Below are 144,179 nucleotides of genomic sequence, written 5' to 3'. Positions count from 1 at the left end.
AACCAGCAGGTGGCGTCCACGAGCCACCTGTTCTCCACAAGCCATATCTCCCCTGCTTAGCCTTTTTGGTGAGTGGGGGAGTGAGTCTTGTGGGGCCCAATTGGTGTCCCAAGCTTGCGTGTGTAGTTGGTGTTGCCTGCCCTGTATGTGGGGCGTGTTTCTGGGCAGTCGGGGAGGGGGGGTGGCCCTAACAATCAAATCTCCCTGATGATCCTAGAGTTTTAAAGCTACTGCAATAGTCTAATCCTTCAGTTCAGTCCTGCCACAGTTTGTCTCTGCCACTGACCCACAAGTCTTTGGTATTGGCGTATGGCTCCTGAGACTTGCAAGTGGGCCCCTCTTCCAGGCTGTGCACCCCGGGTCCTCTGTTGAGGGATGACTGTGCTATGTCACAGGTGAGTGCCGTCCCCCCAGGGCAGTTCTGGGCTGCTGGGCTGTGTTGGGAGGCTCCCAGTCTGCTCAAATGATGGCTGAATGGGGCTCTGTTAATTCACACTGCTCCCCCTTCCCAGCTCTGGGACATTCAGCTGAGGTTGCAGGGAAGGCTAATGTCCACGCCCAGTTTTGTGGTGTGTGCCTGTTATTTGAAGCACTTCCGTCACACTGGGTTGTCTGGGGCAGCTCTGGGCTATGGGGCTGGCGATGGGCAGGAGTGTTTCCTGTCCACCAGGATGGTGGCTGTGAGCGGACACCCCCCTTTTCTTGGGAAGTTGTGTTGTTTAGTGAATTTTCTCAGCCACTGGATTATTGCCTTTTGTCTCAGAGCTCTCTTATTTCTGCTCTTGACTTGACGTGCCCAAATTTCAATTCTTTGAAGCTTTCTGTATTGAGCTTCTTAGAGTAATTGTTTTAGAAAAAGCAAAAAGGATTTAAAAAAAAAAAAAAAAAAAAAAAAAAAAAAAAAAACGGCCCTCCTCAGAGATCTAATGGGTTATTGAAATGCTAATAGACAAAGCAACCAGGGCCATTAAGGAAAGGTGCCCTGGGCAGAGAGATCAGCCCTGCTTCGGGATTTGCATATGCGCCTCAAGGCCTGATCTCCGCCCTTCCCCTTTCTGTGTTCACCAGAACTCCAAAAATCCTCTGCTTTTACTTTGGAGCTTCTCGTGTTGTTTTCCTTCTATGCCCGTCTCCTCTCTGCTGGGCTGGCTGCTCTCAGAGTCTCTGGTGTCTGGCCTCAGTCTATCTATGGTTGGAGTTTGAATCAGTAGAATGAGTTTCCGATGAGAGCAGCCACTGCAATTCTCCCTTCTCCTTCCTGGAGCTGACAGCCCCTCCTCCCCCGGGACTGAGCCTGGCAGGGAGGGGCGCGGGTCCCCTGGCCGCAAAAACTTACAGATTTCGCTGATCTCAGCAGTTCCACGTTTTCATGAGTGTTGTATGAAGTATGCCCAAAGACAGATTGCTCTGTGGTGTCCAGTCCACGCAGTTCCTGGCTTTTTACCTACTTTCCTGGAGGAGTAACTAAAACATACAGCTCACCAGTCTGCCATCTTGCCCCGCCTCTTCTGTTGCATTTTACTGATCAAACAAGCCACTAAGTCCAGCCCAGATTCAAGGGGTGTGGAATTAGACTTCACTGCTCAGTGGGAGGAGTAGCAAAGAGTTTTTCCTGGGCATAAAAAGAGGATGAAGGTGGCACAAACAGTGGCCTATTTTCCAATTTTATTCTAACCGACAGAAGCAATCCCACCATGGGTGGCATGGATATTCCTGGAATTGAGAAATATTGAAGGCTTGGTGTCTGACTGTTGGATCTGACAGTTGGAATGAGCTCTCTGTGGAGATAGTCAGCTCCTCACCAGGGGAGGTATTCAAACATGCTCTGGCAACAGTTTTGTAGAAGACTGTCAAGCTTCAAATAAGTAACAGGATTGGATTGAGGTGAAAGAAATATATTTAGTTACATGTATTTTTTCAGTTCAGTGTGATAAGCTATGGTCATACTGGTGTTTTCATAAGCCTAGTGTTCCCAGTTCTAATAATTAGGCTCTGGGATTAACCAGAGCCTGGGTGATGATGAGGATGATGATGGTGATTGTGCCGGTTTGAATGTATTATGTCCCGCAAAACACCATTATCTTTGATGCAATCTTGTGTGGGCAGGTGTATTAGTGTTGATTAGATTGTAATTCTTTGATTGAGTGTTTCCATGTAGATGTGCCCCACCCAACTGTAGGTGAAGACTCTGATTGGATAATTTCCATGGAGGTGTGGCTCTGCCCATTCAGCATGGGCCTTGATTAGTTTACTGGAGCACTATATAAGCTCAGACAGAAGGTGCTCACTTCTAGCTGCAGATGAGAGACAGTTTGAAGATCAGCTGCAGCTAAGAGAGGACAAATGCCCCAAGAGCAACTGAGAGTGGCAGCTTGGAGAGAAGCTGAAGCCTAGAGAGGAATGTCCTGGGAAAAAGCCATTTTGAAACCAGAACTCTGGAGCAGATGCCAGCCACGTGCCTTCCCAGCTAACAGAGGTTTTCCAGACACCATTGGTCATCCTCCAGTGAAGGTACCTGATTGGACACTTTATGGCCTTAAGACTGTAATTGTGTAACCAAATAAACCCCCTCTTATAAAAGCCAATCCATGTCTGGTGTTTTGCGAAACGGCAGCATTAGCAAACCAGAAGTGATGATGAAGAATTTGGAGACTGTTATCTCTCTGAATATTTTTCTGAATTCTCTTTTCTTCACTCGCTCTGTTCCAGCATATTGGCCTCTTCCATGTTCCTCAAACTTAACAGACACCCCTCAACTCAATGCTTTTTTGCTCACTGCTCCCTGTGCTTGGAATTCCCTTCTTCCAGAAGCCAATGGTTTATTTCCTCACCATTTCCAGCCCTTTCTTCAAATATCACCTTCAGACCTTCCCCAAACACCCTGTTTACAATTGTGTCACCCCCACCAATCCTTCTCACCTTTTGTTGTGGCTGTATTTGTTTTTTTTTGTACCTTCTGATCTACTATGTATTTTACTTGTCTGTTTTATGGTCTGTCTCTTCCCATCAGTGTGTCAGCTTCACAAAGGCGGGAGCTTTTGTCTGCTTCATATTCTCAGCATCTAGATTAGTGCCTGGCACATAGGAGGTGCTAAAAAAGTAGGTTTGAATGAACAAATGAATGAATGAATGAATGAACCTAGAAACTCATTATCATATTCTCCTAATAAAATTTGCTTGTGTAAGAAATACCAGACATAAACATGTAATACATGTTCGTGTAAACGTCTGTTATTTTCTTAATTCTTTTTTTCTCCTGGGCAGAATGCTCAAACGCATTCTGGTTGCCCTGCTTTCTGCTCCTCCCAGTATTGCTCCCCGGCCAGTGAACCCCCATCTCAGGAGAGAGGGCCCAGCCCACCCCACTCCCCTACTGCAGGGCAAGTTCCCTGCTGACCAAAAGAATGGCAGCAGGAGTACTTAAATCCTGTGTCCTGGGGCCTGAGCATCCTCACATCTAAGCTTCCTGGAGACTTCCTCTTGATTCCCAGATTCCCAAGTTGGGGATGTAGATCAGGTCCTCCTTCCTGACTCCTGCTACACGAAGGTAATGAGGTCACAGTGGGGGTGTGAGGGGGTTCTTTGAAAGGAGCCCCAGGAATCATCTAGAGCCATCTCCCAAATGCAGAGGGCGGCTGTTAGCAAGCAGAATCCAAGACTTTCACCAGAGGATGGCACTGTGGTTGTTTCTAAGAGAGAACAGAGTAATTTGAAAAAGCAATTTTCAAATGGCAATAACAGCTGAGCTTCAAGCTCTGCAGGGAACATTAGAAAATATTAACCCTCAAATGCTGGGGAAGCAAGGACTGGAGGCAGATGTGGGGGTCTTGTCCGAGGAGGCCAGGCCTGGAGGAAGGGCAGGGGGCATGAGAGGAGCCAAAAGGGAATGAAGAAAAGGGAACAAGAAAAGGGAACTCCAAGATGGCCAAGACGCCGGGGGTTGGCGCCCTTATCTGGTGGAGCTAAAGGCTGTCTTGCCCGAGGGTTTTCGGACCAGTCTGTTTCCACCTCAGAGGAACTGCAGCGAGCAGTTGGGGGAGAGGGCCTGGTGGTGGTGGTGGATTTTCTTGCTTTAATCTGTTTGTACCCACTCTATGTCAGTTGTTTAAGTTCTCCTTTTCAAACCCCCTTGAGGGTAGAGATCATATCTTGTCCATCTTTTGGTTTCCCATAATATCTGGCACGTAATAGACCCTCCTTAAATAGTGATTGAATAAATAAATGATTCATCAATTGAATGAATGAATCTTGGATGGGAGGAAGAGACAGAGTAAGGTTCTTCAAGAGGGAAAAGCAAAAAAAAAATATATCTATCTATCTATCTATCTATCTATCTATCTATCTATGTATATATCTATCAATCAGCAAAGTGAATGGAAGTTCTTCCTATATTCCTCTCCAGGATTAGCACCACCATTACTGCCACTTAACAATTTGCAAAGGACTTTCACTCATGTTATCCTTTCTGTCCATCTGTCCATGCTTTGCTCCCTCCCAATGCCAATAGCTCCTTATTTATCCCTCTTTTATAGCCCTCGTCTCTATCACACTTGCCCTTGGGTTAGAAGCACCTGGGTTCACACCGTCTCCCAACTAGATGGGGGTATTTGAGTACATCCTGTGGTGTCTAGGACAAAGCAAGGGCTTGGCCAATGTCTGTGGAATAAACAAACAGTACACACATGCAGCACTTTTTATTTCCCAAAGTGATTTTACAGCTGCATTGACTGCATAATATTAAGTTGTATCAACTCAGTATTATTTGGTCAGATTGCCTTTTCCAAAGATGGCACCACCAATACCTATCCCACCCCCAAGCTTTTCTTACAATTTGACAATGACAGTTCTCTGTCGAGAGTGGGGATCTATGTCCTCTCCCTGTGGACCCAGATGGATCTTTGTAATTGCCCGGTCAATAGAATGCCCCAAAAGTGATGCCGTGTAACTTCCAAGGCAGGCTCATCCAAGCAATAAAGCGTCCCTCTTGGGACACAGGCCTTGGGAACCCAAGAAATCCAATTACCCTGAAACTTCTGTGCAAAAGAAATCACAAGGAGAGACCACAGAGAGATTGGTGAGGAAAGCTGGAGGGGCCCCAGCTGTCCCAGCCCCAGCTGTTTGAGTCTTCCAGCTGTGGCCTCAGACACCCTGGGGCAGAGATAAACCATCCCTGCTATGTCAGATCAGATTTCTGACCCACAGAATCTGTGAGCATGACAAATGGGTAGTTTTACATTACTAAGTTTTAGGGTGAGACACTGGACAGTCATAGTATCTGAAACTATTTATTATGCTCCCCTTTTTCAGTTGAGACAACTAAGGCCAAGGGATTGAGCCAGCCTCTGAACACGGCTCTCTTGATTTCCAGCCCTGAGCACATGCCTTTCCTGATGCCAGCTTTGATGGCCAGGCTGGAGGTGAAGAGAAGACACGGATTCATTTCAGGTTCACTTGAGGGTTGGGGGTAAGTCTTCGATTTTGTTCATGTCTCAGCAAAACAGGGATCCAGGATTTGGGATGTGTCCAGGGTTTAGCAAACGATAGTGGTAGCTCCCAGTTTGGGGTTTCCAGTCATTTACAATGACTGATCTGTGACCCGTGACCTCATGAGCATCTGCCAGTGCCTGGACCCTCAAAGCAAACCTGCCTGCAGTTGGCTTACGAAGACTCACTGTCTTATCACAAAGATAACAGAGAAGTAAATTGATGCTATTATCTTCACAATGGGCCTTATTTGGGGGTGCAGCCAAGAAGCCATGGAAAAGGGAAAACCCACCAAACCACAATATTGCTTCTATTTTATTAGTTTCTACAGCAGCCTCTTCAAAGGCATCATTGCAGTGCTTTGCCATGAACGACCTTGTCAGGGGCCACCCTTAGACCATCTCTGCAATCCTGAGGTGTTCTTGTTAGTGTATGCTGTTGTCAGAGCCAGATTTGGAGATGACCAGCCCTTCCTGGTGGGAAGCCTGCTTGTGGGTCTGGATAACCAGTTGATGAGCCTTCCTTCCCGAAGATCCGTGGCCAAGGCTCTGTCTGGAACTGGGGGACGTTGACCAGGAGACTTTCCATGGCAACATAGGAATCATAATCTCGAATGTCAATTTCAGCATTATTGGGAAACAGACACTGCACAGACAGACTTGGCAAACCCCGTTGGTCATTGAAAGCTTTGTGGCAATAATTCTTGGAGGGTTTCTCCCTCTGGTAGTATAGAATCCTGGAGAAGCCCTCTTTCTCAGGTTCATTTTGGAACCCCAGTTGTGGAGGTAGCTGGCTAGAGGATGCTGTGATATCTAACACTGTTTATTGTAGGTATTGGGCTTTATTATAGGTAGCCATGACCTTAGTTGTATGGTAACAGCAATGCCATTGCCATTTGTGGAGACTGTAGTGCTCTCTGACTTACACTGATGGCCATGTTGAGCTGTTTGGGAGACAGTGTATTGTTTGGATATGTCATCATATCAATGTTGGTGATGGTGCTTTGTCCTAAGTCTGGTGGGCTCCTATAATTTCGCAGTATCATGGTGGTTGATGATAAATGTGATGCAGTTATACTCTGACAGCAGTACTGGAGCAGACCTCCCACTTCACCTGCTCTGAGTGATTCAACCCACTGTGTACATAATTGAATCATGTCCCCCAACGAAGACATGTTCTCAATCTTGCTCTGTGTTCCTGTGGGTGTGAACCTCTTTGTAAGTACAGGACCCTTTGGAGAGGTATTATCAATTAAGCTGGGACTCATTTGTAAATAGGGTCTTCTAAAGTCCTATTTAGATATGGCCTAACTCAACTAGGGTGGGCTTTAATTAGTATGACTGGAGGCTGTTTAGAGAAAAAGCCACAAGAAGAGCCAGAAGCTAGAGGAGCCAGAAGCCGGAAGTCAGCAGAAACCAGAAGAATAGACACAAGGAGAGAGAGACAACCATGTGAGGGGAAGCAGAGATGCAAGCCAGGGAACCCCAAGGATTGCAACAAACCATCACCAGAATACTCCTGACTCTGGAAGAAAGCATGGCCTTGCTGATGTCTTGATTTGGGACTTCTGGCCTCTAAAACCATAAGCCATTTGTCATAGCATCCACGGCAAATGAAGGCACAGTGCTTCTCAGACTTTAAGGTGCAGTCCAGTTACCTGGGGGGGATGTGGTTAAATTGCACAGATCTGGTGCAGGACAGAAGATTCTGCGTGTGACACACTCCCAGGTGTGGCCAATGCTACTGGTTTGTGGCTCTCACTGAGAAGCAAGGCTGGGTCCGGACCAGTGCTGTCCCACAGAACTTTCCTCAGTGAAGTAAACAGTCTATTTCTGCACTTTTCAATGTGGGAGCCACTTGTCACATGTAGCTATTGAGTGCTTGAAATGTGGCTAATTTGAGAGAGGAACTGACTTGAATTTTATTTAATTTTCTGTAATTTGAATTTAAGTAGCCACAGAGGCTATTGTATTGAACAGTGCAGTGCTCGACTAGAGCCGTGGTTGCCGAACTTGATTGTGTGTCAGACTCGCTTGAAGGGCTTGTTTTAAAACCCACGTTGCTGGGTCCCACCCCCAGTGGGTAGAGGGTGTGGTCTGAGAATCTGCATCTCTAACAGGTTCCCAGGTAAGGCTGAGACTGGTGGGTGCAGGGCCCACACTCTGAGAGCCATGCCACCTGGTGTCTTCTCCTATCCGTGGTCACCCACCCTCTACTCTTTGTCCCACCTGCAGCGGGACAACACCCAAAGGCCATATTCACTGTTATGACGTGCCTCGAACCTATCCCTAATGGAATGAAGCTGGAGTCTAGCAAGGCAGACCTAGTGGGAGGTTCAGGAGGAAGCTTTATTTATTTTATTTTATTTATTTATTAATTTTTTAATGAAATTTTTTTGAGATATATTCACATAATGTACAGTCTTCCAAAGTGTACAATCACTTGTTCATTGTATCATCATATAGTTGCGCATTCATCACCACAGTCTTTGAACATTTTCATTACTCCAAAAATAAAATAAAAATTAAAATAAAAAGGAACAACCAAAACATTCCATTCCCCTCCTCCCTCCATTGTTCATTTACTTATTTACTTTTTTTAAACACTCATTCATTGTTTTTTTAACTTTATCAAAAAATTAAAAAACAAACAATAAAAAAAATTTCAAACAAAACCAAAGCAAAGGAACAAGAAAACCAATTAACCTAAAATAACTACATTGCTGCCAACTTGTTCCTACCACACCCCCCAAAAATTAACAAACCATAGTCGTTCCTGAGCATTCCCATAACATTAAGTTTACCAAGAGAAAGCATAATCATTATTACTCTTACTACTTCTTGGTGAAATCCGAATCAGCTCTGAAGATTGTTCCAGTGTCAGTTTTCTGGTTGTGATATTGTACTATCCTCAGGCAAAATGTTATGGGGGGAAACGGGGTGAAGGGTATGAAAACTCCTTGTACATTTTTATTTGCAATTTACTGTGAATCTGCAATTATTTCAAAATAGCACATTAATAAGAAAGACTGGCAACTAATTAAAATGTTTTAAAGATGCTGGCTAGACCACCGGGCAGGGGTGAAGATCTTCAGGGTGACACGCGAGACAGCTGGGAGGGTGAGTTCTCCAGCCCCTAATCTGACTTGCCCACCGAGTCCCTTCCAATGGTGTCTCCTTGGTAGATAGGCTTTCCTTTGGTAATTAGAAGAAAGATGGGTGTTTCCTTTTTTCTTCTAATCTAAAGAAACCCAGTGAACCTATGGCTCTCCTTACCTTTTCCATATTACAGAACTTGCTGATTGCTTTCCTTAAAATCAATATAAATAATCAGCATAATCACCTTTTGTTTGAGGTTCGTTCAGTTATCTCTAAATTTCTCATCCATGGAGAAAGAGTTATCAAGACTGGGCAAAATGATCTTGCCCTGATAACTGGCAGTCAGTTTCGATTTTTATGATTCCGTAATTCTAAAAGCACGATGCATTATTTTGAACACAGTTAAGATGGAACTCTACTACCTAAGGCTGGGGTCTATAAACTTATATTCACATGGCTCCTGTCTGGAAGGCACTTTAGAGACCACTGAACTGTACTCCCACTTTACAGATGGGAAAATCAAAGCCCAAAAAGAGAAGCCACCGGAGAAAGGGGCTGCATTAGCCCCAGCTCTGGACCTCAGTTTCCAGATTCCTAGCCTAGGTTGGTGCCTCTTGCATTAGAGCAGGGGCAGGCGAGAACTGAAACACAGCCTTGCAGTTGGCCCCTGCAGAGAGCTAGAACTCACTCCAGGGATGAGACAGGGCCTCTGAGACCCAATCCTCCATCCGAAAGGAGGAGTCAGCTCCGGATGCCATCCTTAGGTCCCAGCCTTGCCACTCTGAGGCCCCACGTCTCTGTGATTTTTCCCCTTCTTTCTGATTCTTCTGGGCTTTTGGATTGGTATTTAGCAGTTCTGGTTAAAAAGGAAAAAAAAAAAAAAAAAAAAAGAACATGGGAGAAGATTGAAACCATCAGTGGAAATGCTGTTTTGAGGTCTTTATGTACATATTTCAATAATCTGTGCCGTTCCTGTTGGCAGTGCCGAACGTGCGAGGGCAGATAAACCACAGTGACATAAAAATTGCTAACATTTATCAAACCCCTGCTGGGTGCCAGATGCAGGATCAAGTCCTTTATATTCCCTATCTTGTTAAAGCTGCCCCCAAAGCTAAGAAGGTAGGTGTTATTATGACCATTTTTTTTTCGGAAGGGAAAATGAAGGTCTAGAGTGACTAAATAGCCAGCCCAGGCCATGCAGCGGTAAATGGGAGGATGGAGACTTGAATACAGTCTGCCCAATGCCAAACTCTGGGTATTTTCATTGTGTAAACTGGGAGGTGCCATGTGCTCCCCAGCCCCACTGTTGTAGGGTGCAGGCCTCCTGCTTGAAGACGAGGTACCTGAAGAGTGAAGCTTGGCCAGGCTCCAAGCCCATGATCCAGGTGTACAAGTCAGAGGGATTTTAGTTATCAGTTACGGAAACCTGAATTAACAGACCAAGGATAGTTATTGGCTCATGTCCCAGGGAAGTTCAAGGTGGGTGAGTGTACCAGTTTGTATATACATTGTCCCCCAGAAAAAGCCATATTGTTTGATGCAGTCTTGTGTGGGCAGACATATTACTGTTAATTAGATTGTAATTCTTTGATTGAGTGTTTCTATGGAGATGTGACCCACCCAACTAGGTGATAACTCTGATTGGATAATTTCCAGGGACCTGTGGCTCTGCCCATTCAGCGTGGGCCTTGATTAGTTTACTGGAGCACTATATAAGCTCAGACAGAAGGAGCGAGCTTGCCACAGCCAAGAGGGGCACTTTGAAGAATGCACAGAAGCTGAGAGAGGAGCTGCAGGTGAGAGACAGTTTGAAGACAGCCATTGAAAGCAGACTTTTGCTCCGGAGAAGCTGAGAGGACAAACGCCCCAATAGCAACTGAGAGTGACATTTTTGAGGAACTGCAGCCTAGAGAGGAATGTCCTGGGAGAAAGCCATTTTGAAACCAGAACTCTGGAGCAAATGCCATGTGCCTTCCCAGCTAACAGAGGTTTTCCGGACACCACTGGCCATCCGCCAGTGAAGGTACCAGATTGCTGATGTGTTACCTTGGACACTTTATAGCCTTAAGACTGTAACTGTGTAACCAAATAAACCCCCTTTATAAAAGCCAATCCATTTCTCGTGTTTTGCGAAAAGGCAGGATTAGCAAACCGGAACAGTGGGTGGTCTTCAGGCACAGTTGGATCCAGGGGTTTATGTGACATCATCAGGAGTCTCTCTCTTTGTCCTTTCCTCATTCTTTTTTCTCTGCGTGAGTTTCAGGCTCTCTCCCTGTGATGGCAAGAAGGACCTCCAAGAGCTCTTGACCTATGTTGTCCTTAAAGCTGGGGAATCCCAGCACAAAGAGAACATCTTTTTCCCCATGGCCCCAGCCAAAGTCCCATGGGTGACATCCACTGGTTGTGGCCAGGTCATGTGACCCACGGCCAACCAATCACTGTAGCAAGGGGGATGGGGTCGTCTACTGAAGCTGGGGGATGGGATCTGCCCAATCTGGGTGTTTCTTTGACAGTAGGATATGTTCTGTTACCTGAAGAAAGGGGAAAAGCACAGCTACTACTATCTGCTGAACTGGGCTACAGAGTGAAATTGGAGGTGACTTCCTGGTGAATGGAGTGATGTAGAATTAGACTGCTCAGTGAGCTGTGTTCACTGTGCCTATCCACTTCTGGATTCTTTCTTGACATCAGCTCCTGCTTAAACTCTGTTCCGATTTGCTAATGCTGTTGTTATGCAAAATACCAGAAATGGATGGGCTTTTATATAGAGGGTTTATTTGGTTAAAAAGCTACAATCTGAAGGCCATGAAAATGTCCAAATTAAGGCATCAACACAAGTATACCTTTACCGAAGGAAAGCCAGTGGCACCCAGAAACCCTGTTACCTGGGAAGACACGTGGCTGGTGTCTGCTTGCTCCTAGGTTGTGTTTCAAAATGGTGTTCCCAACATATCAGATTTCAACAGCCATCTTCAAAATATCTCTCAGCTGCAGCTCTCTGAAGTCCTTCTGTTTCTGAACATTTATAGGGCTCTTGTAATTAAATCAAGACCCAAACTGAATGGGCGAGACCATACCTCCATGGAAACCATCCTGTCAACAGATCATACCCTCATCAAAGGTGTTACTATTCACATCTCCGCAGAAACAATCAAAAGGTTCCAACCTAATCAACACTAATACATCTACCCCCACAAGATTGAATCAAAGAACATTGCTTTTTCTGGGGGACATAATATATACAAATCAGCAACCCCCCATCCACATTGTGTATCTTGGCCTCATCCCAGGGCGTTTGAGCTCGCCATCTCCTGTGGAGCTGGTGACATGGACTGCTGGCCGCTAGCTGGGGGTGAGAGGCCATGTCTGAACATTCTGGCTTCTCCCTTAGGTGGTCTTGGTGCTTCTTCCTCTCACCCTGTAGCAATCCTCAAGACCCCACTATACCCTAGGGTATCTGGGAGGAGGTAATTTAAGGAACGTGACTATCACGCTTCAAAGTACCTGGGTAAAATCTGGTTGGTCAAACATATCTGTGTGCTGTTCAGAAGTAGGAAGTGGCTACACTGATCGGGAAGATCCAGAGTTTGCCATCCACTCATTTGTTCATCCACTTGTTTATTTTCTCAAACTGGGCTTACCCAGGGGCCATTGCAGCCTGCCAGCTGGGACATCCCTGCTGGGGTCAAACTGGACTTCAGGATGCTCTTGGAGCCTGGCTTGGGTGCTGCTCCATCCCTGGGGGCATTCTCTGCTGTGAGGTTCCTATACCCCAGGCCTGCCCTGTGTACCCACCCATGCCCTCATGCTCTGCTTTATTCCCGGTTGCAGCCTCAGTGTGCTCCAATGCAAAACTGCCTTGATTTAGGACAGAGGTGACTGGCCACTACGGGGGAGGCAAAGAACAGGAGTGACTAATTGTCCAGGGAAGACCTGGCAGGAAAACACAGCAAGCCCCCACTTCGGCAGCTGCATTAAGGAGAAAGAAAGGGGGTTTTGGAAAGATGTCAGGTGTGTTAGGACAGGTTCCTTTGTGCAAAGTGGCTTGTGAATCTTAAAAATCCATATCTGAGATGCCTTTAAGCACCTTTAATGAAAGCAAGAGCCAGCAAGTTCCCATGGAGCGCTCACACTTCGCCTCTCTCCTGGTGCCTGGATGATAGGGCTTGGGAGCCTTTACCCTGACTTAGTAAAATGCCCCCCACGTGCCAGGCATGAAGCGATGCGTGCCATTAAGTGGTAAAGGTGGGATTTGAGCTCAGGTCTGCCTGACTCCTAAGCCAAGGATGTCATCTGCATCCACACGTTGGTGGAGGAAGCCCTGGACTGATCAGCAGGCCACGGAGGCCTGGAGGGTCTGCCGCAGGGCAGGCCAGGCTGGCGGGTGCAGGAAGCCCCTCACCCAAAAGTCTCGAGGCCAGGCGGGATCAGACCTCAGGGACCTGTGAGTCATGGGTTCAGAGGGGACAGAAGCGGCAGGGTGCCCTGGGCCCAGGGTCAGGGAGCTTAGATTTGATGCAATGGGTGATCGAGGGTCCTGGAAGTTTCTTAAAGAAGGGATGCCAGCCTGGAAATGGCATTTGAGAAAGATGATTTGTGCAATTGGATGTGAGACAGTATTTCGAGGAAAGGAGAAGGGCAGGGAGACGTGCTCAGAGGAAGCTCAGTGCACTGCCCTGAGGCCTGGGTGAATCCTGGCTTTACCACTGACGGGGGAGCAGATTCATGCTCAGCCCCTTTCCTGGTGGTCTCTGGGAGAGGCCTGGAGGCCCCGGCAGCGAGCGCCTCCTTCTCCCCCTGACAAAAGGGTGGTGGCAGCTCGGTCGCAAGGTGCTTTGCTTTTATTTCTCCTGGAGAACAGGGAAAAGTCCTTGTGGGGCCTGGCCCTGCTTCTGCACAAGTATTTAGGAGCTGTGAGAGCTAAGATCAGAAGGCTCCCATATTTTGCTTTTTTAAAAATAAGCCAATCACTTAGGAAAATGTTTTCTCCATAAGAGAAACTTCAAAGATCCTGGAGAATAATGCCCTAAAAATTATTGAGTGGCAGTCTTGCACACATCTTGAATATTGACACTAAAGAATGCCCTGGAGCCAGGCAGGCCTTTTCCTGTTTAAGGGTTTCTTTTTTTCTCTTCATCGCTTGCCATCAAATGCAGGACTGTAGCTGTTAGGCATTTAGCGGTGGCCATCTGCGGGGCAGACCCGCCAGCCAGATTGTTTTTCGTCCAGAGGGGAAGGTGTACAGAGGCAAGAGCTATTGGAAACATCACCACACTTTAAAACATTAAAAAAAAAAAAAATCTCCTGACTGCCATAGGGGGGCAAGGTGGCTCCAAGATGTTCTGCTTGAGAGCATATGGGAATTATTTAGGCCAATTATGCAGAGATGCAGGGGAGGAGACATCTGAGTAAGATCCTGAGACTGCAGTTACTAGTTGGGTTGAGTTTGGTCAAGTTATTTAAACTCTCTGAGCCTCAGTTGTATCACCTATTAATTGGGATAATGTTTGCCCAGACTATGTCACAGGATTGTTGCAAAGATTCAGTGAGATCTTGCTTAAATTGTGCGTGTGTGTGTGTGTGTGTGCACACGCCTGTCCACATTCCCACTTTACAGAGGATTTCTGCATTCCCCAAAGGAGGGGACAGGCTTGTCTGATGGGTCAGAACTTGGTAGCCACGGACCATGGTTTACCATGGGTAGGATGACAGCACTGAATGTCGGTGTAGTTCTTGGCTGTACTCTCTGCTTCAGCCCCATCTGCCTGATGAGTCAGTGGGTCCCAGTGGACCTGACCATGCAGCTGGCTGTGAGTAGCTTGGGATGTGGGTCCCATGGGCAAGGCTTATTGTGGTGATCCCAAGGTGGGAGACAGGAGGCTCTTCTGTGCCCCCGTGTTTTGGAGCTGTATAGGCTCTTGCATGGCAGGGTGCTGGTGGCTATTTTTAGCTCCCAATTGGCTGGTGATCTCTGGATGGGAAGAACAGGGTGAGTCTTGGGCATTGAAAATACTATAGAAACAGACGTGCTATTCAGGGATTAGTATTGGACCTGTATTGAGGACCAACTCCTGGCAAAATTGTGACATCACCAAGCTTGTCAGTGGGACCTCTGGCCTCCTCTTTATGGGCTCTCATTTTCGCCCTTCCTCCATTTCATTGAAAACCTGCTTTCCAGAAAGACCTTGACACCGGTCATTTATACATTCAAGAGAATTTATATTCAGGTATCCTCTGTGCCCGGTGTATTTGCATTTGAAGCTCAAAGCTCATTTTGGAATGAAAGCTTCATTCATCTGTTAGAGGAATTTTATGGAGAGGGGGCCCAGGGGAAGGATTCTCTGATGCTTCTGGTACTTGGCCCCATGACTCACCCTCTCTGCTTCCTAAATGGAAAACTGGCCCAGTCCACTGTCTCTAAGAACACAGGGGCTGGATCTGGACACTCCTCTTGGGATGTGGTTAAAGCCCTTTTAAAGATAGGTCTCTGCTTTTAATTTTAAGGAAGGGGCAACAGCCAACACTTCCATTCTCTCTCTCAGCATGTCTTTAGAGACTCATTTATGTGTCTTACTGACCTCTGGACATGAGCCTGATGGCAGAACAAAAGTGTCTGCATGGCTAAAAAGTAAAAACTGAAGAAGCTTCTCCATAATTGCTCATTCAAGGAGCGCAGACCTTGTTGAAACAATCAGTTTAACAGAAATGCCCAGAATTTACTGCAGACCTACCCTGTGCCAGGCCCTGGGCTAAGTGCTTCACAGCTTCACTGCTTTTAAGCCTTGGATTCACCCTTCGAAGGGAGCACGATCATATTTATTTTTGAGATTCATAAACTAAGATACAGATAAGTAATGTGCCAAATCTCCTCAGTTTGTAGAAAATCAGAGGAGGGAGGGACATAGGCCCAGGTCTGTCTGATGCTAAAAATTATGCTCTCAACCAGCCATCTGTGGATTTCTCCTCCAGTGTTGCTGATGTGCCAGTTAGGAAGGTATTTGCCTGTGAATATGAGAAAACTGACAGTGGCTTCACCAAGCAAGAGTTTTATTTTTCTCATATAACCAGAAGTTCCCAGGAGTTCAGGTCCTTCTGTCATTCTGCTCTGTCATTCTTGCATCCTCATGGTCACAATGTGGCTGCTGCACCTCACTGCCTTGCATCTGCATCCCAGGCAGGAAGAAGGAGGAAGAGACAAAGGCTTTCACCATGCTGGGATTTGTCTTTTCAATCTGTGGGGGATGATTTCCCCAGTAAATTTCTGTTTATATTCTCCTTGTCCAAACTATGTCACAGCTTCTCCCCTAGTTGAAAAGGAGCTTAAAGATGGAGTATTTTAGCTTTTCAGCCTGTAACACAGAGGAAGGCAAGAAACAGGGCTGGGAATGGTTTAGGGGAAGACAATCTACAGCTTCTGCTCAGCTTGATTCTTGGATGCTTTATTCCAAATCTTAGTGACGTCCATGGTGGCTGCAGTGCCAACGTTTGCCCTAGAGAGAGAATTTCTTCACATAAACATATTGCCCCAAATCAGCCCCTCCTTTCCTTGGCCCCTGGCAGGTGGCCATGTGGGTGTCTCTACCTGTGGGTGCCTCAGCCCTGCAGTTGCCTGGATCAGCCCAACACCCGATGGTGGGCTCTGCTGGCCTTGGTCTTGCAGGAGCCTCGGGTCTCATGCAGCTTCTAAAGTTTAATCTTTCCGGACCTCTGCTCCATGTCGGACCAGCAAGAACCACTGTCTTGAATCCCAGTTCACCTGCCCCAAATTCCAGCTTGTTTCACTGTGGGGGTGAAATACCCTGCCTGGTTCTTGCCAGCTATTGTAGTCCCACCTGAAAGATAAGATGGACCTCCCACCAAAATTTGGTTCAGATGTTGAAACTGATGAAGGCACACATGCACACACCAAGAGAGTAGGGAAAGGTTTATTACTGACTGTGCCAGTTTAGATATATTGTGTCCCCCAAATGCCATGTTCTTTGATGCAATCTTGTGGGGGCAGACATATTAGTGTTGATTAGATTGGAACCTATTGATTGAGTGTTTCCATGGAGATGTGACTCAATCAACTGTTGGCAAGACCTTTGTTTGGATAATTTCCATGGAGGTGTTACCCTACCCATTCAGGGTGAAGTGACCTTGGACACTTTATGGCCTTAAGACTGTAACTTTGTAGCCAGGCAGCAGGTGAAGCTCAAAGCCAGAGGAGCCTCTTCACAGTCCCAGGTCTCAGGCCACAGTCCACAGCCCAGGACATGAGGGAAGTTCAAGGGCAAGGGCTAATGTCATTAAGGAGTCTGACCCATTTAGCTTGTCCAACCGTGACAGCGTTCAAGCCCCATTACTCCTCCTTACCCTTTTGCCCCACATCTGAGCAAGCTGACAAGAAATTGTGGGTGCTGCCTGCTTTGGCATAAGCAGAAATTCCCAACCATGGAAAGCCCCAGCCCACATATGTGCAACCCTGGCTCCAAGCCCTGACCACCATAAAACTCCAAGCTGGTCTCCTTTCCCTACTCTCTTACGACATTCCTGGGCCAGCTTGGGAGTCTACCTTGCTCTCCCCAGAATGCCTCATTATGTCAGTGTTCCGGTTTGCTAAAGCTACCATTATGCAAAATACCAGAAGTGGATTGGCTTTTATAAAGGGGGTCTATTTGGCTATAAATTTACAGTTCTAAGGCCATAAAAGTGTCCAAACTAAGGCAAAAACAAGGGGAGAACTTCACCGAGGAAAGGCTGATGGCGTCCGGAACACCTCTGTCAGCTGCAAAGGCATGTGGCTGGCATCTGTTGGTCCTTTGCTCCCAGGTTCTGGTTTCAAAATGGCTTTCTCCAAAATGTCTTTGGGCTTCCGTCTCTTTTAGCTTCTCTCTCTCAGCCTCTGTGCATCCTTGCTTGTTCTCCCAGGACATTTCTCTAAGTGTCTAGGAGTCCTCTCTTAGCTTCTCTGGGGCAAACTCTGGGCTTCATCTCTCAGCTTAACATCTCCAAACATCTTTCTGTCTGCATCTCCAAGCATCTGGGTCTGTGTGGGCTCTCAGCTCTCTTAAGGACTCCAGTAAAATTCAAGACCCACCCTGAGTGGGCGGGGTCACACGTCCATGGAAATAATCTAATCAAAGTTCTCGCCCACAGTGGGGTGGGTCACATCTCCATGGAAACAACCTAATCAAAAGATCCCACCTATAATAAGTCTGCCCCAACAAGATTGCATTAAAGAACATAGTTTTTCCTGGGGTCCATAACTTTTTCAAACCAGCACACCCTCCCAGGAGCAGCTGCTTTACAGCTGGTTGCATTTGGTTCTTCTCCAGCATCTTGCAGAACCTCACGGCTGCACTTTGTCGTGAGTCTCTACGTGAAGTACTATAGTCATGAGCTGATCTGCCATATTTCTAATTTTCAGCTCTGTCCACTCCCCTAGACCTGGAATTATTTATGTCCAATGAGGAATGGAAATGCTTCATTACTGTCACCCTCATCCCCATCCAAGGTTTCTCAGCATCTCTTGGTAGCTCCAATCCCCAGCATATCACCTGGACAGTGGAGGAGACAGACATGACCCCATCCCTGCAGGGACTTTCAGTCTGATTGGGGAGGCAAGATTTGCATTTGAAAAGAAAAATGGGAAAAAAATCAGGAAAGTGCCAGATAAATGGTATGGGCAAGGTAATGATTTTGAGAGAGCATTGAGGATTGGTGCAATCATGGTGGGCTTCCTGGAGGAGATGGCATTTGAGCCAAGCCAGGGTTGATCTGCATGGTTATGGGCCCCTGTTGGTGATCACTGAGAAGGATTTGATAGTGTGAATCTGCAATATTCAGAATTCTCTAGAGCTTATTAGAACCACTAAGAAAGGGGAGGTCAGGGTAACTAGAGGTCTCTGAAAACCAGGAGTGAGTCCCAGGGGAGAAGAGGTCTGAGGCCACGGACTCCCAATTTCTGAACAGCTCTCTGAACCTCTCTGTTAGAAGGAGGGGAAAGACTTCTCAGATCTTTATGCCCAAAATGCGTAATGGATGGGTAAGTGTTTTATAATCCTAAGATAAATATATAAAGAAATTACAAAGAAACCTTATTTCTCTGACTTTTCACATGAACTAGTTTTTGGCAAGTCATTTAACTTTTGGGGGGCCTGGTTTTCTTCTTTGCTTACAGGATTAGAGGCTATGCGAATATTAGTAACCGGTCGCTGTGTCGCAGCATAAGGCATTTCTCCATATAGAATCTTGTTTACATGACTCATCTACCTCTGTGGTGTGTGCTCCTTTCTACATTTTACAGGAAATATAGAAAAACGAGGTTCAGGGAGACTCCCCACTTTTCTGAGACTGTATATGTGAATCTGTATAAGTAAAAGAACCAGAAACTGAGTGTCGCTCTTTTGGATAACTCTCGTGGTCATATTAACTCTCAAAATGTGAAATGAAGAATCAATGCAAGCAAAACTCACTAAGAAACCAGAGCAAACCAAAACTTTTGTGCGGTCCAGGGGGACAGCACACCTGGAAGTTCCTTGTGATGTAGGAGTGCCATGCACAGAGGCGGTTACGAATGCTGATCTTTGTTTTGCACTAACTCGGTGCATCAGAGATGCTTTTCCGAGGATGAGAGGATGGGCATGGCTCCAGGCTCCAGGGAGAGTGATGGGGACTCGATTCCTTCTCATTTTCAAGTAGACTATGTTGTAGATGCACAGCTTATGTCCTCAGCCATCCCTAGGGCACAACCTCTCCATCCTCTGGATGCCAGGGTCTTCCGTCAGCTGAGGGACCTTGAGACTGTCTTGGAAGCTGACATGTTTTTGGATAAACATACACATGCACACCCACATGCACACGCACATGCACACACACGGCCCTTTCTCTTATTGTTGTCCTTTCGGCTTTCACATCCTTGGTTGCGTTACACGGTGAGCTGGGACTCTGGATAAAGGAGTTCTGTGCAGTGATGACAAGAATTGATTTCCAATTTCCTGCAGAATGACTCTATCATCGCTAGTGACTCAGGCAATTTAGCTCATATGCCAGGCCTGCCTGGGGTTATAGATCACCCTGACAGCTTCCCAGGCAGGCACAAGGTGGATTTTGACAAGATGAGAAAAGAAACATTTTCGGAGAGTTTTGCATTGGGGGTGATCAGGAGGGAACGGCAGGCTGCTTCAGGGCTTTGGACATACCTTTCCCCATGATCGGGAAGGGGCTTCCAGGGACCACCCAGGACAGTGTCCTGCTGCAGCCTTCTTCCAGCTCCATAAGCCACACAGCCCTGATCAGCATGAGAATGTCCAAACACCCAATCAACAGATAGAGTGGATCAATTTCCCAAAGTTTCTTCCTTACGAATACTCATAAAAGGCATCTGTGATTGGCAAAGCAAGGTTTTCAGGAAGTGTGGGTCTAAATGAATTGAGGCTGCCTGGCCTGGTGGAAAGTGCTCAGGAGAACTACGTTGGTTTTTTGTTTTGATTTTTTGTGATTTCCTTTGTAAGCTCTTCTGCTTACTGGTTGTGTGAGTTTGGGCAAATCTCTGAGCCTCTCCGAGATTCCGTTTATTTGCCTGCTCATGGAGATGCTCCTACTACGTTATAGTTGCTGTGGTCGTTAGATGCAATCATATGTAGAGATGGAAAATTAGTGGAATCAGAATCTTTTTTTCTTGTTGGATTGTTCTCTTCATTCAACAACAAACATCAAGCCCTTGTTTTGTTCTTGCCTTGCATGAACTATCCAGGCTGGGTAACAAAAGTAATTCAGACCCTGCTTGGAGAGACCAGGGATACACTCAAAGCATTAATCGAGATTCATTAATGGGACCTCTGTTTTCCTATCCTCTGGGCTGGGATCTCCAGCCCCTTGCAACCACCCCATCACAGCTCAGAACTCCTGGAAGGAAGGACCATTTCACCCTGATCTTTGCATCCACAGCATCTTGCGCTCAGTCCGTGTGCACTTGATATCATAGGGTACTTCATGGGCATGGGGCTTCTACCAATTTTGACATGAAAATTTCGGGCTTCTCCCTGGGCTTACAGCTTCATGGGATCTGAATTCCAACCCCCTCTTGGCTCCCCCAGGCAAGGCCTTGGTCTTACCCCCACCTGGCTGTCCTTTAACCCACTTCTGCCATGTTCTAGCTTTTGCCATCAGCCCAGTTCTGCTTTGGGAGGAAATGTGTGCCCCACTGAACAATCCCCTCTAGACTGGCAGCCACATGACATAACATCTGTGTGTAGGTTGGTATTTATCATCCATGTGTGGACATATACAGTTAAGTACACATCATCTTTACTCCAGGCAGCCCTTGAAATCCAAAGTACCGATCTGAATATGGCTGGAAAAGTCTTCTTAATTTCTTTGGTTTGTTTCCTCATCTTTAAAATCAAAATAATAATCCCTGATACATTTATCAATATTACATCAGAGGATTAATTGAAATAATGAATGTAGAAGTGCAAAGCCATTGGTAAAATATGAAACAAGTGGAAGGAATAATTCACATCACACCTGCAGAATGATATATAAATGTGTGCATACTGTTTTTTAGAAGGGTTAATGCCCAGATTGGGTTTTTTTTCTTTCTCAGTGGACTCCATTACAGCAGGTGCAATCCTTTGTATTTATTCATTAATTAGTTTTCATCCACCAAGCCTGTACTGATTGTCCATTGTGTGCTAGATGAAATCACTCTCCCCAGGGTTGCACGTTGAAAGGAGAGACAGTGCTCTGCCTTAAAGAACCATCTGAGCAGAGCAGAACATGGCTACACTAGGGGCAGGACGTCACTATGTGCTGTGACCCCATGTGAAGCCCCAGCACAGACTGGCTCATCAAATCCTCATAATGAGCCAGAGGGGCACAGGACTATCTCTTCTTTACAGATATGGAAATTAAGGCACAGAGGTTAAGTAATTTGCCATGATCACACAAGGAGAGTGACAGAGCAGGGATTTGAACTTGGGTCTCTGGAATCAGAATCTGTGCCCTTAAACATTACACCAGATCACCTATGAGGGGTGGCTGTACACAGATGGTGTTCAATGTAGGGGACTGAATAGAAAAGTTGACTAGCAACTGGCCCGTTTTTATTTGGACTGAATGCATACCCTTTATCAAAGTCGTTGACAGTGCAAGTAATCCCTGGAGGCCTAGGAAACAAGGACACCCATGTACACACACACTCATACACCTTCAAGGGTCTGTGTGCACACACACGTGTGCATGCTCACGCACATGACAAAAGGACACAGTTCGAGAAGCCACAGAGGCAAGGGCTAAATAACATCGCTCTGCAGAACACACACACTGATTTCTCCCTGGTTGCACAGTCAGAAGATTATTGTTCAGAACTCGCTGACAAACTACTTCCCAAACCAAGGGTGAGCTCGATGAATACAACAGGAGGTGAACTGACCGAATGTGTTGGAGAAACTTTTACATGCTGGGAACTGTTTAGGCTTTTTCACAGGCGTTATAATATGCAGAAGTCTGCAGCACTCTCACTTGATAAGGACCATCATCCCCATTTTACAGCTGGAGAGACTGAGGCTCAGGAAAATCTCTTTGGAAGACCCAGAGGTCTAGACTCAGACCCAGCAAGGGGCAGGGACCGGATGTGAACACGGGTCTCCTGAGTCTCAGTCTGCTGCTCTTTCTAGGAAAACACAGGCACTGCTCTGTATTGCTGAGATAATGATACAGATTATGCTCTGCCCATGATTATTTTTGTGAATTGGCTTTCTAGCATTAATTTGCCATGTTTCCCGTGAGTGCAAATAGCAGCTCCGATTGCCTGGTTCCTGTTTTGAGACCCTGGTGTGTGGCCAGGTGAGACCCCAATTAAGTCTCTGGCTTCAGGCCACATTTCATCTCTCAGTCAGGAGCTCCAGCTCTGGCTTCTGCACACACCATTCCCGGAGCCCCTGTGGAGGTCCTTTGGCCCCCATCTGCCTCTTGCCTCACCCCATCCAGAAGCCTTGTCTGACATTGTCGGTCACATTGGCTTTCACTGATCACTTCCAGGGATGCGATGAGACAGCATAATCGCTCCCTCCACGCCTGTCAGGTAGATGCTGCATTAGGCAGCTTGTTTTGAGGCTATTTTTAGTTCTGATCAAAGTGATTGCAACAGATGTCCCTCTCGGGTCTTATTAAACATCAGGGAACATTACTCATCAGACATCTGACTCCTTCCACAAATTCTTCGTATGCAGATGCTGCTCCCTCCCTCCCCCCCTTAAATAAACAAGTGTTTAGTTTTCTGATCAATAGCTAATATTGGGCTGGCTGGAGGCGAAATCCATTTAATCACAGATACACAATGACCCGTTGAGCTGCTTTCCTCACTGATACAGATTTTAGAAGTAATTACCCCCTTTGACAGAGAGAAACATTATCTGCTTCTCATTCGTTCATTTATTTATTCATTTATTCAATAACTATTGAGTTGGCATCTATCACATCTTGGGGCAGGTCCAGTGTTTGGTGCTAGGAAAATCCTAGTGATGAATTTGACACAGTCTGTGCTTCCAGGAATGCCCCGAGTCTGATGGGGAGAAATGTGTGTGAAAAACAATTATGGTATCAGGACAACAGATAACAGGTTATTCATTCAAGTAAGGTGCGTGGAGGGCTGTGGGAGGCAGCTGCTACCCCTCTGTGTAAGCTGCTCCCTTTGGGTGCGGGCTGGGCCTGGTGATGTGCTCCCAGGGAGTTCAGGGTGGCGTAAGTGGTAGGATATCACTTCCAGACTGGCTTCAGGAGAGTCTGTGGCTTCTGAGCTGCTCACACTGTCTCTGGGCCGCCCACTCGTGCTCGCTAATGGAAACTGGCTGCTGTGTCGTGAACCACCCCATGGAGAGGCCCACAAGGCAGGGGACCGAGGGTGGCCTCTGCCGTCAGATAGTGAGATGGTGAGGCCCTCAGCCCAACAGCCAGGGAGGAACCGAATGATGCCTGTAAGCACAGGGGTGAGCTTGGAGGTGAATTCTCCCCCAGTGTGGCCTTGAGATGATACAGCCCCAGCTCACGTCTTGATTTCAGTCTGTGAGATTCCTTGAGGCAGAGGCTCCTGCTAAGCTGTCCCTGGCTTCCTGACCCACAGAAACTGTGAAATAATAAATGCCATTCTTTGAAGCCAAGGATAGTGTGGGGCTATTTGTTACGCAGCAATAGATAACTCTACCACACGTAATATAGAGCAGGGTCGTGGGCAATGAAGGTGACACGGACCTTGGTCAAACCAGTCGGTTAAATAAACCTGGTCTCTGACAACTGGCCACCTTGGATTTGAATCCCTGCTTTGCCACTCATTGCTGTGTGGTCTCTAACAAGTTAATCAACCTCACTAAGTGAGTGAGGATTAGGTAGACTTGTGCAAAGCCTTTATTATAACTTATTTCACTTTGAACACATATTTATTGAGTGTCTAAGATGGCAATTGGATGTGTGAGTCTGCCTCTTGGGGGAGAGGCCTGGGTGGGAGATACATACTCGGGAACTTGCAGATGGCAGGGGGTGTCTAAAGCCACGGGACTCCAGGGAGTGAGGACGAGGGACACAGAAGGGGCAGCCACTGAGGCCTGGGGCATGGCGGCCAGAGGGAGGCTGGCCAGAGAGGGGTAGGGGGTGGGAGGGACCTGGATGGGAGTCAAGAAAAGAAAGGGTTTCCAGAAGGAGGGAGCAACCCTCCATGTCAGATTCTGCTGCTGGGAGGAGTGAGCGGCAGGCTGAAGATGGCCACTTCCTGGCACTCAGAAGGCACCAGGCAGTGCCAGGAACCTCACAGAGATCCAGGCTTCTACATAGACAGTTACATGCTTGAGGTCTACACACACACACACACACACACACACACACACACACACACACACACCCCGCGGGTTAGGGTGTGCGGGTTTTGTCAGTGTGTCAAGGTGTTTGAGAGTCAGGGGATGGAAGTGGGAAACACACTCTGGCAGAGAGGAAAGACAGTGGGAGTTCAGAGAATCACATGGGTTTATGAAACTGGTGGATGGTTTGTCTTTCGGGGTTCAGTTCAGCAGGGTTGATTGTAAGGGTTGGGGAGGTGGTAGTGGGGCTGGAATTGTTGGTCTTCATCCCTTTGTCCGTAGCAGGGTTTGAAGTCGGGGTGGGGGCATGTGTCACGGTGGGGTTCGTGATTTAGAAAAGCTTACTCGGTACTTGTCAAAACTCAGACTCCCATGCTCTACCTATGGAGATTCTAGTTCAGCAGATTGTTATGGAGTGAATCATGTCCCCCAAAAGGTGTGTTTGAGTTCCAATCCCTGGTCCCGTGAGTGTGAATTTATTTGTGACTAGATCTTAGAAGATGCTATTAGTTATGTGAGGCCATATTGGATCAGGCTGGTCCCCATCCAATATGACTGGTGTCCTTGTAGGGAAAGGGAATTTGGACACGGATGGAGAGAAGTCCTGTGAGGGGGGCAGAGCTGGTGTGATGCTGCTACAAGCCAAGGAGCACCACGATTACCCGCCACCCCCCAGACGCCAGGAGCGAGGCACGGAGAGGGTCCCCCACTCCTTTAAGAGGGGCCCTACCAAGACCTTGAATTTTGACCTCCAGCCCCCAGAGCCATTGTGCCAGTTTGAATGTATTGTGTCCCCCAAATGCCATTATCTTTGTGGTCTTGTGTGGGACAGACCCTTGGGTGCTGGTTGGATTTGCTTGGAGTGTGCCCCATCCAGCTGTCGGTGATAATTTTGATGAGATGTTCCCATGGAGGCCTGGCCACATCCATTCGGGGTGGGCCTTGATCGGTGGAGCTATATAAATGGGCTGACTCGGGGGGAGAAAATGGAGTGCAGCTGGGAGTGATGTTTTGAAGAGGAGCAAGCTTGCTAGAGAGGAACGTCCTAGGAGAAAGCCGTTTTGAGGCCGGAGCTTTGGAGCAGATGCCAGCTGCCTTCCTAGCTAACAGAGGTTTTCTGGAGGCCATTGGCCATCCTCCGGTGAGGGTACCTGATTGCTGATGTGTTACCTTGGACGCTTTGTGGCCTTAAGACTGTAACTGTGTAGTGAAATAAACCCCCGTTTTATAAAAGCCTATCCACCTCTGGTGTTTTGCATTCTGCAGCATTAGCAAACTAGGACAGCCATAAAAGAATACACTTCTGTTGTTTAAGGTTTCCGGTTTGCGATACTTCGTTACAGCAACCCTGGTGAACTAAGACACGGATCCAGTGGGTGGCCCAGGAATCTGCATTTTTAAAAGCCTCTCAGTTGATGCAGATGGAGGGGCTCCTCGATTATCCTTTGAGAAGCAACAGTGTGGAGGCTGGAGATGAGGGTGAGAAGTTAGAGGCAGGGAGCCCCTTGGAAGGAGGGTGGGGTGAGCCTTGGCCAGGAGGAGCTCACCTCGTCCTGGGAGATGGGGAAAGAGGATGGCAGGTTTAGCGAATCCATGAGTGGGTGTCACGGGGAGGTGGGGAGGCTGGAGGGGCACGGGTGGAATTGAGTGAGTTTCCATCTTGCATGTGCTGGTTGTTCTGTAAACTTATGAATGGGATCTGCCAAGAGTGGGGCAAACCAGGGGCCTGGGGAGTGGGGGAGCTCCTCCTGGATTGAAGTTCACCAGGTCCGATCAGCTAGATGCCTCCTTCCTGGGGCAGGCAGGCCTTCCAGAGCCAGGGGGACAAACCTGGAAGTGGGAGTCATGCTCTGGAGCTAAGGGGGTCAGTGCTGAGGGAGGGGTGAGCAGGGGCAAGAGGCTGGGAGGTGAAGCCCTGGGTGTTCCCAAACTGGCTCGAGCACTTTCTATGTGGTGCTGTGGGTGGGCTGCACCCTGATGGACATAGGATACATCCCAGAGAGAACAGAGGTTTGATACAGCAGCCAAGGGGAATGGGGAGTGGGTCAAAGGCCAGCAGATAATGGGGGAGCAGCACCGAGGGCCCCGGTCTAGGGGGCTGGGAGGTTTTCTCCATCTGTGCTCATAGCCTCAGGTGGAGCACAGAAGCCAGATTTGGGTGCCCTGCCATGGGGATGCAGGGGTGCTGCAGCAGGAGGAAAACCTGATGGGCCTGGGGGGACCCGTCGAAGAGCTTACAAAGAGGTAGGTGTCAATTGAACAGACAGAGCACCTGGAAAAGGAAGCAGCTAGTGTGTGTGGGTTCACATCCACCCCTGGTTCCAAAACAGCCTTCCGGGCTCAGTTCAAGTTCTTCCACCTGTGCAGCTACCCTGCTCTCTTCCTGCTGGAGCACCGTGGCTTGGCTGTGCATACTCTTCAGGGCTCCTTGGGTACCTGTCCTGGGCTTGCCTCGTCTTCCAGGACTGGGATCCTTGGGGTCAGGCTGCTGCCTGGTGCACCTGCTGTCTCCTATTGGAGACTCTCTCAGTGCCTTCCACGGTCGGTAAATGTTTGCTCAATTGCCTTGAACATGATCTCGCTCTTAGGGGGCAGTGAAAAGGCTGAAAAGAAAAATTAACAAGGTGCGGTGGGTTGTTGAAGGGAGCTGTGTGGGAGGCAGTTTTTCTCACATCATTTGCAACTACGTCACCACCTCCTTGTTTGAAGTGCACATTCCAGGGTTCCCCTGACCACTGACATGGAATTTTTGGGGTTGGGGAGAGTGTGGAGCAGGTGGGACACAGAAATCTCAAATGAACAAACTGCTCGTTGTGATGCATCTTTAACCCTGAGGGTACAGGTGTAGCTGAATGAGAAAACGAGATGCCTTTTTCATCCAGATTCTCAGGGGCTGCTGAGGGGCAGAGGGTGGGCAAGCTCGTCCCACGTCCCCCTTGCCCTTAGGTGCTGTCTGCCCCCAGGTGCAGCCCACCACTGGCTACTTGGTGAAAGCTGCAGCCTCTACGATAGCCCCTCCCTCTCTGCTCCCCCCACCCCCAGCCCCACAGTGCAGTGGCTTCTCACAATATGGTGGTGGTGGGGGGCACTGGAGATCACAGGAATTCTTCCCCTTGGGTAGGGATGTCAGAGAGAGCCAGAGGTTTAACCTTTGTGGGCTGTTCACGACAAATGAATCTTTATTTGGTGACTTTAAAAAAATGGTAGTGGTTTGGGGAGGGGCAGATGGAAAAGATTATCTGGAAGTGGGAATAAAGAATTTTGAGAGACGGTGTGTGGGTGAGTGGGGGTCTTTGCTACAGGTGGTTGCATACTTACCCACCTATCTCGAATCTGGGAAGGCAACCAACCCAAATCAATCAATCAGTCAATCAATGGTAACAGAGCACCTGATGTAGCAGTCTTAGTATAGATTCCTCTTATTTATATTGACCAAATACATTTAGAGCTAGAGATCTATAAAAATTATGTGTTGCAACATGTTGTTTTAAGTAGTTACCCAAATTATAAACCCCATTATTAGTCATCCAGAAGGAAAGCTATTCCTGCTTCTATCTTTTATCATTAACACTTGTCCAAGTGCTGTGTGTGGGGTCTGGCACAACCAAGATTTGAGTCTGGAATGTTTGTGTTTCAGAATATGTTTTGCTCAGCCTTGATCCAAGCATGAAGAAGGCAGCTGGCTGCAAAGCATCTTATTAATTCATTAATTCATCCTAATCCTGACATGTTCCTTTATTCCAATAGTATTATCAGCTCCATTTTGCAGATGAGACAACTGAGGCTCACGGGAGGGAAGTTACTCAGCCAGTGTCCAGCAATAGTTTAGGACTCATTGAACCGAGGACCAACCCCTGCTGTTGAGGCCACAGTGACATGCAGAGTATTGTTAACTCTGAGTTTGCAGTGTGACCGTGTACTCTTGGCGCTGCAGCCTACCAATTGTGTGACCTTGGGCAGTGATTTAACTTTTTTGAGCCTCAGTTTCTTATTTGCAAAATGGGGGCAATAAACCCAACCTGGGTTACTAAATGACGTAAGTGAAGTGGCACGCACAGGAGCCAAAGATCCTCTGTACCCCTTTCCCCTTTCCTCAGGATTTACAGAATCACAGAAGATCTGGGGAGAGGGTGACCGTCATGCTACCCACAGCCCGTCCCACCAATCCAATTAGTGAAAGTAAAGATAGTTCTGAGGCCTCCCTTCTCTATCTGGTGTGGCCGGAAATCCTTAGAGGCAGCTGCTTGCAAACTCCTAAGTTCTGGCCTTAGCTTCCTGCAGGATTCGTTCCACGGCAGACAGGCCAAGACAAGCGTCTCTAAATCCTGCCTGGGTCCCTATCTCCCTAGCTCCCTCTTGGTCTCTCTATCCTTAACCCAAACAGAAGGCAGAGAGGGAGAGGAACCTTTATAATAGAAGGCACTTCAATGAATGGCACGATTACTCTGCAGAACCATTTGTGAAGTAACTATGTACTATTGTCAGGATGCGCCAGCTTTTTTTTTTTTTTTTTTTTTTGATGTAATGAGGCTTTGCTTTGAGTGGGTGCTTATGGAAAAAAAGGCAGTTATATGAGTGTGCATTTAAAGAAGAAGGGAATACTCTCCATCTCCTCTCCCCCTTCTCAAACCAATCTGCCTCCTCCCTGTCTCCCAAATGCAAAATCAGACACTAACCCGGAGCCCACCCTGGACCCCACCCTGGCCCCTGAGTGTATGCTTCTGCCTTCTCTGCCCTGCTTGGAATGTTTCTGGCATTAAAATGCAATTTTAAGAAATACTGGCTGTAGAGTCATTTGCTGTGAAATGCTAGAGTAAGAGTTCCTGTAAGGGGGGAAGGACCTTGAGGCCATGTTATTAACGTAAGGAAAGCCAGGGGTCCTCTGAGCAGGACGGCTCTCAGGCTGCATTCACCAGCACTGGATGCCAGAGCTGCCCCATCTTCCCCCGGGATGCCTCCTTGGATGTCTGCGGGCTCCCATCCTGGGGTGGGTGCCCTGCAGCCCGCCTTTGCCCTGCTCGAGTGGGGCTGCAGTGAGCTGAGATCCATATTCAGTATCAACTTCTTAAATATCATATTAGCTCTACATTAGGATAAATGAGGTACGTAGAAAAAGGGTAACAGAGCATTAGTCTCTGCCTCCACTTAGCATGCTGATTGCGTCCAGAGGAAACCCTCAAAGCAGACTCCAGACACCAATGAGAGAGCCTGGGGAGGCTCTTTCAAAATGGAAAATCAATCTGAAGATCCAGATGACGGAAGAGGGGGTAGCGAGGCTTGCCCTGTGGCTGGGCTGGGGGTGGGATCTGCCTGGGGGCCCCCCTGGATCCCAGAGGAAACTGTAGGGATCACCGAGGCAGCCTGACCTAGAGCTGATAGCAACAGCTGTGAATAATTACAGCTCTGTTTACTGAGCTTCTAGAAGGGACAGGTTGTCCCTCTGCAAACATCCTCATCTAATTCTCATTTTAGTGAGCAAGGGACTGAGGGCCAGAGAGAGAAGCTAGAGGGATTTTGAGCCTGGACTTGCCTGTCTGCACATCGTGTACTCTGGTTTTGCCAAGCTTAGGGTCCCGGGTGGGGTGGGAAGACCTGTGACGATCTGGCAAGGGTTTTGTGGATGTCATCCATTGGCTCTGGCTGGGGTTGGGCTTTGCAACCAGGTGGCTCCCAGCCTTAGCCATGGACTCATCGGAGCAAGACTGCCATTTCCTGTGAACCCAGAAGGTGCCATCGGCCAACTCAGAGCCACCTGCCTGCCGTCAGGTGTTTACCATGGTCACGGTGACTTTATTTAAGGGGGCAGCCGTGCCAGAGTCTGATTTCTGCATAGCTGAGGTGAAGGCGTTAGAGCTTATGAAAGAAGAATTTTGCCTTTGGGTGCCTGGGGCTTGAATCTACTTAGTTACCAGAACTTGAGCAAGTTAACCTCTCTCAGACTTGGTTTCTCATCTGTGAAAGTGGGTATAGTGGCCTATCTCATGGCGGGGGGGGGGGCAGGGTAAATGTGATAATCTAATTAAATGTAATATACTTAGCACAGTGCCCAATACATTACACTCAGAAACATTCATTCCTGTTATTTTAAGTATGGTGATAATTATTATTGAGAGTGAGGTCTCTAGATTTAGACTCACCTGAGTTCAACTCTTGGCCCTTCCACTTATTGGACGCACGGCCTTGGGAGTTGTTACCTCCTATTTCAGTTTGCTAATGCTGCCTTTTTGCAAAATACCAGAAATGGATTGGTTTTTATAAAAAGGGTTTATTTGGTCACAAAGTTACAGTCTTAAGGCCATAAAGTGTCCAAGGTAACGCATCAACAATAGGGTACTGTGCCGGTTTGAATGTATTATGTCCCCCAGAAAAAGCCATATTCTTTGATGCAATCTTGTGGGGCAGACAGAATAGTGGGGATTAAGTTAGAACGTTTGAATTAGGTTGTTTGCATGGAGATGCGCCCCACCTAACTGTGGATGATAACTGATGGGATATTTCCATGGAGGCGTGGCCCCACCCATTCAGGGTGGGCCTTGATCAGTGGAGCCATATGAACGTGCTGGCTCAAGGAGATGGAACTCAGTGCAGCTGTGAGTGACATTTTGAAGAGAAGCAAGCTTGCTAGAGAGGAACATCCTGGGAGGAAGCCATTTTGAAACCAGAATTTTGGAGCAGATGCCAGACACGTGCCTTCCCAGCTAACAGAGGTTTTCCGGATGCCATTGGCCATCCTCCAGTGAAGGTACCCAATTACTGATGTGTTACCTTGGACACTTTATGGCCTTAAGACTGTAACTGTGTAGCCAAATAAACCCCCTTTTTATAAAAGCCAATCCATCTCTGGTGTTTTGCATTCTGCAGCATTAGCAAACTAGAACAGGTACCTTCACTGGAGAAAAGCCAATGGCATCTGGAAAACCTCTGTTAGCTGGGAAGGCACGTGGCTGGCATCTGCTTGCTCCCAGGTTGTGTTTCAAAATGGCGTTCTCTAAAGTGTCAGCCTTCAACAGCTGTCTTCAAAATGTCTCTGTAAGCTGCAACACTGAGTTCCTTCTGTTTGTGCTCTTATATAGTGCTCTAGTGAACTAATCAAGGTCCATAATGAATGGGCGGGGCCATACCTCCATGGAAATATCTAATCAGAGCTATCACCTACTGTTGGATGGGTCACATCTCCATGGAAACAACCTAGTCCAAAGGTTCCAACCTAATCAACACTAATGCATCTGCCTCCACAAGATTGCATCAAAGATAACGGCATTTTGGGGGCCACAGTACGTCCAAACTGGCACACCTCCCAAGCAAGGCTGTTTTCTTACCTATAGAATGGGGAAAATAAAAGCACCTACCTTCTTCCAACAGCTGTTCAGAAGGATTGCATGTGCTAATCCATTTCATGTGCTCAGGATCTGGCTGGCACATAGAACATTTGTTCTGTATCCCTGTGCTCAGCTGTGAGTTTATCGATAGGTGGAAGAGGGGCCTGCTTTTGGGTGCACAGCAGGGAGGACACCAGTCCTGATGAAAGCCAGTTGGACTGGGGGTAGTTTTAAGCTGGCAGGTGAAATGGCAGGGACACATCCCAAAACTGGGGCATTTCACCACCCTGCACTGCCTCACGGGCCCAGACATTTCGGGGTGTCTCCCGAGGGTGGTGCCTGCCTGTTTGGGGGCACACCTGCAGGGCGTGTGGCCTCCGACATCAGTTCCTTCAGGACCGGGAGCCACTGGGGTGAGCTCTGCGTCTCTTGCTTGGCTCAGAACTTGCAGCAGCTAATTCCTCGGTGAATCGCTGAGTTGATCATATCCCAAGAGGCAAAGGCGCGCATCTGAGCTGATGTATAATCAAGTTCACACTTGCGTGGTACAGATAATTTGAACTAAAAGAGCCCAGAGGATGGCGCTGGAATGAGCAGGCAAAGCTTCCTGGAGGAGGTGATCTGAGCTGGGCCTTGAAGGGCGGAGTGGGGGAGCTTTCTGGGTGGGAGATGGCGTGAGCAGCAACAGGGGCATGGGGGGCTACATGGAGGGAGCAGAGGGGGGCTGATGGGTTCTGCTGGAGCAGAATGTGTGTGGTAGAGGTGAGACAGTGGTGGGCAGGAGTTTGAATTTGATACAGCAGACTAGAGAGGGGTGCCCACAATTTTAGAGGTGGGATGGCATCTTGGCAGTGCTTTAGTAGGGTGACCCAGTGGCTGCAAACGACATGGGTTGGGAGCATGGGGATGGGTGCAGAAGCCTGGAAAACAGACCCTTTCACTTGTGCACCCAGGCCTGAGAATAACCCAGGGCCCAGCAGAGCCACCCTGGGTTTCTTGTCTGGCTCCTGCCCCTGGGAAGTACCCAGTCTGCATGGTGCTGCCCAGCAGTGCCCTCACGTCATCTCATTGTGTCGCGTAATGAGTCATTCTGAGAGGCTTTTGTGCAAGCAAATAGAATATTTATCCAGGTCCCAGGAACCTGGGGACACCTTGGAAGCATAAGACAGCTTTGAAGTGGAGCCAAATGAAGTCCTTAAGCTTTTGACAATAGGGCAAAAATCAGAGCCTGTTGATTCCGAGGGCAGAATATTTTCAGTGTGGGTAAACTTTCAGCAAGAAGCTTTTAACAGTAAACCTGCCCTGAGCACACCATCCTTTTTCTCACTCTCACCAGGTAGAGCTGTGTGCCCAGGGCTAAGGGGGATAGGGAGGGAGATGGGGAGTGGAAGGCAGGGGCCCTGGGTCCCAGCCTGTAGGGCCACAGGCCCACTGTGTGACAGATAAGGAACCCCGTGTTAGACTTACACACCATAGCTTATCTAATCCTTTCACTACCCTGGGAAACTATTTATTGATGAGGAAATCAAGGCTTTACTTGCTGGTAGTCACACTGTTCTATTTTGCTAATGCTGCAGAATGCAAAACACCAGAGATGGATAGGCTTTTATAAAACGGGGGTTTATTTCACTACACAGTTACAGTCTTAAGGCCACAAAACGTCCAAGGTAACACCTCAGCAATCGAGTACGTTCACCGGAGGATGGCCAATGGCGTCTGGAAAACCTCTGCCAGCTAGGAAGGCAGCTGGCGTCTGCTCCAAAGCTCCGGCCTCAAAACGGCTTTCTCCCAGGACGTTCCTTTCCAGCAAACTTGCTTCTCTTCAAAACATCACTCCCAGCTGCCCTCCGTTTCCTCCCCCCCCCTCCCCGAGTCAGCTCATTTATATAGCTCCACCGATCAAGGCCCACCCTGAATGGGTGGGGCCATGCCTCCGTGGGAACATCTCATCAAAATCATCACCCACAGCTGGGTGGGGCACATTCCAAGCAAATCTCTGCCCCACAAGACCACAAAGATAATGGCATTTGGGGGACAAAATACATTCAAACCGGCACACACACAGTAGGGTGGCAGGAGGCTGTGCTGCAGATCAAGGAAGGACTTGTGGCCCAGGATGGCAGAGCTGTCGGCAGAAAGGCCTCAGTGGGCGGCTCCCTCAGGGATTGCCCCTGCTGCAAAGAGCCTCCTCGGCCAAGGCCATGCCCTTCCTGGGGCAGCCCACATCCGGGAACTGATGGATGTGAATATAAAGACCAAGCCCTCTCGGTCCCACTTGGCACAACGCTGAAGGTCATCCCGGCCTCAGAGTGGTCAGCTGAGGCTGTCGCTGGGCCTGCGTTGCAGCTCTGCATCTCCCAGCCACTGTTGCTTCCTTCTTTACTCTTTACAGGCGTCGAAGCGAGGGCATCCCAGAAAAATAGCCTGTACCACTGAACTCCATCTCAGAGTCTGCTTCCCGGGAAACCCAACCTGGGAATTACGGTGAGAAAATGCTGAAGCTAGGAGCCAGTTATTCCTTCTCTCTTGGCCCCAGTTCCTTCACCTGCAAAATGGAAAGGATGGGAAAGATCAACCAGTTCCCAACGTGTGGCCCATGGAACCCTGAGGAACCTCAGGAAGTCTGTGAGGTCAAAACTATTTCACAAACATACTAAGATGTTATTTGCTGTTTCTATTGTGTTGACATTTGCACTGATGGTGCCAAAGAAATTGTGCCTTAGCAGTGGCTTCAAGCCGTATGGGTCTCATTGTGTTCTTTACCACCTTGCACTCGCAGCTAAAATACAAAGTTTCACTTAAGAATGTCCTTGATGAAGCAATAAAAATTATTGATTTTATGAAATCTCGCCCCTTGAGTACATATCTTTCTACTATTCTGAGTGGTGAAATGGGAAGTCCGCACACACAAATACCCAGGTTGTCTTGAGAAAAAGTACACGAGTGATTGAGTTGTAAGCAGAACTAGCTGCTTTTTTCATGAAGCATCATTTTCACTTGAAAGAACAACTGACAGACAAGCTATGGCACATATTTTCTTGGAAATGCACAAAGTGAGCCTGTCACCCCAACTAAAACAGCTCACAGTTGTTTTGTTACCAATGATACAATTTAAGCTTTTAAGTGAAAATGAGAATTTTGGAAAATTTGTATCCACCACCAGGAGCTTGACAGAAAAGCTAAAGACTTTTCTGATGAGCTTCGTGGAAATATTAACAAATCTGAGTTTTTGATATCGTAGTAACCAAGTGTGTCAGCATTTGGAAGATCTGCATAATTCAGGGAGCCAGCATATTCCAAATGACCCTTGCATGACATTATAAAGCTCAGCTCTGGTGAAGGATGCATTCAAAGTGCTAGGCAGACAAAGTATGAAAAAGTCATTAATATGGTTTCAGATTCCACGTTGCAAAAATCTATCCCTTGCTGCATTTGAAGTACTATTAAAGAAGAATATCCATAATGATTTGCAAAGGCTATTAAAATACCCCTACCTGTCCAACTACATATCTGTGGTTGTGAGAACCACTGCACTAAATCAGATGTACTAGATGCTGGCTGTCGGGAGGGCTGTTGACACAGATCCTAAGTCTGTCTGGACTCAGCTTGAAGAGTGAGTCCATTGGGTAGTAATATTTGCTGTGCCCTAAAAGGGGGTGTCGTGGTGTGTGTGTGTCACTGTTACCATCCCTGTATCATCTCTAGAGGCCCCTCCAGCTTTGCTGCTCTCTGACTCTATGATTCTCAGAACATTCTTGAAGGACTGGTTAATAGCACAAGAAGCACCTGCACAGTCCCAGCTAGGGACAACAACCTTTGTAGGAAGACTGGCCATGAGAAAAATGATGAGGGAGTTAATTTTTTTTTGGTTATTATTCCAATTTCTCTTTTCTGCAATATCTCTCCTATCTACAAATTCAGGGTCTGGACGTGTTTTGTAACCCTCACTTAAATCCCATTTTATGAAAGGATGTGAAAAATTCATTCCTGTTGAAGAGTGTGTAACTTATCAGGCTGTATACACTAGCCTTCCTGAGAGATTAAACTTTTGTTGCAAGACCAAGTCTTAAGTCAGTAAATTTCAAAATGCTTAAAGGCCATGCTCTCTGTTTTTAAATATAAAGAAGTCTCAGCTGTCCCATTTTGATATGTGGGGTGGAGTGTCCTGTGTACCCCAATTTGTACATGTTTTTGGTCTTAATCCACATCTGGTGGATGTGGACCAACTGTAAATCAGATTTCTTCAAGGTGTTACTTCAGTTAAGGTGTGGCCCCACTGCATCAGGTTGGGCTTCACTCTGGATTACTGGAGTCCTTCATAAGTGGATGGAGAGAGAAGCCACGGGGAGCACCCAGAAGCCGAAGGCAATGGAATTCGGGAGAGAAAGGAGAAGATGCCGCTATTTGCATTGCCATGTGATGTAAAAGCCAAGGGCCGAGGATCTCCAGCAGTCAGCTCCTGAGTGCCACAATCTTTGGGGAGAAAGCATTGCCTTGCTGATGGCTCAATTTTGGAGTTTTCCTTACCTCAAAACCATAAACCTATAAATTCCCATTGTTTAAGTGAACCCATTGTATGGTGTTGTATTAGCAGCCAGAAACTAAAACAATATGGCTCCCTCAAGAGGCTTTCCCCCTACTGTGAACACCTACAGTCTGGGTGAGAATTATAGTAATATGGTCTGAATATTCCTGCCGGTCAAGAAAACCTTAAAAAAATTTTTTTTCACTTAAGTCTGTCTTGTGAAAACATTTTTGTATTTTCTGAATATGAAATTATAACACCGATTATGTTCTTTCAAACTCTTTCTTCTCCAGCCCCTCATTTGATACTCCAAATAGCCTAAAAAATGGATAGGCTCCTCTTCCCACACAACCCTCAGGTGTGTATCCCTGTCTCACGTTGTGACAAATTGTATTTTCCAAGATGCCATCAGTAAAATCTCCCATCCCACAAGTGCTTGTAGCGATATAACGTTGACACTCCTCTCATTGAGGGGTGGGTCTGTATCCTCCCCAGATGAATCTGGGTGACCTGTGACATGAAGAAGTGACACTATGTAAATTCTGATGTCATAAAAAGTGATCCAGCACCCTCCTGGTCCTCTTGGGACATTCATTCTTGGAGGTCAGTCACCATGCAGCAAGCCCAGGACAGCAGACTCAGCTGGAGGTCCTAGTGACAGCCACCATCCAACACCAATCATGTGAGCCAATGAGCCTTGACAGTCCCTGGCTGCCGACGCTTACCAGTGGAGGCCACAGAGTTGAGCCGTCCCCACCGAGTCCTGCCCAAATTGCAGGTCCATGAGCAAAATAAATGATTGTTATATTAAGCCTCTATGTCTTGGGGTGGGTTGTCATGCAGTAATAATGACTAAAACAAAAGTTTAAAATTGATAAGAGACTAGATCAGTGGCAGATGATGGAGGAGATATGTTTTGGAAGAAACCTTCCCCCATCTGTATTTCACCCCTGACCACTGTGGTTCACAATGCAATTGGGGAGAGATTTGACTTTGGTCCATTTCTCCATTTCCCCTTTCCAATGTCTGTTATTAATCAAATCCATATGAGTTTTGTTTTTAAAGGACTTTGAATAAGTAACATTACCTATCTAGGCTTCATTATCATCTCAAATGGGAAGGATGGACTAAATCTCCAAGCTCCTTTCCAGCTCTGACCTCCTCTTTCTCCATTTTATTTTCCCCATGTTTCTCCTTTTTTCAAATTCAACAATGAAAATTGTAAACTCAACAAAATCTTCAGATCTCTGCTAGTATCTAATCCACTTGGGGCAGATAAACTGCAGGAATAGCTTTATTTGGCTCTGTGAATTTGACAAGCATGTTTGCACACCGCATGGTGTTTTGTCTACATTTTCTCACTTTCTGATGCCAGGAATCCCACTGACAACTCAGCGTTCCAAGGACAACAACCATTTGTCCCCTTAATTCTTTCATTTTTTTTTCCCAGCCTTTCAACTGAAATATTTATGAATATATTTTTCTTAAAAAGCTCAACCAAAATGAGGTACACATTTTTCCCCCCAAGAAACCTCCAGTTTCAATAGATTCATACAGATGGTTTGACATATAGCTTAAGAGCTATGTGCTAAGTTTGCATACTAGAAGACAGGCAGCTGACAGACCAAGAGGGGACAATCCAGTTTGGTACTGTCAACTCAACCAAAATTTGGAGAAGAAGACATACCACTGTATATCTCTACCCCAACTAAGTTGCTTGACTGTTTTACCCCTAGGCGAGTGGGTAGGGTTACTAAATTAGAACATTCCTTCCAATTTCCATACTTCAGGGAAAAGAGCCTTATGGATCCTGGTAACCAGAGTGGTGTGATGTTGAAAACCTGGGATGTGAAATCATCTGCCTTCAAGCCACTGGGGACCCAGAGAAAGAACTTCAGTGGTTGGAGATTAGGGAAAAACTCAGCAACTATTAGGATGGTTGATGACTAGACAATTGCTGAGTATTTAAAGTGTTTTATTTATATACATTGCATACAAGTTGCCTCTTTCTTTTTGATATCTGAATGCTTATAAATTGTTCATTAATAAATACTGGCAATGTATATTTTTTATCTGGTTATGGTTACCTGGTAGTTTATAAGATCTTTAAAAGATGCCTATCATGGCTGTTTTATACATGCATTTATGTCTCTGATATATGATAAAAATAAGAAATAAGTAAACTATAAAAATAGATAATTATGAAACTTTATATAATTTGGAAATATGTATTCTGGAATATAATATAATCTGGAGAGAAAAGATAGAACAGAGGTTCATTAAAAGGCACACTCTTAAGCCCTTGGGTTCCCTTAAAATGATGCTAATTAAACTGGATCTGTATTTTTCTAATTGAAAAATTTAACCCATTTTTGCTTATTGTTGTAACTAATACATTTGGTTTTACTTTTAAAATATTATTCAATGCATTCTGTCATTTACATTTCATTTTTTTGCCTTATGAACTATGTTTTCTTGGGCATGACTTTTAACGAGTACACCTGTCTATTCAAAAGGAGAAAAATAAATGTGTATATTTGCTATTTGCTTGAAGAAATGTGATCAAGTTGCAAGGAAATGTCAAGGAGTGGCTATGTGCACCGTCTGGCAAGGTCATCAGGCAGCGAAGATGGCTGGGCAGCATGTGGCTCCTCTTGGTGGTGGTTGGGCCCCTGGGCACTGCTACTCAGACTTTGGTCCTGTGGAAATGTCCCCAGCCCACTGTAGGGGGTGCCTCCCTCATAAGCCCCCCAAAAGCCCATGAGCCCTGTGCCCTGGAGCCTGAGGCTGGCCTCACTCTGCAGGATGCAGGATAGATTCTGGAGTCTCCCGGACTCTGAGCTATGGTGACAGATTGCTGTTGGAGGCCAGTGCCATTGCTGCCCTGATTTCTTCTCCTTCTGAAAGCTGAAGCTCGTATGTCTGTTCAGTTTTCTATTTTTTTTAAATATCCATTTTTTTAATTTTGAAATAAATTCAAAGTTATATGAACAGTTGCAAAAACAATACTAGCCCCATACACGGAATTCCATCATACCCTGACCCCCCCTCCCCCGGTAGCTCAATCCACCAACTTTAACTTGCTGTCACATTGCTATTTCTTTCCCTCGCTCCCTCCCTCCCTCCCTATCATCCATCATCTATTGCTCTGTCGTCTGAACATATGAGAGTTAGCTGCACACATCCTTGAGCATTCACTATAATTCACGTATACACTTCCCATGAATAAGAACATTCTTTCATGCAATCCCATTAAGCGCAGCTAAGAAGTACAATAGATTCAACAATGATAAAAAGCTCACATTCTATATTTCCCTTTCCTTATGTCTCAACTGTGTCCCTTTGAGCCACCTGTCCTCTATCCTCCTGTCCCATTCAAGTTCATCCTTAGCATTCAATTGTCATCTAAACTGTCATTTTTTTTTTTCAGTTGTGGAAACATATACAGCCTAAATCTTCCCATTCCATTCCCTCCCTAGCCTTTCATTAGTGGGATTAATCACGTTTAGAATGTTGTAATGCTCTTTCCCACCATCCATTACTAGAGATTTCCCTTCACCCCAAACAGCAACCCTACACTCATTTCTTAACTCCCCATTGCCCCTTCCCCCATTTCTCTTAACCCAAACTCTACTTTTCATCTTTATGGTTATATTCTCTGATAATTTCTTTGTGTTTACTGTGGGGCTTAAAATTAACCTCTTAAATCCATATCAATCTTGTTTTTCTTTGATACCACCTTCACTTCAATAGGACACATAAACTATGTTCCTATACTCCTTCATTCCCCCACCTTTATATAGTTGTCTAAAATTACATATTTTACATTGAATTCAAAACCACTGATTTGTCCTTAGAGTTTGTGTATTTTATATCATGTAGGAAGTGACTAGTGGAATTGCAGTTCAAAAATTATTGACTTCTATTTGTATTCCAGTGTGGCTGGAGAATGTGCTTTGAGTATATTCAATGCTTTTTTTTTTTAATTTCTTGAGGCTTGTTTTATGTCCCAGCTTATGGTCCCTTCTCGAGAAAGATCTGTGATCACTAGAGAAAAGTGAGTGTCCTGGTGATTTGGGATGTAAGGTACTATATATGTCTGTTAAAATTCTCTATGTCTCTTTCTCCTTTCCCTGTCTTTCCTCCAGCAGGGCTCCCCTCAGAATCTGAAGTAGGGCAGGTCTTTCATTGGCAAAGTCTCTCAGCATTTGTTTGTCTGTGAAAAATTTAAGCTCTCCCTCAAATTTGAAGGAGAGTTTTGCTGGATAAAGTATTCTTGGTTGGAAATTTTTCTCTCTCAGAGTTTTAAATATGTCATGACACTGCCTTCTCGCCTCCATGGTTGCTGCTGAGTAGTCACTACTTAGTCTTATGTTGTTTCCTTTGTGTGTGGTGAATTGCTTTTCTCTTCTGCTTTCAGAACTTGCTCCTTCTCTTCAGTGTTTGACAGTCTGATCAGAATATGTCTTGGAGTGGGTTTATTTGGATTTATTCTATTTGGAGTTCGCTGGGCATTTATGCTTTGTGTATTTATATTGTGTAGAAGGTTTGGGAAGTTTTCCCCAACAATTTCTTTGAATACTCTTTCTAGACCTTTACCCTTCTCTTCCCCTTCTGGAACACCAATGAGTCTTAAGTTTGGACGTTTTATTTTATCTATCGTATCCCTGAGATCCATTTCGATTTTTTTGACTTTTTTCTCCATTCTTTCTTTTGTTCTTTCATTTTCTGTCCTTTGGGCTTCTAGGACACTGAGATGTTGTCTGGCTTTCTCTAGTCTTGTATTGTGAATATCCAGAGTCTTTTTAATTTGGCCAACAGTTTCTTTTATTTCCATAAGATCTTCTATTTTTTTATTTACTCTTGCTATGTCTTCTTTATGCTCTTCTAGGGTCTTCTTTATGTCGCTTATATCCTGGGTCATGGTCTTCTTGATGTCCTTTAAATCCTTTGCCATGTTTTCGTTCCTTGATTGTAGATCTTTGATTAATTTTGCGAGGTATACTGTATCTTCCGATATTTTGGTTTGTGTGTTTGGAGTTGGATTCTCCATATCTTCTGGTTTTATCATATGCATTAAGATTTTCTGTTGTTTTTGGCCTCTTGGCATTTGTTTTGCTTGATAGGGCTCTTTCAAGTTGTAAAGAAAAAGGCATATCGATCTAATTTTTCAGGAACACAGTTTGGTGACGTACACTTTCTATAACTAACCAGCAGATGGCGTCTGTGAGTCACCTATATCCCTCGAGTCAGTTCTCAACCTTTTTTCCACTTTGTGTGGGGAAATGATTCTTGTGGGTTCAGTTGGAGAACTCAGTTTGGGTGTGTTGCTGGAGCTGTCTGCCCTGAATGTGGGGCGTGTGTACGGATAGCCAGGGAGGAAGGGCAGTTCTAATGTTCAAATCCCCCAGGATCCTGGAGATTCAAGGCCACCGCAAAAGTCTAAGCCTTCATTTCAGTTCAGCCCCAGCCTCTCTCTCTCGCTGATCCATAAATCACTGGACTTGGCGTAGCATCCCTGGGTTCTCCGAGCGGATCCCCCCTCCCAGCCATGCTCCTCCAGTAGCTCAGCGAAGGGAAGGCTGTGCTACGTCATCAGTGCACGCCATCCCACAAGGGAAGCCCCGGGCCACCGGGCCGTGCGGCGGCGCACTCTCAGCCCGAAGCAAAAATGGCCGAGTGGGGCATCTCAGCCCCCTCCTCCTCGCACTGTTCCTCCTTCCCAGCTCCGGGACAACTGGCGGGGCTTTGGGCTGTGGGCATGGCCCCGGGCAGGAGTTTATCCAGCCCTCCGGGGGCTAGCTGCAAGCCGCAGGGTTTCCTTCTGCTTCCGGCTCTCCCCTCCATTCCCCCGGACCCAAGGGTGTCTGCTGTGGGCTATCTTCCTGGCCAGACACCGAGAGGCCAGCCCAGCCCCCTCTTGCTGTGTTTTTCTGCGTGGTTCCCACAATTGCTACTGGAGCCGCTTCTTTTTTTTTTTTTAAAAACAGCCAGCTGGTCTCCATATGCTGAACCCTGGCTTCCCCAGCCTGCTGCACGGCTGCAGGTCTTCCAGCCAGCTTACTCACTCATTTCAGAATGCCGACTCCCATTTTCACCAAGTATACGGCCCCTCTGGAGCTAGGAGCCCTCATCCAGTTGGTGCATCACTGTAACCGGTACTCTAGGTCACTTTCTGGCTTTTAGTTAGTGTTTTTCATGGAGGCATTTTTTTCGCCCTGTCTCAGCTAGCCACCATCTTAGTTCCCCCTAGTTTTCTATTTTTGAACAGAAGAGTCAGCCTGGGCAGTGCTTGCTTGTGATTCCAGGATGCAGTAAACCTCAAGCATGATTTCGTTGCATCAGATTCAAACTGGAGGTGTTGGTAGTTGTGATTGCTTTGAATCATGAGTTTAAATATCATGTGCCTGGGTCTTTTTTCTCCCCCCCCCCCCGCCCCCAGCAAGATCAGTCACAGAGCAGATGAGAATCGCTTGAGATGGGTTTTTGCTTAATTCAAAACCTAGTGCTGGCTTTCTGGTTCATCACAGATCAGTTTCTACCTAGCTTCAGAATATAGATCCTGCACCAAATAAACATCTCTTTCATGGGTCTCTCACAGAAGTTGAAGTGTTAAAATACAGTCAATATTGTCCTTTACCCTTTGACCTGGTTTGCCTTAATCCTAACCAGATCTACTTCATTCGTATCTCTAATTGAAGTCTGAGCTGTTTTTCAGCATTTTTTCAACAGCTGCTGTATGAGGTAATACTGACATTCATAGCTGCCGAGTTCTAGCTCTGAGTCTCAGGAGTCACACAGATACCTAGAGTTCCATAGACGGACCTGGTTATACACAAAGAGCTTGGCATCTCAAAGTTTTAGAGATAGCCATTATAACTCAGGAATAGATGTAACTGCAGTAAGAGCTTACAATCTAGGGACCATTACAATAAGCCTTCTCCTGATAAGCTGTGCTCTAAGATTTAATTCTCAGAGTTTACACATTATAGTTAGCCCATTTCAATGAAGCATAATGTTTGTCTTTTCATTTCAGGTGTACTTCACTCAAAATGCTGTCCTCCAGATCCATTCATCTAGTTGCGTGTCTCACTACTTCATTCCTTCGTGAAGCTGCTCAATATTCTATTGTATGCATACACCACAGTTCACCATTCAGTTCATCAGTTGACATGCCCTTAGGCCACCTCCATCTCTTGCAAATCATGAATACTGCCGCCAGAAACACCAGTGTGCAAATGTCCATTCATGTCCCTGCTCTCAGATCTTCCAAGTACATAACCCATAATGAGGTTGCAGGACCTTATGGTCCCCACATACTCAGCTTCTTGTGGAACCACCACAGTGTTCTCCAGGTAGGCTATACCATTCTACTTTCCCACCAACAGTGAACAGGTACATCCCTTTCTCCATGTTTCCTCCAGCACTTGTATCCCTCTGTTTATGTTTTTCCCTGAATTTTTATAGAGATATATTCACATACCATACAATCATGCACGGTGTACAACCAATTGTTCACAGTATCATCATACAGTTGTGCATTCATCACCAGTGCAATAACTTTTGACTCCTCTTTTTGAAATGAGGAATAGTTCATCATGAATTTTTGCCCTCCCCTGCTTACCTTTATAGGCCATACCAATATAATTCACGCACATTACAAGATACATGTTTTTATTAATATTGACTTTTTTTTTTTTACAATTTGTATCCTGACTTTCAGGGATCCCTGTTGACTTGGGCATTTATTTAGTTACCATTTATGCCAATTAGTTAGATGATTCTCTGGTTAACAGTGTCAAAGCTTGCTTTTATACTTCTCTGCTCTTGAGTCCTTACTTTTGATTCATGTTAGGTTTCAGGATTATAACTTTGGTTAAAGTTTTCAGCATTTGGGTTCGGCCAAGAATTTTGGGGGCACAGATATCCCCCTCCATACTCTGCAAACATTGCTTTATTTTATTCTCTGTTTATATCGGTAGAAACTGGGGTCTATTTAATTTTGATTCTTTTTTAAAGTGACGTGTCATTATATTTTACTTTTGGCTTAGATTCTTGTAGCATTTTTCTCCAACTTTGATATTGAAAGATGTCCCTAAAATATGTCTATTTTGGTCTCTTAAAACAGTGAGTCTTTTTGATTTGGATGCTCAGATTTGTTTTTAATCTCAGGAAAATTGTCTCCTACTAAATAAGTGATTCTTGTTTTTCCTTCATTTATTCTGGAATATTCTTTGGATTAACAATATTCCTAAAGATTAGATATTGGATTGTTAACTTCCTGTGTTTCATCTTCTCTCTTAACATCATATCTTTGTGTACCTGTCACCCGCTTCCCCTCAGTCTTACTCAATTCACCTAGTTAATAATCTCCATTCCCCATGTTGATTTTTACTTTTTAGTGCATCCAACATGGATTTTAATTCTGCTGCTTTTTTAAAACTGCCTTGCACTCTCTTCTTATCTCTGCCAGCTCCTTTTTCATCTGAGCCTACATTTCTGATTTTTCATTTCATCATTCAAGACCTACTTTTTGAAGCTTTTCTTAATTTAAAAAAATTTTAGAACACAAAACAGATGCAGTCTACACATTTCTTCTGTTTTCTGTGATCAGTCCACATCCCAGGTAAGCGTTCCCTCTGTATATCTAAGGCAAAGGTTTTCAGGTTTGTTAATTATTATGCTTTTAAATTTGTGTTTATTAATTATTATAGTTATGATATTTTTATAGACCGTGTTGGATTCCTTTTTTTTTCTGTATATACTCATCCTTGAGCAAAGAGATTTTTTTTTTCCAGGTTCAGTGTTTGCGAGCTGATCAGTGTACATATTCTCTTTTATTCCCCTATAGGCTGCCCCTGATCTGCCAGAATTCTCCTCTTGGATCTTAGGCTGGGAGGCAAATTGATGTGCACAGCCCCTAGTCACATTTCTGATGAATGGAAAACATTTATCTCGTTCAGCTCTTCACAACTAACAGAATTTTATCTTGCTCCCATTAGCTGGTCCCTTAAGTGAGAGAAAGTGATTGTATTCCCAGATAATTAAAAAACATCCAGTTCTTCTGCTTCCAGTAGCAGCCCACAGAGTACTTTGTTCTCTGTGTTCCCATCCATGAATAAACTTTCCCAGGCATGTCTCATTTTTGGCAGTGTTGTGTTTTGGGGAGTTGTTTTCTCTTTAAGACAGCATTTCCCAAAGTGTATTTTGTAGAAGGGCATAGAAATCCTGAGGTGGGATGATAGAAAAGGTAATAATTTAATCAACCAGTTAATTACTGAATATGAAAAAGGGTTCAGTGGCCAAAAATGTTTGGAAATATTGGGTTCATTAAAGCTAAATTGGCTGTTTTTTTTTAAGTGCAGTGAATTATTCTGGAACCTACTGGTTGTGAGTGGGGAAACCCAAAGTCAAATCCAACTGAAAACAGAAATATATCACAAGGACAGCCCCTGAGAACAACAGTACAGCTGGGCTTCCAAAAGGGCTTAGACCTGGACTTACAGGCTACCAGATGCTGTCTCCATCCCTGCTCCTTACTGTGCATCTGCTTCAGTCTTCTTCTCTCCCTCATCCTGATCTCTCTCCCCTCACCAGATGCCACGCTGGGAAATGTAGTGACTACAAGATTCAGAGCTTTATATTCCACAGCTTCAGCCACTAGAAATACACGGACTTTCTCAGTTTCCTTCCACATTCCCAGGAAACCATTCTTTGTGGCCTAATTAGAATCAATTATCCTTCCTTGGACCAATCAAACGTGGCCAGTAGGTGGGGTCTGGGGAAGAGACCATGATTGGCCAAGCTTCAGTCAGGTGCTTACTCATGGGCCAATCAGTGGTAACCAGGAGTGCCACTTATTACGTTGAATAAAATGGCGGCTCCCTCAGTAACTTGCTGTTTTGGTGTCCTGGCTGCTAAAGCAAATATCAGGAATGGCTTGGCTTAAACAATGGGGATTTGAGGCTCATTGTTTTAAAACTAGAAGTACAAAATTAAAGCAGCATCAAGATGATACTTTCTCCCAGAAGACTGTGGCATTCTGGGACTGGCTGCTGGTGATCTTTGGTCCTCAGCTTTTCTGCTACGTGGCAATGCACCTTGCTGTCTCTCGTGGCCTCTCCTTTCCTTCCAGGTTCTGTTGACTTCCAGGTTCTGGCCTCTCCATCTGGCTTTCTCTTTCTCTCACTCAGTGATCTTCCCTATAAGGCCTTCAGTAATTAGATTAAGACCCATCCTGATTCAGTTGGGCCACACCTTCACTGAAGTAACCTCATCAAAAACTCCTATTTACAAGGGTTCACATCCACAGGAAAGGATTAAGGTCAAGAACATGTTTTTCTGGGGTACATAGCTCCAAACCACCACAGGCACAAATGGGCAAAATGGGAAGGTCATTTTCAGAAGAGCCAAGGGCACTGGACAGAGTGCCCCTTATATAGTTCACAGGTGATACAGATTTACAAAAGGGGTGTGTTATACGCAGCTTCTCCCCAGACATAGTCCATCACAGATATTTATTTTGGAGAAACATCTTGGGAACTGGTGTTGTGAGGAAAGCCTTTTTTTTTTTCCAGTTTCAGTTATTTCCTTATTACAAAATATAACATATATACAAAAAGGGTAATATCTTTCAAAGTATTATTTAACAAGTGGATATATAGGAAATTTCCAAAGTTATTATGAGTTATAGTACCATAGTTTCAGTTATTTCCTTATTGTGAAATATAACACATATACAAAAAGGTATAGCTTTCGAATTACAATTCAACAAGTAGCTATAAACAAACTTCGAAGGATACTACGGGTGGGAGTTCCACCACTTCAATTCTTTCCTTCTAACTATTCCAACTAAGAAAAAGAAAATTATATAAAGATTCAGCATGCATAATCTCTGTTAAATTCCATCTTGTCTGTTGCTGCCCCTTCTTCTAGTTCAATCACTTTCCTGATCATCATGGATATCTAGTCAGCAATGACCCCAACCTATCCATGCTGAAAAGGGGTGTCAACCTTATAAGCAAAGGGGACACATCTAGTTGATGTTCTTGAAGAGGCTATTGCTTCTGGGTTGGGACTTAGCTGGCAATGGAGCATTCGGAAGGATTTGAGTTTCTGATGAATAAACTTAGTGAGTGAAACTTTTAAAGTATGAGGAATGCCTGTTGGAAGTGGTGTTCTAAGGGACACAGAAAGAGAGGAAGAGAGGGTGGTGGGGGTGGATGTAGGAAAGCAGCCCAGCAATGGGTGGCTAAGGGAGCAGATCCTATATGTTACAGAGGGGCTTGCTGTTTGGTGGCTTTGGCCCTGGGTCTCTGAAGTAGGGGCTCATGGTGGTGGTGGGGGTGATGGTGAGAGCTTCTGCTGCCTCCCACCTGCCTTGCCAGATCTAACCTGGAATGGCCTATTGGTGTTTCCAAAATTCCAATTTCCTTATAAGATCTCTTCCATTTGGAGACAAGATTCCAGGACTCCCTTCCTACATAAGGATACACATGCCTGGTGGTACCTCTTGGCTCTGAATTATTCTTTCTCACTGACCCCATAAATAGTAGAAACAATTTGTAATCATCAGATTTACCATGTAGATATATGACTGCCATTTTTAATGATGAGATTTTAATGCAATCAAGTTTATCTGTGCCATTGTCCTTTTTTTAATAAGGCCAAGTAGATAGTGCATTATTTTAGTCTTATGGGCTTTGAGTAACTTGACTTGCAGGGATTTTCAGCTGAGCTGCGGTTAGCTGGGACCTGAGCTCAGGTCACAGAACCAGGCTTTTTTTCTGTTTTGAGCAAGTCAATGATAAACTCTCTCATCTGAAAGAGTTGGGAGCAGCTTGTTGAGGGGAGATAACCAGGAAACAAACAGACCAAGGTTTTCAAGTTTCTTTTCAGTTGTGCATTTTCCCTGGCTGCCAACTTCCAAGGCAACACAAGAAGGTGAACTGGTTCTGGTTAGAACAGGTGTCCCACTGTGTAGTGGGAAATCTGCCACCAAGGTGACCTGGGCAGAGCTCTGAGAAGCCCCCCAGGGTATGCCAAGCAGAGTTGGAAAGCCACTACTGTTCATAAAAGGCTTCAGGGGCAGGGCTTGGCTCAGATTGAGTTCAGAAGATGCTCAATCAATGTGAGCCATCCTCTTTCTTGTTCTGATGCTAACTCCTTCCTCAGAACTGCTGGTGTTTTATGTGCTTCTCTCTGGAATTCTTATTGCTCCTTAAATCTGTGTTATAATAATTCATATATATGACATCCCTCCTTCTATCTCCTTACTAGTCTTTAATGTACTCAACAGAAGGATTTATTAGTTTATCAAATACCCAGTCAGCACCCACATTTCCCAGATCATTTCTGAAATGTGTGTGTGTGTGTGTCTATGTGTGTGTGTGTTTTAGTTTGTTTGAATCAGGATCTAGTCAAAGCCCACCCATCATATGGCATTTTAATCTACATGTACTCCCATCATCTTTTTGTTTTTCTTGCAATTTATTTTGTTGAAGAAACTGGATCATTTGTGCTATACAATGTCTCACATTAGGGATTTTTGCAGTCTGCATCATTTAGTATTCACATTTAAACAGGATTTAATAAGTGTTTCTGACAGAAATACACATTAGCTCCCCTACAGTATCCCACCCAGACTCCTATGTCTGCTGGCACTGCAGCCCCTCCATTAGCACCTTCTCCAGTCCAGCTCATGCTTCTGTCTGGTTGAGGCCCCTTTACTCTAGCGGGGCCAGTCTGTGTGTTGTCCCCGTTCACTACTATCTCCTTTATAGAATCATAGACTTTCAAGGCACAAAAGGACCGTAGAGTCAATCTCTGATTCCTATGGCCCCCATCCACCTGGAGAGTCCCTCCTTTCACCTCTTCTTGCCCATAGTCATCACCTCTCTTACAACCAGTCTCAAATCCACCTGGGAACTCAGCATGAAAGACACGCAAGGGGTAGAATATTTGATTTGCAGCTCCTTGAGTAATTTAACCTCTCTGAGCCTCAATTTTTCCAACTGTATAACAGGAATGTTACAAGGATTGAACAGCAAAACAAAGTAAAGGAGACCAAAACATTCTTCCAGTTTCTTAGACCAAAAACTTTAGAGTTACTCCTTACTTCTCTCTTCCATACCCCATACCAGAAAAAAAGACCCTGCAGAGAAACTCAGCGTTGCAGGATTTGGTTAAGTCTCCTCTCTGAGTCTCTTTACATTTTTCTGAACATGATATGAGTTGCTAGCATCTATTAATCATGTATTCTTTATCTGGTAATGTGCCAGGCACCTTGTATCTAATAACTCATTAAACCTTGTAACAATCCTGTGAGGTAGGTATTATCATCACTCCCAGTTTTACAAAGGAAGCTGAAGCCCAGAAAAATTAAGTAACTTGCCCAAGGTTGCACAGCTATTAAGTGGTGGAGCTGAGGTTTGAACCCAGGTAGTCAGCTCCAGAGGCTTCTCAATCCTGGCTGCACAACTCAATCTCATGGGGAGTTATTAAAAAATATTGAATGTCAGACCCTGCACCAGACCAATAAAATCATAATCTCCAGTGGCTGGATCCAATCGTCAATACTTCTTAAAAGCAGTTGAAAAGAATATGGGAGTATTAAGTGTTCAAGGACCATGATGTATACAACCTACCTTCATGTGTTTAGAAAACAGATGGATGGATAGATGGATGGATGGACGGATGGATGGATAATAGAATGAGATGGCAAATGTGGCAAAATATTAAGAGTTGGTGGATGTGGTATCTGGGTATGTGGGTACCTGGGTGGCAGTTGTTAGAATTCTCTGTATGTGTTTTGCAACTGTCCTGTAGGTTAACTACTGTCCTAAAGTTATTTCAAAATAAAAATTTATTTTAAAAAAAGATCCTAGAGGATTCTAGCAAGCAGATAGTGTTGAGAATCACTGACTAGACTACATTGTTGATGTGATGTGACTGAAACTGCAGACTATGCCCCTGATTATTATTAATTGTACCTGTTGTCCCTAAGATCTCTATCCTTGAGTGTCCTTGGGTGTTACTTTCCCTTTCCAGAGTGGGGTTAAAGGGTCTCTAAGGGCCCTCTCAGATGGAATATCCCAGGAGTCTGGGAATCAGGGAAATTGTGGATCTCGGCAAGTAACTTGGTAACCAGAGGCGAGGAGGGGCAGTGAGGGTCCTGGTCACTTCATCAGTGATAGCAGGAAGACTCTTCAGAACTCTTGGCAGGTCCTGTCATATCCCATGTGAAATACACATGCGTGTCAGTTGCCTTTATGTATTTCTCAGGTCAGTTTAGGTGAAAAATGTGTAGGCTTTGAACCATCGAAGGGATGCTTTATCAGCTGTCAGCAGCTGGCGACAATAATGATCGGATTCATAGTGACCCTTAGATTTTGCCAGTTACTGCAGCTCCTCACCGATCGGGAAGATTGACACTGCTGCCCATCAGTTTGTCAAAGCAAATGACAGTCTCTCTAGATTTGGTTATGTGTGGACAAGAGAAGCTGTCACAGAAACGTTGTCAAGGCGGTTGAGCCAGAGCACACTCACCACCGCCAGGAAGTGTGAATAAGGAGAACAGGCCATTTAGGGGCTCTCCGTGGGTAAGGACCCATTTATACAAAACGGTTTGCAAGTGAAAGCTCACCAGCAAATTTAAAGCCACTCAAAGATCATAAAATTTTCAATGCTGACGTACAAATGCAGAAATCTGGAAGAGTGGTTATGGTGCGAATTTTCCAGTCCTCTTCTTTCAATTTATCAAACTTGCCTCAGTAAGGCAGGACCAACTCAAGAAATGTAATCTTGCACAGCTTCTGCTGGTTCCACCAGGTGGACAAAAGAAAAGGTGTTGAATTTGGATGCCAGCAGATGAGTCTTCCCTTGGCCTCTGGCTATTTCATAACTCCTGCCAAATCCCCTAACCCGGAGGTTTCCAAACCTGACTGACTAATCCCCTCCTCCCCCCATCTTTCCACAACCACTGGTTCTCAAACTTGGCTGCATGTTAGCTTCACCCTAGTCAGTTTTTTTAAAAATACCCATGACCAAGTCCTATGCCTGGAAAATCTGGAAGCTCTCCAGGTGATTGTAATGTGAAGCAAAGTTTGAAAACAACAGCTCTTTGTCAGGGCTTCCTAAATTTCAACATGATCCTGAATTACTGTGGATCTTCTTAAAATGCAGATTCTGATTCAGTAAGTCGGGGGCAGGGCCTGAGATCCTGTATTTCTCACCTGTTCTCAGGTGATGCGAATGCTACTGTCCTATGGCCCACACTTTGAGTAACAAGGCTCCGCACTAGTAAACTCCAAAGCTCCACAGCACTGCCGTATCAGATTCCCTGAGGGCGTTGAGTAAAAACCCAGATCGTTATCTCACAACTTCCCGATCAGAATCTCTGGGGTGAGGCCTCAGCATCTGTATTTTTAACATGTTTTCAAGTTATTCTGATATCAGGCTGGTTTCGATCCCATTGACCTGACCTCATGCTGTCTCTCAAATGATAATTAATTGCCCCATCTACCTCGCAAGATTATATACAAATTATTTTGGTCCTGTTTAATGTAGTCATCATTAAATTGAGTGAAAATATAGAAGAGTGACAACACAACAAAGCTAGGAGGGAGAACAAATGGACAATCATTTGACAGCTTCATAATCCCCAAAGATCCTGACAGGTGGAGAAGTAGGATATCACTCTTAAGATAAAGTTGAACAGTTTCTGCAGGTTGGGTGCAAACCTCCACCCTCCCCACTTCCCCAAGACACAGATTTAGAACCTGGGATGGACATTCTGCAAGAGCAAGAGTGAGAGAGACAGAGGATTTGGTAAATGAGAAGCTCTAATACAAGTCATCATGTTGGCGTAACTTTCAGAAAAGCTAAACTGGACTGCTTGGTTAGAGACTACCAAGTCTAGAATGAGTTTCTGACCCTTCATGGACCACATGATCCAGGGAAAATTTCTCAATTTTTCTGAACCATTGTTTTCGCAAAATAAACATAGATTCATCTTAAGATCGTTGTTTCACGTGAGATGACTCATGGGAAACTGGCTAGCCTATTGATTGGCATTGTCAATGATTAAATGTCACTCCTTCCTTCTTTTGTCCTTCTCTTTCTCCTTTCACTTACTCCAACCCTATCCAATCGTCCATCAACTAATGCAATAGCCCCCTACTCTTTAATGTCATCTTTGATCAGTGTCTTTGTCACCTCTCAGCCTTTCCAGCCCCCAATGGCCCACTCAGTGGTCTTTGTTACCTACTTCTTTGTGGCATTCCTTGCCTTAGCTTTGCTGGATCACTTATGCCTTGATTTGTCACCCAAATCCCTTGTAAACTTCTTGAGGGTAAGGATAGATTCTTACACCTCCTAGTAAACTCCAAAGCTCCAAGCATATTCCTTTACACATATGGCCTCAGTTTCCTCATCTGTAAAAATGCCAAAGGTTTCTTTCTTGGGAGGTCTTTGAATGTTTCAGTATGATATACAACTCTTGGTTGTTGTACTTACTACTATAGACCATCAGTCAATATTCTGGAGCATAAAACCTGAACCTAGCTCCACTTTTTTTTTTTTTTAATTAAATTCAGTTTTATTGAAATACATTCACACACCATACAATCATCCATGATGTACAATCCACTGTCCACAGTATGATAACATAGTTATGCGTTCATCACCACAATCTATCTCTGAACATTTTCCTTACATCAGAAAGAACCAGAACAAGAATAAAAAATAAAAGTGAAAAAAAAACACCCAAATCATCCCCCCATCCCACCCCATTTGTCCTTTAGTTTTTATCCCCATTCCTCCACTCATCCATACACTAGATAAAGGGGGTGTGATCCACAAGGTCTTCACAATCACACTGTCACCCCTTGTAATCTACATTATTATATAATTGTCTTCAGGAGTCCAGACTGCTGGGTTGAAGTTTGGTAGTTTCAGGTATTTACTCCTAGCTATTCCAATACATTAAAGCCTAAGAGGTGTTATCTATATAGTGCATAAGAATGTCCACCAGAGTGACCTCTCGACTCCATTTGGAATCTCTCAGCCACTGAAACTATTTCGTCTCATTTTGCATCCCCCTTTTGGTCAAGAAGATACTCTCAGTCCCACGATGCTGGGTCCACATTCATCCCCGGGAGTCATACTCTGCGTTGCCAGGGAGATTTACACCCCTGGGAGTCGGGTCCCACGTAGAGGGGAGGGCAGTGAGTTTACCTGTCGAGATGGCTCAGTTAGAGAGAGAGAGGGCCACATCTGAGCAACAAAGAGGTACTCAGGGGGAGACTCTTAGGCACCATTACATACAACTTTAGACTCTCCTTTGTGGTAATGAGCTTCATAAGGGCAAGTCCCATGCTTGAGGCTAGCTCCACTTTTTAATCTATTTCCAAGGGTGAAGAGGAATTATTTTCCCATGCAGGATCTGGTCAAAATTCCAGATTTTGCTAAGAAATTGAAATTGATTCTGCAGGGAAAATGTGATATTTGGAGGTTAAGAGTGTGGATCTGTAGTCAGACTAAGATGAGAGCCTTGTCCAAGTCACACAGCTATAAACAGTGAGGCTAGGGTTTGAACTTGACCCCTTATCCACTGCACTCTGTTGACTCCCTTCTATGGTGCCACAGCTGCTGTTGATATTTGTGGACACTCTGTGTTTATGAGCTTCAGGTCATCTTGGGTAGTCATTGGAGAGGCACCTCCCACCTTCCCTGGGGCTATTGCCCTTGGTTAGAGATCCCACCAGCCTAGGACCCACAGACCCTGTGGCTCTGATTCTCAGAAACCACAGTAGACCTTTCTCTTCCAAGGCGCATGTGCCATATTTGAATAGTGTTATTAAAAGTGCTCACATATTGAAAGTAATGTCTGGAATTTAACATACTATTTAAGAATGATTGTTTATGATTAATTCTAAATAGATATGACAGAATTCCTTTCAGATTAGCTGTTGCACTTTCTCCCCAACAGTCTCCATCTAGCCAACTTTCTTTGGGCTCTGCCTCCCTCCATTTTTACCTTCTGCCCTTGCCCTCTCCTCTAAGCCCATAACCTTTTTTGAGACCTTGCTTAAAGCTCACCTCTTCCAAAAGGTCTTCTTTGTTAAATACTCCAATATTAGTACTTTGGTGTAGGTATGCCAACTTCTACTTCTGGTAGCAGTATACAAGCAGGTCCATTTTACCACACCCTGAACAACACAGTTTATCTTTGTGGAGCCTTTTAAGGCAGAGTCGATGCACATCTGCTGAAGTAAACCAAGGTTCTCATTTTGATTAACTTAATTAGCAAATCCACATGTCAATTTTTGAACATACATACAACCCCTCCAATGAAAATTCTGTGTGTTTATGAGTGGAGAAGCATTGAGAAATGATCATCTTTCTTTTTCCTTTACTAATTTGTCAGGGTTATAGCTGGAGAAGTTCAACCAGCATTCTATCTAATGCACATAAACCAGAAGTTGCAAGAATAGAAATATAGAGAAAAGGGAAGGAATGATTTATGAAAGTATGAAGACATAGATTTTTGTGAAATGAAAAGGCATTAAACATTTTCATTTGTTTATCTTTTGTTACATGTTCCAGGTAACCAAGATTTTGTAAAAATTAAGTATTATTGTTTTGGTGGATTCCAACCTTTGGTTAATTGTAAATTCTTGAGACCAGAGGCATAGCTGTGTGCCTTGGGATTTGGGCATCTCTTTGGCAAACCTGTGTTTGCATTCAATTATATGAGACAATTGCATCAACCCAAACAGGGATTCTGCAGCAAGAGTTCAGCTTTCCCAGGCCTTTTCTTTCAAATGATACCAGGCTAGGAATCTGGGGACTTGGGTTTCTCTCCCAGAGAGACCTTTGGAAAATAGCAGAACCTCTTTGGGTGTTCATTTCCTCATGTGTAAAAATCAAGGGATTGAATTGTATGTCTTCTAAGATCCCTTTCATTCCAAAATCCCATGTTCCCATGATTCTGATTACTGTGCTGATGCAGTCATGCATGCAAAATGCTGAATATTTAAATAATTGCTCACAGGTTGAACATTTCATCACTGTCAAGAGCCCAGAATCATATGCAGGGTCAACATTTTATTCTCTAGTTAACATGCTGAATGTAATTATACTTCAAATGACTTAATACAGGGGAAGGGTGTCCTTCTTTGTCAGGGCTTGTCCTTGTGCTTTGCATGCTCTGTGTGTAAAGGCTGCCTACCCATCTCACCCTAACAAGTCTAGACCATACTTGTAGGCCAACCCTTTAAGAGTCATCTGGTCTATCCAGTCTGATCCAGCCCCATTCATGCTCCAGATAAAGTGTAGCAGTGTCTCATTGCCTCCTCACCTTCCCTTGGGGAGTCTTTACCTCAAGGTAATAGAGAGGCAACAAAAAGGGTTAATTGCAAAGAAATGTGATCCACAAACCCCTCCTTACATATATGTACACTCACTCAAATAAATGTATCTAAGCAGTTCTTCTTTAAGGAAAAAAGAGGGAGACAGGAGAGTTGATATTCAAGATACTTTGGTTCAAATTTTGATTTCAACATTTTCTATTTGTATGATTTTGGGCCAATTCTTTAATTGTTCTGTGTTTCAGTTACTTTCTCTGTCAAATGGGCATAATGATAGTTCATACCTCACAGGGTTGAGATGTGAGGATACCAGGAGAGAACATGGGAGTCATGCTACTTGGTAGCTAGTAAGTCTCAGTGAAGGTGTGCTCTTATTGTGTCTTCATAAGCTGTAAAATACTGTACATCTCTCTCTTTCTAAGTAGCCTATGGCCCTTTTCAATTAATTTTCTCAGCTGCAGAAGTATAGACTGAAGGATGATGGGTGATGCACCTGCTCCCCAAAGACTGCTCAGCTCTCCTAATCTGCTGATCAGGTTGTTGGGAGCTCTGGACTCCAGCAAGGGGTGAGTGTTGATGGTCCATTGTGACTTCTGGTTTTGCTTTTCTCATCTTGGAGGTAGAATAGTAAGGTCTGTCCTGGCAGGTCAATTCCAGGAAGCCCTCACTGAGGTTCTCTGGCCAGAGCTTCAGGGACTCCGATCTTCCCCCAACCCCTGACCCCCACTTGAACAATAAAGACTCCTCAGCTTGGGGCATTATTCATGCCCACAGCCCCACATCAGGCTGCTTCCTTCGTGGACACCAAGAACACGGGGGTGTGGCCTTCGCCAATGGGATCTGTCCAGCCCACAACAGGATAGATCTGGTTGGACTGGCCATGGATAAGGAATTTTCTGAATCCATGGGAGAACTTAAGGACAGGCTTTTACCATAAATCTCAAGACCAGTGGTTCTCAGACTTGAGTGTGCATTAGAATCATCTGGAGGGTTTGTTAGAGCACCCATTGCTGAGTCCCACTCCCAGAGTTTCTGATTCAGTTGCTCTGAAACAGAATTTGCATGTTAACAAGTTCCCTGGGAATTCTGATAGCAGCTCTAGAGACCACCTTTAAGATCCACTGATCAAAACCATAATAACCCTCAGGCCATTAGACCTTTCTTGGACCACACCTTACTTTTGCAAGCTTATGTGCCCAGATGAATCAAGGCCTTGCTGGTAGGAATTAATGGGGCCTCCAACTGGGAGGAATCAGTGAGCCACAAGATTAGTGTTAATGAGAGGGAACAAACTGGGGCACTGGTGCCCTCCGTCCCCATGTGAGTGCCCCAATGGAGCAGTGAAATGGTTGATGGAAAGATGTCAACATACACAATTAGGTGGTTAATTAGGCCTTGTAGGGACTCTTCACTTTCCATAGCTCCTTTAACTCTTCCTTCCCTTCTCCACCCAAACCTGAGGCTGTGGTATTGATCTAAATCACCAAGGCAAGCACAAGAACATTGGTTTGAGAATTATCTCTAGGCTCTGCTGTCATACTGATAGCTGGGATCTCCCCTTCTGTCAGCTCGCCTCATTCTTGATCCTCTTGGCTTTCCATCTCCTAACGACACCACCCCTTCTGTGAAGGCCACTTCTTCTTTCACTTCTGTCTGCCCTGCAGGTCTTTCTGCAGTGGTGTCTGAATTGGCAAGTGTTTCCCAGCAGGTTCTTCTGGTGGTCCTTCCCATGAGAAGTGTCAGTTCTCTCTCTGGGTTCATTCTTTTGTCTATTCATTTGTCAACTGTGCATTGAGTGTCACCAGTTGTTCGGTCTTGAGTAAGTTCCCAGAGCCCATCGCTCCCCATGATAGGATGCCACAGTGTCCCTGCTGGGCTGTCACTAGGTTAGTTGCAATGCCACTTGGCTATTTTGGCTGTCAGCGTACCCAAGTCAGTGGTTCCCATGTGTTGGCCAGCTGACGGGAGCCTTGCAGACTTGTTAAAAAAGTCTGGACTCTTCCCTTGAGCATTCCTGTTTAGTAGGAATGGGGTAGAGTATGTTAATCTGTAGCATTTTTAAGTGATTCCTAATTTGGAAGTAGATAAAATGATACAAAAGGTCAAATGGAACCTTACAAAAAAGAATATACTGAAAAAAAATTAAAAAAGAGAGTGTGTGTGGGATTAGACAGATAGTAAACAAATTATAAAGCCTCAGTAATAAAAACAGTCAGGTGCTTGCATGTAGATAGTCAGGCAGGTCAATGGAACAGAGTAGAAGGTTCAGACGTAGATCCAAACACATGAAACAATTTAGTAAATGAAGAAGAAAGAGTTTCAAATCAGTGGGGAAAATAGAGGGTCAACAAGGGCAAAGAAACACATGAAAAGATGTTCAACATCATTGATCATTAAGGAAATGCAAATTATAACCACAGCGAGATATCACTACACACCTATTAGAATGGCTAAAATAGAAAAGACTGATCTTACCAAGTCAAGGATGCAGAGGAGCTAGAGTTGCCATCCCCTGCTGGTGAGAATGTAAAATGATAACTTTTGGAAAACAGTTTGGCAGTTTCTTCAAACGTTGAACATATACCCACAATGTGATCCAACCATCCTAGACCAGGGAGAAGAGAAATTTTTTTCCTTCAATAACTTACTTGTACACGAGTGTTCAGGTACTTTTATTTGTAAGAGGCAAAAGTTGGAGACAACCCATGTGTCCATCAACGGGTGAGTGGAGAAGCAAACTGCAGCATATCCATTTGGTGAACTACTGAGCAGCAAAAAGAATGAACCGTTGTTGCAGGCACAAACAGGAATGAAGAAATCTCAAAATAATTATCTGGAATGAGAGGAGCCAGACAAAGAAGAGCATATATTGCATGACTCCATTTATATAAAACTCTAGAAGATGCAAACTAACCCGGAGAGACAGAGAGTAGGTCAATGATTGCCTTGGGGCTGGTGGTTGGGGTGGGAAGGTGGGATTATGAAAGGACACAAAGAAACTTTTTGGAGTGGATGGATATGTTGCATTTGTTGAATGTGGTGATGTTTTCCATTCCCTAGTGTATCCATATGTCAAAACTTATCAAATTTTACTTTAAATAAGTTGCATTTTATTGTATGAAAATTATACCTCAATAAAGCCATTAAAAATTGATTAGTGACTGAGGGAAACACTCACAAATTCATTGAGAAGGCAATTCCTGAGGAGAGAAGAGATACGGCAGCTCTTCCTTTTATGGTGTATCTGCTAAATTAGTGGCATCTTGCATGGCAAGAAAACTCATCTTGACACCAAGCAGATAAGGATTCCAGCCTTTTTGCTCTTTCCTAGTCGTGGGACACTGGACAAGTCACTTCAGCGGCTCAAGCTCCCTCAGAGTCCCTCATCTGAAAATGGCAGCCATCGTTGGTTGCTTGCCTGGCGGCTGTCTTGTGACCCTGTGAGAAAAGCCAAAAGGATGGCAGAGATGCTGACTAGAGCCCTAAAATCAGTAAACAGCAGAGCTGGCTCTGGAATCATCTACCATCAGACTTCTGCTAAGTGAGAAACAAATGTCCATGATGGGATTAACTATTTTGTGTGGGTATTCTGTGCTTAGCTTCCCAGGGTATCTTATGTAGTGTAGCAGTAATATTTGCATTATAGGATCATGGTGAAGACTAATTATGTAGTGTGTCTACGCCTTTTTAACATGAACAGGTTAGGGTAGTCACTGCCTAGACATCCCTGGAGATCGGGAAAGTGGTTCAACTAGAGGAAGAGGTAGCAATAGACTAGATGGAATTTAACAATGGATTAGGAATACTGAATCTTTATATAATTTTTGTTTTCTTAGTTGTTAGGGTATTAGAATAGCTAGAAGGAAAGAACAGAAATGGTGGAACTGTAACCCAGAGCATCTTTTGAAATTTGTTCTATAGTTACTTGTTAAATTGTAGTTTGAAAGCTATCACCTTTTTGTATATATGTTATATATCACAATAAGGAAATAACTGAATCTATGGTACTATAACTCATAATAACTTTGGAAATTTCCTATAGATCTACTTGTTAAATAGTACTTTTAAAGATATTACCTTTTTGTATGTATGTTATATTTCATAATAAGGAAATTACTGAAAAAAAAAAAACCCATGCAGGTATAAAAGTTCAATTCAAAGGCCAAGACAGTACAACTGAATTTAATATAAATGAGTTTGAAAAGTTAATTAATGTGGTTTCAGATTCCACACTGCAACTATTTGCAAGAAATCACTTTTTGAGTTTTGCCATAGTATTAAAGAAGAATATCTACAAAAAAAAAAAAAAAGATAGTGTGTCTAAAATGAAAATGCAGGTGCATAGTAGGTGTCAGGTCAGCTTGGGGACTTTAGGGGAAGGCACCCCCTGTTTTTGTGAGAGACCCGCTAATCCCTAAAACAGGGCATGTCGACGCAGCTTCCAAATGTCCTTGCGGCAGGATGGTTATTTTTCTTCCCTAAGTAGTAGCAGGTGTTTGGCTGTGTCCATTAAAAGCCATTCCGTGTTCCCCTGACAAATGAGTTTTTTATTTAGTGGCATAGGATCAATAATGTGGTATCTCATGCGAACTATTAAAATGGAAAATGTCTGCTGGGCTGACAATTGTATTATCGATAGGTACTGAGCAATAAATTATGTGAAACAAAATGGAGCAACTGGCCTTATAAAAGGCTTATCTGGGGCACGGCTGGCTTTGTTAGAGCCGCAGCCATGGTTTCTCTGGGCTGTATTCAGAGAAGCACTCGATGGAGCTTGGGCAGCTTTCCATTGGAAGTGGAGGCATGGCTGCTGGCTGTCTCTGCTCTGCAAAGTCTAGTTGAGGACTGTTTGGAGTAATCTGTTCCTCTCCCCTTCTCAACTGAGTTGTTTCTCTTTTGATAGCAGTGTGGGGGCTGACCCCTTGCCCTCTGACCAGGCTGACTATTCACCGTCCGATGTGCAGCACCTGCTAAGAAGGCTTTTCAGATGTCCTGACCCTGTTCCCGGAAGCCCTGGGCTCCTTCCACTCTCCTGCCTTTGCTCCTCACCTCCCATCAGTTTGGCACTTCCCTGGCTCTTAACCTGCAGGTTCTGTCTATTATTTCTGGCCCATGATAATTGATATGACTTTTCCAAGCCTCACTCGTTTGGATCCAGTTTATGCTCACTTTTTATCTGTCAATTGCAGATCTCTTAATGGCTTCACTCCTCACCCATTGTTGGCCTTCCCCTTGATGGCAGTTGAGAAGTCTCAGTCCCACCAATGGCAACCTTTTCAGGATTCTCATCTTATTCATCATTCTATCCACGGAACCTGGCCCTTGGGTGCCATCACTCTTGGGTATTGAGTTGCAAGGCATGCTGGGCCCTCTCCTTGTTGGGAGGAAATGAAGGAAAGAAGCAGCCTAGAGGCTAGGGAAACTGATTTGGCTGCGGGGTTGACTCCCAAAGGAAGTGGAGAGGAGTCTAGTGCACAGTGCAACAGGACTGGGTAAACTTGGGTCGATTTGGGGCAGGAGGAGCAGTTGACAGGGGGAATGTGAATGGGGCTCCTTGTGGAGACCTTCTCCCAGGGGGAGGAACTGGACACAGAAATCAAAGGCATCCCTTGGATCCAGATACAGTGGTCTTACAACCTTTCTCACAGATTTTCCTGATCAGAATTGGCACTCAGAATGAAATCCGTTGTTCTGTTTGACCTGAAGGGATGATGCTCAATTAGGAAAGTGTTTATTTGGAACAGGGGACAGGTTGATGAGAATATCTGAGAGGGTAGGAGTATTTGAAAAGGCATATTAAATATTACCGATAAAACTTTATGATTGGAAACACAAAATGCTTACTACTTTCATAAGGCAGACTATAGATAATATAAGTTCCACCTGAACATCCTGGATAGGAATTCAGGAAGAACAGAGAATCTCAAGGAAAAGGGGGCAGCTCCTTCCACAGGGTGTATCAGAATCTCGGAGGGAAGGCCAGGTGTGCGAATTTCATGATTATCTAAGAGGGGACTAGTGGTCTCCCAGTAGCCAATATTTCCTGCTTCTTTTAGAAGGTCAACACTTGAAATTTCATCTGGAAAACAGTGGCCCAGAAAATTTCTCAGCTTCTCTTACCATTGGATCTGACCATGTGACTAGGTTCTGGCCAATGGCATGTAAGCAGAGGTGTTGCACGGCAGGTTTTAGGAACTTTCTTTAACAGAACCTAGTGTTAGCTCCCAGCTCCTTCATTATGTCATCCCTTTCTCTACCTTGCTGTCTGGAATGCAGGTGCTGCTATCTTGGACCCTAGAGATGACCTGGTGTTGAACTAGAAGGATCCAGAGTCCTTGAGGATTTTGTTGACGAGAGTCTATAAACCTGCCTAGGGATTTTCCCCACTGGACAGATTTTACATGAGAGAGAAATTGATATCTAACATGTTAAATCCATTATTATTTTGTTTTTTTTTTGTGAGTCATAGATGAACAAAATCCCACCCAAAAATGGAGAAACCTTGGTTGAGAAGGAGAATTCCCGCAGCGTGCCATTGACCTCTTCTCTGGATCCTTCACTGATCATTAGTTTTTCTCAATGATAGCACTGGAGAAAGGGTTTATATCAGATTTTTGGATAACATAAAGCTGGGATGAATGTGGTAGATTGCCTACTCTAAAGACCACCATCAATTCTTTCCTCCCCTATAAGTATTTGCTGCTCCTTACATCGATATCTGGAGGCTAATTTTCCCCTAGAATCTGGGAGGGCCTCAGTGACCTGTTTGACCAACAGAATGTGGTGTAAGCCATGTTCTGGAACTTCTGCGGCTACAGCATAAGAACCCTTGGGGCTTTTGCCTGGGTCTTTTAGAATGTTTGTTCTTGGGATATTCCCTCTCAGAACCTAGCTGCCTGGCGGTGAGAAGCCCAAGCTAAATGGGGAGGCCACACGAAGGTGCTTGGCCAACAGCTCCAGTCAAGTCCCGGCCAACAGCCAGCATCAACTGCTAGCCACAGGAACGTGCCACCTGAGACACTGAACCCCGCCAAGCTTGCAGATGGCTGTACTCCTAGCTGCCATCTGGCTGTCACCACATGAGACATCCTGAGTGAAACCAGTCAACCTGCAGAACCATGAGATACGATACTCAACTGCTCTTTTAAGACACTAAATTTTAGGATTGTTTGTTTTTCATCTGTAGATAACCACAACAGCGAATATCACCCCAATATGACATGTGTAGCTTAAAAAGTATCTCTGTTACTTGGACCAAAATGAACAAGACAAAATTTAATATGTAAAGGTTACACCTTGAATCCCAGTTCACTTGCTGCAGCTGCTGAACTCATAAAGTTTTGGTTGATAAAGAGTAGCTGACCGCAGGTGGGGAGTCGGTGGGATGTGAATATTGGCCAAGCCAACACACAGATGGCTGTGACCCCTAAGTCTTGTTGTTCCTTTAAGTCATCACCCTGGCCCTGGACCACACTTTGGCTAAAGAGAAATGCCAACATTCTTGGATGGATTTGGTTTGGAAATGATTGCCTCTATCTCTCTTTGCACAAACATCAGACTACCTTGGCTAAACACCATTTTCAGGTCTCCCTCTGGTTTTTGGGGAGCCCTAAATTTGTGGTATAGCCCAACCTGGACCCAATATGTACCCCATTCATCCCAGCCAAGAAAATTAATGACTGACCAATGTTTAATAAGCTAATCTCCAGATATGCATTTCTGGGGGCAATGCACTCCTTTGTAGAGACTTGTCACTATGCCATTGCTGAGTAGGAGATCTTACTAAAAAAGACATGGGATTCTCTGCCAACCCCAGCTCACCTTCTGCAGGCTACAGCAACCAGAGGAATTTGAAAGCAATCAGGTACCAACTGGAATAAATACAGTAAGGTGTTCACAGCATTCCCTGACATTCATTCCCTATAGCAGCTTTACTTGAGGAATTTCTCTCCCACCTTCTGCCCTCCTCCACCTCCACCCCCCCTCCAGTAACCGAGGACTTTACTGCAGAATTGGGCTTAATGCTTCCTATTCATTCCCTAAGCGTTGAAAGGGATAATTGGGAGGTAATTGCATTACTGCACAGTTTGTAGTTAACCTTCTATTTTGGCTCTTAATGTGCATATCTTTGCTCCAGGAGTCCATTAAAGGTAATTATAGGCAATTCCCTGCCAGATCCAGAAAAGGGGCTTGCAATGAGTATTGGAGCACACAGGGAAAGAAGAGTTAATGTAGCTGAGCTTGAAGCATATCCAAGAAGGTAGATGATTTATGGTCAACTTGACATGAACTTTGGCCAAGAAGAGCTGGGAAACTTAGAAGCAGATGAAAGTCCTTTCTTGAGAATTACCATTTATAACAAAGCCCCGAGAAACTGTCACATGCTTGTTTATTCAAAAACCTGAGTTCTTTCTCTCTTAAAGACTTTTAGTCAGGAGCAGGCAGTGTTGAAAGGATTCTTGGGTACTTGTATGGACTAACATTTGTTAATACAGCTCCAGAAAGGGAGTCTCCAAGATAGGTCTTTAGGCTCAAATGTGATGGGCTTTAACTTTCAGCAGCATTAAGAAATCAAACTGTCATCTCTGTGGTGGATGCTTAGGAAAAGTCAATTAATTATCTCCTATAAAGGAGCATAAGCCCCTTGTGCTGGTTTGCAAATATTATGTCCCCCAGAAAAAGCCATATTCTTTAATGCAATCTTGTGGAGACAAATGTATTAGTGTTGATTAGGTTGGAATCCTTTGATTGAGTGTTTCCATGGAGATGTGACTCAATCAACCATGGGCAAGACTTTTGATTGGATAATTTCCATGGAGGACTTACCCCACCCATTCAGGGTGGGTTTGAATTAAATCACTGGAGCCATATGAAACAGCTGACAAACAGAAGGAACTCAGAGCTGCAGCTGAGGGACACATTTTTGAAGGCGGCCTTTGAAAGTAGACTTTTGCTACAACCAAGTTTGCTCCAGGCAAACTAAGAGAATACCCCCAGATGCCTAGAGAGAAATGACCTGGGAGAATGACATTTTGAGACACAACCCGGGAGCCAACGAAGAAGACGCCAGCCACGTGCCTTCCCAGACAACAGAGGTGTTCCAGATGCCATTGGCCATTCTTCCGTGAAGGTGCCCTATTGTTGATGCCTTACTTTCCACACTTTCTGGCCTTAAGACTGTAACTTTGTAACCAAATAAACCCCCTTTATAAAAGCCAATCCATTTCTGGTATTTTGCATTCTGGCAGCATTAGCAAACCAGAACACTCCTAGAAAAACAAACCTTTATATGCAATACTATTTCCTTCCATCTCAAAATGCAACTAAAAGGAAATCTCGAAGGTGGAAACTTAAATTCAAATCACTGAATCTTCATCAACCCCAACTTGATCCTAATTAGCATAGAATCTAGTCAAATTGCCCTGTGCCTCGTTTCCTTTACTTGGATAATAAATGAACTGTACCAGGTCACGTCTATCACTAAGTGTTCTTTGATTTGATGAGTCTATATTTATCTTCCTCCTGCTTAATGATAAGTCTTTAAGTATCTTTAAAGCACACTATCCAGATACTAAAATTGCTGGAACATAATGATTATTTTCTAAACAGTGTCTTACTGCTCTGTCACTCTGTGGCTTTTCAATAAAAGAATCTGGCAACTTTTGATTTTCTGGTTGGCCAGAGGCAGTTGAAGAATTGTTATTTCTCTATTGGCCAACGATTGCTTTCCATCACCTGTCACGGATCCAGCTGAGAGAGCCTCTTTGCCCATTATCCTCCAGAAGGAAAGCGTGGCGATCAGGGCAGAGGGCTTGGTGTTTAATTTCATTGACTCTATAGTTTGCCTTTGCAGAAACAGCCCTGGTACCTGGGTTCCAGACAATATTGATGAAGACCGATGATTGGGAAAACAGGTGTTTAAAATAAATCAAAATTTGAAAACAGGGATTAGGGAGAAACTACAGTGGGTTAATAAATTAGGTGTTCAACGACTGCAAGTTCCTCCAAGATTATTTTAGCAATTAGTGGGAAGCATTTTGTCACAAACAAAATAAATCTGCAATCAGAAAATAATTTGCAATCAGCTTTGCATGTAAAATAGCAGGCTTTCCCATCAGTTAAAGGCGGTTTGAGAATTAAATGGTCAAGTCAAGAGTGCTACTTTCAGAAGGTAAATGGTTGGGACCGATTATCCTGGCAATTAGTCTACTGTGCAGGATCAATTGGGAAGTCATTTCACAGAAAGCGTTTGCTACAAAGAATCCATCCAACCACTCCGAGAAAGCAGAGGTGCTGGGAGCTGCTCAGCCCTTCCCGGAATTCAGCAAAAGCATTTGTATAAAATGTTCTGAAAGCCATTAAGGAGGCTGGTACCCTGGTAATAGAACAACCCCTGCCTGCACCACGGTCGCTGCATGGGGACGGGTAAGGAGCGCCTGGAAGGTTTCGGAGGCACGTGGTCTTTGCATGCACTTAGATTTCTTTGGAGACCAAAATGAGGGCTGAAAGTGGTTTCTGTAGGTGATCATTCCTTCGTGCAATTACAGGCCCACCTGTAGAGACCATTAATAGGTGAGGTATCAATATTTTGCCTAATTTTATTGATGAAAATAAAGACCCAATACAGAGGGAACTTAATGAGCATATTTCACATCAATGACTTTTCCTCCTTCTTCTGGCAAGAAAAGGGAACATGCAAAGCAAGGAGATGTGGGCTTTCAATGTACTTACAGGGACTGCGAATCTTGACACAGAGATCGGGCTGTCTGGATCTGCAGAATTTGTGTTCTAAAGGCAGGAGGAGTCTAAAGCTAGTTCTAAATGTAGCTCTATCCCAGTCAAATGGTTGCTATTCATGCATTATTTGGCATTTCCCCTTTACTTTTCCTCTTAAATATTTATAAAACTTGCCTAGTCTGCAAAGATCCAAGAAATAAAATAGAATTATCGTAATAAAGGAAAGGTTGGGGATGTGTCATTCTGATTTAAAAAGCCTATTTCATGGTGTCTGTTGGAACAAGAAATAATTAATTTGAAAAGTCCTTGATCTCTGACTGCAGTTGCGTTAATGACATTATAGTATTAAATATAATAGTATTTCACATTCATTATCCTTGTGTTCATTCTGTGCCCTTGTCTTCATTGTAAGAACCGTGTCCGTGGCTGGAGATGATTAAAGTACAAAAGATTGAAACTGAAAGGGGTAATTTTGTGAAACTATTTACTCTGGATCTTAGCCATTTCTGAACTGAGAAATCTCCTTCCCTCTCTCCACCCCCTTTACATTTTGAAAGAGTTCAGTGAATTCATTTCCACCCTTCGCGAACTTTATTTTTCAGACAGTTCTGAGTTTATGTCCTACCCAAAGTCAAATACAACTGAGTTTGTGAATTTCTATGCCTTTTCTTCAAGTTGCTTGAGGGCTGTGTTAATTTGTACCATCCTTTTTGTTGTTGCCACAGGGGAGGGGGGACAGAGCAGAACCAGTTGGAGCAGCCCACATCAAGGTTGAACTGGACCAGTGACATTGGTGTGGGGCGAATGTTGTCCTCCTTGCCTGGCTTTGGGTTTCCCATGAACTTAGGAATGAATTCTCTGTCCTTTTCTTTGGACCACTTCTTTAGATACCATGTGTAGCCTCTAATTCCTAGCTGCTTGTCTCAGTCAGGGTTCTCCAGAAAAACAAAACCAATATGATGTGTTTGTATGTATCCATATATATGTGTATATATGTAAGATATTTATTTTAAGGAATTGTTTCATATGATTATGGGGGCTGGCAAGTCTGAAATCTGTCGGGCAGGTGGGCAGACTGGAAATTCTGGCAAGTGTTGAAATGGTAGTCTCGAGACAGAATTTCTTCTATTCCAGAAACTTCAGGGTTTTGCTTTTAAGGCCATCAGATGATTGGACAAGGCCCAACCATACTATCGAGGGTAATTATCCTCTACTTAAAGTCAACTGATTGTAGCTGCTAATCCCATCTACAAAATATCTTCAAAGCAACATCTAAGCTGGTGTTTGACTGTGCAGCTGGTAGCCTCACCAAGTTGAAACACACGATTGACCATCACACTGATTTCCTTTCCACTACAGGGGAGACCACTAGCACCCCTAGGATATACCCCTCCTGATCTCTGGCCAATTTCTGGGCATTGGCTTTTCTAGTCTCACACTTGGTTTTGGGATTAGGCCTCCTCTTTGTCTCCTGGGATCACCATGTGTCTGATATTTCTATAGGACATTCTGCATGTATAGCAAGGTCCTCATTGAAGACACTTACAGGGCAATATTAACAGAAGAAAAGAGAGTTCAGCACAAGGTGAGACCATTCCACCAAAGCACTCAGAGTGACTGAAGACTTAGATACCCTGGAAAGAGGCAGGGTCGCTCGGTCAGCTTTCCTTTTAAGCTCCAGAAAGAGAATGCTCAGTCTGTTCAAGAGAACATTCTCATGGAAGCCTCTGTGTATGACCTGATTCTAGTGAAAAATTTCTGTTTTCAATTCTGTGTCTTTATTAGAAAAACCCAAGACTGGTGGGTGGGGTTCCTCTGCAGTTCCACTCACATAACCCACCGTAGCCACGTTGGTTTTCTTAAAGCATAGCTCCAATCATGACCTTCCCTTGCCCAGAACATTTAGTGGCTTTCCTCTGCCAACAAATGAAGCTCAGACTTCTTTTTGATCCAGCCTAGTCTACCTTTAGGGGCTTGTACACATGCATTTTAGCCACTCCAAATGACTTGCTGTGCTCCAAACCTGTCCCCAGGCTCTGCTTGTGCTGCTCATTCTGCCTGGGAGATACTTCCCTTCCCCTTCAGCCTTTTGAAATCTTACCCATCTCAGTTTCAAACGCTTTCATGAATCCTTCCGTGAACTCCTATGATGGAAGTAATCTCCACTGAAAGCTTCAAATTTCCAAACACACATACTTTTTAAGGTTTTTTTTTTTTTTTTGTTATTGATTTCTTCTAATATGTTGAAATTTGTTGAGGCTGCTTGCCTTATGGCATAACATATTGCCAATTTTCATAAATGTTCTGTGTTTTCTCTTAGATGCAGTGTTCTGTGTATGTCTACTTGATCAAATGTGTTGATTGTGTTGTTCAAATCTTCTATAACCTTAATGATTTTTTTTTTTTTTTTGGTCCATCAATTACTGAAAGAAGCTTGTTAAGTTTTCACAAAATTATGGTGGGTTTTTTGTTTTACCTGTAGTTCTGTCAAATTTTCCTTTGTATATATTGAGGCTCTGTTTTTTTGGTGCTTATGAGATCAGAATTGTCATACCTTTCTGCTAATGCTTTTGCCTTAAAGCTTTTATTAATATTTTAATATTAATGTAAGTCATTCAGCATTCTTTGTTTCTGCATATATTTCAACATTTTACTTTTAGTGTTCTGTGGTATGTTTTAATTTAGTTTCTTGTAAGTACATGCAACAGGGTTGAAAAAAAAGGTCTGCCAATTTTTGTTTTTTAATTGAAGAAAATTTCCTCTTCTTCTCCTTGTTTGAATTGATGAAATACTCTTTTATCTTTTTTTTTCCCTGTCCATATTCCATTTCCCCATGCTGGAAACTTTCTATTTTTTCAATGGTTTTCTTCGAAGGTATAATTCAAATATTTAGCTTTGCAAATTTAATTTTAACCAATGTCTTCATGAGAAACACAGGAACATTAGAATGTTCTATCTCTGTTTATCTTCAGCCAGATTATAAGGTATTATTTATGTAGCATTTTTGTTTTCTGTTTCTAAAATTTCAGAAATGAGATACTGCTATTATTATTATTGTTACTATTATTATTTTAACACATTTATGTATGTTTAAATTTACCTATTTTTGGCCATTATCTTTGCTGAAATTGCTTCTTGATCTCAGACTTTTTTTGGATAATTTTTTTTCCTGAAGCAAATCCTTTAGAATTTCCTTTAATTAGAGTTGGTTGGTGGAAAACCCTCTCAATTTTTATTTTGTCCTCTTTCTTGAAAGATAGCTTTTCTTGAAAGATACAGTTCTTACCTGTCATTTATTTTCTCTAAGCATGTTGAGGATTCCAGTCCACTATCTACCAGTGTTGCTGAGAAGTCATTCCTTTTTAGGTAAGCTGTCATCTCTCCGTCCATGTTTAGAATTTTCTCTGTCTTTGGAGTTTTCCAATTTCACTATAGCTTGTCTAGTTGTGTGTTTCTTGCTTACCCTGCTCAGTGTTGTAATCACTGAATCTGAGAAATTGTTATCTTTCAACTTTTCTGACATTTCTCAGTGAATATTACCTCTGCAATTTGTTCTATTATTTCCTTTTGAAACTCCAAGTAGACATGGTATATTCACTATGTATTATTGTACAATGATATTACCACAAATTTAGAGGCTAAAACAATACATATTATCATTTCACACGTTCTGTGGGTCAGGATTTGAAGCATGACTTAGCTGCATCCTCTGCAAGGCTGCAGTTGAGGTGTTGGCCAGTGTTGTGGTCTCATCTGGGGCTTGACCGTGGAAGGATCCACTTCCAAGCACATGTGGTGGATGGCAGCCTTCAGTTTCTCACAGGCTTCCAGGCTGAAGGTCCCAGTTTCTTGATGGCTGTAGGCCAGAGGCTGCCCTCAGTTCTTTGCCAAATGGCCTTCTTCATATGGCATCTCACAACAGGGCGGCTTGCTTTTTCAAAACCAGCAAGGGAGAGAGTTTCTAGCAAGATGGATGTTACAGTCACGTGCAACATAATCATGTACATGAAATCACGTAATCCCATCACCTTTGCCATGTTCTGTTGGTTAGAAGCAAGTCACAGGTCCTGTCTACACTCAAGGGGAAAGGATTGCAGAGGTTTTAGGTATTATGGAGCCATTTTAGTCTTCTCATCACATGCATTAACAGCTACTCACTCTACTTATCATATATTTTCACTGGCTATATATAAATATTTTAACAGGTTGTGTATATATTTTTGTCTCTTTGCTTCTCTGGGTAACATCCTGGTAATTTCTTCAAATTTACCTTTCAATTTGTTAATTATTTCTTTAGCTGTTTTTAGTCAGTTATTTCATCCACTTATGTATTTAATTTCATTTATTAAATTATTAAATTTTTCTAGAAGCTCTTTTATCATTTTTTTTGCCTTGTTTTTGGTAATTTCTTGTTCCTTTACTTTCAAATGTCTTTTAATTTCTTTATACACATACACACACACACACACACATGAAACTAGATTATATATAACATATTTATTTTGTGTTATGTATTTGAACATTCAAATATCTGAAATATCTGTGGCTCTGCTTCTGCTGCTTCTGTTTTTGTCAATTTTCCTATTTTTTTCCTCATGAGTTTTGTGATTTTTAGTTGTAAACTCATACCTATTCAAATACACATCTGTGATCATTCTTGGAGGTCTGGTTTGAGAGTGTGTTCAGAGAATTTTTATTGGTTTCAGTTTGTTTGGGGACCTTTGCCAGTTTTTTGGAGGCATTATCAACTCAGGACCACTTTAAATTAAATCCTCAGATTGGGCTTTGTTCTGACCATTAGATAGTGTAAATTCAGTCCCCAAACCCCTTTGACTGCATCCTTGAGGCTGGGAATTCTCAAGAGAGATTGAAAAATAATCCTGATCTTCCTGCCATCCCCTTTACTGAGAGAAAAACTTAGACAGGCAGATTTACTCTTCATCTTCCCTTCCAGGCCAGAGATTTCTTTTCTAGTTCTTGCGTCACTAAAGGTGTATCCCCAGGATGGCTTCGCTTTGTACAGGAATCTCTGATCTTATACCTTACTTTGTATGGAATTTGGGCTCATCTTCTTTACCCTGCAGGGCCACTGAAATGGAAGTACAGAATTCTGGAGGTATTTGATACCCCAGGGAAGCCATTACTACATTCTTAGATTTCTGCCCCCATTTCATTTTTTTTGGCATTGAGAGATTTCCTTTACTTTCTAGACTACCAGAATGTGCATTTAAGATGTTTTTACTGTTTTTTTCATCCAGTATTTTTATGTATTTTGTAGAAGTGGGGTTTTTCAGTCTACCTAGTTCATACCACTGCTGGAAAGCTGCTATTTGTACTTTTGTTTCTCCCTCATGATGGTTATTCCATTTTGCTGTCCATTGTAAATATTTGCTTATCTTCTTCCATTTTCTGTATTATAAACTTTTTATTTGAATGATGTGTCCAGTACCATGACTTGCCAGTAGCAAACATTAAGAGAATACAGCCCTAGAAAATAGATTTAGCTGAATTTGTGATTCCGTTTTTGCTGTGGTTGGGAAGTGTCTTAGATAAGAGAAGCTATGCTATACTGAAAGAACAGATATGCCCTGAAACCTCAGTAGCTTGACAGAATAAAAGTTTATTTTTTTGCTCCTGATGTAGTCTGATGTAGGTCTCACAGTTCTCCAGGGCATTTCTGTTTCTCATGGAGATCTAGGTTGCTTCCATCTTGTAGCTATATCATCTGGAATACATGGTCTCCATGGATGCAGCAACAGGGGAAGAGACAGCTGGAGAATGCCGTGCAACGTTTTCAAGGGCTGTGGTGGATAGGACCTTTGGATGATGGGTGTGGTCCAACTGAATCAATGTGGGTCTTAATCCTATTACTGGAGGCCTTATAGGGAAGGCTGCAGAGAGAGAAACCACTGCAGGAGAAGCACGAAGCTGGAAGTCAATGGAAACTGGAGAGAAAGGAGAAGATGCTGCCATGAGCATTGCCATGTGAGAGGAAAACCATGAACCCCAAAGATTTCCAGCCAGCCAGAAGATACCAACCCCAGGAGGAAGCCAGCCTTCTAGCCTCTGAAGCTATGAGCCAATTAATACCTGTTGTCAAGTCAACCCATTGTATGGTATTCGTTTTAGCAGATTGAGAGCTAAAACACAGACAAAGCCTGGATGTGGCTTACATCACTTCTGCCCACATCCCTTTGGTTCCATCCACACTTTGGGGCTTGAAAATGCATGGCGGGACGTGGATATTTAGTGAGTGATAACATACGCTCCCAAGGTGAGAAAAGAGACACAGGGGTAAAGTTAACCTTGAGAATTAAAGAACAGTCTGCAGGACTGGAGTAGAGATTGTTTTTCAGTGTGCTTAAAATTGTCTCCAGGTGATTCTGATGGCTACCACTGTTTGAGAACCCCACACAAACTAAGAGGGCAGTAGACCTAGCGATAAGGACTAGGCACAGAGAGAAGTAAGAAATGTACTATGAGAAGCATTTCTGGGAAGGCTTCCTAGAAGAGGAAGGAAAGGGGAAGGAAAACAGTAGTTATTGAGTGTCTATGATGTATCATCTTACCTAAGTAATTTCACCTTAGTCTCACAACAGTAACTGTGGTGTTATTATTTTCATTTTATAGAAGAAGAAACTCAGGCTAATCCACTTGCCAAATGCAACATGGCTGGTAAATGAGAAAGTTAGGATTTGCACCCAAATGAGGTGGTATTCAATTTGTGTCTTGAAGATCAAATGGTGGTGTTATCAGTTAGCTATTCATACAAAACTGCTATGTAACAAACAACCCAAAGTCTCTGATTAAAGCAAACAATTGTTTATTCTCACAGACCTGTGGATCTGCTGGGTGTTAGTTGACATGGGCTGAGCTTGGCTAGATGGCTTTGCTGATCTTGGCTGGGCTCAGTTATGCTTCCTGGGGTTGGCTGGGTTAGGGTTAGGGTTGGTCTACACTGGGCTCAAGTGAAATGGCTCTGCCCTACCGGGCCTAGCAGGTTGGCCTGGGGCATGTTCTTATGATGATGACAAAGATTCGGGAGGCCAGGTGGAAATTTGCGAGTCTTCTTGAGTCCTAGGGCTTAAGGCTGTGACACTATTACTCCACCTTATTCTGTTGCCCAAAGCAAGTCACGTGGTTGAACCCAAAGTCAAGCAAGGGATGGGAAAATACAGTGTATCATTTTATTGAGAAGAACTGCAAAATCACATGGCAAAGGGTATGGACATAAGGAGGGGTGAAGGATTGAAGCCCAAAATACAACCCAATACAGGTGGATTTTCAAGAAGTTTAGCATTAACTTACAAGGAAAATGAATCAAGGAAGAGGCAATAGGAAAGGGACAGAAGAGGAAATGTTATTTGAGCATATATCCTTTGCCAGATACCACATTAGGACCCCTTTCACTTATTTTATTCTGTCTCGTGTCAATTAGGTTTTATTAAGAGGAGATATTTAGTGGTGTTAAAAAACCTTCCCATAGCTGCTCATGCTATCATTGGCAGAGTCAGGATTCAAACTGAAGTATGTCTCACTCTTCAGCTTGTGCTTTTTCCTCACCAACAGGGTTTCACATCTTTTTTCTATAAAGATCCAGAAAGTAAATAATTTTGGCTAGGCAGGCCATACAATCTCTAGTAACTTCTCAGCTCTGCCACTGTAGCATGGGCTTCATTGACATTGTATAATGTATAAACATTGACATTGTATAGTGTATAGCCATTGACAATGTATAAACAATGGACTGGGATATATTCCAGTAAAATGCTATTTACAAAAACAGACAGTGGGCCAGATTCATGGGCCTTAATTTGTTGACCCTGCACAACAGCATTCTTCTTTTATGGGGTTTGGCTCGTGCTGGGGAGAGGACTCTGGAAAGAAAGAAGAGTGTGCAGAAAAGCATGAGTTTTGGGGAGTGCATGATGTATTTAAGGGATGGAAAATAATTTGATGAGATGGGAGCAGATGGCATTAGTTGGGGTATGGGTATTGAGGGGACAGGAAATGTAACTGGGGCCCAGGCCATATTTATCTACTTGTTGAGCAAAGCTCTACCATGTGGCAGGCCTTGTGTGAGGTTCTGGGAGTACCCAAGAGAGGGGCCAAAGACCAGTCCTTTTCTTTGAAAGAGCTTAGGGTTTCGAAGGAAGAGAAGGATGTGGGAAGAATGATGTAAGAGGAGAAGTGGGCAGAGTGGAAACTGTGACTTCCAAGTCCCACATTGGAACACCAAGGTTAAGTCCCATCTGGAAGGTGTTATCCACGCAGGGTTTTTCCCTAGACCAGAGCCCAAACATCAGCTATGACGGAGGGTTTCTTATTGAACAATGAATCAGAATAAATGAAATAAATGCCCCAGTATAAGAATTTCCTAAATGCGGACATGGGCTTTTGGAGACCAAAGCTGGTACTACTATTTGAAAGAGTTAACACCTTCCACTTGGAAGGAAAAAACCAACCATGTGGTGACAAAGAATTTGTTCTCTTCTTTGGGTGGCAGCCACAGGATTCCTCGCCAATTAGTAGCATCTGGTCCTCATGGAAGATTCATCCCTGGTTGAGCTGGCAGGTACCTCTGGATGTGACACTCTGTGAAGTTCCTGATGGGCCATCTGTGATGTCTTCCCTTCCCAGATTCCGCAGCCTTCCCTCCTCCCCTCCAACCAGCCTGCCTTTCATTTGAAATATTTTTAAACACTTAGAACTGAGAGCAGAACCAGTTCCAGCTTTTTTTTTTTTCTTTGTAGAGACTAGGGTGAGATTCTGAGTTGTTTCTCTAAATTTAATGAAAGAAGGTAGTAACAGTAATAAGAGTTATGATTTATTGAGCACTTACTATAGGCTGGGATTTATGTTCCACATTTTACGTGCATTATCTTATTTAATTCTCAGAATAACTGAGTGAGTAGGTGCTGTTAATATGCCAGATGACAAATGAGGAGACTGAATCTTATAAATGCTCTCTCTCTTGGCCAAGGTTACACAGCCACTAAATATTTGTGCTGGGATTCCAACCCAGTGTTGTCTGAGTCTAAAGCTCGTACTTGAACATCTTACCTATTGGGAGATTTAAAATTCATGTCATGTATAAGTAGGTGTCTAGGATTAAGTGGTGACATTTCATAGGAAGAAATACTTTTTTCTGCTTCCTGGGTAAATGGGGGCTTTGTCATTCTGAGGGACCCTTCTTGATAAAGCTTATCATAATCATATACCTAACAATAATATTTATATTTGTAAACAGTTTCACAGTTAGCAAGCTGCTCTTGGAGATATTACAGGTCATTAGGAAGCTGTTTCTATGTTCAAGGAACTCCAAATGTAGTGTTTTCAGACTCTCAGCCATTCTATTTTTATTCTTTAAGCAGGTTGCCCCTGGAAATCCTTGATACTTGTTGTTCTCTGAAATCCTTGCCCTTCACTTCCCTCCCATCCAAACCTGATTAAACAGCCTGTTCTCCGAATGGACTCTGCTGAGTGGGTGGGAAGGGAATGAGGTTCAGCCTGCTCTACAGACACCCCGTCTTCCTTCATTGGGAAAGAAGAGGTCTGGGTCTTAATGAAAAGTAAAGACTTCTACAGATGAATCCTTTAGTTTCCTGTCAATGGCCCAGATTGAGAAATTTAGTTACCCAGCTACACAGTGGCAATCGAGTACACTGGTTATCTTCCTAACTTGATGATACGTCTGACTACTTCACCCCCTTTCGATTTCAAATGCAATTTGTCCGAAGCCTCCAATTTAAACCCCATAGATCTTCTCTAAACCAAACAACAGCCTACACAACTCTCTGGCTTCCCAGGAAAGGACAACAGCTGCGTGTGCATGTGTGTGCATGTGTGTGTGCGTGTGTGTGCATTGGTGGTAATAGGTTGGGGCTGATGAGAAGAGAAGCATTACAACTGATGATTGCATTTAAAGCTTTTTCATTTCTGCTGGGGATTTGGAGTCTGATGGAATTATCAGTAGTTCTGCTGGGCTCAGCCTGCAGTGATTTCAGATATAGACAGTTGGGGGTGAGGTTTGAGGCCCTTGAGAGCTGAGCAATGCTGAGCACACCTCTGACACCTTCTCTCCTTCCTACAACTGCGCTCACCTCCAGACACTTCACAGACTTCTGAACCATTTCCTCGGCCTCCTAAAAATTCCAGCTTCCCGAATCACCCTCTCCAGCCCAGTTCCAAGCATCAGCAACAGGCTCTTTCACACACAAATCTGCTTAGGTCACCTCCCTGGTCAGAAGGCTTTATGGGGTTCCCATCACCACTGAATTAAGTAGAGACTCCTCAATGTAATATTCAAATAACTTCAAGGTGTGTCTACTACCCAAGTGACATCGTCCTCCACATCCCTGCAGATACATTGTGCTTCCATGATGTGGCCTCCCACGGCTTCCCAACATGCCCTTTGCTCTCTGACCTCTGACCTTTGTCCAGTGTGTCCCCAATGCCTGGACTTTTTCTTTCCTTCTCCTCCCACCCACTCATGCTTCACTAGAAGTCCATTTCTGCATCTGGAATGGCGAATCATAACATTTTAAGAGTTGGAAGGATTCTTTGAAGCTGGGGCATTCCATTTCTATGGAAACACTATTTTCTAATTTCTAAGTCTCCTTCTTCAAGACCCTGCTCAAATGTTACTTCCTCCAGAAAAAAATAAAAGCACCCCTCTAATTTCCCTGGCAAGGTATGGGAACTCAAGAAATGTTCAATACATTAATGCATGTATAATGCACGGGTAGAAGTACAAATGTTCTTTTTTTTAAACTGTCATTCATGGCTAGACAGTCACAAAGTCTTAGCTTCTTTTCAGACCTAGAGATGAGCTGGCCCACCTTCAGACTGAGAGAGAGGTTATGCAATCTGCTCAATGTTACATGACAAGTTAGAGTCAGAAGTAGGACTAGAACACAGGATTTCTAGGGCTGAGTCCACAGCTTTTTCTTTGCTTATCAAGCCATTGTGTCATTCTGCCAGTTGTTTTATTTGTCTGTATCTGTCACATCTTTGGTGCAGTTTCAGGCTACAAAGACTGGCTGGCCACTTGGCAGATCTTCTCTCTTGCTCTATGACTACTTAATAGAAGGTGGCATTAAATAATGAGAGACACAGTCTGTTACCCCTAGGAGTCCAGCTGGATGAGAGATGTGAAGAGAAGGTAAGAAGAGTTCTGCAGGATAGAGCTTAGGAGATCCTTTCTGATGAGTAGATCGGAATGAAGTCTGGAAGATGACAGGACTTTGCCAGAGGAGAAGTAGTGGGTGGGGGGTGATAGAGTGATCCCTTTAGAGAGAAGGTCATGTGCTCCATTCTACTGGTATGGGGGTCTGAGCTTGGGGTGTTTGGGGAGCATCAGAAGAGCTGCAGGCCTGGAGGAGGGGCAGGCAAAGGAGCTGGCGAAGGTAGATGATGCCAACTCACCAAGGGCAGCCTGTACCAAGCTAAGGAGAGTACGCTCTGTCCTGTAGGCAATGAGACAAATGGAGGTTTTTCCTGGATTCATTTGGAACATTCGGCTCTCATTATCCTGGCCTGCGTTGTGTTCTAAGTGGCATTAATCCTTACTCCAAAGGGCCTCTAAATTTAGATGCCATCTGCTGCCATGCAATATGTTATCACCGAGCACTCACTTAACAATTGCTTCCTCCTGTGCAAGGAGGGGAGGCTTCGTGCAAATCCAAGGGAAAGGCACACAGCTCTCCCTCGAGGGCCTCAGCCAGCCAGAAGCCAGAGAAAATTCCGCCATCGGGTTGGACTCTGGGATGCCAAGATCCTGTGATTCTTGTATAGCCCTAGACTTTCATAACACTCATTTACTCGGAAAGGGGCACCTCCTCCTTCCCCCCAGTGTGGAATGCGAGTGTGAAACGGTGATGGAAGTGCTAGCTTGTTAAAAAATAGCTCTCCTCCTTGCAGGAAAAGTGGCACCTGCCAGCCCTGGTTGCTGGCATCTCTGGATTGATTAAGGAGAAACCTATCATGCCTGGTTGGCGTGCTGTCACCCCCATGCTGTTTGCTCAGATGATACGTTCCTGGGGCCCTTTCTCAGCAAGTTCAGTCTCCAGCTGTCCCTCCTCGGCTGCTTTACTCCAGCATGCGTGCTGTGGAGGATCATTTGGCCCTCCTATTAATTACTTTTATAGTTCTAGATTTCAGTTAGGGAGCTAATCACTTTTTGCCATATTGCCCCCTTTAAAGACGTTTTCATTATCGGGTCAATTTGTTAGAATCGAAGGGCCTCCCGAAGGCCGAAGAATTACTGTCTGGGGAGCCTGCCACTGTCACTGTTGTCTCTTCCTGCTTTAAGGCGATCGAGCTGAAGCTTTATTTTGGATTTTTTTTTCCCCATCCAATTGGGAAATATTTGCTAAACACTTACTTTGCGGTCACTGTTGTGCTAGGCTAGACTACGGAGGATGAAAAGGCAAATCAGACGTGGTCCATGACTTTGAGAGGTTGAAGTTTAGTAGAAAAGAAATAGTTTAAACCAGAAATGCAATTACTATAGCATGGGCATGCAAAAAATATCACTGGAACCCAGAGGAGGAGAGGTGACTAATTTGAGAGGTCTTTGCTGAGGATATGAAATTTTATATCAATTTTATAGGATGCATAGGAGTTCGCTGTCCAGATAGAAGGCAGAGGAAATGGGTTGCACAAAGGAATGGAGTTCGGAAAGGATCAGCTTCCCTGGGTGACTTTAGGTTAGCTACATGTGGGATTTCTCTAAAGGAATGCTCAGGCTTTTGAATGAGTTGGCATCATATTAAATATAAATCTTACTTTTAATTTACATTCCTTATTGTATATCACATGTCCACAAAACTTTACAGACTACATAACTGTAATTGTGCATATGCTTAAAAATCCTCTACGCTTTCCCCCACTCTTGCTCATCTTACTCCTTTTTTTACTCCTGCCCAATCCTACCGGTTCCTGCTCTTCTCCTTCCCTCCTTCCCACACACCGTGTTAGTAACCTGTGTGCATTCTCCCATATTTTTGTATTTATCTCATTCTGTGTAGACATTTTCTGGTCATTGCTTATTTTATAAATCATGAGATCTTTTTATAAATGCTTTTCTGTATCATTCTACAGTTCCTTGTGGAAATTCCTCTAAATCACGCATTTTTAACAGATGTGTATATGGTATCCAAACAAGGGGGCAAAATTGGTTCTTGGGACGTGAAAAAAATCTTAGGAATTTTAGTGGCCCGTGGCCCTCCAAAGCTCAACAACATAAACAGGTTTACAGCATTTATGTGGTATTAACATTTTGTAAGGTGGCAGGGGTGATTAGGAAAAAAATGACTCCATGGGTGGGGTGATCATGAGAAAACAGTTGGTAAACACTGCTCCAAACTGTCTGAAATAATTCTGACTTCTTTTTAATGGCTCCGTGGTGTGGACGGACCCTCATGTGCTCAGCCTCTCCTCTATTTATGGACCTTCATTTTGTTTCCAGTCCAGTTTTTTGCCATTATGAAAAAAGCTGCAAGGAACTCACTGGGCTTTCCATGGCCTTCCTTCTCAGAGTGGAAATCTTGGCCAATGGATATATGATTTTAAATTTTGTGATAGATGTTACCAGATTCCTTTTCCCCAAATTGGAAACACTTACCTCAGAGGAGATACCTTTGCTGCTAGCAATAGATACTGTAGTTCTTTCTAGAGTTTCCCTCTCTGGTGGGTGTAAAGCAATATCTCGTAGTGACTTTAATTTGCATTTCTCTGACTAGCAGCCAATGTGAGCATCTTTTCATACATTTACCAGCCATGTAGGTTTGCTCTCATTTGAATTGTCTGTATCACTGACTCCATTTTTATATTGTGTTGTTTATCATTTCTTATAAATTCCCAAGAGCTCTTTATATATTACAGATATTAACCCTTTGTCTAACATCTGTACCACAAATACTTTTTCCAGATCTATCATTCATCTACTGACTTTGTTTATAGTTTTTCTGACACACTGAAGATTTTAATTTTATATAGCTAAATACATATGAGGTTATTTTACAGATTTTGGATTTCTGGTCTTGGTTTGGAATTTACTTTGACTCCCAGACTATACATGTGGTCACCTAGATTTTCCTGCAAGATTTTGGGTTTTGCTTTATGTATATTTTTTCTAATACTTCTAGAAAGTTTTTTTTTCATAAGAGGTAATATGGTTGTATATTTTAACCTTTTTTTTCCAGCTTGATGAGTTTGTCAGCACAACTTATAAATAACCCATTCATTTCCCTTTGAGTTAAACTGCCATTCTTGTCATAAATTAACTTCTCATATACAAAGGGATCTAATTCTGAATTAGATTTATTCATTCCTCCACTAAAATCAATTGATTATTCTTTAAAGCATGTATTCAATTCCAAAAACTAAAATGAGCAAGCAAAATCTTCTTGTTGGGACTCTATGTAGAATTGTGTTAAAATTATACACGAAATTTTGGGAACATTGACATTTTATGATATAAAGTCTTCTCATCCAAGAACATATCATGTCTTTCCATTTGTTCAGAATTTATTTTATGTATTTTAATAAACATTTATAGTTTTCCCCATATATGTCCCGTTCCTCTCTTCAAATGTATTCATAAGTACTTTACAGCTTCAACACTATTGTAAAATGGACATTGTGAAAATAAAGAAAATGTATTGATTTTTGTTCATTTATCTTGACGAAAACCACCTTTCTGGACAATCGAGGGAATGGAGAGGAGTTCAATGCATTTGGGATATACGATTCCTACTAATTTTAAATGAACTTTAGGGGAGTTGTGTCTGGGATTTTGCTTAGTGAATACCTAGGACCGTTAAGAAAGAGAGAGGTTATTATTCTCGCTGCATTTGTCACAACAGGATGGCAGAGTGTGCGAGAAAATTTAAGTCCCTTTCACGGACACTCTCCCGGCCACGCTGACCAGGTGGGGGCTGAGGTTGGGGAAGGAGGTGGCACCAGCTGCTGCTTTCACCGTTGGGTGAGAGAGAGACCCTCACCCAGCTCCTGAGGAATCTCCTTTGCCATCCTCTTGGCCATTTTCACCCTCTTGGCTCTTCCCAACTTTCTGGAGGCCAGTTAGTGTCCACCTGTCTTCTGGGTTCCAGGAACCGAAAACCCAGCCTATTCCTGAGGGTCAGTTGAGAGGGTGCGAATCAAGGCAAGCCAGGCTCACGTTTTAGGGCTGCCTGCTTCTGATTCCTGCACTTACATTTTATAAACGGCCACCGAGAGACAGATCCAGAAGCAGCTAAGTTATGGAGGATAGGAATATGAGCTTCATAGTCACGTCTGTAGTTCTCTGCCCTAGACACCTACTCAAATTAGAAACCCTGGTCAGTAGTGACATTGACAGGGTGTATTCGTCAGGGTTTTCTGGAGAAACAGAACCAACAGGTTATGATATGTATATGTATGTGTATTTGTATATGTATATGTATGTATATACATATGTACGTGTGTTTATATATGTGCATGTGTGTATATTAAAAAATATATATACATACATATACACTCACACACAAACATGCATATAAAAAGATTTATTATAAGGAAGTGGCTCATGGACTAAAGGGGCTGGCAAGTTCGAATTCCATCGGGCATACTGGAGGCTGGACATTCCGGGAGGAGTGAGGTTGGAGTCGTGGTCTGAGACTGTAGGGGGACATTCTGGGAGGAGGGGAGGGAAGCAGATTCTTGACACCCTCAGTTCTCGCTCTCCAGACCTCCAACTGATCGGATGAGGCCTATCCACAGTGCTGAGCGTAATCTCCTTAAAGTCAGCTGATTGTAGATGTTAATTCCATCTATGAAATAACTCCACAGTAACAACTAGGCCAGTGTTCGGTCAAAGAAAAATTCACCATCCACAGGGGCCTTGGTTTCAGCCCCAGATTCCTCCAAGCTGCTCTCCTGCCCTCCCTACAGCCTCCTCCACCTCCAGCTCCCCCCCACCCCCATCACCTGCCAGGTGATGTCTGCTGGGTGGTAACGTACAACCAGGTGTAACAGGGTGGTCTGTGACAGGGATGGGGGTGATGGTGGTGGTCCTCTTTCCTGGAATTAAAGTCACAGATGAAAACCAAAGGTGCTCCATTAGTACCCTGCATTCTGAAGTCAGAGAACAGCCGGCTACTCAACTCCGAGTTGGCTGAGAATTCCCGCGTTAGCAGGACCAGCGTAATCTCCTCGCCCGACCCCCAGCCACTGGGGACACTGGGCAGGAGCCACAAGGAGGGGGCCTTTCGGGAGAACTCAGCATTTGTGGGGAAGGAGTGCTCACTTCCCCATGGGTGTGTGTCTTGAGAATTTCCTTGCCTTCCACAAGCCTACTGTGTGGTTAGGGGTGCCTGAACCCCCACCAATTCAGGGACTGGAATTGGTCTCTCACCTGCCCAGCTGCTGGCTGGTAGAGCTGCCTGGACAAGGAGAGAGAGAGGAGGTAGAGAAGTAGAGGAGGGTAGGGGAGCCCCAGGGCGTGATGGGGCTCTTGGCCTGGCGATTCCTGAAGGGTAAGTGGCACCCACACTTAAGCCGTAATGCCAATATCACCTGCCCACCCCCCAGGATCACCCACTGGCAAGGGGACCCCAGGAGTAAGAGGCTGGGAGGTGGCCCATCTGAGAGAGCAGAACCCTTCTGACCCCAAATGTCTTGAGTCTCCGGTCTCAGCTGGCAACGAGGAGGGAGAGGAGGCGAAGAGTTTAGCATCAAATCCAAGGTTAAAGCTGCATAATGAATAGGGCTACCTTGAGAACAGCAATGAGGTTGTTATATTAAGTGGAGCTGAATCAGAAGTGATGGAACTGAATTACATGTTGTTAAAAGAACAGCTGACAACCCAGGAGGGAAAGGGAGGCTTGACAGAGCAGTTGTAGCACTAATGAGGAAAAATAAAAACCATTTGATGCTTATTTGCTAACGAGTCGAGGCCCTCTCTTAACTAGCTGTCTCTAGCATTAACTGGGGAGGGATTAAATTATGACACCTTGGGGAAATTTGTATGTTGTTGTATAGGATTCAAAAGGACTCAAAATTTCTAAGATAGGAAGGAACAATGCTACAATGACAGAGCGACAGCTAAAGGCATTGATATTTTGTGGCAGGTTCATGGTCTATTCTCACAGGGGAGATGAAGCAGTGGTTGTACACACCCACACACACACCCAGACACCCAGACACCCAAGTCTGAGAATGTTAGGCCTGAAAGATCCCTAACGATCACTGGTTAGGGATAAGATACGTGTGGTATGGAGATGTTATTCCCTCTTCCTTCTCTCATGGCAGACATGAGTAATCTATCATCGCACTGTTACCAACTAAGATTACCTATTCTCTGATGCGGAAAAAGGAGAGATCACTGTGGCAATCAGGGAGGGCTTCCTGAAGGAGGTGAGACTTAAGCTAGACAGGGTTTAGAAATGTGGCCCCTAAACTTTGGGGCGCATAAGGATGCCATAGGAACTGGTTCAGACCAGACCCCAGGGCCCATCCCATGAGCTTGATTCAGTCTGTATTTGGGGTGGTGGGGAATCTTCAGTTTTCAGGTTCCTCAGGTGCATCTGATACTTGGAGAATGGGGGTACTGGTGGGGGTGGGGGTGAGGGGTGATGGGCATGAGCAAAGAAGGGTGATCAGTAGAAGGTTCCAAAGCAGAACCATGAGCTGCAGATATCAGTTGCCCTAGAGAGAAAAGGAAGGCAGGTGATTGTGGAATCTGGAATCTGGAGGTCATCCCTGTGGATGGGGAAGGGCCCGAAGTCCAATCACAAAGCCAAGAATTTACAGCTACTCTTGGGCCTCAGATTTCAGGGAAACGAGGGGTGGGAGCAGCTCACTGTATTCACACATTCTAAAACATGCAAACTATCCCTTCTGCTTCTGACAAATGCAGATCTAAACATGGGATGGTTGCTATCTGGATATCGTGGTAATGGCTTGACACCCAACTTATTGATTGGGCTGACTGCCTTATTTGTTAAAAAAGAGGAAAATCTGAGCCTCTCTGCCTGCTTTCCAGTCATTTAATAGAAACAATAAAGGTAATAATAATAATGTATAACTAAGAGTTCCTGTTTACTTAATACCAACACTGTTCCATGCACAGGGCTAATCTTCTGAAAGTGTGAGTTTTAGCCCTTAAATTGTCCCTGAAAAGAGGTGTGATTACTATATTCACAGCCAACCATCTCACAGAGGAGGAGACTAATGCTCAGTGAATCCTGGGATTTGCACTTGGCCCCTCCCCAGCCCTTACCCCTGCTATCCATTGCCCTGGAGATACCTGCTTCTGATGTCCTGTGGGAAAGTTAGTTGCCAGCAGTTCACTGCTGGCCTCCTGGCATCCAGCAAGCCTGCAGCAGACTTTCCATATCTTTAGATTCTAAAATATCCCTGTGGCTTACTCCACAGTACCCCCTCCTTCCTCCTCCCACGTTCGGAAGATTGTCCAGGGGTCTACTTTGGCTGGTAGAATTATGGTGTCAGGTTTGAATGGTTGGGTGTGGCAGCACCTGATGCATTTGGATGTTGGTGGTGATAAGCTTTTAAGGCCTCCAAACCACCCCAGAACCCTCAGGAATGCTTTTGGAAAGACTTTTAGGGTGTCAGGTGCGGTCGCCCATGTAAATTAGTGGAAATTAGGGGCACAAACAATTTGGGCATTGCTATTGAAGTGCCTTCATTGTCTCCAAAGGTTGGAGAAACTTGAGATGTCTCAGTTACCCAAGGGATGGCTTAGGAGGTAACTGAAGAGAGTATGGGATCTAGAAACAAAATGATGTTGATTCCTGCCCCCTACCTCCCACTTGGGAGCCTCGTGACTTAGAAGAAGTCATGGAACTTCTATGAAACTCACCTCAACTGTAAAATGGGACTAAGGGTCCCTGCTTCCCAAGAATCCTGTGAAGATAAAAGACTTGTTGCATGGACAGTGCCAGCCTGTCCAATAGGGCCAGGGACAGATGGAAGGGGAGAGAAAGAGAGGGAGGGAGAGAGGTTGAGAAAGAGGCTCCTGCTCAGAACCTGCCCTCCCCATCCCTGGAAGAAGGCCTTGTCCTTACCTTACCTGCCTCTCAAACACCCTCAGGGCTGCTGCCCCCAGAGCTGCTGGACTAGAGAAAACAAACACAAACTGGGAGTGACAAGGCCATTCTGCAGGGGATGTCTCTGCTACATCTTCCCCTCTGTGCTGGTTTGAATGTATTATGTCCCCCAGAAAAAGCCATATTCTTTGAGGGAGGGGGTTGGAAGATGAGAAAAGTCCTCAGCTGGTGGCAAGTCTAAATGGTGGGGGACTTCCATCGGCAGGTGGCAGGCCAGGTCTGCAGGCATCGTTGCAGGGTACTGGGCATTTGTGAAAGGTACCTAGCCAGGTTAGCTGACACAATGAGCAACGTGCATCCATGCCTGTCACCCAGAAGGATGCTGGGAAGAGCTGGGAGGAGTCTTGGGGTTCTGGACAGGAAGACTGGCATTCCAGGAAGCGGTCCAGTCTGAGAACCAGAACTGAAGTGGCAAGTGGGGACCCTGAAGCAGAAGCCAGACCCATATCCCAGGCCTCAGGGAGAATCTAAAGAGATGGAAAGTCTACTGCAAGCTTGCTGGATGCCAGGAGGCCAGCAGTGAACTTGTGGCAGCTACCTTTCCCACAGGAAATCAGCAGCAGGTATCTCCAGGACAATGGATAGCAGGAGTAAGGGCAGGGGAGGAGCCAAAGAGCAGCCCTGATACCTGCAGTGTAGACAAAGCCATGTCTCAGAAGGGCCAGCAGGGGTCCTGCGTGGAGAGCCCCAAATGAAACCAAATTGATACTCTGACTCAGGGGAGACGTGTGAAGTCCCCAATGAGGTAGGACAGGCGGAGCTTTGGGAACCAGCAAGCTGTGTTCAAATCCCGACTGTACACATTATCAGCTGTGTGACCTTGGAAATTTCTTAATTTCTCTGAACTCAGTCTCATCTGTAAAATGAGGGAGCAAATCTCTCCTGCCCCAGGTCATTGTGAGAAGTAAATGAGATGATGTTTTGGAAGACCCAATCATGGTGCAAGGCCCATAATCAGTTCTTCTTAAATGATAGTTCTTTCCTTCTTTCCAAGAGGTACGGATTTTGTTCTAAGTATTGACAACACAGCTTTTACTTGTACCAGCTCATGTGGACCAAAGCAAAGATTTTTCATAAATCACCTGAGTGTCAAGCACTGAAGCAGATTAAAGATGACACACAGTCTTCGAAACTCTCTCCATGGAGACACGCAGTCGATAGCATGTCTTCGTGTGTCTGGAAGGGCTCTTTGATGGCTTGAGCAATAGACTACGGTGAAAGTGATGTAGTGCCAGTTTCTGGGTCCAGGTCTGAAGAGACTGGCAGCTTCCATTCCTTGCTCTTGGAAAGCTTGGAGCCTGGGGCCACTGTGCTATGACCAAGTTCAAGCAGCCCCATGGAGAGGCCCATGTGAAAAGCCCCGTCTGAGCTACCAGCCAACAGCCAGTTCAACTTGCCAGCCATGTGCGGGCGCCATCTTGAAAGTGGAGCCTCCAGCCCCCGTGGAGCTGCTCCAGCTTATGGCTCATGGAGCAGTGATGAGCCGCCCCTCCACGCCCTGCCTGAATTTTGAAGATGTGTGAACAAAGTAAATGATAGTTTTTTAAGCCATTAGGTCTTGGAATACTTTGTTACGAAGTAACACAAAATTACATCAAGCACACATCATGGCACCAACAGTGTGCTGGATTCCAGGCAGATCACCGAAGAAATAAATGTGACCCATGGTAGGAGCCGGTTACAAACACTGGTTCCCTGTCTTAAGGTGGCTATTTGGCCATTTCTAGTGCCCCTGGATTCCTCCTTCACTCATAGGCCAAGTCTATTTCTTTTAGCGCAATTGGCAGGTTGGTGCTATTCAGGAAGAGATTTCGGCTTCTCTCAAGCCCAGGCAGAGCCCTTGGGCTCACTGCAGAACAGAGAGGAGACAGGGGGAGCTCCAGATAGAGGGAGCTGCCACTGACATTTCACTGAAGAGGGAGGAAGCCTTGTCTGTGCCTCTTTTCCCTGGGCCCACGTGGAGATTGAGCTCTCCTTATCATTAGAGGCACATACAACCCCTGTGGGCTTCAGCATCCCCGTAAAGTGATCCGTGAGCCCAGCGGAGCTGTTCACAATGACAAAACAGATGCTGCTACAGAGATCGGAGGCACTCATTGGAGAGGAGGGTCTACCTCTAAGAACCAGGCCATAAACAATGCATTGCCACTCCCCACCTACCAAATTAGCTGGAAAAATAAAAGAGAATTGAGCATTTCTGTTAGCAGCGGGCTCTGGAGGGGACGGCTTCGGTGATGTGTCACTGGCAGCATCTGTGTCTCGCCTTTCTTGGGGAGCCCTGGCTGATGAGACGTGCAGAATGTTATTAGTGTCACTTTGCTGAAAGTGCTGCACACTCAGACTAATGCCTTATGGCATTTGCTGCTTTCCTGGGGCTCCAAAGATGGAGAGAAAGTCCACAAATAGCAACTCGGAGCTGGTTGTCAAGGCAACAGGATCCATCAGGAAGCACCGTCAGGGGAGGGGATGGGATGTAAGAAACTGCAAATGCAGATCTTACCCTCCACGAGCCTACATTCTTCTTGGGCAGACACATTCAGTTTGTGAACCTATTAGGCCAGAATTTCACTTTGTAGGTCCTAAGGAGCATGGGTAGAGCAGGACATGAACTGGTGTTAGTAAAAAGGACAGCCATGTGGATAATTTTGGGAAGCACATTGGGCAAATAAAAGCAGAGAGGAACTTCCCAGAGCCCTTAGTAAACCGGTGTGCTTTGCAGTCTTTGAGTGGGGATCTTGTCTGCTACATTCCCGAAATCATTTGACCGTGGAAAGGCTTGCTTACAGAGCATTTCAGGGGATTAGTAAACCTCAGAATTGCTTTGGGAACCCTGAATTGGGAAGTCACACAAGAGCAGTATGTAATTAGGTTCTGAGAACGTGTGGCACAACTCGGAGAGCTGCAGAATTCAGAGCAGGGAGAGTTGACCCTGCAAATGGCAAGTCTGGAAGGCTTCACGGAGGAGGGAGCTGAGCTGAGGCTTGCAGGTTCTGAGTGGGTGGTGGGAGCAGAGAGGAGCCTCCCGGGTGGAACCTGGAGAGCCTTCACATGTCATTCACATCTTATTCAGCTCTACAAAGAATTGGAGGAGGGGAAACCCTTTCCATGTGTGCCTTCTTCCTGGAATGACCTTCCCTGTCCACTTTGCTCAGACAAATGCCCTGACAGTCACAGTTGCTTGTCCTCTCCTCCCAGAAGCCCTCTCTGGTGGCCTGGAGGTGGACAAGTTCTTCTCCTCTGTGTTCCATTCTTGTGCATTTTTGGTGCTTCTTTCATGGCAGGGGCGGTGCCCCAGCAGAAGTGTTTGTTTGCAGGCAGGCTTTCCCCTCTGGAATGTGAGCTTTGCAATCAACAAATATTTGATGAGCATTTATTATGCATTTGGCACTCTGCCCTGGGGGCAGAGTGATGTACAAGCTAGAACCCCTGCCCTTTTGGAATACACATAATTATTCTACTCTCCTGAATGGCTCTGTAAAGTATGGTGGGATTATGTGATGCAAAGGCAACTTTTTTAAGGCATCGTTGAATCTTGCAGCATGGGATAAATTACAGAGCACTCAAATCACAAGACGATTGATGTCACAGACAGTGAGGCTTTACAAGATCGTGCTCATGGAGCTGATGGGTTGTGATTCTCTATGTCGCCCCCTGCAAGCCAATGAGCAGCGCTCCCCTGTAGGGGCTTCTCAGGAGCTGGACCCAGATTCCCCTTCATATCATTTCCGGACAGTGCTGTGTTCAGGGTAAATGGCACCCGGGGCTATGTAATGCGTTGGTGCCTTCTCTCCCTACAAAGGTACAGAGAATCCACAAAGACCGCCATCCTTGCATGACCCCATAACCAAGCAACACATTTCCCCCTCTGCGCTGCCTCCTGTTTCCAAAACCATGATCTACGATTTTTTTTGGCTGTGCTGGTTGGGGGGATGTGGGTGCAGCTGCCAGCTAGGGTCAGAGTGAGGCTAGCCCACGTCTGTCCTCTGCCCACCTTTCTGGCCTCGTCTCTCATGCAAACTTCCTGAATTTCCTAAGTCTCTGACCTACTGAGTTATCAGCAGCTCTGCAAACTGGCCATGCTGCTCCATACATCTGTGGCTATACTTACACTATTTCCTCTCCCCAAAGCACCCCTTCCCTCTTGACTGCTTCATAAATTCCTGCTTATCTTAGGAGACAGGTTTATTAGGGGGACCTTCTTGTGCTTCCCCCACCAGATGGGGTTGACCACCGGGCCCTGTCCATAGAGTGGGTTGCCGTCTTTAGTATTTTATTACTCTAATCTGTTTACTGGTCTATTTTCCTGCCTTCTGTTCCTCTCAAACTGAGTTACTAGAGGTCGGGGACTTGCCTTAAATATCCTATGTCTCTGTGATTAGCAATGGGCTTAGCACCCAGCAAGCACTTACCAAATGCTCACTCATTGAATAAGCAAATGAATGAAATCAATGAATGATGTCTGCTGAGAAGTCTGCCTTGTCTAGTTCAATCCTCTTCTTCTATCCCATTATTACATCCAGTTTTGCTTGGTGAGTGTGCCAGTTTGAATTCATTGTGTCCCCCAAATGCCATTATCTTTGATGTAATCTTGTGTGGGCAGATGTTATCAGTGTTGATTAGATTGTAATTCTTTGAGTGTTTCTTTGGACTGTGCTCCACCCAGCTGTGGGTGATGACTATGATTGGATAATTTCCATGGAGGTGTTGCTCCGCCCATTTGGGGTGGGTCTAAGTTGATCAGAGGAGCCATATAAATGAGCTGACATAACAGAATGGGTGATGTCCAGAGAGAGGCAATGACATTGAGAAGAAACTCTCCATGGCAATATATAGCTTCCTTCCCAGCCTTGCCCAGGGCTGCTTTGCTACTGGATAGATGGGCTTTGGTTTGCTGTTTCAGGCAGACATGCTTGCCCCGTGAAAGCAGAGCCTTCTTCTCTTCCCAGGGAGCAGGGCTCCACCTGCCAATGCTGGAGAGTCTTTCTAACAGGCTTGTCTGCCTGATGGGTCCTTGTCTATTGAAATTCTGCCCATGTCCTCAGCACAGTTCTGCCTGGCATTTGGAATCTGCACAGTAAACAACAGTTGGCCATGAATCAGTGAAGCCAGTTGGCTAAGTACTGAGTGCTGCCTAAAGGAGGGGTTGGGTTCAGGCGTCTCCTGGGCCAGTGAGGGGGAAGGTAGGTAAGTCAAATGCTGTTTTGCTCAAACTTGACTCTGAGGTTAGGCGATGTTGTTAGTCCAGATTGGAGATGGTTGTTCTGGTACAGAATCAGGTCAACTCACGTTCTCCAAGTGACAGTGAGATGACCCTGTGTACGAGATACTTCGTGTGTCTTATGTCATTGAACACTTCCAGAAGCCCGTGAAATGGGCTTTCTAATTCCTATTTTACTGTTGAAGAAACTAAATTTGAGAGTGGAAGTTGTAAGACTGAGACCAAAACTGACATTCTCATTTAAATTTCAGTGCATTTCCTACCAAGCAATGTGCTTTGGGTGCTTTTCTTCTTGAATTTTTTTCTTCTTCAAATTATCTGGTAGACATTAGCGGTTGCTAGGCTGGGAAAAACTCTTGTACCAGATGTCAGCATTGCCTTTCTTGTCTATCCAAAATTGCCCAGGTCTCAGCAGCTTGTGGGTGAAGAGGAAGATATATTAACACTCATACTCAAGCTCTGCTATGTCCTCTCCTCCACCCATGAAATACCAGGTCTACAGCCTCCAGCCCAGTCTGATTTCCCTCCAATAAAGTCTGCACTGCAATGGGTGCCTTTGAGGATACTATTCAGATTAGTGAAGAGTAGGCCAACTAGCCCACTGCATGTCCTTGAGAATATTATATATTAGTCCAGGGTAGTCTTACTGACCCATAGTGTATCTTAGGGTGATGTTAGGGGAGTCTCAGTGTCAAAGAAACCCCAGAACTTCAGCGGCTTAACTCCACATGTTTATTTTTCACTCATATAGCAATTGGGTCAATGGCTATAGAACGAGAGTGAGGGTTGGTGTGGAAGGATTTATGGACCAGCATGGTGATGGCAGGTCAGATCATCACTTCCTTTAATACTCTGTTGGCCAGAATTTGGTCACTTTGTCACTGCAAGGGAGGCCGAAGGAAGAATAGATTTTTGAGCACCAGTCTCTTTGCCACCCTGGGCAAGTCCTTTCCCCTCTGGACACCAGGTTCCGTGCCTGAGACGTGGAGGCTTTGAGCCAAGTGATCTGTGAAGCTTTTTCCTCCTAGAAGAGTTTGGGAGTGTCTTGTTCCGTTATTGCCAAACTGCATGAGCAGAGTTTCCAAGGCAGATTGGAATTGCTTCTCATTCTTGGCTTGGCTCCCCAATGTTTTTATCTGTGCAGTAGAGACAGCCCTTCACCAACGAGTCTTTTCAAAATGCTAATCCAAGTATTAGTGCCCCATCATCATCCTTTTCGAAACAATGTCCGGGTTGATGTCTCTCCTTCTAAATCTTCCGAGAGACCAAATTTGAACTCATTTCATCAAGGCCAAATGCCAATCATCAGAAGAAATCTATATGAAATTTTAATTGCAAGATGTTCAGTGCAAATTTAATGAGTGAAATAAGAGATCTGAGAATTCCCGCGTTCTCGGCTCATGCATAATGTTGACTTAAATTGGCTCTCTGGAGGTAGAGGGAATTGCATTTTTAGAATTTACACACCGAAAGAGCAAATGGAGTGGACCCTGAAGGGTAAGGTCATAAATCAGAACCATTTAACCGTCGTTGAGTGATTGCTGGAGACTGTAATGGCAGGGAGAACTGGCAACAGCCACGAGTGATCACTCCACCTCTGATTATTGAAATGCTACTCAATATTCATAAATCAGTGGTCATTAATCCCCCAAATAGTGCCTGTCGGCTTTCTAAATAAATTTCCAACCTGTTAATGGAGATTGAAAGAGGCTGACGGGCCCTCGCTCAGAATTGAAACAAATGAGGGGGCCACCCGGACAGACTCGGAAATGTGTCTTTTTGGAATGTGAAGTCACTTGGGGGCAAAGGTGTCCCAGCAGAAACTGAGCTTTGCAAAAAGGAGGATTCTCCAGCGGTTCCTCCCAACGCTGACAGCTTCTGCTGACGATAGCCTTGATGTTTATGTCTCAATCTCTGAGATTTTGCTCAGGACCAAATCAAATGATTTAAAAGCTCCAATTCAGTTGCTTGCTCATCCCTATTTACCCACTGTAATTGGAAAATAAGTGCACAGTGCAACGAAAGGCCCTGACATTTATTGGATAACGTGGGACCAAGCGGGGAAAGGAAATGGTAATTGGAACATCAGTCACTGGGGTAACAGATTTGGGAAGAAATCGAGAAATGAAAATGAGCATGAACTCTTAGGCACATGAAACTGAGAAGTGATTTCATTACCACAGACACTTCAAGTGTATGTTCATCTTCTCTTTGCCTTGTTTCTGGGTTGGATTCATAAATTATAGATATTGGTGACCGGGCTTCTGGGTAAGGGCACCACGATGTCTCGAATAATAGGCATCTCGCTGTAACGATTGCATTTTAAATCTGGCAGAAAATGAGATTTGTATGTCAGTGTGTGGGAGAAATGGTGTATAGATTTCCTCTCGTGTCTGGCCTCACCTTGAAAAAATGTCATCAAGGAAGAGAAGGCTGGAAACAAACGCTATTTTCAAGTGTAATATCTCAAAATAAGAGCACAGACCCTTTGACTTCCAAATTTATTCATCATAGAGGATAGAATCAAACATTTAAGCTGAAAAACACCCCCCCTCCCCCCGTTGAAGAAATCAAGGACCAGAGAAGGGGGACTTGCCCAAAGCCAACAGATCTGGAACTAAAATCCATACTAGTTGCCGTGAAAAAGAGCAACAGTTAAAAATCATATTCCTTAGCAAGCATACATTGAAACACCCCTGCACAATATGTATGAAGATCCTGAAAACTGTGCCTTTTTTTTTTTTTTTTAACTCCTTTGGGATTAATTCCACTCACCCTTAGCCTAGATTCTTGTTTCTAGCAATGGAGTCTAAGGGAATAAGTAGATGTATGAGGAGGTGCATGGAACTTTATAGCAGCAAGCCGAATTGTGTCCCTCTAAATGATGTGTTCCATTTTCCTCTGGGGATGTCTTAGGATTTGAACACATCATTTTGGAACCTGTGACTGTGACCTGATTTGGAAATAGGGTTTTGCAGATGTGACCAAATTAAGATGAGGTCATTTTAGATGAGGGTGGGCCCTAAATCCAATGTCTGGTGTCCTTTTGAGAAGAGGAGCAGCTACACAGACATACACAGGGAGGAAGATCCTGTGACGATGGAGGCAGGTGTACCAGTTTGTATATATTATGTCCCCCAGAAAAAGCCATATGTTCTTTGAAGCAGTCTTGTTGGGGCAGACATATTAGTGTTGATTAAGTTGTACCGTTTGGATTAGGTTGTTTCCATGGCGATGAGCCCCACCCAACTGTGGGTGATAACTCTAATTAGATAATTTCCATGGAGGCGTGGCCCTGCCCATTCAGCATGGGCCTTGATTAGTTCACTGGAGCACTATATAAGCTCAGACAGGAGGAGCGAGCTTGCTACAGCCAAGAGGGACACTTTGAAGAATGCACAGGAGCTGAGAGAGGAGCTGCAAATGAGAGACAGTTTGAAGACAGCCGTTGAAAGCAGATTCTTGCTCCAGAGAAGCTAAGAGAGGACAAATGCCCCAAGAGCAACTGAGAGTGACATTTTGAAGAGGAGCTAAGGCCTAGAGAGGAATGTACTGCGAGAAAGCCATTTTGAAACCAGAACTTTGGAGCAGACACCAGCCACGTGCCTTCCCAATTAACAGAGGTTTTCTGGATGCAATTGGCCACCGTCCAGTGAAGGTACCTAATTGTTGTTGTGTTACCTTGGACACTTTATGGCCTTAAGACTTTAACTTTGTAACCAAATAAACCCCCTTTATAAAAGCCAATCCATCTCTGGTATTTTGCATACCGCAGCATTAGCAAACTAGAACACAGGGTTTGGAGCAATGCAGGATGGTCAGCAAACACTAGGAGCTGGAAGGGGGAAGGAAGGATCCTCTCCTCCAGGTTTCTGATAGAGCCTGGCACTGCTGACACTTTAATTTTGGACTTCTAGCCTCCAGAGCTGTAAGATCATACATTTCTGTTGTTTGAAGCCACCTGGTTTGTGGTTATTTGCTGTAGCAGCTCTGGGAAAATGAATACACTTATTCTAATACTTTTGAAGCAACCTATATGGCCAACAGTGGGGGATATTTAAGTAAAGCCAGGGAGCATCTGCTCATGGGATTTTAAGGAGGCATTTGAAATAACGTTGCACAGAACCGATGACAGCATGGGGGAAATGCTCATGGGAAGCTAGAAAAGCAGGCTCCAAACAAATCCCCACAGGGTGTTCACACCTACGTAAAAGATGCGTGGTAGAACAGCTGGAAGCAAATCTACAAGACGCAATTATTTCCTCCGGGGAATAATTTTTTAACACTCTGGCTGATGTCAAATTTTTGTTGGAAATAGACAGTTTCAACTTGATTTGTACCACTTTTGAAAACTCAGAAAGGTATGAAAATGTAATAAAAAACACCCATAATCATACCACCCAGAGATATGATTTATATTTGGAACACAAGTTTTATGCTCAAAAATTCACTCATAATTGGTGACCTCCCCTGTATCCTTACCCCAAGTTAATAGTCATGATTTCAAGGTAGGTGGCTCCATCCTAAATTGCTGTGTGATCTCTTGGCTAGTCACTCGCCCTCTCTGTTCCTAAGTTTCCTACACTGTAAAATGCATGGGCTGTCCTGATGATCTCAAAAGACTCTCTCCTCTAAAAATGCTATGAATTCATAACAGTTTGGCTCAGATAAGAATCAGAGTCATGGCTAGTTTGACGGGCAGGCAGAGTTGGTGACTTTGCTTATGAGATCCCTCAACCACATAATATGCCCACCCCTTGAGAATCCACTGTCCTTTTCCATTTACAGAACACAGAAACCACGTGTGTCTTCTCCAAAGAACCTCACGCAGTTCTACCCTGTGCCTTTACCTCCCAGCCATCTTGTCTTCCCAGAATACCCTTTTCCTGACCTTATCCACAGCAAGACACTTATCAAAAGTTCCCTCCTCCAGGAAGAATCATCAGCCTTCCTCAAGGCACAGTTGTTAATTCTCCTTTATTCCACCAACACTATGTAAAAAGTGTTATTCTATCTCTATTGAATTGCCCTGCAAATTGCATGAGCATGTCTGTCTCCAAACTCTGGGGACAACTTGGTTGATCTTTGTGACCCCAGAACCAAACTCAGATCAGACCTGAGGCAACAGACAAGTGTTTCATTTCTGCTGGGTCATGATTCCTTATTAAATAAGATGCAACTCCTTACCAAGCTTTTCCTTAAAAGAAGCCAATGTGATACTAAAGCAGAGGACAGCATTTGCTATCATCAGGCCACAACAAGGAACAGGGTTGTGATCATTGGCTTGCAGCAGCTCAGGAAGCCTCTCCATTGGAAAGGGGAGCCGAACCCCTCGGGGGAAATAAAGGAAAGTGGCAGGCCCTGCAGACGGCGGCGTGGCTCAAATTAGCCGGTGCCCCTGTGTTTTAGCAAGGACATGGGTCGCTGCATATTCACAGCAACTCAGCTACTTGGCTCACTAATTGGCAAAATACACAGCGATATCTTCCGGCTCCGTGGATGGGATTGATCTGACACTGACTTTCTAGTTTTCAACTCTATCTCATAAAAGCCATATTAGATGGATGCTGTTGCTTTTAGCGATGAATATTTTCTGACAAACTTTGCAGGTTATTAGACAGACTTTATGCTGTGAAAGGCATATTCAGAACCTCCGAGAGTGCACTATCAGTCTGGAAAAGCAGCAGGACAATTAAAGAGAAACCCCATTTCTCATGAGCCACATCCCTTTCTATACTTGAAAAGGTCCTTGGCTTGGTTTGGCTCAACATTTTCACTCCATGACTCCACTTGCCTGGGCAGGGGTTCCCTGACAACCCCAGGAGCTCATGGGTTCCCAAACTGGAGGACAGCTTTGGGGCTGGAGGTCTCAACCCTTAGGCCCCAGACTAATTAGCTGAGTCGATGCTGTTGTAGGACAGGTGTCTTCACGTTTCATTCTCCTGAGTTTCTTTTTTTCTTTTGTGGTCCCTTGGTTCTGGGCTCTAAAACCTCATAGCTGGTATAATCAGTCCCTTTAGCTCTGGGAGTCCTAGGTGTGGCAAAGCTTCTCTCCCATTTACTTTCCAATTCATTCATTCATTCATTCATCCCATGAATATTTACTGAGCACTTACTATGTAAACAGCACAATATTAGACATTGTGTCTAAGACTTTGTGTCTTCATTTATAAAAGAGGTATCTAGCAATAATATCAGTCTTGAGGAACTTTGTGTGCAGAGATTGAGGAGTCCTTGCAAAACACTCTGCGTGGTACTCAGTTAATACATTCTCAGTAAATGTTGGTGATTATTGAAAGTTGGGGGGAGAGGGGGCACTTCAGACCTCAAAATCACTGGATAGGAGTGTGGGGGCCATCGCTGCAAGACCTGTGGACGTTGGTCCCAAACGGGTCCTGGGCCTCTGAGGCCATCATCCATCTTAGAAGTGTTTGTGTTTCTTCTTCTCAGCTGTTGGGGGATGTGCCTCATCTCCCATCCTTAAATTTAAGGCATTTGAGGTCCCTTGAGATAATAACATGTGTGCACTGGGGTGCTAACCACCAGTGGAGAATGCCGCCTGACATCCTGGCTGAGTGCTTGTGGACAGAAGCTACTAGAACCCCCTCTGCTGCTGCCTCCAGAATGGAGCAGGATGGTATGAGGAAACTTAGCAAGTGTCCCCCAAATAAGCAAGTTTGAGGTGCAGTAAGGAGTGAAGGCTGCAGGGAGATCAAGCTGCTTTTCCACTGACTACTGGATAAGGTTGACCAGATGCCCTGAGGAGCTCCGGGGCTGAAGCCTGGGAGCTCAGCTCAGGACCCCGTGGCCAGGTCCCCATTCCAGGAGGGCAGCCCAGTGAATAGATCTGCCCCCTGGCTGGGGAGGTATTTTTTCATGCAATTGTACAAGGTTGTATTGCCAGATTGGCGCTGACATGCTGATGTGGGGTGACTCTGAAGCTGACACAGGGCACGTTTAAGGTCCACTGCCAACTACTGACCTTGAGCCATATGTAGGTCTATGCGCCAACTTGCCCATTGGAGTTCTGACAATGGTTCTAGCTCCAATCTTCAGCATCCAAGGGTGGTGGGGTGGAAGCAAGTAAATTTACAGTGTATGCAACTGTTGCTGTGTCCAGGGCTCTGTACTTTGGGTCAGGAGCTCCTCTGGGGTGGTCACAACTATATCCTCAAAGAGCTTTTCAAGCCTGTTGCCCCACACACCAACGGGTCTTCCAGTTGACAACCTTTCTTGACCCCAACTGATGCTGGGATGTCATGCTCTCCTGGGTTGGGTTTTATCCTTGCTGGATGGGGGTGGGTATTGTTTGCACAAATGGCACTGCTCTCCTGCATCCACCATGGGTTCTTACCTACTGTCTTTGCTGGTGGTGGCATGTGGAAGGCAGGGTTGCAGCCACCTAGGGTGCCAGCATATTTAGTGATTTACGGCTTCAGGAGTTCGAGAGAAGTTGTGGTTGGAAAATCCATTGCTCTATTTTTACGTGGTAAAATTTGGAACAGCAAATTTCACGTGGCCAGAAAATGAACCATTGCTCACATTTTCCTGCTTACTCTGGGTAAGACTTGCACTTGAGGTCGTCTTCAGCAAAGCACAGGAGCACCCTTTGGGAGAATCACCGGGAGCTGGTATTCACGGGTGCACTTAGAGTTGGGGGAGTAAGTCGGGTTGTCAGGGAACTGCTGGGGCAGGAAGATCTATATTGTTTGGATACAAACAGGTTCCAAAGGGGCCAGTGAGTGATGACAGCATTGCCGCCCTTTTCTTGCAGTGGGAGATGTGAACTGAGCCAGGAGTGGCAACAAGAAAGGTGGATCCCTAAGCTGCTGGAACACGAGAAACAGCACAATGTTCTGGAAAGAACCAAGTCAAAAGCCTGCTTCAAATCCTGGTTCTCCTACTTTCTTCCTATGTCATCTGGGCGGTCACTGGCCTCATTCTGTTTATCTGGAAAGTGGATGCATCAAGAGGATGAAGCTGTATACGTGGAAGTCATGGGAGGGTGGCCACAAGGGGACAACTGAAGAATATCTCACAGGGACATGAGAGGACATGTGGTGGGGCCACAGCTGGCCCCTAACTAGATTCACGGGCTTTAGGACAGGTGACTGCCTGCTGCCCAGGTGTGCCGCGTTGAGTGTTTGTTGGGTTGGATGATGATTTAGCATCAGAACCCAAGTGGACTCTCCAGAGACTCACAGTGGGACCACTCTTTCCCTCCGTCTTCCTTTCTGCCCAAGGCAGCAGTCCCTGTTAACCCCAGGCTAGGCCCGTACCTTGCCCATTCATTCATTCGTTCATTCATCCTCTATGGCCTTGGCATTTTGCTGGGTGCTGGGGATTCAGTCATGAATATGACATTGTTTGTGCTAGAGAAAATTCATTCTTTTATCCCTTTATTTGTTTGACAAAGATCTATTGATCATGTGTCGATACTGTTCTTGGTACAGAGGATGCAGAATTCTAGTGGAATGCTAGTGGAGGGACACGGAAAACCAACTAAATAAGCAAAATATATTGTGGGTTGAATTGTGTCAATTCCAATAGAGAAGAATAAAGCAGAGAAGACGAGGTGTCAGTGGGTGGGTGGGGGCTCGGTTTTAAATACGGTGTCATGAGAAGGGGTCGTGTCAGCAAGGACCTGCAGGAATTAAGGGAGAAGCCTTCCAGACAGGGTGAACAGCAAGTTCAAGGCCCTGAGTTGAAGCAAGCCTGGAGTGTTTGGGTAGAGCAAGGAGGCCATGCGGCTGGAGCAGAGCAGGCCCAGGGGAGAGCAGGGGTGCATGAGGGCAGGGAGAGAGAGAGTCTGGAGGGTGTAGACTATTCAGCCAGTGGTCCTTAACCTCCACCGCACATAAAAATCACCTGGGAGCTTTAAAAATCCTGGTGCTCAAGCCCCACATCGGACTAATGAAATCAGAAACTCTGGGGTGTGGAATCCAGGAATCAGCATTTTAAAGCTTTTTCCAGGAGAGTCCACTATGCATCCAAGACTGAGAACCAGTGTTTGGGGCCATTGTAAGGACTTCTGCTTTTATTGTGGGCAAGACAGGAGCATCTGGAGAGGAGCGATGTTATCTCCCTTATGCTTGAACAGCGTCCTGTGTTTGCTCGACTGAAGGGGGCAAGAGTGGAACCTGGGAGACGGGGAACCAAGGTGCATTTCCACCGCAGAATGTGTTTCTGAGGACCAGCTGTAGATCCAGGGGCACAAAGTAAAAGACTCTGAGCGGCCGGCATGAGGGGCCTGGAGCCAGAGGTGAGACATCGCCCAGGTCAAGGGGACCACAGCAGGAGGTCCAAATATGCCAGATGGAGAGAGCTGGCAACTGTGCCCACTTCCAGCCAGCACTGGGCCTGCATCTCTGCTGCAGAAGTGGAGCTTGCCCAGTGGCCCCCCTGCCCCCCACTGTTCTGACCCTGCAGGGGGGAACAGGGTAGCTGGTGAGCAGAACAGGAGGTGGACAGAGGAAACAGAAAGACCCTGCCACTCACTGCCGCCCTCAAACACACCACCCACTGCCGAGAGAGCCAGCGGGATGAATGCACAGTGTCGTCATCACCCCAGGCCTGACTTACGATGTGATGATTAGAGCAGACAAGACTTTTAAATGACCAAGATGAGACTTCCTGTTACTGAAAGTGGCATGCTAGGCGATGGGATGGGACTGAAACAACAGCTGGGAGTGGCAGGACCAACATGGCAGCCACAAGCAACTTAAGGCTATTGAGCACTTGAAGTTAGGCTGCCACACAGATACGGAACATTCCTGTTAGCACAGAAAGTTCTATTGGGCAGTGTTGCTCTGAATTTTGAAGGGACATGGGAGGAATATACAGAGTTGAGCTTAACTGTTAATTGAGCATAACAGTTACTTAAGATTATTTTTTAAAACGAGAGATTTGGGAGCATGTTAATATGTCAAAAGAGGAAGAGCCTGAGAGAGGGAGCGAGGAGTGATAAGGATGGCGAACATCTGCCCTTCTGGATGGAAGGGAATGGCAGGCCGTGTACCTTGTTAATCCTTCAGTGCAAATGGGACAGATGAAAGCCAAGAATCACGTTGGCAACATCTCTGCTGTATTTGCAGAGCACCGGGCAGGATATATGACTGATTACTGTCATACTGTGGAGGTGCCAAGCCCCAAACCATTCATTTAAGGTCTGCCACTAGATCATTTCTTCCTTGGAAAATTTATATGGTGCATGAAAATGATACTTACCTTAACCTTAGAGATTTGTCTCTGCAGGTATGCAACAGATGGGGGCTTGTCTTTGATGAGTTCTTGGCCAGAGAAGCTAACACAGTCTTTCTGTGAGCCAAGTGCATGTGAGCACATGTTGAGAAGTCCCCAGAGTATGGGGCACAACGTAATTCACTATTTACGCCTCCAGAGCTGATAGGATGGGGGGTGAGGATGGTGGTGATGTTAAACATGGTCACATTGCCCTTTCTAACCAAGGCAGGGCCTCTGTTTGTACCTCCCATCAGGAAATGAGCGGAAATGGCCCTCCTGGTATGTGGGGGCAGAGTACAGGGCTATGGGAGGATGGGACATAAGTGCAGTGTTCCACACCCGGAGAAAAATCACTCCTGCTGGAGCAGGGGCTGGCAGAAGCATACACAGAGTGCCTCGAGCAGCAGCAGTTCCTTAGTAATATCTTGGATAGAGTCAGTGGGTAGGGTACATTTGACCCCATCGATAAGCAAAGAGGTAAGACTTTTCTGCAAATCATCACAAATTCCTAATACAAGAAAGCAACTCACCACCTCGACTTGCTTGGACCAAGAACAGTCTGGGACTCCTTGCAGTGGAGCTAGCAGAAGCGGGAAATGCAATGCAAAGAGGCAGGAAGAAGAGAGACGACCCTCCCATCTCCACTTAGCTGGGAGTTTTCACTTCTTCTCAACCGAGAAATGAATTGGATGTTAATACCCAATTCCCCCTCTACATCATCCACAGCCCGTTCTTGTCTTTGTAACCAGTTGCTGGAGCTGGATTTGAATCTAGGCTTCTCTGATTCTTGGTTCCAACCACTATCCAGGCACTTGAGAGCTGGAAAGGGGTGGGGAGATAGGGGATGATCACCCTGGAGACTAAGGGACGTGCCTTTAACACGGGGTTCTCATCTCACATCGTGGTTTCACCCATTCTTGGCTAATCTTTCCCTCGTCTTTAAAAAGTCCTAAGTTAAAGGATCCTTTGGGGGTTGCGAAGTGATGCCTGGGCTCAGTGGCACAGCTCTCCTATGGTGGAGAACATGCAGTGGAAAGAGGACGCAGCGGGTAAGTGACCGCAGCCCCGTCCCCTACCAAGAGCAGCTCGTTCCGGCCCCGGGCGGGGGCTCTGGGGGCAAGAGGGCCTGGGTTGTAAACTCTGGTAAGCATTTCCACCTCTGCGCCTCAATTTTATCAAATGACGGGTGGGGACAATGATCATACCCGTCACTGTGGTCCTGGGGAGGACTTATAGCCACGGGTTTCTGTAACGTGTCGGGCACAAGATCTGCACACTGTAAATATTGACCTTTGTTGGACTCTTAGTTACAGTCTCAACCCAACGGCCTCAGGCTTCAGCCTCCCCACCCCCAAATGCCCACTGTCAGACTTTCTCAAATAAGATGGGCAGAGGCACCGAGAGGGACAAGACCAGAGCTCTAATGGGAAGATGGTGGGAACATGGGCATTGTGTGGGGAGCTGGCGGACAATTTTGGCCGTTGTCTCATGAACAAAGGTAAAAGTAGGAGCTTCTGGCTTGCTGGTGCACCATGATCAATTCCCATGTGTCTCTGTCTGGAATCTCATTTTGAACTGTGAGCAGGGAGGCGGCCTGGTGTGGTGGGAGAAGACCTGTCCCCGCTCAACTGCCAACTCCCTCGTGACCTTGACCCAGTCCCGTAACCTTGCAGGGGGCAGCTCCCCAACTTGCAAAATGGGGATGATTGCTCTGTGATTCCGTTATTCCGTGAAATGGGAAACATAGTCCGAATCTCCTTCCTGATGAGGGATGAGCTGTATTTCTTTATGGGGTTGGAAGAAGGAGATGTGTGACTGTTTCTCTTACTTACAGAGTAACAGAACACTGTGATACAAAACTGTTAGTCTCCTTGGAAACAAAGAGATGAAACTTCGGATTTTTCGTTTTTTACCACTTTGAGTTAATACATAAATGTGTGTAGCCTTTTCTAAATTGTGACATGCTTTCCTAGCACTTACAGATTACGTAAAGCAGAGATCTATGCCTGAAACTCTTGTATCTATAATATGAAAAATGCACCAGTGTATCAACTTGCAGCAGAAACATTTTACTGCTTTTAGGTGTGCCTTACATTTAAAAGATGGGCTGGGATTTGGACTTGCTTAGAGCCTCTAACACAATTTGGTAAGGAGTGGGAGCAGGTGGCAGATCAAAGAGTTGTTTCAAGGCTCAGACTCACATTTTTAGCCATGACGAAGCACGCTGCCTGACAGCACACCCGTCTCTATGGAACCTCAGATGCCCTACAAGGCTCTGGCATCTCGGGGTGTCTGTCCAGTTTTTGATGTGTGTCTCCCATCACCGACCCTCTTGGTTATGGTTCTGGTACCTCCATGTCCTCCCCTCTGCCTCTTCCTTGGTTCCTGCCTCTCCGTCCAGCTGAGAGTGTTTGGCTCATAAGCTGGGTTTTCTTAGCTAGTCATCTTGGCTTTGCCCTGGACCCGGCATTTTGCCTCCCTTGGCACGTTCTGCTGGTCCCCTCCTTTCTGGCTCTCATTCTAACTCCTAAAACTCCACCGGTGTCTACTTACTCTGAACTCACTCATCTGCCTCTAGTTTTTCTCTCTTACTTGACGAGCTCTCTCCAGTACGCTGGGGGATGGGAGACATTTTAGCCTGTAGGACACTGGGTCCAGAGGAACAGGGACCACTGCTCAAGAGAGTGAACTTCGGTTAGTCTCTGGGCTTGAAGGTGAAGTCCTGGTGAGCCATCTGGAGAGAGGGCACCATGATGGGGAAATATCTCCACCCAGAGAGCAAACATAAGCCCTTGGGGGGACTAGTCCCTGGGGGCAAAGCCCTAGTCCCAGGCTTGGCATTCAGAGAGAACACTCCAGGATTTCAAGGAAAGGAGCTGCCAAGCATTAGGCTATGTTTCCTCAAAACGTTAAGCACAGAATTACCATATGGCCCAGCAATTCTCTTCCTAGGTAAATACCCCCAAAATTGAAAACAGGTGTTCAAAAAAATACTTGTACACGAATGTTCACAGCAGCATTATTCACAATAACCAAAATGTAGAAACAACCCTAAAGTCCACCAACAGATGAATGGGTAGATAACTTGCGGTTTATCCGTAGAGTGGACTAGTATTCAGCCTTGAAAAAAAATGAAGTTCTGATACCTGCTACAACATGGACGAACCTCTAAAACATTATGTTAAATGAAAGAAGCCAGACACAGAAGGTCACATCTTGTATGATTCCATTTGTATGGAACATCCAGAATAAGTAAATCCATGGAGACAGAAAGCACACTAGCGGTTTCCAGGGACTGGGGGAGGGAGGAGGAGAGAATGGGGAGTTACTGCTTAATGGGTATGGCATTTCCTTTAGAGGTGGTGAAAGTGTCTTGGAACTAGATGGAGCTGATGGCTGCACAACATCGTGAATCTACTAAATGCCACTGAATTGTACACTTTAAAATGGTTAATGGCTAATTTTTTATGTGAATTTTACTTTGATAAAAAAAGAGACAATACCCCATTCTGCTCTAGCAGGTGGACATAAACACAGAGAAAACAACCATGTTATGAAGTGAGAACTCAGAATGAGGATTATATCAGGAATGGGTTTGGCTACACAAATAACAGAAAATTGTATAACAAAATAACATAAATAAATAGGGGTATATTTTCACACCTAAAAGTCTGGGGTGGAGGCCCAGGGCTGTGACAGTGACTCAGCAATGATATCAGGGATTCAAACCCTCATTCTGTTGTACTCATTCTTTTTGCCTTATAATCACAAGATGGCTGCTGCAGCCCCAGCCACCATATGCGTGTTCCAGGCAGGAAGAAGAAGGGATGTCTCAGAGAGCAATAGGAGCATTCCAGTTGAGTCCAGCTGAGTCTTAAATAAGCTTTACTGGAACCTCACCTATTGACATCTACTTTATTGACCAGAATTGGGTCAGATGCTCACCCCTAGATCCACCAAAGGAAGGTGACTTAGGAAAAGGCCTTGAATCTAGGAGGCTGGTTCAGCCAAGTAATGGTATCTGTATAAGAATCAAAGAAGAAATCTGGAAACTGAACCACACAGAGTGACCTGGGCACAGGTCTTCAGCTTGCAGGAGCCTGGATCTGGCATGGCTGGGAACAAAATGGTGCACTTTGACCACAGGACAGGTCAGTATTGTTCAGAGCTGCCGTCTTCAGGGTGGGCAAACCCACCCGAGGTGGGGATGGACTGCTTGAGCAACTCCTGCCTTATCAGAAGGCAAAGCAGAAACGATCCCGAAGTCTGAGGCGGGTGGATCCCACTGAGAGATGTGGGGAGAGTAGCACCCCAAAGATGAGGTTGTGGCCAAAACCAGGTGTGGGTAACTGTTAGTTTCTTTCCTCTGCGCGTTCTGTATTTTTTCATAGATGGGTATAACCCATTTAAGCACATTTAGAAAAAGTCATTTATTTAAAGAGCAAAAGAACCCAAACTCAACTACTTACTAGCTGTCTTATCTTAGGCAAGTTACTTAACCTCTCTGAACCACAGTTTTCACATCTGCGAGATTCACATAATAAAACCCCCCTCTTAGAATAGTGTGCGTGAAAGTGCCTGATCTGTGTTAGTCGCCCAATAAACACAATAGTCTTTATTTTCTTTGATCTGCTCTCTCTCCTGTATCAAAATGGGCTCATAGGAAAGGCTCTACTATTAAGCTGTTATATTGTACAGTGAATTTAATGCGTCTTTTATCGCAGATGGGTTTTATTTTAAGTCTGTGGGGTTTTCCTTATAAAATGAAAGGTCTGTTTCTATAACTTCCTGTTTAAAGAAAAATTGCAGTCATTTTCCAATTTCTAGAAACACTGAAATCAACGGTTAGGCATTTTCTCAATTTTAATTTTCCCACTCCAAAACTGCATCAGAAACTTGTTCTTAGCCATTTGTCTCCTGTTACCATAATGCTCATAGCAGGAACTTGTATGAACTAGAATCTGAATTAGCACAGAGCCCTACTTGGTTATTTGAATATACCAAGATTTCTGCAGTGTACTCTCGCTTCCGAGTGCTCTGCTTATTGATCGTGTTTGCGAAACTTGTCACCAGAAGGATCCGGATGAGATGGGGGTTGTAGGTGGAGGTGGGAGGGTTCCTGGTTTTCCCAAGGAAGTCACATAACTGAATGCAGCAAGTGCCAACCTGAGGCAACTGTCATTACCTGGGATTGCGGTCATGCTGCTTAGCACCCACCTGCCCGCTCAACCTCACAATGAGCCATGGGCTAGCATTCTGGAATGGAAGCGGATGATGGCATTGTGTGCCCAGGGCTGGAAACAACACACCGAAAAATTGGCATTCCATCCTTTCCACTGAGCACCAACCATCCCCGGCAGAAATTTGAATAAAGCAACAATTCCCATTGCATGCTTTTTAAAATACCAAACTGTAACCTAGAAAACAAGGCAATTCTCCCCACTCTTTTAGAACTGCCCATCCCCAGCTTTTTCGGGGGGTTTGCAATAACCTCATCTTGGTGTTGGTCAGGCCCATCCCCCACCCACCCCGTCTTGCAAGCCAAGTTCAACCGCGAGCCTCATTAGAATCTAAGCCTGTGCTCAGGCAAGCAGCTGCCTCTTGCACTTGAAAACTGATGGGGAGAAAAATGGTCTCTGCAGTGCCTATCGGCCCTAAACAGAAACACCTGCTCCTCGGGAGCCTTTTGCTGGCTCGGTTTGCAGGGAATGTGTGCTGGGCGGGCTGCAGCGCTGCTCCAGCCAGTGAGAACTGCTGCAGGGGACGGTGACCCCTGGGAAGAGCCTTCCTGCCAAGAAATGAAGCCCGGGCCATGCATTTCATAAAGCTTTAAAAGCACAAATCTTAGTTTAAAAGGAGAGACTGTGCCAGGTGGCAAAAAAAAAAAAAAAAAAAAAAAAAAGCCCCTGAAGGAAAAAAAGTGTGTGTGTGTGTGTGTATGAGAAAGCTGATTGAATCCAGGAGTTTTCTGTCTTTTGTTCTTCCTTCCTGATCAGCTGAGCAATAAATGAAGATTTCTGATCTGGAGGCATCTGCCGAGATCAGTGGTTTTCTTTCATTCAGCTTTATCTGGCCCCTAACCATATTTCTCTTTTTAGCAAAAGATTAAATAAGATGACGTAGGTAAGAGATCTAGACAAGAGCCTGGGACTTGGCACGTGGATGTCACTTCTCCCTTGGTATCTTCTTAAGAACAGGATCCTTAATTCTTCCTTTCTGCTTTCAGATGAGGTCACTGAGGCATCAGGAGAATTAGGGATTTGTTTCAAGTTCACCCCTTTGGGCTTTGACGGTCAGTGCTTTTTTTGCTCGTGTCACCTTTGTTTAAATAACACCAGTCATAGGTGGTGTCCATAAAGCAACTTTATTTCTGCCTCCCCTTGTGCCCTTAAATGCTGGGGCCAGCTCCTTTCCTGATCATGGATGGACACTGGGGAAGCCCCTGCTCGCTGGTTGCTCATAGGGAGGAAAAACTCCCAGGGTCACTTTAAGTTACAAAATAGAGCCCCAGTCCCATGTCATACTCAACATTCTCAACTTGATTAAAGGTGATCAAGTCCCATGCTCATGTGTAGAGCCGGGTGCAGGCTGGATGATCAGAGAAGGGGGTGGTCGTTCTTTTTCTTTCCCATCCTCTTGTCCCCCCCCCCCCCCCCCCCACTACCACCAAGGTTACTGTCTGGAGTTTCTGATCCCTATGGGGTTTGGTTGGGTCTGCAGTCTTTGCCCTGATGGGGTCTAAAAGGCTTTTGCTCTTGGGAACACTTTGGTGGGTTCTGTGATTCTTCCGAGACCCTCTCCCCATTTCTGAAGACCTCTTACGTCCCCTTGATGTCTTTTCTTGCACTTTTGCTGACTGTCGGTCTGGCCCTTGAGCATCCAGGGATGCCCCTAGCTTCTCTCTGTGCAGGTCCGTTTGCCCCTCCAAGTGGCCCTCTGGGCTAGGATCTAAAAACCACACCTGGTCCCTGGGACACACCCATGTGTGCTTTGTTTGGACACACCCAGGGTGGAATTTGCCTAACAAAGCCATCTCCCCTTTGGTTTCTCTTTCAGGTGCTGGCTAACCCATCTCTCGCCCTTTCTATTTCTCAGGTAGGAAATAGACACCAGCCCTTTATGTCTTCTAATTTAGGGGGCACATATTGTTTTAGTTTCCAAGGCTGCCCAAACAAATACCATGAAATGGGTCAGGTTAAACAATGGGAATTTATTTACTCATGGTTTGAGGCTGGGAAAAAGTCCAAATCAAGACCATGATCTCTTCCCAAAGACTGGTCTTCTGAGGCTGGCTGCCAGCGAGCCTCGGCTCCTCTATCACATGGAAGGGCACATATGGGCATTTCTTGGTCTCCCCCTTTTCTTCCAGGTTCTGCTGATGTCCAGCCTCTTGCTTCTTTTGGCTTCCTGTCCATCTGTCTGAATTTCATTCTCTTATAAAGGATTCCAGCAACAGGATTAAGGTGGGTCACATCTTAATTGAAGTAACCTCATCAAAAGGTCCTACTCACAATGAGTTCACACCCACAGGAATGGATTAAATTCAAGAGCATGTTTTTCTGGGGTTCATACAGCTTGAAACCACCACACACATTAGGCATTTTGCTAGGTCCTGCTGATGCCCCAAAGCCCTCCTCCCTAAGCTCAAGATGGGGAGCAGGCACCCCATACTCCTGCCCTTGGTAGAGTGTGGGATTCTCAGCACATTGACAGTTAGTACTGAAAATCCTTCCCTAATCTCCTTTCCTTGACATCTGTGACACTAGGCTAGGGTTAAGAGGTGGCATTCCTTTCCTCTTGGATGGCAGGAAGTTGGGACTGACATCACAGCTCTCTCCAAAGAAACTGTCTTCAAAAATCTTTCCCTCCTTTCTAAGGCTTACCCTCCATATGGGCGAGAAGTTTAGGAGTTGTTTAAATTTTAGACAGCTCTTCTGCAAATTCTGCCTGTGGTCTGGATCTCCTTTAGAAGGTGATACCCACCGTCTGTGGCACCTTCCTTTCAGTATTCTGCGGTGCTCTGATTATGCTGACTTTTTTGTTTTCCACTTGCTTCTGAGCTCTTGGAAGAGAGATTCAGGCTTGTTGAATCTTCAGCAACTGGCACAGAGCCTAGCGGGTGATAAGAGCTTGGTGCATTCTTACTGAATCAGTGAATAAACGCCAAAAAGTAAATGCCACGAATGCTCTTTCATCACACAACTGGCAATTTATTGAGCAGTTACCAAAAGCTGAGCACTATGCTGGTGCAGATGGGGCAATTAGATACACACAAAACAGGGTGTGCTTTTGGAGTGTTTCCACCCGCATTGTGATGTCTGGGTGATCGGATATAAACACGTTAGCAGGAGGGCTGATTCCAGGGCTGGGGCAGGGAAAGCACAAGATGAGCCTAGACTATCTTGAGATGCCAAGTAGTAAGAAAGTACTTAAAATAAAAATGATGGAGGCATGTCAAAAGGAGCCAGCCTGAAGGAGAGCCCAGTGCCCAAAACAATACAATAAATTGTGATAGTAATGGACTATAACACATAGACTAAAATGAAAAATCTGTGAGCCCACACTTATAGACTAGTAAATAAACAAATGAATGGAGGCAAAGGGAGAGTTCTTTCTTATAAATTCTAATTATTAAACATAGACGGGATGACAGAAATAAAGCAAACACCACAGTAATAGTCGTTTCTGGCAAAAATTATCAATGGATGCTAAATTGGGCAAAATTATGATGAAAAACATGATATTTACATGATCTCAAAGTTTCTTGTCTCCCTCACCCTCCCTAAGGAACTCATTAATTACAAACGGAAAAACAGTGATGTCACAATGGAGAAAACTGGCAGACACGGCTTTTATCATGTAATCAACGTTACGATCCCCCAGCTATGGATGTAGTGACGTTGGCAACATGTAGCTTCTACTATGAAGTTCTGAGAAGGGACCAACGTAACTTGTGGGATGTTCTTACCCCCAGATCGATAACTTGAATTTAGACCTGTGCGAACATCAGAGAAATCCAAATTTGGGGACATTCTACAAAGTAGTTGGCCAGTACTCTTCAAAAACGTCAAGTTCATGAAAGACCAAGAAAGACGGAGGAAGGGTCCTAGATTGGAGGAAATGAAGGAGATGATAACTAAAGAGTATGAGCACCTGGATTGGATCCTGGAAAAGCAGAACGTTAGTGGAACAACGGTAGACATTTGAATACAGGCTGTGGATTAATACACAGCGTTGTATGTTTTAGATTTCCTGATTTAGATCATTATATTGGGGTTGGATAAGATGTTAATTGGGGAGGATGGATAAGGGTATACGGGGATTATGTGTAGTTGTTGCAACTTTTCAATAAATCTGAATTTAATTTAAAGTTAAAGGGTAAAAAATAAATCAAAATTAAAAGTTAAACTATAAATGACATTCACTTCCCTCTGCCAACTGAACCAGATCTGTCTTTCCAGGCTCACCACCTCCTGGAGTTCCAGACCCACATGTCTGCACTATCGTTTGCTAACTGGTAGGCATGGTTCCCCAAACTCCAAGTGCAAACACAGGCATTGGTCCTGTTTCCCAAGAGCCAATGTGCCTTATTTGCAGGAAGTCAGTATCTCCTTCCTGAAGCTTGTCCTCTTGACTCTTTGAAGAATCCCAGTTCACAAGGGCGTTGGTTTAATCTCCACTCCCCCATTCAGGAGCGGAGCAGATCCTGCTGTTGCAGCTTATGGCCACATGATGTCGCTGTTGATGCTCAGTCGACTCATCTTTCCAGCTAGGCTGGTTTGGATCCCAGCAGGAACCCCTGGGATGCCTGTCCCGCTTGCTCAGTTCCAGTCTTGGTTCCCTGGGGTTGAGTTCTCCGGGCTCGGCTTTTTCAGATCACCTATGCAGCCTCCTATTAGGGCCCAGCTCGCCCTGGAAACATCGGGTCACAGTTTGTGGCCCCCTGTACTGCACACCTTCCAACCACTCTGGGCAGTGGGGCGCCTCGCGCCTCTTTCCCAGGGGAAGGATAGACCGTGAAGGCCTCCAAAGGCTACTTCTGGAATCATTCCATGGAGTTTATACCTATCTTCTTGGAGGGGGTGGTAATTCCAGTATGATTTCCTGGCCCCTTACTCATTAGGCACAAGAGAAAAAAAATTGTCCTGTGACACTTCATTTATTCACTTCTCCAACAAATATTTATCAAATGCCTGCTTTGTGCTGGCCTCTGTGTTAGATTCCAGGGAACATTAAAGAAAGACCTGGTTCTTGATTGCAAATTTAGAGGCAGAGGCCAGGTGGTAAATAGCAAGGAGATAAGGGCTCTGCTAGCAGTGAGTAAAGGGTGTCACGAGCAAGAGGTTTGCTAACCTGGTCTGATGGCTCGTGGAGGACGGCACTTGGGTGAGTCCTGGGAGACAGAAAGTCCTAGTTGGCGAAGGAGAGGAGGGAGGAGTGGCTCTCAGAGGGAGCAGAAGCTCTGAAACTCTGGAGATGTCACCCCCAAGTCTGAATCTAGCACCTCTGATGCGTTTTACCTCATTATATTTTATTTTACATTTTATTTACCTGCATCTCCACACTGGCCTGGAGCTGCAGGGGCAAGGAACTTGTCTGCAACATTGACTAAGTTTCCAGTGTCCAGGGCACAGTTGATTCTCCATTTAAAAAAAAATGAATTAATGAGACAGCTTAATATATTGTGACAACACAAGTGTTGGGTCCACTTGGCTGGAATATGTCTGGGGAAGCAGTGAATGCTGAGGCTGTTGAAGCTGGCAGAGGCAGGACCAATAGAACCTTCTATGCTAAGTGGTGGCGTTTTGACTTTATCTTGATGGCAACAGGGAGCTTCAAAATATGTTGAATAGAAGAGGAACATAATCAGATCTGTGCTTTTGGAAGAGCCATGCAGGAGCATGGAGGCCACCCTGGAGGGGCCAATGGGAGAGGCTGTAAGACCTGGAGGCTGTCACCATGGTTTGGGCAAATAGCAAGGATGTCCTGACCCAAGGCAGTGGGTGGGGATGAAGAGAAGGAGGGAGCATAGGCAGGATGCTGTAGTGACAACGGGCTCCAGCAGGATCTGGCTGGGGGGCCAGGTGGAAGGTGTTGCCATTTGCTGCAGGAAGGCAAAGTGGGGGGGGGGGTGTATTTGGGGGAGGGATGAATTTGGTTTTGGACACTTGGGGTGGGTGGTGCCCATCTATGGGCCATCCTGGAAGAGATGCCTGGCAGGGCATTGGACACGTGGGTCTGGAGATAAAGAGGGAAGCATGAGCTGGCGAAGGAGATTCGGGGTTTGTCCGAATAAAGACGGAGGCAAAGCAATGGGTCTTAATGGCACCTTCCAAAGGGAGAGTGTGAAGTGAGTGGAGCCGATGGCTGAGGATGGAGCATGGGGTCACGAGCAAGCAGAGAGGAAGAAAATCCCAGAGAGGGGCCTGGGAGAAGGAGGGGAAACCAAGAGACTGTGGAGTTACAGAAGTCAAGGAAGAAGAACTTTCTAGAAGGAGACAGTGGTCATCAGGATCAAATGCAGGATCAAATCTAATGAAGACTGGACACTGATGATATTGGCAGAAGCGGTGCTGGGGGAGAGGTGGGGCTGGGGGCGAGATCTCAGTGGGGCGAGGCCTGAAGCCTGGGGGAGGGAGGGGAGACAGTCCCGTTCTAACCACATGGATCCCCCACTCTTCCGCTTGCCCCCACAGCCCACTTTCTGAATCCCACTTCTGCACCTTTGCATGAATTCTACCTCCATCCTTTGATGCCCAGCCCTAAGCTCACCTCTTTTGCATTTCCCACCTCCTGGGCAGAGTGAATCCTTCCATTATCTGTGCTCCTAAGACTCTTGCTTACCTTCTCAGGACGTGGTGTCATGTTATTGGCTAACAGAAGCCCTGTGCTGGGCTTGAGGTTGACACTGTTCTCTTGTTGCCCCTGTGTCTTTCTCCTTTGCATCTCTCACTCCTGCTCCCATGGCCACCATCTCCACCCCATATGGTGAAGCAGAGATGGAGGCTCTAAGATAATGCCTTCTTGAGTATGGGAGGAAGACTCTCCTGGGAGAATCTGCAGGGCTGGTTTTGTGTCTTCTGGAGTAGGTCACGGTGGGCTTTGAGGAAGGAAGGGAGGGAGGACATGAGAGTGGGGGGAAAGGGTGTCAGCGGATGTGCCATCTTGCATGTGGGAGGTTCCTCATCCTTTCCCCCTCAATAGACCTGGACAGTGCAAGGCCCTGAACAGTGGGTGGCAGCTTGGCTGGGAGTGTGGGATGGAGCTGTGGAAGGGCACCCTCACCTCCCAGTTGGATAGAACTAAACCAGCAGTGGGGAGTTTCCTCCCGAGTGCAAGGAGGGCGCTAGGGACGCCACTGTCAGCGTTGTTCAGGGCCTCTCAGAGGCCAGGGCTGGGGGCCTCCTCTGGCCCCTCCAGGGCTGGGTGTTCAGGTGGTGCAGTCAAACACCTGCTGAAATGAATTGCAGGCGAGACCTTGAAACAGGACCCTGGCTGGCCTGACGCCGTCCTCCTTGTCAATGAATGGCGCTCTTGTCTTCTTATTTCCTCCAACAAAGACATCAGAAACCCAAAGAAAGGGTAGCAGGGAACTTGGAAAGCCTCTGAAAATCCCTTGGCTTCCTTCTGGGTGGGCATCGGCTGACCTGAGGGGTTGGGGGTGGAGGTGGGGGTGGCACTGAGCAGAATCAGAGGGGCCCCCAGGCAGCTGCCTCATCTCTGGAGCCCCCGGGCCCTTCTCCGGGTGCTGTCAGTCAGTCAAACATTTCCCCCTGCCATTGATTTTTATGTCTTTCTACACTAATTAGACATGTTATTACTAATCTTTGCTAATCGCCACAGAAGGCTTGCAGAAAGTCTCTGAGATTTCAATCTAGATTAAAAATAAGAAACATGATCACCTCTGGGAAAATGCAAAGAAAGCACATGTTATTTTAATGTTTAAATCAATAAAGCTGTCCTGCTTCTGTTTTGTGCTAGTATTGATGAAATTTATAAAAATCCTGTTTAAACTTCCTTCTGTCCATCTCTTCCCTCCCAGGACACGGTGCTTGATTTCCTGGAAGGCATCTGATGGCAGCCACGGAGGAGAGGCCATGCAAAACCCACATGCAAAGACTTGATTGCAAAGACCTGGGGGGCTGGGGTGCGGGTGCTGCCAGGACCAAGTTCCAGAGCCTTTATTTTGATTTCCATTGATTCTCTTATTTTAAAGAAGCCTTTGAACCAACAAGAGAAAAAGAAAATCCTTTCTTCCTTAATTAATCTCTCTTCCAATTGTTAGATTGCAAACTTTGATTACAAAATAACCCGCCTGCCCCCGGGCGGATTAAATCACGCAGGGAGGGGCAGGAGGCAGAGAGGGGAGGTGCGTTTGTCTTAACCGAGAATCCCGTCATTGGAGAGATGAGAAAAGAAATTATTTTCGATGGAAGAGAACACAACCTAGCACATTCTCTCAAAACAATTGAAACTAATGTGTTGACAGTGAAGGAAAAACGTGTCTGCTTTAATGGTCTGTAGAGACAGACTGTAATTTGTAATACCTCTGATCAGAAATTGAGGCGACATATGGACGAAAAATGAAATAAAGCTCAGTTAACTTTCTGCCAGGCACAGTGAGGGAGGAGGGGAGAGGAGCTGAACACATTTCCGTGTGACACTGCGGCAGGGATGCTTCTGGCGCTGACGAAGGGGACAGCTTGTGCACAGAGAAGGGTGCCATCAGCGCGTTCCACAGCTCGAGGCAGCCGCCTCCCCGTCTCCTGTGGGTGCTGAGAGCTGTGCTCAGCTAATTGCGAGGACGCTGGGAGGGGCTCGTGGCTCCAGTGGGGGCCACGCTGCGGTGACTGGGGCAGCAGAAGAGTCGAAGTGGCTTTTAGTGGGAGCCCAGCTTTATTCCTAGGGGAAGAACCTCTTATTTCTGAAACCCTCTGGCACTATGCCCCAAGCATTGTTTTATTTATCTGTTTCCCTCCCTGACTGTGAGCTCCTTGAGGGCAGGGATTACACGTGATACAAATGATGATGATGATGATGTGATAATCGTTACTGTACATTGAACACTTGCTATGTGCCAGTTAGGGCTTAGCCACCTTTCTTACCTTTTCAGCCACCTGTACAATATCCCAGCAAGATAAGCATCGTTAATCTCATTTTACTAGAAAAAGAAACTGAAGTTCAGAGAGGTCCAGTGAGTCTCCCAAGGTGGGCCAACCATTGGGTGGTAGAATTAGAACCTAACCCAGAGTGTCCCCCCTCCAAAGCTGGCACTTTGTCCTCCAGGCTACGCTGTCTCCTGGGCCAAGCCCAGATCTGGCACTGCTGGCGGTCTGTGATGTTGGTTGGAAGAAGGAAAGTTTTGTTTGCTTTTGTGATTTCTAACTGCTTATGAATTTGACCTTTTATTCCAACTTCTAGCTCTGATGCAATTCTCCCTGATGGAGAACCTGTGTCAGCCCCCAAAGCCCTTTCCATAGACTCTAGTCTCACTCAGAAACTCCAGTTAGATCACTTCCGTTCACAAGGAAGGGAAGGCAGCATTTATCAGACTCACCATGAGCCAAGGGCTTTGCATATTTTATTTTACTTATGTCTCCCTCATCATCATAACCTATTTTTTACAGATGGGGACAAAGTGTCAGAGAGGGTAAGTTACCCAACTTCTTGTAATTAGAAAGCATCCAAGGAGAAGTTGCAACCCAGGGCTGCCTTTTTGTCATTATTGTTTGTCACCGCTGCCTTTACCACTCAACAGGGCATTGTGTGAGAAGCCCAGGGGCTCTTCATAGCTGGGCCCCATGTTGGGCCTGAAGCTCAATCTGGAGGCTGGCAGTCAGGCTTGAGTATATCAGACTCTATTAATAAATTCAAGAGAAATCCACCCCTCTCAAGCCCCACATTTCCAACTTTCTTTTGGCCTGTCTAAAAGAGATGGCCAATCTCAGAGTCAACATGTGGGTGGTCACATAATGAAGCTCAGTAGGATGAGAGTGGAAGTAACTCCAACTGAAGGCAATTTTCCCTGACCTTCCTCTATCCCCCTGTCCTGTGGCTTGAATGCAGAGGTGGAGATGCACCATCTTCAAACTGAGAATGAAGATGATGGTTTGGGACCCCACTGGACTCCAGGGCACAGATCCTGCCCACCCCTCCTGGACTGTGACATAGGAGAGAAATGAGCTTCTATCTTGTTGAAGCCCCAGTGGTTAGGGGGTTCTTTGTAGAGCAGCTTGCTTGTTCTGCTCTCTTCATCCCTCCCTGCCTTTGACTTTGGCTCCATTCAAGCTTGAAACCCGATGGCCATCTTTGCTATGACTCATTTCCTCTCTCTACCCTTGACCCCTACAGATGACAGTGAGACTTAAAACCCTAAATACATTCTCAGAAGATGGAAGCATCTGGAAAGTGAAATGATTCCCATATTGATGCATAGAAGGAAACCAAGAAGTCTTGAGCACTTTACTAATTTCAGACACTTGAATAAATCTTATGACTAATTGCTTTTTCCCTAAGTTACATTCTCCAGTGACCTGCAGGTGGAGTTCAGACTTGGCAATCTCGAAGCCATTTTGAACAAGGCAGGATATAGGGAAAGCAAGACATTGGTAAAGGAAAGTACACATCACTTAGTACCACATGTGTGACCTTCCACAGCTGGGCCTGTGATTGCCCCTTCTCTGTGTGGCCACTACCCACTGCTTCAGTCATTTCACCCTTCTGGTCCATGCATGTGACTTTACCCCGCAGGTCCATCTGCCTGGAATGCCTGTGGCATCTTGTCTACCTGGAGAGTCCAACTCATCTTTTAAGACAAGTGCGACACTTTTTTCTCTATGAATAATTTCCTGTCCTTTGCAAGCGCAGTTGGTATCATCCGTGTTTATTGCCTCTGTTTTGTAGATGTAGACATTACTACTCACGATTGACACATCTCATGGTGGGTGGCACTTGCACACTTCCAATTGTCCAGCTGACCATGAACTATTTGAAGGCAAGAACCTCATCTAACTCACTGCTTTGTGTGGGTCTCCAGCATGCTCCTGGCACCTGGAAGGTCTCAATGAATGATGATTATAATCCAAACAGTAATCATGTGAGATCAATATGATTATCCCATTGATAATAAGGATACCTGACTCAGAGAGATTCTGACTCGCCTAGAACAAAGCTAACCAGTAAGTGCTAGAACTGGGTTTTGAACATAGATCTGTCTGACGATGAAATCTCTTCTTTTTATGGCACCTTACAACTGCCTCTTGATCTCCCTAGCAAGCAGAGAGTGATTTCCCCTCAGAAAGAGGGATTTCTTTGGATTAAATGTGTCTAGACATCTCTCTCATCTTAATGCGGATTTATTCAGAGCAAAGCAGCATCTCCCTGGCTGGTGGAAAATCCTAAATAAAAAATAGCAGCCTCCAGCAGCTCTTAAATGCACAGCTCCCAGGGTAATGTGGTCCTCACAGACCCTTGAAACAGCCTTGAATTTATGCTTGCTCCCTCTTTCCCTCTTTCCCTCCCTCCCTCCTCCCCTCCCTCCTCCCTTCCCTCCTTTCTTCCTTTTTTCCTAAGGACAGAGCACAGGACTGGGCTTCCCCTTCTGCAGTCCCCACCTGGGGGAGATGGATTTATTTTGGGCCATTGGCAGTAGAGAGCGTCTCTTGCTGTGGTCTCCTTTTTGAGGCCTTAGCAGGTGATATTTGAGTCCCAGCAGACGGGGCCTGCAGCTAGTTTGGCAGCCATCAGCCTCGTATTTGGATTGCTTGGGGAATCAGGAATGGCTATCCCATTCAGCCCTGACTCTCCTTTTCCCCACCAAATGCTGATTTTTGGTTGCCCAGGATCTGGTCCACCCATCCGGTGCGCTGTTCTATTCTCCAGCTTCTTTAGGGAGTCCTGCCCGAAACCAGCCTGTCTGGCCGTTTCTCTAAAATGCTGCCTTGCTTTTAACACCCTCTGCACCATCAGTCCAGCTTTACTGTGGTCCAGTTGGACTGGAGTGTCTGGCACTGGGCATCACTGAGGAAGTATAAGGGAGGGTAGAGTGTGGGGAGAGGGCATGGGGGATAGGGGGTGCTTAGGGTGGAGGAAATGGCTCAGTTTCCCAGCAGGAAGTCTTTGGGAAGGGAAGAAAGCTGGGACTCCTACAAATGCATAAGGATTTTGCATTTTTGTTCTAGTATATATCTATGTAGATTATAATATATTGTCTTAGTTTGCCAGGGTTGCTATTTCGAATACCACCCAGGGTTTGGCTTAGCAACAGAACTTCATTGGCTCACAGTTTGGGAGGCTGGAAGTCCAACAGCAAGTTGCCAGCTGGCCACACTTTCTCCTGGAGCTGGTAGCCTGGTCACATGGCAATGTCCTTGTCTTCTGCGGCTCTCTCTGACTGTGTTCAAATGTCCTCTCTGTATAAGGCCTCAGTAATATGGATTAAGACACTGATTAAGACACTCTGATTCAATTTGGTCACAACTTAACTAACAATTACATCTTCAAAAGCTTCTGTTCACAATGGGTTCTTACCCACACGAACATGGATTAAGATTGAGAACATTCATTTTGTTGGGGTACATGATTCAATCTACCATATCTATCTATATCTCTACCTGTATCTGTAAATCTATATCTATATCTATCTATCTATCTATCTATCTATCTATCTATCTATCTATCTATCTATATCTGTGTAATCATCTATATCTATCTAATCATCTATATCTATCATCTTTCTATCCATCCATCCATCCATCCATGTATCTATTTATTTATCTATATCTGTATAATCATCTATATCTATCTAATCATCTATATCTATTACCTATCATCTATATCTATCTAATCATCTATATCTATCATCTATCTATCCATCCATCCATCCATGTATGTATCTATCTATCTATCTAATCAATCTCTATCTAATCATCTATATCTATCTAGTCATCTATATCTATCTATCCATCTATCTGTCTAATCTGTCTACCTATCTGAGCATTTTAAATGAACAACAGTGTTTCCTGGGTGCCAAGCACCATGCTAATGCTTTACCTATAATTATCCCTCTAAATTCTCACAGCAGTTGAGTAGGTAATATGCTTATCTATTTTTTGTTTGAATCAGGACACTAAGGTTTTTAGAGAGATGAGAAGTCATTCAGCTGTAGGTGGCCACGCTGAGATTTGAATCCACCTCTGTGTGATGCCAGAGCAGGTTCTTAACCATGCAGATTCCCTATTACTTCTCTGCCCAGATGATGTTTCCAGAGCCTTCAGCGCCCCCTGCATCAGCATGAATGGAACCTGCCTGGGAGACTGGGCATCCAAGCCCAAGGAGCACAGACTTTCAAAGAATAGGTTGTTGTGAAATTCATTCTAATGCTGAAAGGGGATCTTGGGAGGAACTTAAGAGCAATTGTGCCAGCTCTTATGCCCAACTGTGGACTGAAGCATACACAACCATCATGAATGAGAGAGATTTATTAGAGTATGTCATATTTGGTTAAGTACTTTATATGTAACACGAGTATTTCACTTGTACACATTACATTTCAATGGGTTTTCAACCATTTTCAGTCCATTATTTCTAACTCCTTGGATTATATTGATGGTAAATTAATTATAACAATTACAAGTCAAAAAGCCATATTGTCCAATTATAATTTAATTCATTTTAGCTCCTTTATTTGAGTTTGGATAAAAAGCTAAAGCACTTCAGAAAATGCTGTAATTTCCTCTAAAATCCTGTTATTGTGTTCTATCTTTCTGTGGTGGTTTGAAGATGGGATGGGCATTCAGCAGGGGTGTTTGGCTGGTTCCCTAATTGAGATGCCACAGGGTAACAGGACCTACCACAGAGAATTCTGGAGCCAGTCAGCTTGGGTTCGAATCCAAACTCAATAACCTGCCAGCTGTTGTAAACTTCCCTCTGTTTCCTTTGGTCAAATGATCTTAGTTGTGGAGAACCTACTTCCTGGGGGCTATTCTGAGGATTAAATGAGGCCAGGCTGCTATGACAAACTCCAAACAATGGGAATTCATTGTTACAGGTTTTGGAGGCTGGAATGCTTGCTTCCTACCAAGGGGGTAGTGTTCTGGTGCTGGCTGGCTGCAATCCTTGGGTTCCTTGGCTTGAATCCCTGCCTCGTGTCATATGGCAACGTTCTCTTGTTTCTTGCTTCTGGGTCCTCTTTATAAGCCTGTCAGTAATCTGGATTCAGACCCACCCTCATTCAGTTGAGTGATACCTCAATTGAAAATAATATCATCAAGAGGTCCTATTTACAATGGGTTCTTACCTACAGGAATGCAGAGTTAGAGTAAGAACATGACTAAATTGGGGTATGTGATTCAACCTACCCCATTGCTAAGGCCCTGGGACACACTGTGAGACCGAGATAAATGTTGGCTCTAATTATAAGCACTGTGCTCCTGGGAAAGAGTGGCAGGTTGTGTTATCTCATGAGCCAAGTCCAAGCAGTGGGAGCACAGTGAGCTCAGCAAAGAGAGTTTTATCTCTCCTATATCTCCAGTCCCCAGCATAATGCTTGGCTTGCACTAGGCCAAGTCCTGATAACAGTGCTGAGTCTTTCCATCTGGCTGCGCCTGAGGCCGGCCCTGCCCTGGACTTCTCCGTCTTTGGGCCAGCAGATTCCCATTGGCTGCTTCAGAAACAAAAGATTCCTAACTGATCCACACAGGAAGCCGTCTCCTGAGGAGGGATTTGGTCAGATCATCTCCATGGCTCATGGTCAGAATAGTTTGATGCATCCAGCTCTAACCTTGGAAATAATGTCCCACAAGCCAGGCCATCATCCATAATGACATCCTTTGCTCTGGGATGTCCTCCTGGTGCACAGGGTGGGTGAGCAACGTCATCCTGGATCCATGCTGCCGCCACTTTTTATTGAGACATTCCTTCTTAGGACATGCCAATGTCATCGATTGGGCATCAGAGAAGCCATCTTTTCCTGTCTTCAGCCTCAGCAACATTTGTCTCCTGGGGTGACTTTGGGTGTACCCAATCCCGTATACCACGTCTTGATTTTATTAACTGAACTCTCTGTCTCGCTGCCATCTCCATGTGCTTCTTCCTTAGAACTCCTTCAGGTGGGAGGGCCTCCTAGGCTGAGCCGGTTGGTATCTAAAGCATCTGAATCCTGCCTTCAGGGTCAGGAATGGGAGTCAACCTCCTGCTCTGGCATGAGGCCCTTCCCTTAAACCACCTTCCCCCTTTCTCAAGCCCAGGCTTCATAGATGGGCACATGAAGCCAGACGTGTCTTGTCATTGACCCCTTGGTGCTCATTCCCAGCTCCGCATCTTTACACTCACGGCTCCTGCACCTGGATATGCCCCCATGGGGCTTTCCCTCCCATTCCTTCAGACCCACTTCAAGCTTGAGCTTCTCTTGGAAACAATCAATGACCTCCTGGACTTGAGAGATTTCTCTTGGTTCTGAATCTCCAGAGCAATGTCCATCTCAAGCACCCATCTTGCACACACCTTGTGATCTCGATGGTCAGCTGGTTTCCTTGTGTGAGATCTGGGTCTGCTCTACCAGATAGTGACTTTCATGAGGGCAGGGACCATGTCTTATTCTGCACCCTATGCCCAACTCCTACCACAAGGCTGGGTTAAAAAAAAAAAAAAATCCATGGTCATAATGCTTAATGGGTACAAGGTTTCTGTTTGGGCTGATGGAAAAGTTCTGGTAATGGATGGCATCGATGGTAACACAGTATTATGAACATAATGAACACCAAAGACTTGTATACTTGAAAGTGGTTAAAATGGGGGTTTTTATGCTGTATATATTTTACACCCCCCAATACACACAAAAATCCATGGTCAAACATAATTAATTCTTAAACATTTTGGGAATAAATTGTTGCGCCATTCTCTTCTGCGTCAATGCCCTTCAGGCTCACTGAGTCAGATGATAATCTCTGATCTTGCTTGTCCCCAGCATGGCCTGGTGTAGTCACACCTCCCTACTTTTCTCAGGTGACTCCTGCCTGGAGCCCCTCCTCTCCTTCCTCAACTGCTTCGTTCCTAAGCATTTTCCTACCCAGCGCTATTGTGGCTTGGCATGGTCTGCCCCTGTTTTATGTGCTCACAGGCCTTATCTGCAAGCCAGTTTCCAGTCGTGAAGCTTCTGCCCAGGCCAGGATGTGTCTTATTCATCTCCACGTTTTCAGGGTCTAGCACAGAGCAGATACTAATAAATCGTAGGAGTCTGGCCTAAATCAGAGTGCTCTGGTGGTGCCCATCATTGTGCTCCAGATTGTAGGGAGCAGAGCTTTTCCGGAAGGGCGCCAATGTCCCTTCTCTCTGGGATAGGTACATTGAGATTTCTGGTTGCACGTACAGATGGGCGGGGTCATTTCCCTGCAGATGACACTAACGAGAGCCACTGACGGCCTGGGCAGCTCTTACTCTCACGAGTGTGCCCGGCTCAGCAAGGTGAGGACACAGGGCTCACTGGTCGGACACAGGGCTCACTGGCCGGGACTGTCAGCAGCAAGACTGGTCCTGGAATGGAATTAAATCACATTATTATTATTTTTTGTCCTTTCTTCCTCTGATGTCACCAGCAGAGGGAGACACATTCACTGTTTTTCTTTCCCTCTTTTTTGGCAGGAAGTTGCTTTCCCACTAGACCCTCGCCTGAATCAGAGCAAAAGAGAAACAAAAGCAGAGAAGGAAGAATATGAAACAGAGGAAGTGAGAAAGAAAAAGAACTTGAGAGCAGGGCACAATGGACTGACGAGATTCTGGGCTGGGCTAAGAAAATGACGCTTATTTATGGGACACTTGCATCAAGGGTCAATTGGATCATGATATTGTTGACCTTAAAGAAACATCCATCATTATTCCATCCTGGGATGAGAGGGAAGCACCTATTTTCAGGCCATGAGACCTATCTCCCAATTCCAGGCATCCCTTAGAGGCTCCCACCAGGCATAACATTTTGTTCATTTGATCTGCTGCATTGTAATTTTCCTCCATACTTTGAATAAATTGTGGAGTGTGAAGGAACAAAACAAATATTTGTGCAGCTCAAAATGCTCTTCTCGTGATTAGGAGGTAACGTCTTTCAATATCTGTGTCTGAATTATGATGCACAGGCCAGGGATTTGGTTTGGAATCAATAGATGTGGTCTTAATTGGCAGAGAACTACAGGATTCCTTTTGCAAATGGGACATCTCAATCTCTAAATTCCTGACCCAATGTAACTTGTCAACTGGGCATTGGTTTTGTTTCCAGGCAGCTTGTTTTTTAGCCCAAGAATGATAAAAGCCTTCCCAGTGTCAGTCAGCTCAATCGTAATCTTGCTGAAATGAAAGAATCTAAAACACAGTCCTTGCTCCTGAAATGTGTCCTCTGCTGGACAACTCCTAGGCATCCTATGAAGCCCAGGAGGATGCTCACATTCACGGGAAGCCTCCTTCCCCTGCCAGGTTGGGGGAAGGCCCATCCTTTGTCCATCCACGACACTCACACTCTGTCCACAACGCCTTGGAGGTCATATCTATGATGCCAAACCACATGGCCTTGGCAATTCTTTTCTGTACATTTTTTAGGTGTCTTTGGTTACAAGTAGTAGGCAGCCACTTGAGTTCCATTAAGACTTAAAGAAAATTTTATTTTAAAGACATACAGATGCTCTCAGAGTTCAGAGCAAGAATTCATTCAGCCTCCAAGAAGACCCCCAAAAGGGAATCAAAACAGCAGTCAGGAATGGCTTTTTCTGCGTCTTGCTATTTTCTGTGTTTCTGTTTTCTTCTTCTCGCTCTCTTTGTCTTTGTTGATGGGCTTTCTCTGCTTCTCCATCACCATGACTGGTGGGAGGTGAGGGCTCACCAGAGTCCAATCAGCTCCAGCCAAGGCTCAGGGACAGAGTCCAGCCATGGCTGCTGGCAAAGTGTGGTCACTGGGTCACTGGCTGGGCAGATTTGGTGTCTGGCTACGTGGTCCCCCCCAGGGTTATGCATCTGATGGGGTTCCCACTAGCCCTTGGGCTCCTCCAAGTCAAAGATTATATTTGATGTAACTTTGCCTGGAAAGCAGCAGGTTCTTAGTAAGAGCTGACATTTATTAAACCCTTACAGGCAGCCCCATATATTCCAAGCCTATAACACTATTAAGTCACTTAATCCTAGGGACGGCTCTGAGGTTGAAACTATTTTTGTCCCCATTTTATAGGGGAGGAAATAGGCTCACGAGGAAGTGGCTAAGGTGGGATTCTGAGCCAGTGGGCATGGTGTCAGAGCTCACACTCTTATTGTGCCAGTTTGAGTGTATTGTGTCCCCCAAATGCCATTATCTTTGTGGTCTTGTGTGGGGCAGGCGTTTTGGTGATGGTTGGATTTGCTTGGAATGTGCCCCACTCAGCTGTGGGCAATGATTCTGATGAGATGTTCCCATGGAGGCGTGGCTCCGCCCATTCAGGGTGGGCCCTTATCGGTGGAGCTATATAAATGAGCTGACTTGGGGGGAAGAAAGAGAGTGCAGCTGGGAGTGATGTTTTGAAGAGAAGCAAGCTTGCTAGAAAGGAACGTCCTGGGAGAAAGCCGTTTTGAGGCCGGAGCTTTGGAGCAGACGCCAGCTGCCTTCCTAGCTAACAGAGGTTTTCCGGACACCACTGGCCGTCCTCCGGTGAAGGTACCCGATTGCTGAGGTGTCACCTTGGATGCTTTGTGGCCTTAAGACTGTAATTGTTTAGTGAAATAAACCCCCGTTTTATAAAAGCCTATCCATCTCTGGTGTTTTGCATTCTCCAGCATTAGCAAACTAAGACACTTATCTACGAGACTAGATTGAGTTCATTCTGAGGATGAGTAGAGGCAGACCAGCGGGGTCTGAGAAGAGACTGCTTTCTAGATGGGGCAGACTGGGAGGCCACCAGCCTTCAAAGGTTTCACTTGCAAAAGCAGCAGCTTGCTTAGAATTTTTAGTAGAGACTTGCTTCGCTTCCACATTTGTGGTCCACATCCACCCAGGACAGCCTCTCCAGCGAGCCTGGGGGCCCTTGCACGTAGACTTTGGTACCACGAGTGATGGACATCTCCTTCTTACCCTGCTCTGTTGTCTCAGGAGTCTGAACTCTTAATCATAGTGTGGTGCTGCTCAGATGACTCTCATTTTGAAAAATCCAAGTGTATCAGGTCCCACCTGCCCCAGGCCTACCCTTGCGTTGGGTGCCATTGAGGTTTACACCCAAAGGCTCAGCTTTGTTCCAGTGGCAATGTTCCCCATTGCTGGCGAGTCGCTGACAGCCACAGTCCATCACGAGGTGGGGTTTGGGAAGCCTCGTAGTACCCAGGCCTGATGTAAAGCTGTTGCTTCTTCCCAAAGCTCAGTTCCTGTACTTCATATTTCAACTGGAGATGGTGGCCTGGCTTGGATGGATTCTGACAACTGATCTACCCCCTTCCCTGGAAATGAATGGAGTGAGAGAAGGGATGCACCTTGTTACTTGGACATTGGTGGGGTCTTCTGACAGATAGGATGATTGTTCACAGTCAAGTCTCAGGGACCCTCACCCACCGGCTCTGGCCACTGGATGCCACCACTGGATGGGTCAGTTCAGTACCAGGGCCTTCAGTGCCTGAGCGGAAGCTTGTCCTGGACTGGGACATCACGCCTGGAGCCCTGGGGCTCTCTTTGGACCAGCTCCTAGGGCAAGATGAGCCTTGCCATTCCTGACTCCACCCTCAGCTTTGACCAGTGATTTCATGCATATCTGGCTTCTGGTTCTATTGCCTAGGTCTGTGGCCTTTTGACACTATCTAATCTCTTTGTAGCAGCCAGGGTTCTTTCTGGGAAGTAGAAGCAGGTATATCTGGAATAAGGGATATATTACAGGAATTAGGCTTTAGATCCAGAAGGGGAGTTGGGGGATCTGAGAAGTCATTAACCAGCCCTGGTGGGGGAAGCCAGGCATTTCCAGCTGCTGAAGTAGGGCAGCAAAAAGGAACTCATAGAGAGTTTTATAGGAAGCTACTTCCTCTGTGGGTCTGCAGCCAAGCATCTGGGGGTGGACTCTTGTTAGTAGGGCCAGAATTTTGGAAGAAGAGCTGGATGTGGAATGGAGGAGAGCAAGAGTAACCGGGAACCTGTTAGGCGTCTCTGTGCCACCATAGCTGACCCTGAAGTCCTTCAGAAGTAAAGGATCCCTGCTTCACTTCACTTCTGCCCTCTTCCTCACACTTCCCTGCCAAATCATGCACTTCTCTAACTCATGGAGAGGTTTATGGGATTATGGGAAACATAATTTTCAGCTTGACATATTGACAATTGAATAATCCAGCCAACTCTTTGAGTGTGATTTCCCCATCTCTGAAATAGGGATGATAACACAGATTTGTTTTGTGGATTAAATTAGATAGATAAAGCATTAATAATAATAGTAATAATAGTTGAGTGTTTATGTGTTTTGGTGGAATGTCTCTGTCCACCATCTCCTGTATTGTTCCCACCCAAGGATGTGTTAGTAAAAGATAAACTTTTGCAGGACAAGTCATCTGATGCAGTGTTTTCAGAGCCGTTCAACCTGGAGGCCTAACCAAAGGGAGGAAGGACTTCTGGGGTTCTTCTCTTCTTTTCTCTTCTCCTTCCCCCAGCTCACAAAAGTTCTTTCTCTAACAACAAGAGCAGAAGTGATGACATCCATGATAGAAGAAGAGATAGGAAATTCGGGGGGAAGAGAAGGAGACAAAAGGATGGAGGGGCTGTGGGAAAAGGTGGACGCTCTCTGCTAGTCAAAGAGGATGGTCATTTGAGGAACCCTGAGATTCTAGGGGGGAGGTTCCATGCAGGAGGAGGTGCCCCAGGAACAGTGTAGCCAGAGTGGGGATCCCACACCTGATTCCTTAGTGCACGTGGACTCTAGGAATTGGATTTCATTGCTTGGACCTGCAGTGGAGAAGAGCCAAATCCAAGCATTTTGCTGTTGAGCTTCAAGGATATCAGGTGCCACCAGGCCTACCCTTGTATTGGGTGTCACTAAGGCTTACACTCGAAGGCTCAGCTTGGTTCCAATGGCTCAGCTTGTTTGTTCGCCTGGCTGAGGGATGGAATAAATTACCTCCCCCCATCACCCCACACTTGCCTCTCAGCCCCAGGTCATGAACAGACATGGGACACTGGACCCCTGATTCCTCCAATGTGGAAGACAAGGAGGTGGGCAAAGCCAGTGAGGAGCCCATGGCCTGCTGATGAGTAATAGTGGGTTCTGCTGCCCCCTCCATAGGCTCATCAAGGGGACAGTCCCTGCTCTCTGGGTCACATTTACTGCACATGGGCACTGTCACAGGTTCTTTAGACTCATAGTACAGCTCCTGACACAGGGTACACATTTGATAAATGGTGGTTGCCAGTGACCTTCCTACCAGCCCTTTTGCTGAGGTCATGAAGGGGCAACATTGGCAGATAAAGGGTGGGATGTTGCTGCAAGCCCTGGGTCTGGCTGAAGAAATATATTTGAGATAATTAAAAAAGTAAAAGCTGATGGCATATGTAAATTAATGGCTATATCCTAATAGAGTCTATCAGTTGTATCAGTAATTGGGTGTTTCCCTATCTCCAGAGGCAATAGGAAATACTCTTTCTTGGCAAGTCAAAAGGCATTTAGGAGGTAGACAGTGTTGCCCTCAACAGGTAAGAGCTTTCAGCCTGAAGTATTTCAAGGGTTTGGGGTCTTCTCAGAGGAGACCTCATAATTGTGCCACAAAAAGGAAATCTTTAATAAAATCTCACGGATCCTCAAGGCTTTCAAGGGGATTCAAGAGGCTGAGTGATGCTTTGGTTATGGGTATGAAGTGTGTGTGTTTTGTGTGTGTGTGTGTGTGTGTGTGTGTGTGTGTGTGTGTGTATGCCAGAGAGAGAGACATAAAGAGGAGAGGGAGAGAGGGAGGAAGGGAAGGTGGGAGGGAGGGAAGGAAGGGAGAGATAGAGAGAGAGAGAAAGAGAGAGAGAGTGTGCGAGCCATCCTGGCTGCTCCTGAAATTGTGAGTATTGTTACCAAGGCAAACAGAAAGAAAACAAAATAAAGCCAAAACAGAAGAAATCCAGAACTCTAACTCTTTTTTTTTTTGTTTTTTTACAAATTTAAATCATAATGAAGGCTTTTTTTTGTAAATTTGTGGTAGAAGCTCTCTAGCAAAGGTCCCTTTTAAGTACTATAGGTTTTGAATATATGATAAATGCAGCTGAAATGGTTCAGCGGATACTTTCTGCAGACACAAGGAGTTTTGGTTCTAGATGGTTCTCTGTCCAACTGGATGATTTCACTTGTTCATTCGTTTATTCATTCTACACACAGCTATTATTGAGTGGTTTTTGTCTGTTAGCATGTACTGGTCTCTAATGACTTAAGAATGTATAAAATTCAATCACTGCCCCTCAAGGAGAATATAGTTCAGTGGCGAAGACAAATAAATAAATCTGTCTTCCCTTGACACCTCTTCGTTGGTAGCCAAACAGACTTGGGGCCAGAAAACACACATTTATAGAGTGTCTTCTATGAGTGGCCTTATCTAGGTACTTATGGAGGGGAATACACGTATAAATATGAATTAAGACATAGTCTCTGTCTTCCAGAAACCAAGGAGCTTGATAAAGTTAGAAGCTACATTTTTAGAGATGTGTGTAAAGGAAACCTATGAGAAATGGCACCAGCAGGGGACAAACCATGGGATATGGGCCTTCAGAGGGAACTTGCAGTCAAACACCACACCTGGCACAAATGTCTCTAAAAAGTCACTAAAGTGGGTTGTCAGAGGAGGGATGGAAGGCAGGCAGGTCCGTGGAAGGGAGTGTGTGTGTGTGGGGGGGGGGGGGGAGGCAGGTATTAAAAATCCACCTGGAAGGAAACAATAAGATTTTATTTTCCTTATAAGAGTAACATTCATTTGTTTATAAAAAGGTTCTGAAGGATGGAAAAGAAGGAGTGTGTATAGAGTCTGAAAAAAGAGATCAGACTTCCATTAGAGATAAGAACAAAAAGGACCTGGTTAGGACTAAGGTAAACCAGACTAAAGGGTAAAGGACGATATTGACAGTGTTTTTAAAACTTCAACTTCTGTGTGAGACAAAAGGAAGAGCCATTTATTAGGTGCGAAATCTATATTTTTCGTAACACACTACATAATTTAACTTGTATGTTCAGTTTATTCAAACAACATAATTACATGGAACGTTGACGAGGGAGTGAAATCTGGTCGGTTTGTACAGGTTAGTGTGAAGTCCCAATACATCCCAGAGTAATTTGGGCAGAGAATAAAAATATATTTGCAAAGCCCCCTTGAGGGACTGGGTGGAAAATGTGGAAATGTTAAATTTCTCCACCTGGAGAATTAATGATACTCTCACAAGCATTGGGAGCTACCAACTTAGAAGGCCGAGACTGTGATCTTGGGGTTTGCCCTTAAGAAGTTTGTTACTGCAAAGAAGAGGCTAAGCTGACTTAAAATTGTGCCCAAGAGTCACCCCCAGAGACCCTTTTTGTTGCTCAGATGTGGCCTCTCTCTCTAAGCCAACTGTGCAGGTAAACTCACTGCCCTCCCCGCTGTGGGACATGACTCCCAGGGGCGTAAATCTCCCTGGCAATGTGGTACATCACTCCCTGGGATGAGCTTGGCCTGGGCATCATGGCATTGAGAAAGCTTTCTTGGGCCAAAAGGGGAAAGAGAAATGAAACAAAATAAAGTTTCAGTGGCTGAGAGATCTCAAATAGAGTCGAGAGGTCATTCTGGAGGTTATTCTTATGCATTATATGGATACCCCTTTTTAGTTTTTGGTGTATTGGAATAGCTAGATGGAAATGCCTGAAACTGCTGAACTCCAACCCAGTAGCCTTTATTCTTGAAGACAATTGTTTAACTATGTAGCTTACATGGTGTGACTGTGTGATTGTGAAAACTCTGTGGCTCCCACTCCCTTTATACAGTGTACGGACAGATGAACGGAAAAATGAGGACAAAAAAGTAAATGAATAATAGGGAGGGATGGGGCGTATGGGATGTTTTGGGTGTTCTTTTTTCCTTTAACTTTTATTCTTATTCTTTTTTGTGTGTAGTAATGAAAATGTTCAAAAACTGATTGTGGGGATGAATGCACAACTATATAATGGTACTGTGAACAACTGATTGTACACCGTGGATGATTGTATGGTATGTGAATATTTCAATAAAATTGAATTTAAAAATGAGTGCATGTAACTGAAAAGTGGAGGTCTTTCCCCACGTCCATCCTAGTCTACCCTAGACTCATCTGGCTTTTAGCTTATAAGTCTTCTGTTGCTTACTATCAGACCCCTGAATGAAATACTGTGCAACTATTTTTTTTGATCTAAAAATTTAGACAGTTAATGCTGCTGCCCCTTCGTCTCGTCTTCCCCCATAAATTTTGCATGTGTGGGTTTATAATATTTGCATTCTCTTCTGAAACCATAAATAAGTCTTCTAGTCTTTGGCTATGGGTTGATTAGAAAACTGAGACCTAACAGACAGCATTTTCAATGGTATGATTATGTAAATAGTATTCACTGCAGAATTGAGCAGTGTGATTAGACCTGAGGGAAATAAGTGCAAGCCTGTCATTAGGGTTGGCAGTTGCTGGGATAAAAAGCAAAACTCAGCATGGAACAGGAAATGAGGGTTGTGGGGTCCAATCCGATCTGAGGTCTAAGTCATTGTGCTGTGCCCACCAGGTGCCTGCATCCCGTTAGCAAGTAATTGTAGTTATCGAGCATGATAGAAGCATGTTAATTTTCTCTTTACGTTTTTGCGTATTATTTCTTCAAAAGGCTACTAAATTGTTAGGACATCAATACTTGTTGCATTGTTTGGACCTAACTACTTAAGAAATGGAACCATTAGGTATTTCTTTTGGCCTAGGGGTGATATAAAAAAAATTACTGGGACACAAAGAGTGGACTGAGAAAGTTTGGGAACCTCTGATAGAACTCCTATTCTAGAACAGTTCCTTCTGGCTGTTGTGTGGAGAAAAGTTAGAGCGGCATACGAATGGAAGCAGGGAGATGAGTCAGGAGACTATGGACTAGACTGAGTAAGGCATTCCTGTGGTTTGAAAGAGGGCGATGTGGCGAATTCAATCATGTGTCCCGACAAAGACATGTTTTTCATCTTAATCCTCATAGCTCTGGGTGAGAACCCATTTGTAAATAGGACTCTTGGAAGATATATTATCAGTTAAGGTGTGGACTCATTTGTGCATAGGGTCTTCCAAGTTCCTATTTAGGGATTGCCTAATGGAACCAGCATGGGACTTAATCTGTATTACTGAGTTCTTTATAAGCAGAGGAAATTTGGATGCAGTAAATCAGGATTGACCACAGGAAGGAGCTGGAAGTCAGCGGAAATTGGAAGGGCAGACATAAGGAGAGAGACATCGCCATGTCATGGGGGGCAGAGATACAAGCCAAGGGGTCCCAAGGATTGAAGCAAGCCAGCACCAGAGTGCCACAGACTTCCAGGAGAAAGAGTAGCTTTACTGACCCCTTCATTTGGACATTTAGCTTCCACAACTGTGAGCCAATAAATTTCCACTGTGTAGCCTCACCAGTGTGTAGTGTTTGTCATAGCAGCTCTAGCAAATGTAGATAGGTGGTGACTGAGGAAATGCAGAAGAATGGGTGGATTCAAGACACCTTGAGAAGGTAGATCAGAAAGGATTAGCTGTGGCAGGAGGTGAGCTTGGAGAGCTGGGTAGGGGCTGAAGCCACTTGTTGAGATTAAGAGAGTAGGAGGCTTGGAGGGCTGCAAATAGCAAAACCCCAGCGTGATTTGATTTAAACAGTAATTTGTTCCTTCACTTAGTAAAGGGTAACTCCAGAGTTGGCTAATTTGGCATCTCAATGTTATCCAGAGCCCCGGTTTTTCTTGACTTTGTACTCTGCCATCCTGAGGATAGTTCCCTCCTGGCCATAAGGGGAGAGTCCCCAGTTGTCCTGGCTGCCTGGGCAGCCCACATTCCCAACTGCAATATGAACAATGGCCCCTTCTTCTCTCTTTAATGTGTCCTATTTGGATCATAACTTACATGGTCACCCTATCAAAATGGATGCTGACATTTCAGGCCTCACTGGCAAATATAACACACACAGTGCAAGTAGACTGGTCATTTCTTCTGGGGCATCTCTATTGGCCAGTGAAGATCCCTTTCCCAGCAGCCCCCTTGCAGGCTGCCTCTCATATGTCATTGGCTGGGATTGGGTCATGTGCCTCTTTCTAAGCCAGTTACTGTCAAGGGGAACGTGATTACCTCATCAGGATTTATTCCTGAGTCACTGGAGGGAGGAGTAGACAACCAAATAAATCCAGAGCTCCACTAGCATTAGTGGCTGTTGGTTAGACAACTAAAAGTGTCTGCTACAGAGTGAGAAGCAAGAGTTCTCTTTGGATAAGGGAAGTTGGGGATGCTAGCCCATAAGAGGTGTAAAGTAGAATGAATGTCAGTTCTATAAATGATTGGCACATTGGAACCTCCTGTGGAGCTTTAAAAACGATTGAAGCTTGTGTCCCACTCCCAAAGGTGCTGAACTGGTGGATCTGGGGAGTGGTGGCCTGGGCATTGGGATTTTTAAAAGCTCTCCAAAGCCGGAGAATCACCGAAAGAGAATCACTCAGGCTGCTATTTTTAATTCTGTGTGCAAGACGCCGTGAGATAGAGCAGCCCCTTCTCTCAGATACACAAATCTGCAGAGAGCTGCACCTCCCTGAAAGCCAAGTCTACACCTCTGTGCAGTGAGCACCTGGTTTGTTTGATGTGCTCCCTTGTAGTTCTTGAAATTGCACTTGGGAAATTCAGCCAGGTGGGCACAAATCATAAATCAGAATCTCTTCTTCTTGTACTGAAATTTTATTTTTTTTTCTCCTTAGCTCAAAAGAAATTGGTTCTACAACACTTTTAGATGATACTGAGTTAGTTAAATGCAATTTCAACGAAAGCAAAATTACTTAATGAGACAATAATATCAGAGAAATTGACCATAATATCTGGTTATTGACTTTTCAGATGGCCTGTATTACCATTTATATTCATTCCAGTTGGGTTTTTAAGCATGGAATTAATTTATTGAGAGATTGTTCTTAGAAGCTATTTTTAATAGCCTAATGGCTTTTTAATTTTCAAATCATTTATATTCAACAGCTGGAGCAGAGAGAGGGCTCAGATCGACTCTCCCTGCTTGGCTGTTCCTTCCTCTTCAGTTATTAACTGGTTCTATGTGGATGTAGAGCTGAAGGGAGCCAGAATCCCCCCAAACCCCATTCCATTTATGATGTCAGAAGGGGTGCACTATGGAGGAAATGAACTTTGGGCTGCAAGCCATAAAAATAATATTAAAAAATCCTGCTGTTTATTGATTGACAACTCTGCACTTGGCAATTTATGTAGATTGCCTCTAATCCTCTCAATAACTCTAAAATGTAGGTATTATTATCTTCTTTTAATAACTTGAGAAATAGAAGCTCAGATACCCAGAATGTCATCTTTTTCTTCATCATCATCATCATCATCAACATCACAGCTTATGTATGTTGCAGGGAAGCCATACATCTCAGCTTATGCTGTGTGTCTATGTAATTTTTAATATTGCTCCTTTTCACTCTCACAATTACCCCAATTTGGGCAATAGATTAAACAGTTGCCTTGCTTATGGACCACTCACCATTGCCAGGCCCTGTGCCAAACAGGTTCCATGCATCATTGCATTCAAACCTCACAGCACCTGTGCTGGTTTGTATATTCATATCCCTCAGAAAAAGCCATATTCTTTAATGCATTCTTGTGGGGGCAGATGTATTAGTGTGGATTGGGTTGGAACCTATTGGTTCAGGTCCATGGAGATGTGACCCACCCAAGTGTAGGTGATAACTCTGACTGGATAATTTCCATGGAGGTGTGGCCCCACCCATTCAGCATCAGCCTTGTTTAGTTTACTGGGGCACACTATATAAGCTCAGACAGAAGGAGCTCATAGTGAGCTGGAGCTGAGACAGACATTTTGAAGATGGCTGTTGGAAGCTGATGCAGACATTTTGGAGAACGCCATTTTGAAATAACCTGGAAGCAAGCAGACGCCAGCCACATGCCTTCCAGCTGACAGAGGTTTTCCAGATGCCAATGGCCTTTCTCCAGTGAAGGTACCCAATTGTTGATGCGTTACCTTGGACCCTTTATAGCCTTAAGACTAACTGTGTAATCAAATAAACCCCCTTTTATAAAAGCCAATGCATTTCTGGTGTTTTGCATTCCAGCAGCATTAGCAAACTAGAACAGCATCCAATAGGTAATTTTATTGTCCTTTATTTATAGATGAAGAAGCAGACCCAAAGGTCAAGGTCAAGCTTAAGCATCTTGCTGAACATCACAGAGCCTGTAAATCTGGAGCCAGGCTTTGAACCCAGGCAAGCCTGACCTATGCCTGTTCTCTTTCTGTTACACAAAGCTGAATACTGATCAATATTACAATCTCAAAAACCCAGACCAGGGAGCAAGTTCCATGAGACTCGGTTATTGGGTGAAAATAGCAAAAACATGATTATAACCACAGGAACATTGAATTGTTTTGTTGTGGTGAAACTTTGTTACAATGAATAAGCTAAGAAAATCACGTTTTCTGTTGTTAGGATCTGTAGAGGAAATACAGACTCTTTGTATTGAATTAGCAAGAAGGTTTCATGCTTTGAAAGCAATGGGCAGTTGGACAAGACGTGCATACACCTCTCAGCTCCTGCAAGCTCAGTCAGGCAACCGAGATACATGCCAATAGCCACATCCCAGGACCTCAGGCTGCCTTATTATAGCACCTAAAGCAAGGGGCTGAGGCTCCTGTTTCCTGTGCACAGCTACCCCTAACCAGAAGGCCACGTTCAATTCAGAGCATCCAAGGCAACCATGGATGAAGTCAAGTGTGTTTAGATGAGGGTGATGCAGCTGGTGAAGGAGAGTAATCACCATATTCTCCAAGAAGAGCTTGAGGGAATTAGGGCTGTTAGGTCAGGGGAAGAGAAGACTCAGGGCAGAGGGCAGGTAGCAAGCACTCAGAATTTGGAGGGTGTTGGGGATTGAATCATGTCACCTACAAAAAACACTTTTAAGTCCTAACCCATGGTCCTGTGGGTGAGATCCCATTTATAAATTGAACTTTTGAAGATGCTATTATTAGGTAAGATATGGCCAAACTGAATGAGGATGGGACTTAATCCAATATAGCCAAAGTTCTTATAAGCAAAGGAAATTGGATGTGGAAGTTGAAGTCAGAAGCAGGAGAAGCCAGAGAGAGATATTGCCATTGAGGGAGGCAGAGATGCATCTGCAAACCAAGGGTTGTAGGCAAATCAGCACCAGAATGCTACAGACTTTGGAGAAAGCATGGCCTGGTGGTATGTTGATTTTGGACTTCTAGTCTTTGAAACTGTGAGCCAATAAATTCCTATTGTTTAAGGCAGCCAGTGTGTGCTATTTGTCATAGCAGCCCTGGCAAACTAAGACAGTGGGGTATCGTATCACTTGTTCTGTGTGGCCTCAGGGCTATAATGATGAAGAGGTGGCAGCTGCAGGGCAGAGAGCCACCTCCCTTTCTGCAGATGTAGATGGTGATGTCTGGATGTCTTTGGGGGAAGGAGATAGAGGGATGACTGGCTGGGTGGGGAGACATGTCATTTAGCTTTACGTCCTTGTAAACTAATTGTGGCACTCGCCAGCCTCTTAAGACCAAGACAAGATTAGCTCAGACTCCTGTCAGCTCCCTGTGACTGTACAAAATTCTTGCAGATTTCTAGAGGGCTTGCATTGGTATGCTCTCTTTTGGCTGTGAGCTCTTCTTTCATATAGTCGTTGGATTATCTTTCAGCCTGTCTTGCTGTCTGTGTTCTGCAAAGAATTCACCTGAAGCAATAGAAAAGTTGCTTGGACACATCGATTACCTGTTATTTGCGGAGAGGGTTTACATGTGGCTTTGGTTAAGGATGGGCTGAGTATGTTGTTAGGAGATTTCAAAAGATTTCTTTGTTTCTGTAAACCACCTTTAATTGAACATTAGGCATCTCATTCTTAATGTGTCTTTGACAACCCATTGCAGGGAACTTTTTTCTAGCCTTCGATCATAGGTCACTCTTGATTTTGCTCTCTTTTTCTTCTCTTCTCCATTACTTTTGAGAACAAATTTCTTACATAAGGCATTTTGGCCAACTTTCCCGTTACCTTTTTCCCTGGCTGATCTCCAAGTTCTAGGACAGTGGCTTTCAAAGTTTTTGGCCATGAAGATGGTGGACTGGTGAGCTGTATGTTTTAGTTACTCCTCCAGGAAAGTAGGTAGAAAGCCAGGAGCTGCGTGGACTGGACACCACAGAGCAATCTGACTTTGGGCATACTTCATACATCACTCATGAAAACACGGAACTGCTGAGATCAGCGAAATCTGTAAGTTTTTGCGGCCAGGGGACCCGCGCCCCTCCCTGCCAGGCTCAGTCCCATGGGAGGAGGGGCTGTTAGCTCCGGGAAGGAGAAGGGAGAACTGCAGTGGCAGCCCTTATCGGAAACTCATTCTACTGATCCAAACTCCAACCATAGATAGACTGAGACCAGACACCAGAGAATCTGGGAGCAGCCAGCCCAGTAGAGAGGAGACAGACATAGCAAAAAAACAGCAAGAAAAACTCCAAAATAAAAGCGGAGGATTTTTGGAGTTCTGGTGAACATAGAAAGGGGAAGGGCAGAGCTCAGGCCCTCAGGCTCATATGCAAATCCCGAAGAAAAGCTGATCTCTTTGCCCTGTGGAACTTTCCTTAATGGCCCTAATTGCTTTGTCTCTTAGCATTTCAATAACCCATTAGATCTGTGAGGAGGGCCCCCCCTTTTTTTTTTTTAATCCTTTTTTCTTTTTGTAAAACAATTACTCTAAGAAGCCCAATACAGAAAGCTTCAAAGACTTGCAAAGTTTTTGGCCATGACCCCGTGCTAAGGAGCACTTAGTATACCAAGACCTCAAACACTCATACAATACCCACTACCTCTGTTGCATTAGGTTTGATATTTTCTACACTCTGCTGTTTTACCTTGTATCCTAGCCCATCTCATTCTCTGCCATTTCATTAAAGAATTTTTGTCATGGCTCACCCTGTTGATTTTACAATCCACTAATGTATCAGGACATGAAATCTGCAGAGCTGCTCTTACTATTTTTACCATCAGAAAAGTTAAAAGTGATTTACCAAGTATTTTTCTGTGACTGTTTTGCTTACATGAATCCTTGAGTGGAAGTCTTTCAAAGGCAAGTTCTTGCTGTTGGATTCCCCACACTGCCTAGCTCTGTCCAAAGCACACAGCAAGGTAAAGCAGGTAAGGCATTAATTAATCAGTGGGATGATTCGGGTCCTCTGAACTCCACTTTCCCTTTTGGAATTCTGAAAGTGACTATCCTAGGACAGGAAACACTGGGATGGGTGCCATCTGCCCATTCATCTCAGCTACATGATGGGCTCGGTGGGGGAGCCCTTTGTAAACCATAATTTACCCCTCAAATTCCAGTTCATGCAAAAGTATTCATTGACTGAATTTGTACTTGACCTTGGGCCAGGTTCTCCTAAATAATCTGGAAACACAAGACCTTGCCCTGTCCTTGAGGAGCTCAGAAACCAACATGAATGTGAATTATAACCCAGTGCAATTGATGCCGTGATAGAAGCATGAGTGATGAGCACTGGGAACACAGAGGGGAGGCCTGGCAGAGGAGGTGTTATTTGGGTTTGGTCTTGTAGGTTGAATAGACATTGGCCAGAGGGAAGGGCATTTTAGGCAGAAGGAACAGAATGTGCAAAGGCCAAGAGACCTAAGAGAGTGAGGTGTGATTGGGGGAATGGAGATTGGCTCCATATGACTGAAGTAGAGGACATGACCCAGAGAGTGGTGGGAGATGAACGGTTGGGGTCGAATTGTAAAGGATTTTGAGCTCAGATGTTACCACCAAATGATTATAAGCAGAGTAGGGCAGAGGATGGAACCAAAGGCAGGGAGACGTGGGAAATTCACTGTCCACCTGCTGGACAGAGGCGTCAGGGCGTGCCTGTCTTGCTGGTGGAGTCATCAGAAAGTTCCTGCAGTGGCCATCAAGGCTGTGCCCTCTAACCAACAAAACTTTCCTCTGGAGGTTTCTTGGGATCATCTCAGACAGGAGCCAAGGGACCCTGAATAGCCTCTATCAATTCTCCTAGGAGGGAAGAGAGGAGGAGAGGAAGATGAGGTTGACAGGGGTCTTTGGCAGAAGTGGTGCAAACATCTGGCTTCAGCCTCATGTTGAATAGGTGGCTGATGATCCCTGTAATGGTGTGAAATACCTTGATGAGGGGCCAGTGACTATGAACAGCAGCCAAAGCAGGCTTCATCACCTACAGCCTTGATCTTGCCAAGGTGGGGACTCAGTGCCTCACAGTGTGGCATCAGGAGTGAAAAAGAGGAGCCATTAGATCAATTGTTCCTAAATGCCCACAGTTGGGCACTTTCTTTTTTTTTCTTTTTGTTTAACTGGTCCACGGTAAAATGAAAAATACGTATTATTATTTAATACTTGTTACACATAATATTACGTGTGATCATGGTATTTACTTTATATTATATTATGCACTTACAGTGTCTTCTCCTTTCTTTTTCCATATCCTCATTTTGGTGCTCATTGCTATGTCTCAGTCTGTCCCCCGAGTCTGGGGCTCAGGGAAAGGGGTGTGTCATACTGCAGGTGCATTTGGGAATGTGGTGCTGGACTGGGTTTCCTGTTTTGATTGCTGCGCCAGGCACTGAGTGCTGCTCGTTTGCAGCAGTTCTGCATCTGCTCACCTGCATCCCTACCTCCCATGGTCCATGCTGGTCCTGGGCTCGGGGTCACCTGTTGTGGCCAAGTCTAGCCCACCTTCCCAGTCCTGGCACTTTGGGAGCTATTTTAGACCTTAATGCATGGGCCTTTTGCAGACTCCTTCCCTGGTGAGATAAGAGTTGTTGTCTGTCCTACAACTAACTTTCCTGCCCCAGGAGGCAAAGTATCCTAGGTGGGTGGGTGGGGGGCAGGTGGAAAACATGATGGGTGGGGGGTGATGGAGGTGACTCAACTTTCAAGGGGCAGGGAGAACCCACTTTAGTGACTGGGAGTTGTTGGGCTTTCCTTGGGCAGCAAAGGAAATTTCTGGCACCCCTTTCACTGGCACAGACAACCCCACCCCAGCCCCCTCCGCCCTGCTCCTGCACCTGCCCCCACAGACCCGAACAACAAGTACCTCAGGCATTGCGTCCATCACAAAGTCCCACTACAATACCTGCATGTCTGACCTTGAACATTTGCTAGGCTTTCTGCTTTGGGAAGGGCTCTCCCTTATTCAGAGACTTTGTTTTTCCTACATTTTATGGCCTAAAAGACCATACTTTCATGAAATGCTGGTGATATTGCCTGTTAGTTGGCCATGGGAAGAGTTGGAAATGGGATGTGGGCTCCAAAAGACATTTTTGAAATTCCAGTGTGGTATGAAATCTAAAGTTCTGGAACTTCCTGCCAGCTGCTTATTTTAGGGAGGAGGGGGCTGGGACCTGGAGGTGTGTTGATGGCCAATCATCCTAGAGTTGATCTCGCCAGGAATTTAAAAAGTGGCAGACAAACAAACAAGATCAGTGGCTCAGGTTCACTGGTTTCTAATTGTCCTCTCTTGGACCACATTAGCCTGGAGTTATGAAGAAGGTTGTGCTAACAATAACTCCAAATAGTCATTCTCTGCCATTCCCTGCCCCTTGCAGGAAACCTATCCACTCTTAAGTTGCTTCCAAACAGAAGTGTGAAACCGCAGAGGATGTCCCACATGTGCATGAGAACCACCTGCCAGCTGCCAGTTTGCTTCCTCCAGCTTCCGCTTGGCGTGGGATGTCACTAGGATTTGCAGATCAAAAGTGGCAGGTATGTAGGTGATACTGACCAAAGGCTCCTTTGCTCTGGCTACTGCCCGGGGGTGAGTTTGCCGAAGTCTGAGCTTAGTGTATAGATGCCAACCTCACACATCACAAGCACCACCACTGAGGACCTGCCCTGGGGCAGCCAGTTCCTGGAGTTGAAGATTTGCTATGTGTGCCGAGGGTCATCCACTCTCCCTGGGGAAGCTGCTAGCACCCTGTACTGACCCACTGTGCCCTCCAGAAAGAGGGTCACAGAGCTCTTTTATTTTTAACACCCATGCTAGGATTTGTTTTCAGGTAGCCATCAATCTTTGTTGACTTGAGGGAACTTCACAGAAGGTCCAGATCATTTTGACTAACAGATTATTCATAACAGATTATTCAAGCCAGTCTGAGCTTGAAAGGTGGGACATGAGCATCCCTGGAGAGGCTCCAAAAGGAACATTTCCAACAGGGATCATGCAAGAAAGAGGAAAACTCTGTCTTCAGCTACAATTGCTTTCCACTTTGAGCCTCTTGCAAACACTATGAGAAGCAACATCCTAAGACAGGTAATCAGACATTATTAGGAAAGAGAGAAGGAATTAGCCAATCCTTGAGACCTCCACTTTTTTTTAAAAAAAGCTATTTTTTAAGATATATTCACATACCATACAATCCATCCAAAGCCACCGTACAATCATTGGCTTTTAGTTTAACCACAGAGCCATGCGTTCATCATCACAATCAATGTTAGATCATATTCATTACTCCAAAAAACTCTATGCCCCTTAGCAGTCACCTCTCAATCCCTCTACCCTTCCCCAGCCCTGCATAACCACTAATCTAATTCTGCCTTAGACCCCCACTTTTAACTCAGACATGTCCTGGGAAGGCTTTCTTTCTTCCCCTTAAGAGTTTCAGCTTGACTGTTGCTCCTTCCCATGCCCAGAACAATAATCAGAAATATCTAGAATTATGCAGGTCTCACATTACATGTCAGATCAGAAGAGATGGAATGACTTGGAGGCATATAGGTGGAGAGCATGGCATTAGGTGGTCAGGAGGAGCGGGACTTACCTGATTCCAAATTAAGCCACACTACAGGCGTGCAAATAAAATAAGACAGTTCAGTGTGGCAAATGCAGCCCATGGGACAAGTTATCCTCAGTTCTGGCTCCAAGAATCGAGTGATACATGTTCATAGGAATTCAGGAAAGTTTTCACAGAGGAAGGGACAGCTCACCTGAGACTTGGAGACTGGTAAGAATTTCTCAGTTCTATGAGGGGGAAAGCTATCAGAGGCAGAGAAGTTTGTGTGTGCAGAGGATTTGACGGAGTGAAAAATAAAGTCTATTTGGGCCATTAAGGAAACACAAGTTCCTTGGTAAGGCTGGGATACATGTAGCTGCTTGGGTGAGGAGGGTCAAGCAATGGGAACATTTAGCACTTTCTTAAAGATGAGGAAAGCCACTGAAGGGTTTTTAAGCAAGTGGGTGATTTAGTTAGCTTTTGATCTTGGAAAACTCAATCTAAAAGAATGTAAAGTATTTTTAAAAATTATTTATTTATGTACACTCCTCTGTTCCAGCAATGCATTCAGCTGCAAGTAACAGAAAACTTAACTGTGGTGACTCAAACATAGACGCTTGACCATTTACACAAGTAAGAAGTCCAGAGCAAAGCCTGCTGGCTCAGTGGCTCATCCATGTCAAGGCTGAGGTCGGTGCCATTCGCCATGCCTTTTCCTCCAGATGCAGAGTGGCTGCTGCAGCACCAGCCATCACATGCATTCAGGCAGGAAGAAGGAGAGATGGGGCAGAGTCAGCCATGTAGGCCTCTTCTGTCTTTCTGCTCAAGAAAGAACAGGCTAAGATGATAGACAGTCACAGTGAGAGCTGTGGACATCTTCAGAATTGAGTATAAAGTGCTGGGCCTGGTAACAGTTCATGTAGCTTTTGGCTGGAGTGTCTATCATTAATCTTGACTAAATCTGTGGGGCTTGGGGGATAAAATGCTCTTCTACTTGCAGTGACTGACCCACTTTATATTTGTTCAACTCGGGACTTATTATCAAAATGCAGAACAGCACTGGCTTCCTGCCTTCCTTCTCTGATAGATGATTAAAACAGGCCCTCTGTGAGTGACCGTTTGCCCCACATTGCTTCTTCTGCTTCTCCTCCATCATCAGCACAAACACCTAGAAGACACTGTCTTTTGGTCATGTCTATATACAATTGAATTTATTCATTGCATGAATATTTTTGAGCTGAGTTTTTTCATTAAAATTTTTTTTGGACACAATCTTAAACTTACAGAAAAGTTGAAAGTACAATAAAAAATAATATTTTTTTTTCTTGAGCCAGTTGAGAGTAATTGAGAACAGATTGTCAACTTGATGCTTCATCGCTTCTGTACTTTCCTGTGTATAACTCCTCTAAACAAGGACATTCTCCGAAGAACCACAATACCCACATCAAAATCAGGAAGATGCCATGGATACATTTACTACTGTCTTATCCTCAGACTCCATTCAGTTTTACCAATTGTCCCAATAATATCCTTCCTGGTCAAAGGGTTCAGCTTGGAATCAAGTATTGCATTTTAAATCATGTCTCTTTAGTTTCCTTTAGCTTGGAACACTTTTTGAGTCTTTTCTTAAATAGTGTGGCCCTGACACAGGAGTTGAGTTTTAACCCTACTCCCTTCTCAGACCTTGACTCGTCATGGTGAGAAAATCATTGCCGTGAAAGAAATAATTCCCTGTGTCTTTGTTTATCTCGTCCTGGCCTTGTAATCGACTTGAGAAGAGCCCTGGACTGGCAGTCCAGAAACTTGTTCTCTTCCTGCTTTGGCTGCTCACTCACTGTGTTGTCCCCTGACCTGCATTTACTCCAGGTGTGGACCCCAGGGTTATGTGGACTGTCAGGGGGATCAAGTTCCCCATGAAGCTCCTTTGAGTGTGCAAAGAAGCTGCTGAGGTTGTGTTTCTGTGACGGCTTGAAGCTGTTATGTACCCCAGAAAAGATCATATTCTTAAAGCCAACCCATTCCTGTGGGTGTAGACCTATTGTGGGTGGGACCCTTTGATCAGGTTATTTCAGTTGCGGCATGTCCCAGGTGGTCTTAGTCCTCTTACTGGGGCCCTTTATAAGAGCATGAACTAGAGAGAAAATGAAGAAGCTGAGAGAAAAGGACACACACAGAAGCTGAGAGAGTAAAACCACAGAAAACAGAGAGGAGCTTCTGAAACCAGAAGCTGGAAGCAATGAAACCTGGGAGAGCAGAGACGAGCTGACCCGCCTTGTGCCTCGCATGTGGCAGAGGAGCTGAGGATTGTAGGCAGCTGGCTTTGGAGTCTAGGTATCGTCTGATGATGCCTTAATTTGGACATTCACTTTCATATAAACAAAAAATATCCCTTTACTTGAGTAATTGGCTTGTTTTCTTTACAGACACGGATAACTGGCCAGGTTTCCCCTTTCACATTATTTATGTAATTCATTGCCTCTTCATAGTGAATGTGTGGGCTGTTTTGATGTCATCAATGTTATATCCATCCTATCCCTCATTTGTATTTATCACTTTTCCCCATTTTTTCCTCCTTTGGCATTATTTCCATACTTTTTAAAGGTGCCCTAGAGATTATCTAGAAAAAGGATGGGTGCAAAAAATAAACACACAAATTAAAAAATATAAAAATCCCAATAAATAATATTTCATACCCAGGTTTCTGTATCTGTACAATTAGTATATCCTAAGTTTGTTTCTTGCAAGATGGCTGGCAACCATGAGAGCTTGATAGATGTTGAGAATGGTTCTGGGTCATTAGGGTCAGTAAGCTGACCCTCAGCCTTTGGTTTGGGATCCACTAAGTGACTTCTCCAGCCATGGCTGGTGTCATGATTTAAGTCAGCATCTGCAGGAGTCTTTGTGCATCTTTTCTTAGCAGGCCTCCATCGTCAGGGAATGCTGTTGCCAGCCTGTTCCGCTCAGAGCAGCTGTGTGTGTGTGTGTCTGTGTGTGTGTGTGTGTCTGTGTCTTGTGGAAGGCCAGAGCTTTACACTCTGCTCCAGAAAGAACAGGCTGAGATGGCGGACAGACAGACACACCGTTACCCAGTCAACTCAAAACACTGTCTTCCAAAGAACTCCAAATGGCAGGAGTACTGGCACCTGGAGTTCCCATGGAAGAAGGTGAGATCCTACTTTCAGGCGTGACCGATTCTGGGAATTTGCTTTGCTTGTGTCTTCTGAGGCTTGACTGTCTGGAGACAGGTTGTGTGATGTTAAAACAGGGACAG

General features: G+C 45.0%; 2 long non-coding RNA genes across 4 annotated transcripts; both read left to right on the top strand.

Moving 5' to 3' along the window:
- The first annotated feature begins 44,679 nt into the window (after window positions 1-44,679).
- On the top strand, window positions 44,680-115,048 carry LOC119517704. 3 transcript variants are annotated; one of them, XR_005213607.1, is made up of 3 exons: window positions 44,680-44,885; window positions 56,085-56,195; window positions 113,981-115,048. It is a non-coding gene; the product is annotated as an uncharacterized LOC119517704 (long non-coding RNA). The 3 variants fall into 3 exon arrangements; XR_005213605.1 differs by lacking the exons at window positions 44,680-44,885; window positions 56,085-56,195 and adding exons at window positions 109,476-110,118; window positions 110,400-110,455; XR_005213606.1 differs by lacking the exons at window positions 44,680-44,885; window positions 56,085-56,195 and adding exons at window positions 109,476-110,133; window positions 110,400-110,455.
- On the top strand, window positions 107,168-108,355 carry LOC119517706. The gene is made up of 3 exons (XR_005213610.1): window positions 107,168-107,230; window positions 107,995-108,033; window positions 108,308-108,355. It is a non-coding gene; the product is annotated as an uncharacterized LOC119517706 (long non-coding RNA).
- Window positions 115,049-144,179: the final 29,131 nt, after the last annotated feature.

The sequence above is a fragment of the Choloepus didactylus genome, chromosome 21, assembly GCF_015220235.1.
Source record: "Choloepus didactylus isolate mChoDid1 chromosome 21, mChoDid1.pri, whole genome shotgun sequence".
Taxonomy (NCBI): Eukaryota; Metazoa; Chordata; class Mammalia; order Pilosa; family Megalonychidae; genus Choloepus; species Choloepus didactylus.
Note: the sequence above shows the minus strand (reverse complement) of the source record. Positions and strands in the feature narration are given on the sequence as shown.